The 144179-nt window shown below is 36.6% G+C and overlaps 10 protein-coding genes across 23 annotated transcripts; 4 read left to right on the forward strand and 6 right to left on the reverse strand.

Annotated features, from left to right (window-relative positions):
* The first annotated feature begins 45032 nt into the window (after nt 1-45032).
* LOC140893889 (B-box zinc finger protein 24) lies at nt 45033-47185 on the forward strand. 2 transcript variants are annotated; one of them, XM_073302746.1, is made up of 3 exons: nt 45033-45707; nt 45924-46238; nt 46758-47185. In XM_073302746.1, the coding sequence occupies exons 1-3, from the start codon at nt 45525-45527 to the stop codon at nt 46980-46982; spliced, it is 723 nt and encodes a 240-aa protein (XP_073158847.1). In that variant the 5' UTR covers nt 45033-45524; the 3' UTR covers nt 46983-47185. The 2 variants fall into 2 exon arrangements, with proteins under 2 accessions (XP_073158847.1, XP_073158846.1); XM_073302745.1 differs by having other exon boundaries at nt 45037-45707; nt 46752-47185.
* Nucleotides 47186-48676: 1491 nt separating this feature from the next.
* LOC140878573 (fructokinase-2-like) lies at nt 48677-51799 on the reverse strand. The gene is made up of 4 exons (XM_073282185.1): nt 51240-51799; nt 49670-50002; nt 49134-49250; nt 48677-49029 (listed from the first exon to the last, which is right to left on the reverse strand). The coding sequence occupies exons 1-4, from the start codon at nt 51648-51650 to the stop codon at nt 48901-48903; spliced, it is 990 nt and encodes a 329-aa protein (XP_073138286.1). The 5' UTR covers nt 51651-51799; the 3' UTR covers nt 48677-48900.
* Nucleotides 51800-53583: 1784 nt separating this feature from the next.
* On the reverse strand, nt 53584-56871 carry LOC140889735 (CRM-domain containing factor CFM3A, chloroplastic/mitochondrial). The gene is made up of 5 exons (XM_073297458.1): nt 56734-56871; nt 56303-56479; nt 55690-56050; nt 55209-55610; nt 53584-54121 (listed from the first exon to the last, which is right to left on the reverse strand). The coding sequence occupies exons 2-5, from the start codon at nt 56374-56376 to the stop codon at nt 53732-53734; spliced, it is 1227 nt and encodes a 408-aa protein (XP_073153559.1). The 5' UTR covers nt 56377-56479; nt 56734-56871; the 3' UTR covers nt 53584-53731.
* Nucleotides 56872-57278: 407 nt separating this feature from the next.
* LOC140863992 (protein FAR-RED ELONGATED HYPOCOTYL 3) lies at nt 57279-60182 on the reverse strand. Of its 5 annotated transcripts, none has more exons than XM_073267857.1 (5): nt 60026-60179; nt 59876-59917; nt 59402-59516; nt 58718-59266; nt 57279-57688 (listed from the first exon to the last, which is right to left on the reverse strand). In XM_073267857.1, the coding sequence occupies exons 2-5, from the start codon at nt 59890-59892 to the stop codon at nt 57488-57490; spliced, it is 882 nt and encodes a 293-aa protein (XP_073123958.1). In that variant the 5' UTR covers nt 59893-59917; nt 60026-60179; the 3' UTR covers nt 57279-57487. The 5 variants fall into 5 exon arrangements, with proteins under 5 accessions (XP_073123958.1, XP_073123974.1, XP_073123952.1 ...); XM_073267873.1 differs by having other exon boundaries at nt 59402-59788; nt 60026-60170; XM_073267851.1 differs by having other exon boundaries at nt 59876-60182.
* Nucleotides 60183-60743: 561 nt separating this feature from the next.
* On the forward strand, nt 60744-66795 carry LOC140889705 (protein NLP9). Of its 4 annotated transcripts, XM_073297431.1 has the most exons (7): nt 60744-60815; nt 61717-61781; nt 61858-62989; nt 63542-63586; nt 63685-64437; nt 64808-64931; nt 65137-66795. In XM_073297431.1, exons 3-7 carry the CDS (start codon nt 62093-62095, stop codon nt 66288-66290), a joined length of 2973 nt encoding a protein of 990 aa, XP_073153532.1. In that variant the 5' UTR covers nt 60744-60815; nt 61717-61781; nt 61858-62092; the 3' UTR covers nt 66291-66795. The 4 variants fall into 4 exon arrangements, with proteins under 4 accessions (XP_073153532.1, XP_073153539.1, XP_073153530.1 ...); XM_073297438.1 differs by lacking the exon at nt 61717-61781 and having other exon boundaries at nt 60777-60815; XM_073297429.1 differs by lacking the exon at nt 60744-60815 and having other exon boundaries at nt 60848-61781.
* Nucleotides 66796-67205: 410 nt separating this feature from the next.
* On the forward strand, nt 67206-69355 carry LOC140875857 (putative protein FAR1-RELATED SEQUENCE 10). 5 transcript variants are annotated; one of them, XM_073279674.1, is made up of 5 exons: nt 67206-67424; nt 67928-68032; nt 68132-68331; nt 68409-68623; nt 68878-69355. In XM_073279674.1, coding segments are annotated over exons 1-4 (507 nt in total). In that variant the 5' UTR covers nt 67206-67423; the 3' UTR covers nt 68610-68623; nt 68878-69355. The 5 variants fall into 5 exon arrangements, with proteins under 5 accessions (XP_073135775.1, XP_073135776.1, XP_073135774.1 ...); XM_073279675.1 differs by having other exon boundaries at nt 68165-68331; XM_073279673.1 differs by having other exon boundaries at nt 67928-68331; nt 68772-69355.
* A 293-nt stretch (nt 69356-69648) lies between these two features.
* On the reverse strand, nt 69649-70757 carry LOC140893566 (calmodulin-like protein 3). Its single transcript, XM_073302652.1, has one exon. The coding sequence runs from the start codon at nt 70534-70536 to the stop codon at nt 69898-69900; it is 639 nt and encodes a 212-aa protein (XP_073158753.1). The 5' UTR covers nt 70537-70757; the 3' UTR covers nt 69649-69897.
* Nucleotides 70758-71905: 1148 nt separating this feature from the next.
* Nucleotides 71906-75784, forward strand: LOC140875043 (uncharacterized). Of its 2 annotated transcripts, none has more exons than XM_073278587.1 (11): nt 71906-72059; nt 72217-72293; nt 72410-72485; nt 72844-72916; nt 73005-73056; nt 73381-73442; nt 73795-73861; nt 74728-74785; nt 74866-74952; nt 75150-75246; nt 75372-75784. In XM_073278587.1, exons 1-11 carry the CDS (start codon nt 71971-71973, stop codon nt 75462-75464), a joined length of 831 nt encoding a protein of 276 aa, XP_073134688.1. In that variant the 5' UTR covers nt 71906-71970; the 3' UTR covers nt 75465-75784. The 2 variants fall into 2 exon arrangements, with proteins under 2 accessions (XP_073134688.1, XP_073134689.1); XM_073278588.1 differs by having other exon boundaries at nt 75153-75246.
* A 901-nt stretch (nt 75785-76685) lies between these two features.
* LOC140875565 (tetrapyrrole-binding protein, chloroplastic) lies at nt 76686-77695 on the reverse strand. The gene has a single exon (XM_073279282.1). It carries the CDS (start codon nt 77609-77611, stop codon nt 76841-76843), a length of 771 nt encoding a protein of 256 aa, XP_073135383.1. The 5' UTR covers nt 77612-77695; the 3' UTR covers nt 76686-76840.
* Nucleotides 77696-78829: 1134 nt separating this feature from the next.
* On the reverse strand, nt 78830-82415 carry LOC140874678 (calcium-dependent protein kinase 24-like). Its single transcript, XM_073278035.1, has 8 exons — nt 81757-82415; nt 81410-81533; nt 80910-81053; nt 80453-80605; nt 80166-80281; nt 79751-79918; nt 79410-79643; nt 78830-79222 (listed from the first exon to the last, which is right to left on the reverse strand). The coding sequence occupies exons 1-8, from the start codon at nt 82279-82281 to the stop codon at nt 79076-79078; spliced, it is 1611 nt and encodes a 536-aa protein (XP_073134136.1). The 5' UTR covers nt 82282-82415; the 3' UTR covers nt 78830-79075.
* Between the last annotated feature and the right edge of the window lie 61764 nt (nt 82416-144179).

A 144179-nucleotide genomic window follows, 5' to 3' on the forward strand; every position in this document is an offset into this window, starting at 1 on the left:
TCATACCCGCTGTCACTACTCTCAGGTGTGATGCCTACCCGTCTGATAAACTCCAGGGAGATAAACGAATGCGTAGCCCCTGAATCTAGCAACGCAAACGTGGAGTTGCCCCCAACTAGAATTCTCCCTGCACGCAGAAAATTCCCAACAGTTTCATACCACTTCTAATTTTTTCCCAAACGAGTCACTACAAGTTCTTAATTCTAATCACAAGTAAAACATGCTTCCTATTCTAACATGCAGTTAAATGACCCAAATAACAAGAATTTCAAATTAAATACTAAATCTTTAACCAAAGGAGAATCTATGAAAATACTAGGGATAGGATGTACCGGTGATCAAGGAGGTGTCAGGATCGACCTCCTCAGCCTGCATCACGAACACCCTACCAGCGGTGTTCTTCTTCCTGGGGCAGTTAGCAATCTGATGCCCCGGCTCTCTGCAGTGGAAGCAAACTCCTGCTCCCAATAGGCAAGGTCCCGAATGCATCTTCTGGCACTTCGGGCAAGTGGGATGAGCTATGGCATTAGGGGCCCCGCCCCTCTGCTGCTGCTGCGGCCTCTGCTGCTGATTCGGGCCCTTAGCCGGCCCTGTATACTGCTTCTTCGCAGGTGGCTGCGAAGATGGTCGCTGATACCCTGTCTGCACAAACTGCCTCTTACCCTGCTGCTCTCTCTGGATCGCTCTCCGACCCTCCTCAGAACGCAAAGCCCTGCTGACTGCAGACTCATATGTAAACACGTCTGCCATGCGCACGTCATGCCTGATCTCAGCCTTCAGGCCCTCAACAAACTGTCGCAGCTTCTCCTGCGGACTATCAGCAATCATGGGCACAAAACGACAGCCCCTCTCAAACTGGCTTATGTACTCCACCACAGATCTGTCCCCCTGACGGAGACTCATGAACTCTCGGATCATGCGACTGCGCACATCCTCAGTGAAATATTTGGCGTAGAAGATACGCCTGAACTCAGCCCATGTCAGAGTAGGTAGATGGACTCCTCGTACTGCACCCTCCCACCATGAGGCTGCATCGCCTCGCATCATGTATGTAGCACAGCTCACCCTGTCGGCGTCTGTGATCCCCATATAGTCAAAAATGGACTCCAAAGATCGAATCCATCCCTCAGCCACCAACGGATCGGTGGTCCCCAAGAACTCCTTAGGCCCCTTCTTCTGGAACCTCTCGGCGACGTCCTCCTCGTGGGACAGTCTGGGACGGGCTGCCTGCTGCTCCAGCAAGGCAGTAATACCCGCCATCATCGTGGCACTGGCCTGCTCCAGTGCTGTCATGGGGTGCTGCTGAGGTGGCGGTGGAGGTGGAGGTGGATGTGGAGGTCTCCCACGTCGGTTCACCTGTCTGGGAGGCATTCTGCACCACCACATATTTATTTACGTAAATCGCCATGCATAACTAAGTGTTTTGAAATTAATACTAACTTAAATTCTAGAAATTAAATCATGCTATAAACATTTAAAACTTACAGACCGGTAGCGTGGATTTCTGAGCTCGCATAGCAGTGAGGACCCCTCCGAGGACCGGGCTCTGATACCAACTGAAACGACCCTAACTCTATAATAAATAAATATGCGGAAAAATTTTTTTTTTTTTTATACTACTAAATAAATATATGTACATATATGCCCATACATATTTGCACAGAATTTTATATTTAAAATAAATACATGACTAAATAAATAAACAATTTGATACTTATGTAAAATGCATTCTTTAAAATAAATAAATATCTGAGTCAACCCTATAATTAAAATATACTGCATAAATCAAATGAATAAAAAGTGTGCATGCACTGAAAATATTAAATAAAATATTCGAGACTCCCAACTGCTGTAAAATAAACAAACTGTATCACGCTGACAAAAATAATAACATGCATAGTGACTCAGAATATTTCACGGTCACGGGGCCACTGCATGCATGCTCATACGTCCTCGCCTCCGGTGGGTACAATGTCATCCTCAACGTACTCACCTGCACCATACCAGTGTAGTGAGCCTAGAGGCCCAACATGCTAACATAACAAGGGTTTAAAATAATTTAAACCAATTTAATACTAATACATATACATGAATGAGCATGCTTAAAAATTACATAACATAACTTACTTAAATAAACATATTACATAACATAATACATAACATTATTGAGCAATTTATTTTCTAACATAGCATGGTTGTATCCGTAGTGTAACCTTAAATCATACATTAAATACTGATCAGCGTGGAAACCTACGTACGTGGCCGGTGACGAATCACCTCTTAAATTGGCAGTAAACTGCCCTTCAATCATATGGGGACGAATCCCCCTTAAATTATCACACTACTTCAACTTCCAACATAAAATATTTTTATTGCTCAACTTAAACATTAAATTATGCATAAAATATTATTTCATGAATGCATGTACTTGAATAAAATGTGTGTCCATCATATATATTTAATTTAATTTCTTATTAACATATAAATATTAAAATAACTCAAATGCATAAAAATAATTAAATATATAATCAGGACACATGCAAATTTTCTCATGGATGGTCCTGGACTGCTGGCCCTACACTCAAGCCCATTAACTTAAAACTGGCCCATTAACATACTTAAGCCCATTAACTTAACTTTAAGCCCAAATAATTAGTCTAAGCCCAATTAAATTAAATAAGCCCATTAAAATTACACTAAGCCCAATAACACTTAAACTGGCCCAATGGGCCCAAAAACCCAAAGACTGGCCCAATAACTTTTATGGGCTCAAAAGCCCACAAAATTAATGGACTAACTTAATTAAAATTTTAAAAGACCAAATAAAATTATTTGGGAGTCCAAATAATTTTATTTCAATTTATTTGACTCAAAAACACATAAATTTGTAAAATACTTTAAAAATAAAATACTCGAGCCCGGCCCGCCAAACTCGGACCCGAACTCACTAACCCGACCCACTACCTAACCGACCCGACCCAAGCCCCATAACCCGACCCGGTCCCCTGCAGAACCCTAGCCCCGAACCCCTTTCTTCCCTTCGGCTGTGGCCGTGAGCAGCAGCCATTCCATGGCTGCTGCCGGCCGGCTCCGGCCGCTCCTGGCCGGAGCGCCGCCGCCCGGACGTAGCCCACGTCCGGGCGGACCTAACCTGTCCGAACCCCGGCCCCATGCAGCCTAACCCAGTCACCCGAAGGCCCTTTCCTTCGAACCCTAGTCTGCAACCCCTCACGGCCGACTGCACAAAACGCCCTCCTGGGCTCGTTTGGCTCGAGCCACTCGAGCCATTCGAGCCCAGGCCATCCTCACGCTCCATAGAAAACCCTGACCAGCATCCATACAAGCCATGTAGAAAATATGAACATGATGGAAGGAAAAACAAGAACACAATGCATATCGAAACGTTTTCTGAAAAATCTTGAAAAATAAACTGAGGTTCACGCACGCACCCATCTAATTACTGTCATGGTACAAAGAAAAATAGAAGGAGTCATGCCTTTCACCGTAGATGACGTGAAAACACGAGCGTGGGACGGTTCCGGGACGACGGGACGAAATTACGGGCCTTGGGAGCTTCGAACCTCTTGGCTATGGCTTCCTTGGGTGGCGGCTAGTTGAAGGAGAAGAAGATGGAGAATGGAGGGGATTGAGTCGGCTGATGGTGAAGGTGGCGTGAGGTTTGGGAGATTAGGTTTAGCTTTTTAGGTTAATTAGAATTTAATTAGGATAATAACTTAATTAGAATTATATTATACCATAAAACATTTATTCAAAAATCCCTAATAATAAAAGAAATCTGATGGGAAAGTTAAATCCCGAAATAATAGAGTAGGGAATTTTTAAAAATACTAAAAGTCAATATTTTGGCTAATTTTGAATAAAAAAATGGACTCCTAAAATTATATAAAATTAAATACTTAAAATTTTGGGATAATAAAACTCAAAATAATATTTTAAGGCTCTAAAAAGGCTCATAAAATAATTTGGGTGGAAAGTTGTCATCTCGTCCGTCCACGGTCCCGTCTACGCGATCAAATAATAAAAATACTAAAAATCATAAAAATCACTAATTATGGGTTAAATGCTTAAAAATAAATTTTTTTATGCACAAATAATTCACATAATTATTTAACCCATAAATCATAAATTTAAATAATTAAATATCTTAATTATGCAGGCGGATTTATGTAATTAAAAATACCGGGTGTTACATTTAGAGTTTATGCATGTATGCTTTGTATTGATGCATGTTCTTGCTTGTTTGGGTCATGATTCACATTTTTGCCAAGCATGGTACGGTCCAGGGCTGAGGGCTCGAGTCAGAGGGGTCCCAGGGTGCCTTAGGGTCGAGTTTTTTCAGAGTTTTAAGGTGTCATAGGCTGGAAACGAAGCTATTCACTTCTGATGCACAAAGACGCGCAGGTTAGGGCTTTGGGAAGAGAGGGGTCGTTCTCCTTCCTCAGGCCATGGATTTGTGCATGGTTTGTTGGGTTTAAAAGATTTAGATGTTCGCTAAAATTGAGAAGTGGTTTCACGGTCTTTGGTTGTCGGAGGAGGCCGCACGAACGAAAGTTTGGCAACTGCTCAGTCTGCGCGAGAGGAGGAGGAAGGCGTCTGGTGCAGAGCTTCGTTCTCACTCCTCGGGCCATGGTTTGGTCTGATTCTTGTTGTGTTAGAACCCCCTGGATGTGGGCTATCCATGGGCGGTGGTGCTCCGGCCAGGGGCGGCCGGAGCAGGGCGGCAGCAGCCATGGAATGGCTGCTACTCGCCCAACCGAGAAGAGAAGGAGAGGGGTGATCGGGTTTGGGGTTTGGGGGGGGGGGTTGCTGGGTCGGGTTATGGGTCAGGGTTGAGTGCTTGGTCGGTTCAGGTAGTCATGGGTCGGGTTAAGTCGGTCCGGGTCCGGGTTAGGTGGGCCGGGATTGAGTATTTTAATTTTTAAATGTTTAATGTTTTAATTGGTTTTTTGGGCCAATTAATTAGAAATAAAATTATTTGGACCTCCAAATAATTTTATTTGGGCCTTAAATAATTTATTTAAGTTAGCACAATGATTTTTATGGGCTTGGGAGTCCATGAGAATTTTTGGGCCAGTCAGTGGATTTTGGGCCAGTCTAGAGTTTTATTGGGCTTAAGTTAAGTAATTGGGCTTAAATATTTTATTTAGGTCAAGTTAAGTTTAATTAAGTTATTTGGGCTAAAATATGATTATTGGATTTTATTTAAGTTTAATGGGTTTAGAGTGAGTGATCAGCAGTCTGGACCAACCCATGAAAATAAACTAAGTTCGAATATATATTTAATTATTTTTATGCATGAAGTCTATTTTAAGTAAAAGTATATTTATTATTAAAATTAATTAAATATATATTACGGACATATTTTAAGTGCATGCATACATGAAATATTTTATGATGTGTTTATGATTAAGAATTGAGCATGAAAAATATTTTTATGGAAATTGAAGTGATGTGACAGCATAGAAGTGGTTTTACCACTGACACAGAGGTAGTTCTACTACCGGCATAGAAGTGGTTTTACCACTGGCACAGAGGTAGTTTACTACCAGCATAGAGGTGGATTTATCCACCGCCACGTACGATGGTTCTTTAGACTGATCAGTCGGCACAGTTATTAGTCACATTCATGGATATGACCATACTCAGTTTTTATGATTATGACATGCTCAATTATGTTATGTATGATTAGTTATGATGTATGTACGACTGATGATGAATAAATTTTATGATGCATTTATTTTAAGATCATGCATGCATGTCCACGTAAGTTATATGTATTAGTATGATTATGTGATGCATTATTTTAAACCTCGTTATCAAGGATTAGACATGTTGAGCCTCTAGGCTCACTATGCTTATATGGTGCAGGTGAGTATGATGATGTCTATTAGCTCCTACCGGTGGCGAGGACGTATGAGCTCACGGAGCAGTGGACCCCGTGACCGTCGCAGTTATTTAGTTTATTATGATAGAATTTTGAAACATGTTTTATTTTAATATTATTCCGCATATGAGATTTTTTTTAGCAGCACTGTTTATTATTTTAAATTGATGCATTAAACATTTTTAAGGATTTATTTATTTAATATTTTTCAGGTTATTTAAGAAAAGTATGTTATTTTTATATACATATATGTATGGGCGTATATGTATAGTATTATTTTAAAAAAAAAAAAGTTTTTCCGCATTTTATTAGTAGTAGGCGTTTCAATGGGATTCTCTTTCAGTGGACTCCTCCTATGACACCTCAGCTTAATGGTGTTTCGGAGCGTCGCAATCGAACTTTGTTGGACATGGTTCGATCCATGATGAGCTTCACTGAGCTCCCACCATCGTTTTGGGGCTACGCGCTTGAAATGGCGCTATTGTTGTTAAACAACGTCCACACTAAAGCAGTAAATAAAGCACCATACGAGTTATGGAATGACAAAGCTCCTAAGTATTCGTACTTGAGGATTTGGGGATGTCCTGCTTACGTGAAGTAGACAGTGGGAGATAAGTTGGATAGTCGATCCTCCTTATGTTATTTTGTGGGGTATCCAAAGAATTCAATCGGATATTATTTCTATCATCCTAATGAAACAAAAGTGTTTGTTTCAAGGAATGCCACCTTCTTGGAGAAGGAGTTCTTATTGGATAAGAAAGGCAAGATGATGGAACTCGAAGAAATTCGAGAAGAACCCGAGATACAAAATAGCGATCCTACACCTCAAGAATCATCACAAGACACACCTACTACTAGGAGATCCGAGAGGACTTCTAGGCCTCCTATTAGATATGGTCTTCTTCTTGAAGGGGATCAAAGTGAACCCGACATTGGATGTGCTCCAAGAAACTTCAAGGAAGCAATTTCTGATGCGGATTCAAATTTATGGCTTGAAGCTATGCAATCGAAAATAGATTCGATGCATTCTAACCAAGTTTGGTCTTTAGTAGATCCTCCCGATGGAATTGTTCCAATTGGGTGCAAATGGATCTACAAGAGAAAGCTTGGGCCTGATGGAAAGGTATTGACCTACAAGGCACGATTGGTGGCAAAAGGTTATACTCAAAGACAAGGAGTTGACTATGATGAAACTTTTTCACCAGTCGCAATGTTCAAGTCCATAAGAATCCTTATTTCCATAGCAGCATGGTATGACTATGAGATATGGCAAATGGATGTAAAGACTGCATTTCTTAATGGAAACATTAAGGAAGAGATCTATATGATGCAGCCTGAGGGATACACATCCATGGGAAGCGAGCATAAGGTATGCAAGCTTCAGAGATCAATCTATGGTCTCAAACAAGCATCAAGAAGTTGGAACCAGAAATTTGATGAAACAATAAAGGATTTTGGTTTCATCAAAAACCCGGAGGAACCATGCGTGTACAAGAAAGTAGTTAAGGATGCGGTAACATTCTTAGTACTTTATGTTGATGACATTCTACTCATGGGGAATGACGTAGGGATGTTGCAGTCAACAAAGATATGGTTATCAAGTAGATTCTCGATGAAGGATTTGGGTGAGATCTCCTATATTCTTGGGATACAGATCTATAGAGATAGATCTAAGAGAATGATAGGACTTACTCAATCAACCTACATCGAAACCATATTTAAAAGGTTTTCAATGGATGGGTCCAAGAGAGGACATCTACCTATGTGTCATGGAGTTTCTTTATCCAAGTCTATGTGTCCCAAGACTGACGAAGAGATAGAGAAGATGACACACATACCATATGCGTCAGCCATTGGTAGTATCATGCATGGGATGATATCTACCAGACCGGATGTGGCCTATGCTCTGAACGTCACGAGCAGATATCAAGCCAATCCCGATCAAATGCATTGGAAAGCCGTGAAGGATATTCTTAAGTACTTGCGAAGGACTAAGAATGTGTTCATGGTTTATGGAGAAAGAGAATTGAAGTTGGAAGGCTACACCGACTCTAGCTTCCAATGTGACGTGGATGACTCGAAATCAACCTCTGGATTTGTATTCGTGCTCAATGGCGGTGCTGTCTCTTGGAAGAGTTCCAAGCAAGACACCACAGCGGATTCCACCACTGAGGCAAAATACATTGCAGCATCAGCTGCTGCTAAAGAGGCGGTTTGGATAAGGAAATTCATCCAAGAGTTGGGTGTAATTCCTGAAGCTGTTGGTCCAGTCCCGGTGTACTGTGACAACACGGGTTCCGTTGCTCAGGCAAAGGAGCCAAGGTCTCATCAGAAGTCCAAACACGTACTGAGGAAATACCACATCATCCGGGAGATTGTGGAAAGAGGAGACATCAGTGTCGAGAGAGTGGCCTCTACAGACAATATCGCTGATCCGCTTACTAAGCCCTTACCAGGACCATTGTTTGACAAACATCGCGAAGCAATGAGATTACGTAGTATGACTAGTTGGCTTTAGGGCAAGTGGGAGATTGAAAGAGTGGGTGCCCGGTTAGCCAACTTGTGGCTAAGGGCTTTTATGACTCTATGTAAAACAATCTTTTGTTTAATATAATTTACACTTTTATAATGGTATTGACTTTATCTTTCTTCATATTGTTATAGTATGATATAATATTGTTGTTTTGATAAAGACCTTGAATATACTATAGTGTATGTAAGATGTGGTAGCACATGGGGATGGCTATCATGAAACACATCTTATAGTCACTGTATATTCTAAACTGTTCCTAGTCAATTGAGCCGTCCGTAAATAAGGATAAGGATCGCTCGAGATTGAGACTAGCATTTGCGATGCCGAGTACCACGTTTCATTGGTATGGAACATAGAGATGTTCAAAGAATGCAAATGGATATTCATATGATGAATGATCGAACTACCCTATTCGGACTTTCCAAGTGGTTATCACTTATCGAGTGGACAAAGTCCGCGATTTTGGTTGTACACCATTAGTCCTTATTACTTGAAACATCATTGAGACTCTATATGCTAGTACTGTGCTTTGACTCGTTTACCGACTCTATTGGGGTCATCAGGTGTCGTGATTGGGTACAGTTATGACACATATAGGAGTCGATGCTTTGTTGTCAAGGATTCACCACATACTTGTGAGTGTGGACATCCTATGCGATCTGAGGAGATATTAGTGTGACAAATCTCTGGCCAGAGTACATGATGTGTTTTAGGTTAATGGGTTATCCTAGTAACACATGCGATGTCACTATTTGATCTTCAAGATGTTATGCATAGTTATCGAATCTCGAACGACTCTCGATGTACCAATGGTTGTTGATTCGATCGGGTTATATGGATTAAGGGACCGTACTGTACGCTAACCAAAATCTACTGGTTCTTGCAGGCACTATCAGTAATACCTAGGGAATCATGGGGCGATGTTGCTAGACGCTCTTACCATGATTCGATGGGTAAGTCGGAAATTGTTGTTCCGAGTCACAAGGAGTTGTGAGCCCACGGCTAGCTGTATTCCTGAACCATTGAGGGTTACACAAGTAATGGATTACTAAAACCCCGTAGAGATAGTTAAATTTAAAGAGTTAAATTTAATGAAAGAGAAGTTGGACCTCTTAACTAAAGGGAGTGGGTTTTTCTAAAATGACATAGGGATGGGCATTTTTGGAAATCACTGAATTCGGATTCAGAAAAATTATCTTGACTTTAACTGATGCAGAAATGGTTTCTGTGCACATTGGTAAAATCAGTTTATCAATCGGAGTCACGATGAATTTTATATTAATTTTTAGAACAACGGGCTTGGCTTGTTGGGCTTAAGTTATGGATTGTGGGCTTTAAGAAGTTAGAGTCCTAACACAATTATAACTTAACCTAGTCTAAAAATTATCTATAAATACATGTAGTGGGTTCGAAAATTGTGTGTGATTCAGTCTTCAAATTTTTGAACACTGCATAATTATTTCAAGAGGATTTTCGAAAATTCCTCTGTCCCTTTCGGAGAAAATTCGGCTTGTGATTTTTATGAAAAATTACAATCTGAATTAACAGATCATATCTGTTTATTCTCTACGCAAACTTTTGATTGATTTCTAGTGCAGTCAATCAGAGGGTTTCTGTTTTCTGTTTGTGGACCTTATTCCGGTGATTGATCGTGACGCCATCAGTTCCCGGGATTTACGAGAAGAGCAGATTAAATTCTTTTGGAGTCCATAATCTCGTTTCGAGATTTAAGGTAAAACATTAATTGTGATTATTTGTTTTACTTGTGTGAATTTAATTGTAAAAGTTTTGATACCCAGATATGGAATCGTTCCATATTAGTAAAATAAATTTTTTAAACTTCCGCTGCACCGGGTATCAATTCTAATTAATCTGAACACAGTTTTCCAACATCCCAACCCGTACAACATCTTATGAATCAAATACATATCCAGGTTGCACACCTCATTGTTTCCAGACTTCCAAGGATGATGTTTGCAGTGATGAAGTAGCAGATGAGGTGATCAATCAAAGGGAGAGTGGTAGGGAGGATGCTGTAACGAGAGCCAGTTTTTACCCTACGGTAGGTGAGACGCGACATAGCAAGGTTGAAATTGTAGGCAGGTTCAGACAAGATAGCATCATATTGGTTGTAAACAACCGGAGGGCCCTCATTAGGAATGTGCAAAAGCTGGGCCAAGAACTCACTCGTCACCTCGATGCGAACTTCCTTCACAAAAGGCTGAATTTTTGCATCCCTGTTTTGTCCTTCTCTTCAATATTGGCATAGAACTGCCAAACCAACTCGGGATAGTAGTCCCCTCGGATATCCAGAATAGAACCCCAGCCAAATATATCAAACTCTGCTCGCAGTGGTATCTGAGCATCAATGGTGGGATGGATCGATTTCTCAACAATCATAGACTTATCCTTCATCTTCTCGTACCACTGATAATTTTCCAAACTAGTGAACCTAACATCATCAAAAGCAGCCCCTTGACCACTGCAAGAGGACGAAGCGCCGCCCCTCGCACGCTTACTAATAGATTTTCTTGGTGCCATAGCAAAACAATCAACAATTCCAACTGCACCACTTGAAAGACGTCAACACAACCCAAACAATCACAATAACAAATTAATATATCTAACCACGCTATAACAGCAACAAAACCATCGACCAAAACTTTCCGCAGATCAGTTATAAATCAAATCTTCACACTTTCACACTAAGCAACATCATCAATATAAAATAACCCAATAATTTCCAAAGCACTATAAAGCCACCAAGAAACAACTTACACAAAATTTCACCAACTAGCTGTTTCGAACAACAAGTAATCTCAAAAATATCCGAAACGTGAACCCAAATATTCTCAATCCCAGACTTTAATCACGATAGAAACCATAAACCATTGGAGGATTCGAGCTACGCTTACCCCAAATAAAACCGAGAAGACACGCTGAGACAGAAACAGAACAGAGCGGAGCAGCTGGAACGCCGGCGGAGGAGTGGCGGCGTGATAACCGAAGACGGCGTAGCCGAACAGGGAACGCTGGATGGAGGATGGCGGCACGGAGGCGTATACGGGTGAAGAATACGCAGGTGATAGCCGGAGGAGGACGAACGGGGTCTGGAAAGGGAGAAATAAGGAGGAACGGATTTGGGGATTTAGGGATTGAAAAAGGGGAATGAGAAAAATAGATCGCGAGTCTGCGAATTTAAACCCAAAATCAAAGAGCACGGACCCCGTGTAAGGGTCCGTGTCTACATTCGTGTGCCCACGCATTGGGTAAAATTTCTGAGAGAAAAATGCACGGACCCTGGAAACTGGTCCGTGCCCCCCTCCGTGCTTCCACGCATTTTAAAAAAAATTTCGATGAAAACATGCACGGACCCTGGACACAGGTCCGTGCAGCCTCCGTGCTGTGACGTTTACGGTGTTCAAATTACACGGACCCCGGACAGTGGTCCGTATCTTGGTCCGTGTAGCTACGCATTTTCACGACTTCGGGCAGAATAAATACCCGAACCCTTACACAGGGTCCGTGTAGGTTCTGTGTCACTTTTTTCCAGCTCAAAATAATGAACGAAAAATAACCCTTAAAACTCACAATCTTAAACCACACAAATTTGTTTGCATCTAAGAATTTCAGATAAAACACTCAAGCACGCAGGATGCATAAATGTACAAAGACTCCCCTGAATGATACGATTCCCAACAATATATGTGCTCTCCTCCGCAACCAATAATATACCAGCGTCAGTAAAATATCTGCACCCAACAAAAATCACTGAGATCAAAGAAAGAAGAGACAAAGATAAAAATAAATTAACCAACAAAACAAAATAATACAAAATAAAGAAACAAAAAGAAGAGAAACTGGGTTGCCTCCCAGTCAGCGCAAAATTTATAGTCTATAGCCCGACTTTTCTTCCCTTTTAATTTGCATCTTGTAAATTCACGGTGATCTGCTCATCGACCACCTCGCCACCTCGATATACCTTAAGTCTATGGCCGTTCACTTGAAATTTTCCAGTTGCTTCGCTAGTGATTTCCACGGTTCCATATGGGAAGACTTGAGTAATCGTGTAAGGGTCTGACCAACGCAACCGCAACTTACCTGTCATCAACTTCAAATGAGAATTATACAGTAATACCTGTTGTCCCACCTCGAATTCTCGATTCACAATATTCTGATCATGCCAACGTTTGGTCTTTTCTTTGTAAAGCTTGGCATTCTCATAAGCCTCAAGCCGAAACTCTTCCAATTCTTGTAACTGCAGCAACCGCTCTTCACCTGTGGCTTTGACATCAAAATTCAAAAATTTAGTAGCCCAATAAGCCTTATGTTCAAGTTCGACAGGTAAGTGACATGATTTTCCATACACTAGACGAAATGGGGACATTCCAATTGGGGTTTTAAAAGTTGTACGATAAGCCCACAGTGCATCGTCGAGTTTACTAGACCATTGTTTCCTTGAAGCACCAACGGTCTTCTCCAGAATGCGTTTTATTTCTCTGTTCGACACCTCGACTTGACCACTGGTCTGAGGATGGTAAGGTGTTGCCACCTTATGCCTAACCCCATATTTAGCTAACAGACTGTCAAACTGACGGTTAATAAATAGTACCCCCATCACTGATAATTGCTCTAGGTGTGCCAAAACGCGAAAAAATATTTTTTTTGAGAAACAGAATGACAACCTTAGCATCATTATTTTTGCAGGCACTCGCTTCTACCCACTTAGACACATAGTCTACAGCAACCAAAATATACTTATTCCCAAAAGAAACTGGGAACGGACCCATGAAGTCTATACCCCACACATCAAAAAGTTCACAAACCAAGATATTATTAAGTGGCATTTCGTGTCTCCTAGAGATATTACCAGTACGCTGACACTCATCACACTTTATCACATACTCATGCGCATCCTTAAACAAAGTGGGCCAATAAAAGCAAGATTGAAGCACTTTGGATGCAGTTCTGGTCGCACCAAAGTGACCTCCAGTTGGACCCTTATGACAGTGAAATAAAATCTTACTTACCTCTTCCTTGGGAACACACCGCCTAATTATACCATCTGTGCATACTCTAAACAAATAAGGATCTTCCCACAAATAGTATTTCAAGTCAGAAAAAAATTTCTTCTTTTGCTGATAAGTAAAGTGCGGTGGTAGAAATTTACTTGAAAGGTAGTTTACAAAATCAGCATACCATGGTAAATTGTTCACCTCAAAGAGCTGTTCATCAGGAAATTCATCATGAATTATGCTATTGCTCTGAATGGGATTCTCCAGGCGTGAAAGATGGTCCGCCACTTGGTTCTCGGTGCCCTTCCTATCGATGATCTTCAAATCAAATTCCTGCAAGAGAAGAATCCAACGAATTAGTATTGGTTTTGCATCTTTTTTATTCATCAAATATTTCAGGGCTGAATGCTCAGTGTGCACGATCACTTTGCTCCCTAGCAGATAAGATCTGAATTTATCAAGTGCAAAGACCACAGCGAGTAGCTCCTTTTCTGTTGTAGCGTAATTCAGTTGGGCAGCTGATAGTGTCATACTAGCATAGTAGATGACCACTACAAGAAAAACGGCAAACGACAACGGATTTTATCCGTTGTCGTAGGGGTAGAAAACCGTTGTAACTATCAGCGTTGTCAAAAGCATTGGCCTAAGACAACGGTTTTTAATCTGTTGTCTTTTATGAATACCACAACGGTTATTTCCGTTGTAAATGTAGCGTTGTCAAAGGCATTTCCTACGACAACGGGTTTTTTTCGGTTGTCTTTTACATACGATAACCGTTTATATCCATTGTCGTAGACTCGAATTTACCATATTACACAACGTATTAAAACCGTTGTGGTAGATACTTTTGACAACAGATATAAACCGTTGTGGTAGATAATTTTGACAAGAGATTTTATCCGTTGTTTTAAATACCTTTTATATATAAAACCGTTGTGGTATGGTAATTTTTACAACATATTTAAACCGTTGTGGTTATATAAAACCGTTGTCGTAAATATTTTTTACATCATATTAAAACCGTTGTCGTTTTTCTTTTTGAAGGAAACTCCGTTGTGGTTTCTTATTTTTTACAACGTTTCTAACCGTTGTCATATTGCATAAAAAAACAACCAATCTACATTAAATATAAAGCAACTAATTACTATTGTATGCTTCAAATTTTTATAATTTACTACACATCAAAATGAGAGAAACATAATAGCGGTGTAATAAAAATCCAAAATATGCCAGCTAAAAATTACACAACAAGAGTTTGTACTCATCCTATCAAACTTAGTAGCATCAAACCATAAATAACATGTCATCCAAAAATTCTGTTCAAAAGCTCACTCGTTGCACCAAAAGAACCAAATCCTCAAGAATATTGCCCTTGAGTTATGTACCTACAAGAGAACACATTGAAAAGATCGAATAAATCTTATCGGTAATAAATTCTATGTTTACAAGAATTACTCATACAAGAATATGACATCACTGTTTATCAAAATCTGCATGACCAACAATCTCCCAGTTCCCCAGTGCAAACAAATTCTAGTTGATGCTCAACCAGTGAACTCTAAATACATTAACATACACACTAGCAGAATATTGATTTCAGCAGTGAAGGGATAATGCAATTGCTTATCAATGAGCAACATGAACGTTAAACTTGGCAAGAGTTGTTTCAACCCACTCCTCAAACACTAAACCAAAGAAATATCTGAAAGTAACAAATTGTGATATCATCTGGGTAAGAGGTATACTAAATAACATGTGAGTTGAGTTCAAAGACGCTGCTACACTTTCAAAGAGGTATAAAACCGTTGCTTTAAACCCAATGTATCGTGAGGGAACCAAACAAATCAAAATCGATTGTTATCAAATCAGAGAAAGGATCAAGATGTGTTCTTTACTTTCTCTTCTGTATAATACAAGTACTCCAAACTTTACAACCATAATTCACCTTCATGTGAGTGAGATTGAAAAAAAAAAAAACAAAAAAAACAGATTCACATAAGCTTATTCACAGACTTTGCAATTCATAGAAGCTTATTCACAGACTTTGCAATTCACAGAAGCTTATGAAGTCGATGAAGGAGAGCCAAATACCTAGTCATGAATGTAGTCTAGTACGCATTCTGCCCATTCGGATCGCACTTCATCAATTTCTTCTTTAGAGTAAATTGTTTTGTTGAACTGTTAACAAACCCAAATTATATTAGGTAGTAAAAATCAGTAATGAAGAAGCAAATGAAATAAAAAATTATTTGAGAAAATTCAGAATATGTTAAATATTACCATTGATAAAAGTGAATCCTTCTCGCTGGTGGCATTTCCTTCAACAATCTCTCTCATAAATTTCATCACATAAAACCCACATTGTTTCGCATCAGGTTGTCGAGGACCCTATGTTTAACAAAAATTGTCAATGAAATCACAAGTAGGCATATATGTGTGTATACATTATATATATATATATATATATATATATATATATATATATATATATATATATATATTATATACCTTTATCACTTCCCATGTAGGATTCTTTTTTCCTTTCCTTTCCTTGGTCGAATTGAACAATTTCAAACTCCTTTGTACTACAAGATTTGACATATGAGTAATAAATTAAATGCTTAATTAAAAAAAGAATATGTACTCACATATCCACCACATATTTCCAGTCCTCATGACGGTTGCGATGATTAAGTGAATCCAAAAAATAAATCACCTCCACATAAGGGTCGATGACAGTCAGAATCCAATGACAACTTCGAACAAAACAAATATTCAATGCATAAATTTCCCAACATCGTCAAAAAAAATCTAATATTAATTATATTGTTGTACTTATTTACCCAACATTATGTGGTGCCAAAACTAGTTGATTTCTTGCTGTACTGCTCAGCCGTTCAGCCAAAGCACTTGCCCAGCCATTCAAGTATTCAGTTTTTTTCATTTTTGTCAAGTTTGAATACATATGGCATTACTGGAAGGGTCTGTGGATTCACAAATCTGAATTTATCGACTTTGTTTTCCTTTTTCATCTTTTTGAAGAGAAACCTTCCATTCAAACAAAAATAACGTTACTGTGTTAAACAAATCAAAGGAAAAAGTTCGAATTAATCGAAAACTTACCACATATAAACAACCACACAATTGACAGATATTGGCTCCAGCTCATAAAAAGGTGTGATGTCTTCAATGTTCACAACCTGCTCGTACTCAGTGTCAAAGAAATCTTCATCAAAAATAATCGATATATTATTTTCCGGATTGTCCAAAACACGCTTGGCGTAACAGTACAAAAAATGCAATGATCTTGGCACATTGGATGGCAAGACAGGATTACTTCTTTTCTCGAGAATTTTCTTCCTTTGAGGCTTCTACAAATCGCAAATTTAGACATGTTAGTAGAAATTTCTATAATATCTGATGAAGTCAATTAAAATATATGATGAAGAATATCAACCTGTGAAGTATGTGATAAAGGCACCTAAAAAATATGCGAGGCATAAACGTGTATGTTTTATTGCGTGTTTAGGTTGCGAATATGTAAAAATAGCAACAGAGAAAAAATTAATTGCATGTAAAGGTCTAATAGTCATGAGAGTTTTTGAACAAACTTGTGACCTAACTTTAGTTAGTTATAGAAACTACTTATCCCTAAAGTTAAGAGTCCTGCTGGAGGTGGCCTATACATAATTATGCATTATAACAAAATCATGATTACTAAAATGGGTCTCAAATTCAGTGGCTTCTCGTTTTAAATATGTAATTGATTGGTAATAAAGGAATTTATTTTGGATCAGCACTCGAGCTGTTATTCAATAGGGAATATATTCAAATGGGCTAAATCTTATAAAAGTGAGAAGATATAAAAGCTCATAATGATTAAATAGTAGATATCACTAGCTAGAGACAGTGGTCCATGGAATATATTTCTTAGTCCCACGCAGCACATAAAATAGGCGAACACTTGACTTGTCTATTGCATAGAATAATGGTAGCAAGAAAACAATAGTAAATGGAGGACAAGTCACGGAATCAAAACCATTAGAAATATGTGATTTTCAGTCCCCACTATATAAAATCACACAAGATGATAAAATCCCACAAGATGTGGGTCTAAGCATTAATTCCACTTGAATACAATAATAAAACCAGTAGGTACATGCACCTATCAGGAAATTAGAAAATTCAAACAAGAACAAGTGAAGATCAAACCAAAAAGAAGAATATCTATAAACCCAAAACAGCAGAAAAGAAAACTAACCCGATAAGAGGGAAAAACACTGAGAGAAGGAATCACAATCAAGCGGAGGGAACAATGGGACGACCCATAGCAGTGATTATCTTCAACAGTCCAAAGCCCACTCTCTATGCCTGTAAAGAAAATCGAGAGTACGGGAAAAAAAGCTTAAACACAACGGACTAAATTGCGGCCACATTCGGAAGTTAGGAAAATCGGGGACTAAACACCAATACACAAAGATACTTACGGCTGCAATCAGGAGTATGGAAAATCGGGTCTTCCACTTGGACACACGCTTGGATTTTGGGGAGTAATATCGGCAGCTAGCTGAAGAATACCGACAGCCGAGTACATAAAAGCGTGAGTGTGTCCCGACTAAGCCTCGTGAACCAACCCTTCAACCAATAATGAACATACCCGTCGCTACAGCCTCCGTACAATAGCCTACCATCCGAGCTCAAAGCCAGAGTCTTAACAGGGGAATGCTTTGCGGGAAGGGTTACGGTAACTGAAGATCTACGATCAACCTAATTGGAACCATTCTTGGATCGATCGATCGATCTAAGAACTAGGGCACGCCGTCAAGAGATGATAGATGAGAGGAGAGAAAGAAGTCGTTGTGGGTCTTTTTTTATAATAGAGAAAACACAAGGGATTTATAATCCGTTGTGTTATGTGTTTTTTTTTGTTTTTTGTTTTTATTTTTTAAATAAATAAACAACGGTTTAAAAATCCGTTGTCTAATGGTCGGAAATCCGTTGTCTATTTGATTCCAAGAAACGCACAATGACAACGATTTAAAATTACCGTTGACTTTAATTTAAAAAAAAGCGCTCATAGACAACGGTTAATAAAATCCGTTGTCGTAGAGCACGAATTACAACAGTTTTCTTAAATCCGTTGTCTTAAACTAAAAAAACGCACATCCACAACGGTTTTAGTACAAACCGTTGTCAAAATCAAAAAATCAACAGTTTTTCTACAAATCCGTTGTCTTTTTAGTGTTGTTAATTAACATGTTTGTTGTAGTGGACATGTATGCATCTGTCGCGCTTCTGACCCAAAACTGCTCCTAAAACTGTGTCACTCGCATTACACATCACCTCAAAAGGTGATTCCCAATCAGGTGCTACAATCACCAGTGTAGTGATTAATTTCTTCTTCAAAATCTGAAAGGCCTGCACACACTCAGCAGAAAAATCAAACGGTACATCTTTTATAAGCAAATTAGTCATCGGCTTGGCGATGCTAGAGAAATCCTTAATGAACCGTCTATAAAATTCAGCATGTCCTAAAAAACTACGCACCCCTTTCAGATTTGATGGCGGAGGAAGTTTCTCAATTACCTCAATTTTTGCTTTGTCAACCTCAATTCCACTTTCAGAAATTTTATGTCCCAAAACTATTCCCTCTCTCACCATAAAATGACACTTTTCCCAGTTCAAAACTAAATTGGACTATTCACATCTTTCTAAAACTTTAGACAAATTCAGCAAGCAAGCATCAAAAGAAGAGCCAAACACTGAAAAATCATCCATGAATATTTCAATAAAATCCTCAATCATGTCATGGAAAATTGCCATCATGCAGCGTTGGAAAGTAGCCGGTGCGTTACAAAGACCGAATGCAAAAGTCCCGTAAGGACATGTAAAAGTGGTTTTTTCTTGATCTTCAGGATCAATTGAAATTTGCATATAACCCGAATAGCCATCCAAGAAACAATAAAAAGGATGTCCGGCTAATCTTTCCAACATTTGATCAATGAAGGGTAGGGGAAAATGATCTTACGGGTTGCATCATTAAGTTTTCTATAATCTATGCAAACACGCCAACCCGTAACAGTTCTGGTGGGAATTAATTCATTATTCTCATTTTTCACAACAGTAATCCCACCCTTTTTCGGAACAACCTGGACAGGACTAACTCACTTACTATCAGAGATGGGATAGATAATACCTGCATCTAGAAGCTTAATTACCTCTTTCTTGACCACTTCTTGCATAGCAGGATAGAGCCGCCTTTGAGGTTGGGTTGATGTTTTGTGATCAGCTTCCATCAGAATTTTTTGCATGCACATAGAAGAGTTGATTCCCTTTATATCCGCTATGCTCCACCCAATGGCCTTGATATTCTCCCTCAACACGCGAGTCAATTTTTGTTCCTCATCCCCTGTCAAAGTAGAAGAAACAATTACAGGCAGTTTATCATTATTAAGTAAAAATAAATATTTTAAATGCGAAGGGAGAGGTTTCATCTCAAGGATCGGGGCTTCTTCAACTGATGGCTTTAATGCTCTTGGAATATGTCCAAGCTCCCCAATCCTTGAGTTTACCATCCTTGAGAGTGGTTTGCCGGCGTCCAAATACTGAATGCATTCCTCAATCTCTTCATTATCCAACTCGCTTGGAGATGAATGAGTCAAACAGATCTCCAACGGATCTTCACTAATAAATTCCTGCACATCACACTCAACAAACTCATCAGTAGCATCAATTCTAAAACAGTTAGAAACATTAGATGGATATTTCATAGAATGAAACACATTAAACACTACCCTCTCATCATTCAACCTTAGCACCAATTCACCCTTCTGAACATCCATCAAAGCTTTCCCAGTGGCCAAAAATGGTCTACCCAAAATAAGAGGAATCTCACGATCCTCTTCCATATCCAAAACAACAAAGTTCACTGGGAAAATAAATTTATCGACCTTCACTAAGACATCTTCTACAATTTCCCTAGGGTATTTAATTGATCTATATGCCAACTGTAGGGAAATTGTAGTTGGTTTCACCTCACCAATTCCTAACTTCTCAAAACAAGAATAGGGCATCAAATTAATGCTTGCACCAAGATCACACAAAGCTTTACTAAAAAAATGAATTTCCTATGGTGCAAGGAATAGAGAAGCTACCAGGATCCTTAAGCTTTGGAGGTAATTTGTTTTGTAAAATTGCAGAGCATTCCTCCGAAAGCTTCACTATCTCAAAATCCACTAGTTTCCTCTTGTTTGATAAAATTTCTTTTAAAATTTAGCATAAGAGGGCATTTGAGCTAAAGCTTCTGCAAACGGGATATTAATATGCAACTTCTTAAAAATCTCTAGAAATTTTGAAAATTGAGTATCAAGTTGCAGTTGCTTTGCTCTTTGGGGAAAAGGGAGGGAATTTATATCAATATCAACATTTGAGTTCAGAGACTTACCTTTCTCCCTCGAGTTCTCACCTTGCTGCTTGGCTGATGCTTCCTCATTAGATTTTTCGACCTCAACATCCTCCTTCTTTACCTGTTCAGCTACTATGACTGCATTGATGCCCTTTGGATTTTTTTCTGTGTCACTAGGAAGTGAACCTGGTGCCCGTGTAGCGAACTGGTTTGCCAACTGTCCCAACTGGGTTTCCACTCTTTGCATCATGGCATCGTGATTTTTCCATCTCATCTCATTCCCCGCTATGTACTTTGCAAGCATGTCTTCCAGATTTGACTTATTCTTTGATGGCTTAAAGCCTGGCGGCATAGAAGGTCCAGCACCTTGTGGAGGTCTAACTACTTGTTGAGGAGGCCTTTGCTGTGTAGGCTGCTGTGGTGGATTAAAATGTAGAGGCTCAACAGAATTTTCAGCATGTTTTCACCCAAAATTTGGGTGACTTCTCCAACCCGGATTTTATGAGAAACTGTATGGATTAAACTGTTGTCGCCCTTGGTTCCCCACATAATTAACTGAATCACCTTCAAAAACTGGCGGTCCATCAAAAAATGAATCTGGCATGTATGGAATGCCACTCGCTGATCCTTCAACTGCCTCAGTGCTTCCCATGACTTGCTTCACCTATTTTGATGGTGAAGATTTATTTGCTTGCAGTTGAGATACTTGATGAGTCAGTCCATCAAGTTTTGCTGTAATTGCTGTCAGAGCATCCATCTCCAGAAATCCAACTTTCTTTTCCCTCCTGCTGTCTTGCCAACTAACATTGCTTTCAGCCATATTCGAAATGATTTCAAGTGTTGCTGCAGGAGTTTTTCTATAGAGGCTGCCATTGGTAGCTGCATCAAGCATGGAACGCACAGATGAATCAACCCCATAGTAGAAAGTCTCTACTTGTTGGCCTATGGAGAGATCGTGTACTGGACATACTCTCAACATCTTTTTAAATCTCGACCATGCGGCATTCAGTGATTCTCCATCTTTCTGCCTAAACGACATAATTGCATTCCAAAGTTGTGTAACTTTGGTGGGTGGAAAATACTTATGCATGAAAACTTCAACCAAACCATCCCAAGTAGTAATTGATCCCTCTGGAAAATCTCGTCGCCACTCTATCGCTTCTCCCTGTAGAGAAAACGGAAAGAGCCTCAACCGAACAGCATCAGCAGTCACTCCATTAAATTTGAAGGTGTCACAGATTGACAAGAATTGCTCCAGATGAGCATTCGGATCCTCAGAAGGCGTGCCTCCAAATTTGACTTGCATCTGAATCATCTGGATGATGGCTGGTTTAAGTTCAAAAGTATTTGCCTGAACTGCAGGGCGAACAATGCTGGATCTATATCCTCCAACTAATGGTCGATGAAGGTCCATCAGAGTGCGGTTGTTCTCTTCTTCAGCCATATCTTCTAACTCCTCTTCAGATTCAAAATTAAGGGCTAAGTTATGCTGTCTTCGTTCTCTACGTATACGACGAAGAGTGCTTTCAATCTCCAAATCAAGCGGTATGAGGTCTTCAGAATCTCGAGCACGGCTCATATAACATGAGATATTCCTGAAAAAATTAAAGTGCACAAATCAACCACTTGAATAAAAATTAAACAAAATAAAAAAAAAACCTAGTCTCAAATAAATAATCAATCCTAATAGTAAACAAATAGTCCCCGGCAACGGCGCCAAAAACTTGACCGACGATTTCGGTTGGAAAAAATTCTAGCAAGTGAACTAGGTCAAGTTATAATTGTAAGGCCCGAAATTAATTAATATTAATCCGAATTTATTTAATTTTAATCCGAGTATATTTAATTTGGGAATATTTAGAGTTTCAATTTAAATTATAATATTTTTAAATTATTTAGGATTGAAATTTAATTAAAATAAGGGTCGAGGACCAAATTGCAATTATTGAAGATTGAGGGACTAAAGTGCAAATAGAATTGAAGTTATCTGATTTGAATTATAATTATCAGCATGATACGTGTATGAAATAGAATTTCTTCAGCAAATTTGAACAGAGAGCCGAGTTCCTTCGTTTTTGTTTGAAATTGTGATCTTCAAAGTCTCGTAACTTTTGCTCCGATTATCCGATTTCGATTCCGTAAAGTGTTCTGGAATCCTTACAACGAGGGCTTCGATCTCGTGTAAGTTTTATGTTGTGTTATTTGGATTTCGAAATCAGTATGGAGCAGATATCAGATTTTTGGTTATTGATTGTGTTCTTGCATTTGTATCGCTTCTATTTTTGAAACCGGATCAAAGTTGGATGATTGAATGTTGTGGATATGACTTCTAGCATGTATATCGATGAGTATAGCTGCTGATATGATGTTATGTGACTGAGTTTTATAATATATATGCTGATATATGAATTTGAGTTACAAGTTTCGAAGTCGGGATTACGTTGGTTAGCGATTTTGAATCGCTACGTCGTTTAATCGAGTTTTGGAACTGTTTAATATCCGATATTTGAGTTGAAGTTGTTGTTGAGATGTTTTGAATGTTATAGTATTTTTCTTATTCAGTTTCAGTTGAGTTTGAAGGCTAAACGACACAAGACGCCGACTTAAACTAACGAAGAAAGAGTTGAGGTTTGAAATGAGATTGATTGATGAATTCTTGATGGTTTTGACTCGTTTCTGAAATGATAGATTGATTTGAAGTTTGATATATGTATTTTGTTTGTATCTCACAGATTTGAAGAGTTCAGAACCTCAATAAACGAAGGTATAATGACGACATCGCGAAGTAGGGACTTTGAAACTCAAGAACGCCTAATCTTGAGTTGGCCCGCAAAAACCACATACTTGTTTATGTTTTTGATTTGATTGTGATGTTGTCGATCCATCTCAGGTAGTGGATCTTTATATTCGAGTTGATATGATGCTATATTGAATTGATTCTATGCCAAGGTTGCTATTAACCTTATTTGCGAGTCGGTTACGAACTCGTTAGATGGATATCCATGTCAAGATCAGTTATGAATCTTGATGGCTTTGAAGTTATGTGAATCAATTTGTTTGTAAAGCGTTTACGTACTCTATTTGTTGAGTCGAGTTTAAATAGTGTCAAGATGATTTATTTAACGCTTTCTATATATTGGTTATACTGAGAATCGTTTCTCATCGGAGTTTATCCGGCTGTTGTCTTGTTTTGTATGTGTGCATGACAACAGAAGGGGCAGGAGCTAGTCATCGACGTCATTGACAGCTGGGAGAGAGTCTAGCACGTGAGGACTCGGGTTGTAGATGAGGTCTTGAACTTTAGAAGCACTAAACTTTAGTTATGTTGGTTTGGATTACATGTATGACACTTGAGATAATTGTTGTCGTTTATCGATCTTTAGCGACTTGTGGATGTAATGAAATGCATGTATAAATGCTTATGACCTTGTTTATGAGTATATGCATGTTTTGAAATTGATATATCATGTATTGGATCGTGTTTGTTGATTTAGAATGGAAGGAATCGAGTTTGACAGCAAAAACTCTTCTGCAGAATTTCTGGAATTTGGAGCCCGCTCGATCCGCAGAAGTTGACGGATCGAGCGAGCCTTGTAATTTTGCAAACAGAGGATTCGAGTTTTTGGCTCGCTCGATCCGCAGAAGTTGACGGATCGAGCGAGGCCAAATTGTGTTCCATCCGAGAGTTAAGCAACTGTGCTCGCTCGATCGGGTGTTTTTCACCGATCGAGCGAGACATGGATTTAAAAAAAAAAAAAATTGTTACTTGGATCTTGGTTTATTCATTTGATGTTTAATGAATGTTAATTATTCATTAATTGCCCTAAGATGAGATTAGCAACCCGAGGTCCCCACAACAGGTGGTATCAAAGCATAAGTTTCTTGGACTGAGATTAGATGAGCGGGGTAGATCGAGTCTTCTATTCTGATTTATTTATTGCTTTCATAATTTTATGGTATATGATTGATTGATTACAGATATTAAATTGTCACATGATGCTGTGATAATTTGCGAAGAATATTCTATACAATGGTTTGAATTACATGCTATCTGGTTATTTGATTGAAGTACTAGCATGTATTATGAGGATGAATCGAAACTCGATCTTTTATGAAGGCAATGTGGACTGCAACAGACTTGTTGTAATTGAGATTGAACTGTACACTAATCTATTTGATTATCTATCATATGCCTCCCCGACCAGCACCGAGAGTTAGACAGACATTGGCTATGAATCAGCCTGAACAGATGAATGCTGCACAGGTCCCAGTGACAGTGTCTGAACATGGACAGGGTAGTACTTCTACTGATGAGTTCAGTGATGCTAATCCGATGGAGAAACTTCTGAAACGATTCCAGTCATTCCAACCACCGAAGTTGCAAGGAACTGAGAATGCTGTGGAATGTGAGAATTGGCTGGAAGATATTGAGCAGTTATTCGAGTCTATTGACTATTCAGATGATCGTCGTGTGAGACTGATTATTCATCAACTGCATGGCCTTGCCAAGAGTTGGTGGATAGCGACAAAGAAAGCATTGGAAAACCAAGGTACTGTTATTACTTGGTCTGTATTTCGAACTGCTTTCTATCAGCGTTTCTTTCCTGTGTCTTATCGCAAGGACAAAGGAGCAGAGTTTGCGAGTTTGCAACAGGGACTGTTAAATATCGAAGAATATGTTGCCAAATTCACCAGCTTGTTGAAGTTTTCTCCACATATTGCTGTTAGTGACGAAGCTCAAGCCGATCAATTTATCAATGGCTTGAATCCTGATGTGTTTACACTTGTGAATTCGGGAAGACCGAATACCTTTGCTGATGCTTTGAATCGAGAAAAGGGTGCAGAAGCAGGGATACTGAAACAACAAGGAGCACAGTTTGTGCCACAGCCAGTGAGACAGTCCCAAGAACAGTCACAGATTCCACCGCCACCTCGATTTGAATCTGGAGGTAGCAGTAGTGGAAAGAAGAACTTCTTCATGGACAAGAGTAAACAGTTCAAGAGATCTGGTGGTAGTAGCTCTTTGAGTTCAGGTAGCTCCCGACAGTCTAGAGCTGGACAGAGGTCTGATGTGTATTGCACCAAGTGTGGTGGTCGCCATACCAATGAACAATGCCGAGGTGTATTTAGAAGCTGCCACATTTGTAATAAGATGGGACACTTTGCGAGGGTGTGTCCACTGAAAGAGTGGGTGCCCAGTGAGCCAACTTGTGGCTATGGGCTTTGATGACTCTTTGTACAAACGATCTTTTGTTTAATATAATTTACACTTTATTAATGGCAATGACTTTATCTTTCTTCATATTGTTATATTGTGATATACTATTGTTGTTTTGATAAAGACCTTGAATATACTATAGTGTATGTAAGATGTGGTAGAACATGGGGATGTCTATCATGAAATACATCTTATAGTCACTGTATATTCTAAACTGTTCCTAGTCGATTGAGCCGTCCGATAATAAGGATAAGGATCGCTCGAGTTTGAGACTAGCATTTGCGATGCGGAGTACCACGTTTCATTGGTAGGGAACATGGAGATGTTCGAAGCATGCAAATGGATATTCATAGGATGAATAATCGAACTACCCTATCCGGACTTTCCAAGTGGTTATCACTTATCGAGTGGATAAAGTCCGCGGTTTTGGTTGTACACCATTAGTCCTTACTACTTGAAACATCATGGAGACTCTATATGCTAGTACTGTGCTTTGACTCGTTTACCGACTCTATGGGGGTCATCAGGTGTCGGGATTGGGTACAGTTACAACACATATAGGAGTCGATGCATTGTTGTCAAGGATTCACCACATACTTGCGAGTGTGGATATCCTATGCGATCTGAGGAGATATTAGTGTGACGAATCTCTGGCCAGAGTACTTGATGTGATTTAAGAAATGGTTTCTTAGTAGCACATGCGATGTCACTAATTTGATCTTCAAGATGTATTGCATAGTTATCGAATCTTGAGCGACTCTCGATATACCAATGGTTGTTGATTCGATCGGGATATATGGATGAAGGGACCGTACTGTACGCTAACCAAAATCTACTGGTTCTTGTAGGCACTATCAGTGATACCTAGGGAATCATGGGGCGATGTTGCTAGGCGCTTTACCATGATTCGTTGGGCAAGTCGGAAATCGTTGTTCCGAGTCACAAGGAGTTGTGAGCCCACGGCTAGCTGTATCCCTGAACCATTGAGGGTCACACAGTGTAATGGAGTTTTTAATCCCCGTTGAGATAGTTAAATTTAAAGAGTTAAATTTAATGAATAAAGAAGTTGGACTTCTTAAATAAGAGTAAGGGAGTAGGATTTCCTAAAATGACATAGGGATGTACATTTTTGGAAACCACTGAATTCGGATTCAGGAAAATTTATCTTGACTTTAAAATGTGCAGAAATGGTTTCTGTGCACATTGGTAAAATCGGTTTATCAATCGGAGTCACGATGAATTTTATATTAATTTCTGAACATGCGGGCTTTGCTTGTCGGGCCTCAACTTATGACTAATGGGCCCTAAGGTGTTAGTGGCCTGCATTATAAATAAGTTATTACAGTACAGAAATTACACACAACAGGTCATTATTTTGAGAGCAGAATTTTCGAAACCCTAGCCCCTTTCACTCTCACAATTCGGCCGCCCCTCCTTGCTCTGTCAGAGAATTTCCGGTCTGTGATTTTTAATTGCAGTCAGGAATAACGAATCAGATTCGTTTAATCTCTTCGCAGAAAAACTTCTGATAGATTTTCTAGTGCAATCTATCAGAGGGATTTAAACCCCATTCATGGACCTGATTGAAGGAGTTCATCAGTTCCTGGGAGAGACAACAAGAGCAGATTAATTCTGTTGGTGTCCAATAATCTCGCTTCGAGATTGAAGGTAAAATTTAATTAATTGTTATTTGAATTTTACACACACAATATAATTTAATCGTTAAACGGTTGATACCCACACCATGGAATTGTTCCATGATAAAATTTTTAAACTTCCGCTGCATCGGGTATCAATCGTGATTGATCTGAACGCCAGTTTTCCAACAGTGGTATCAGAGCCAGGTTGCTCAGATCAAACGATTAAATTAATCGATTGTACAAAAAAAAATTTTTTTGAGTCTCGGTTTTTGAAACAAAATAAATATTTTTAAATAAAAAAAAAAAAAATTCGGGGCAAAACCCGGGCAGCGATTGGATCGCTGCCCGGTGGGGCAGCAATTGTTGCTGCCCCGGGCGGCGCACGGCGCCGCCCAAAGGGGGCGCACGGCGCCGCCCACGGCGGCGCACGGCGTCGCCCAGGGGCGGCGCTTAGCGCCGCCAGGGCAGCGCTCGGCGCTGCCCAGCGCAGCGCTGTGCGCTGCGCAGGGCAGCGCTGGGCGCTGCCCAGGGCGGCGCTCGGCGCTGCCCAGGGCGGCGCTGGGCGCTGCCCAGGGCGGCGCACGGCGCCGCCAGGGCAGCAACTGTTGCTGCCCTGGCCCGCGCCCACGGGTGCGGGCCGGCCCGGGAGTGTCCCGGGCGGCCCGCGGGAAAAATTAAATTTTTTATTTAAAATTAATTTTAATGTGTTAAAATTTTATTTTTGGTCCGGTCAAAAATTGTTTTTGATTGGTTCACGAGATTTCGGATCGAATTGTTCGAGTCCGTAAATTTTAAAATTGATTTTTGGATAAATTTGAATTTTTGGAAAATTTTAATATTTTATCCTTAAATTGAATTTTGGAATCAATTATTTTGGTACAATTGATGATAAGATTTGATCTTATGATATATTAAGTAAAATATGATTTTATCTATAAAATTGGATTTTGTAGATAAAATATGATTTTATTTGATAAAGAGATAAAATATGATTTTATATGTGAAATGAGATTTTATATGTAAAATATGATTTTATCTTGTTTAAATTTGAATTGCCACTGCATGTTATCCAATAAATTAATTTTGAATTAAAAGTTATTGGATAAGGATGATCGATTGCCATGACCAATTTTGTAGGTGTATGTTAGGAATTTACATTTTGTTTTATTGTTGTTGGTTTTATTAATGGGCCTGGTTTATGGCCCAGTATGAATGTCATATGTAATAAAAGTGGGCTTGGTTTATGGCCCGTTCCCACCCCTAAAAATGTATCCCCTACTTGTCATTGTTATTTATTGTAAATACATTAGATTTAGTGGGAGATCAAGATTTGAAGATGGTGGGCCCAGCAGATAATAAAGACAGAAGAAATGTAAATTGGAAGCACATGTAATAGGATTGCATTGCATACTGCATATTACCTAGGATTGGACTAAGACTCGTGATTGGCAACCACGGGTCAATTAGAAATGGAATCGATCATCCTATATAATATATGATATTATGATTGTATGCATGTTTTAGACATAATTGCGTGAATCCGACAAGCATGCAATAATTTGAAATTGATGAGACAAATTTTTATAATTAAAAATCCCTCATTTTAAATATGATTTAAAATTGATATCAAGATAAATAAAGGAAATTTAAATTTGTTTAAATATTCCTACCTTCCATCAACGGTCAATGTATGTGATGCTACCCGCGGATACGGTCCGGCTCATATTATTGGGGGGGCCCGTCCGTCGGAAAGCTGTACATTGGATCGACACATGTTGTAAGTTGGGTGGAACTCCCATGGGATCGGCTCATATTATTGGGGGATCCACATGGCGACCGTCCATCACAACTTAATATTGATGGGTCATCTTGACATGTCACTTTAAACGGCGTCATATTATTGGGCCCTTATTGGACATGAGGTAAACACATGGGGGTTGCTTTGGAAGCAATTGGGCTCTACCTTTTGAGAATTATGGTTGGCTGATATTATTCGGGACCATAAGTTTGTCAATTGGACTCCATGTTCTCACTAAGGAAAAAGTTTCCCGTTTTCACTAGAGGGTAGTGAAATCGTTAAAATAGTGGGAGTGAGATTCATAAAATTAAATTCGCCTATTTTATGTCTTAGTAAATTGCTTAAACAATCATCGATAATTGTCTGTTTCATATCAGTAATCCACATGTTTCTATTCTCCAACAAAACAAACTTATTGGCGCAAACAATACAGAATGATTCCATAAGTTAAGATTGTCCTAAGTTCGGAAAAGATTTTCTAAAGTGTTAGAAAAGGCTTCTCCGAAAACAGCCCCGGCTGATGTAACTGTCGAAAGGTTGGCCGAACTAGAGAAATGGTTGGACCATGATCTCAAGGCCAAATGTTACATGCAAAATTGGACAAGTCTAAACAAGTTTGCCATCACTGCAAGAAACCCGGTCATTGGAAACGTAACTGCAAGGAATACCTCAAGCAGTTGCGAACTGCAAAGGGTATGTTTTACATTAAAATGTTTTTCTTAATACTACTTCTTGGGTATTGGATACCAGATGTAGATCTCATATTTGCAATGAGTTGCAAATGATGACAAGAAGTAATAGGCTAAGGATGGGTGAGACCCAGTCAAGGCTCGGGAATGGTTCCAGAGATAAATCCAAAGCTATAGGAGACATTTTTGCAGAACAATTTTAAGTTTTTTGAGAGATGTTTTATTTGTTCCAGATTTGATTAAAAACATTATTTCTGTTTCTATGCTTGATAGAGATAGTTATTCTTGAAATTTTGTGAATGGGATTTGCAATATTTACAAGAATGAATGTTTGATTGGAAATGGACAACTTGAAAACGATCTATACAACTTAAAACTAAAAGACGTTCCAATAAATTATATTGATAAACCGGCGACAACAAACAAAAGGAAAATCAATAGTCAAAACCCGGCGAACCTTTGGCATGCTAGGCTAGGTCATATTTCCTCAAGGAGGATGAACAAGCTAGTGGGAGAGGGCATGTTTGATATGTCTGATATTAACTCTCTACCTACTTGTGAATCCTGTCTAAAAGGGAAAATGACTAAATCTCCTTTTAAGGGGAAGCCTGAACGTAGTCAAAATCTGTTGGATTTGATCCATACAGATGTTTGTGGACCATTTAGAGTTGGGACTCAATATGGCCACACCTACTTCATTACCTTTACTGACGATTATTCAAGGTATGGGTATTTATATTTAATGAAATATAAGTCTGAAGCATTTGAAAAGTTCAAAGAATTCAAGGCTGAAGTAGAAAACAAGCTAGGTAAAAGTATTAAAGCACTTCGATCGGATCGAGGTGGAGAATACTTAAGTACCGAGTTTTTGGACTATCTAAAAGAGAATGGGATTCTCTCTCAGTGGACTCCTCCTATGACACCACAGCTGAATGGTGTATCGGAGCGTCGTAATCGAACTTTGTTGGACATGGTTCGATCCATGATGAGCTTCACTGAGCTTCCACCTTCATTTTGGGGCTATGCGCTTGAAACGGCGGTATTGTTGTTGAACAACGTCCACACTAAAGCAGTGGACAAAACACCATACGAGTTATGGAATGGCAAAGCTCCTAAGTATTCGTACTTGAGGATTTGGGGATGTCCTGCTTACGTGAAGCGGACAGTGGGAGATAAGTTGGATAGTCGATCCAGCTTATGTTATTTTGTAGGGTATCCGAAGAATTCAATCGGATATTATTTCTATTATCCTGCTGAAACAAAGGTGTTTGTTTCTAGGAATGCCACCTTCTTGGAGAAGGAGTTCTTATTGGATAAGAAAGGCGAGATGATGGAACTCGAAGAAATTCGAGAAGAACCCGAAATACAAAATAACGATCCTATGCCTCAGGAACCATTACTGGACACGCCTGAACCTAGAAGATCCGAGAGGACTTCTAGACCTCCTGTTCGATATGGTCTTCTTCTTGAAGGGGATCAAGATGAACCCGACATTGGATGTGATCCAAGAAACTTCAAGGAAGCAATTTCTGATGCGGATTCAAATTTATGGCTTGAAGCTATGCAGTCTGAATTGGATTCAATGCATACAAACCAAGTTTGGTCTTTAGTAGATCCTCCTGATGGAATTGTTCCAATAGGGTGTAAATGGATCTACAAGAGAAAGCTTGGGTCTGATGGTAAGGTATTGACCTACAAGGCGCGATTGGTGGCGAAAGGTTACACTCAAAGACAAGGAGTTGACTATGATGAAACCTTTTCACCAGTTGCAATGTTCAAGTCCATAAGAATCCTTATTGCCATAGCTGCATGGTATGACTATGAGATATGGCAAATGGATGTGAAGACTGCTTTTCTTAATGGAGACATTAAGGAAGAAATCTATATGAAGCAGCCAGAGGGGTTCACATCCATGGAAAGCGAGCATAAGGTATGCAAGCTTCAGAGATCAATTTATGGTCTAAAACAAGCATCAAGAAGTTGGAACCAGAAATTTGATGAAACAATAAAAGATTTTGGTTTCATCAAGAACCCGGAGGAACCGTGCGTGTACAAGAAAGTAGTTAAGGATGCTGTGACATTCTTAGTACTTTATGTTGATGACATCCTACTCATTGGGAATGATGTAGGGATGTTACAGTCAACAAAGATATGGTTATCAGGTAGATTCTCGATGAAGGATTTGGGTGAGGCATCCTACATTCTTGGGATACAGATCTATAGAGATAGATCTAAGAGAATGATAGGACTCACTCAATCAACCTACATCGACACCATATTGAAACGGTTTTCAATGGATGGGTCCAAGAGAGGACATCTACCCATGTGTCATGGAGTTTCTTTATCCAAGTCTATGTGTCCCAAGACTGATGCAGAGATAGAGAATATGACACATGTACCATATGCGTCAGCTATAGGTAGTATCATGTATGGGATGATATCTATCAGACCGGATGTAGCATTTGCTCTGAGTGTCACGAGCAGATATCAGGCTAATCCTGGTCAAATGCATTGGAAAGCCGTGAAGGACATTCTTAAGTACTTACGAAGGACTAAGAATATGTTCATGGTATATGGAGGACGAGATCTGAAATTGGAAGGCTATACCGACTCTAGCTTCCAAAGTGACGTGGATGACTCGAAGTCAACCTCTGGATTTGTGTTCATGCTCAATGGCGGTGCTGTCTCTTGGAAGAGTTCCAAGCAGGACACCACAGCGGATTCCACCACTGAGGCTGAATACATTGCAGCATCAGCTGCTGCTAAAGAGGCCGTTTGGATGAGGAAGTTCGTCCAAGAGTTGGGCGTCATTCCTGAATTTGTTGGTCCAGTCCCGGTGTACTGTGACAACACGGGTGCCGTTGCTCAAGCAAAGGAACCAAGGTCTCATCAAAGATCCAAACACGTACTGAGGAAATACCACATCATCCGGAGATTGTGGAAAGAGGAGACATCACTGTCGAACGAGTGGCCTCTGCAGACAATATCGCTGATCCGCTTACTAAGCCCTTGCCAGGACCATTGTTTGACAAACATCGCGAAGCAATGGGTCTACGTAGTATGACTAGTTGGCTATAGGGCAAGTGGGAGATTGAAAGAGTGGGTGCCCAGTGAGCCAACTTGTGGCTATGGGCTTTGATGACTCTTTGTACAAACGATCTTTTGTTTAATATAATTTACACTTTTATTAATGGCAATGACTTTATCTTTCTTCATATTGTTATATTGTGATATACTATTGTTGTTTTGATAAAGACCTTGAATATACTATAGTGTATGTAAGATGTGGTAGAACATGGGGATGTCTATCATGAAATACATCTTATAGTCACTGTATATTCTAAACTGTTCCTAGTCGATTGAGCCGTCCGATAATAAGGATAAGGATCGCTCGAGTTTGAGACTAGCATTTGCGATGCGGAGTACCACGTTTCATTGGTAGGGAACATGGAGATGTTCGAAGCATGCAAATGGATATTCATAGGATGAATAATCGAACTACCCTATCCGGACTTTCCAAGTGGTTATCACTTATCGAGTGGATAAAGTCCGCGGTTTTGGTTGTACACCATTAGTCCTTACTACTTGAAACATCATGGAGACTCTATATGCTAGTACTGTGCTTTGACTCGTTTACCGACTCTATGGGGGTCATCAGGTGTCGGGATTGGGTACAGTTACAACACATATAGGAGTCGATGCATTGTTGTCAAGGATTCACCACATACTTGCGAGTGTGGATATCCTATGCGATCTGAGGAGATATTAGTGTGACGAATCTCTGGCCAGAGTACTTGATGTGATTTAAGAAATGGTTTCTTAGTAGCACATGCGATGTCACTAATTTGATCTTCAAGATGTATTGCATAGTTATCGAATCTTGAGCGACTCTCGATATACCAATGGTTGTTGATTCGATCGGGATATATGGATGAAGGGACCGTACTGTACGCTAACCAAAATCTACTGGTTCTTGTAGGCACTATCAGTGATACCTAGGGAATCATGGGGCGATGTTGCTAGGCGCTTTACCATGATTCGTTGGGCAAGTCGGAAATCGTTGTTCCGAGTCACAAGGAGTTGTGAGCCCACGGCTAGCTGTATCCCTGAACCATTGAGGGTCACACAGTGTAATGGAGTTTTTAATCCCCGTTGAGATAGTTAAATTTAAAGAGTTAAATTTAATGAATAAAGAAGTTGGACTTCTTAAATAAGAGTAAGGGAGTAGGATTTCCTAAAATGACATAGGGATGTACATTTTTGGAAACCACTGAATTCGGATTCAGGAAAATTTATCTTGACTTTAAAATGTGCAGAAATGGTTTCTGTGCACATTGGTAAAATCGGTTTATCAATCGGAGTTACGATGAATTTTATATTAATTTCTGAACATGCAGGCTTTGCTTGTCGGGCCTCAACTTATGACTAATGGGCCCTAAGGTGTTAGTGGCCTGCATTATAAATAAGTTATTACAGTACAGAAATTACACACAACAGGTCATTATTTTGAGAGCAGAATTTTCGAAACCCTAGCCCCTTTCACTCTCACAATTCGGCCGCCCCTCCTTGCTCTGTCAGAGAATTTCCGGTCTGTGATTTTTAATTGCAGTCAGGAATAACGAATCAGATTCGTTTAATCTCTTCGCAGAAAAACTTCTGATAGATTTTCTAGTGCAATCTATCAGAGGGATTTAAACCCCATTCGTGGACCTGATTGAAGGAGTTCATCAGTTCCTGGGAGAGACAACAAGAGCAGATTAATTCTGTTGGTGTCCAATAATCTCGCTTCGAGATTGAAGGTAAAATTTAATTAATTGTTATTTGAATTTTACACACACAATATAATTTAATCGTTAAACGGTTGATACCCACACCATGGAATTGTTCCATGATAAAATTTTTAAACTTCCGCTGCACCGGGTATCAATCGTGATTGATCTGAACGCCAGTTTTCCAACATCCACAACGAGGTTTTGAAGGTGCACAGGGTACGGGATCATCGAGACCGGTAGGTCAACCTACATCTTCTGTTCACTCTTTTCAACCACAGCCTGCAGTACCGAGTAGAGGAGGAGGTCAGATGGTGAATCAACCTCCGAGGCAACAAGAACGAGTGTTTGCATTGATAGAAGAGCAAGCACAAGCGGCACCGGACGATGTGATTGCAGGTAACTATTTTCTTTCTGGTTATCCTGCTTATGTCTTATTCGATACTGGTGCGTCGCATACCTTCATATCTGAAAAATTTGTTACGTTGTATTCATTGTCTATTGAGTCATTAACTACTGTAGTGTCTATATCTTCACCGTTGGGAAAAGGTATAGTATCAGTGAAGTCTGTACGAAATTGTGTACTACAGTACAAAGGTAATAAAGTTGAGCTTGACTGTATCGTTCTTGGTTTATCTGATTTTGACTGCATAATCGGTATCGATATGCTAACCAAGTACAGAGCAACAGTGGACTGTTTTCAGAAGATTGTGAAGTTCAAACCTGATATGACTGATGAATGGAAATTCTATGGTAAGGGATCACGAGCCAGAATTCCTTTGATATCTGTTCTTTCTATGACTGACTTGTTACAGAAGGGAGCAGAGGGATTTTTGATCTATGCAGTTGATATACTGAAGTCTAGTCCAAAATTGACTGATATACCGGTGGTGAATGAGTTTGCAGATGTATTCCCTGATGAGATTCCAGGATTTCCACCGTACAGAGAAGTAGATTTTGGTATTGAATTGATGCCAGGTACACAGCCGATATCGAAAGCACCTTACCGAATGGCACCGATTGAATTGAAAGAACTGAAAGACCAACTCGAAGATTTGTTGGCCAAAGGATATATCAGACCGAGTGTTTCCCCATGGGGTGCTCCGGTATTATTTGTTCGAAAGAAGGACGGATCGATGAGATTATGTATTGACTACCGGTAATTGAACAAGGCAACGGTAAAGAATCGCTATCCTTTACCTCGTATCGATGATTTATTTGATCAATTGCAGGGATCGTCAGTATATTCGAAGATTGATCTCCGATCCGGATATCATCAATTGAGGGTTAGAGACGAGGACATTCCTAAGACTGCATTTAGAACCAGGTATGGCCATTATGAATTCATAGTCATGCCTTTTGGTCTAACGAATGCACCAGCAGTTTTTATGAGATTGATGAATAGAGTATTTCAAAGATATCTAGACGACTTTGTGATTATCTTTATCGATGATATTTTGATATACTCTAAGAGTCTGTGTGATCATGCTGATCATCTCCGTACTGTGTTGAGAACATTAAGAGAAGAGAAATTGTATGCCAAGTTATCCAAATGTGAGTTTTGGTTGCAGCGAGTTGTTTTTCTTGGTCATGTAATTTCAGGAGATGGCATTTCAGTGGATCCAAGTAAGGTTGAAGCTGTGATCAGTTGGCAGAGACCGACATCTGTGCCAGAAATTCGAAGTTTTATGGGCTTAGCTGGTTATTACCATCGTTTCATTCGAGATTTTTCATCGATAGCGAAGCCTATTACACAGCTTACACAGAAGAATGCACCATTTATTTGGTCCGAGGCTTGTGAAAGAAGTTTTATCGAACTTAAGAAGAGATTGACGACGGCGCCGATTTTAATAATCCCTACTGGTACTGGTGATTTTGTTGTTTATTGTGATGCTTCTCACCAGGGTTTGGGATGTATTTTAATGCAGAAAGGACATGTTGTCGCTTATGCTTCTCGACAACTGAAACCACATGAAGTCAGGTATCCGATTCATGATCTTGAATTGGCTGCAATTGTTTTTGCATTGAAAATCTGGAGACATTACTTATATGGCGAGAAGTTTGAAATCTTTTCTGATCACAAAAGTCTGAAGTATCTGTTCTCACAATCTGAATTGAATATGAGACAACGACGATGGCTTGATTTGTTGAAGGATTTTGATTGTGAAATCAAATACTATCCGAGAAAATCTAATGCAGCAGCGGATGCCCTGAGTAGAAAGGTATGTGCTTTATCCTTGTCTAAGGTAGGTGTATCTAATTTGATTGAAGATTGTTGTAGTTCTGGGTATGTATTTGAGACATATAGAAGGCCGATGAGAGTGTATGCAATTAGTGCTGAGCCAGAGTTATTGATTCGTATCAAAGAAGCACAAAAAGCCGATCAGAATGTGCAGAAATCGATTGAAATGATTCGATCAGGACATCAGTCTGAGTACAAGATTAGTGACGATGATATCTTGTATGTGAATGACCGAATAGTTGTTCCCAATATTGCAGACTTGAGACAGAATATTTTGAAAGAAGCTCATTGTAGTCGCTTCAGTGTTCATCCTGGAGGCAGAAAGATGTACAACGACTTGAAGAGTCAGTACTGGTGGAAACAAATGAAGTCTGATGTGACTGAATTTGTATCTAAATGTTTGAATTTCCAACAGGTGAAAGCTGAAAGAAAGAAACCAGGTGGCTTATTACAGAGTTTATCGATTCCTGAATGGAAATGGAACCACATTTCCATGGACTTTGTAACGAAGTTGCCACGATCATCTCGAGGATGCGATGCTGTTTGGGTGATCATCGACAGATTGACGAAATCTGCATGCTTTATTCCTTACCGAATGACTTATCGTCATGATCAAATGACGGATCTCTATATTCGAGAAGTGGTAAGACTACACGGTGTGCCAAAGTCGATTGTATCTGACCGAGATCCGAGGTTTACTTCGCACTTTTGGCATAGCCTACAGGAAGCTCTAGGTACGCGTTTACATTTGAGTACCGCTTATCATCCTCAAACTGACGGTCAATCTGAACGAACTATTCAGATGCTTGAGGATATGCTCAGAGCTGTAGTACTTGTTTTTGGTGTTACATGGCAAAATTCTATACCACTCGTGGAATTTTCTTATAACAACAGTTATCAGATGAGTATAGAGATGGAACCATTCGAAGCATTATATGGAAAGAAGTGTCGATCGCCTTTGTATTGGGATGATGTTTCTGAGGTACCTGAGTTAGGGCCAGATATGATCAGACAGATGACTGAGAAAGTAAAATTGATACAGCAGAGAATGAGAACAGCGCAGCATAGACAGACGAGATATGCAAATGTACGACGACGGCCGTTATCTTTTGATCAGGGTGATAAAGTGTTTCTGAAAATTTCACCGTTCAGGGGCACAGTTCGATTTGGCAAACGAGGAAAATTATCTCCGAGGTATATTGGGCCATATGAGATTCTCGAGAAGATAGGCAATCTAGCTTATCGACTCGCTCTTCCTATGTCTTTATCTGAAATACATGATGTCTTTCATGTATCGATGTTGAGGAAGTATATATCTGATGCGCCTCATGTGATTCGATCTGATGAAGCTGAGTTGGATGGTACTCTTTGCTATTTCGAATGACCTATTCAGATTCTTGATAGGAAGACGAAGCAACTCCGAACGAAGACCATTCCATTGGTGAAGATTCAATAGAGTAGACACGGAGTTGAAGAGGCGACGTGGGAAGTCGAAGAAGATATGAAGCAACGATTTCCTTATCTATTTCACTGATGTGAGTTCTTATTCAGTTTTCAGTTATTCTTTATTCTTATGAGCATGCAGTTTGCATATCTATACTGTTTATGAATTCGAGGACGAACTCATGTCTTAGTGGGGGAGAAATGTAAAGCCCGAGATTAATTAATATTAATCCGAATTTATTTAATTTTAATCCGAGTATATTTAATTTGGGAATATTTAGAGTTTCGATTTAAATTCTAATATTCTTAAATTATTTAGGATTGAAATTGAATTAAAATAAGGGCCGAGGACCAAATTGCAATTATTGAAGATTGAGGGACTAAAGTGCAAATAGAATTGAAGTTATCTGATTTGAATTATAATTATCAGCATGATACGTGTATGAAATAGAATTTCTTCAGCAAATTTGAACAGAGAGCCGAGTTCCTTCGTTTTTGTTTGAAATTGTGATCTTCAAAGTCTCGTAACTTTTGCTCCGGTTATCCGATTTCGATTCCGTAAAGTGTTCTGGAATCCTTACGACGAGGGATCCGATCTCGTGTAAGTTTTATGTTGTGTTATTTGGATTTCGAAATCAGTATGGAGCATATATCAGATTTTTGGTTATTGATTGTGTTCTTGCATTTGTATCGCTTCTATTTTTGAAACCGGATCAAAGTTGGATGATTGAATGTTGTGGATATGACTTCTAGCATGTATATCGATGAGTATAGCTGCTGATATGATATTATGTGACTGAGTTTTATAAGATATATGCTGATATATGAATTTGAGTTACAAGTTTCGAAGTCGGGATTACGTCGGTTACCGATTTTGAATCGCTATGTCGTTTAATCGAGTTTTGGAACTGTTTTGATAGCCGATATTTGAGTTGAAGTTGTTGCTGAGATGTTTTGAATGTTATAGTATTTTTCTTATTCAGTTTCAGTTGAGTTTGAAGGCTAAATGACACAAGACGCCGACTTAAACTAACGAAGAAAGAGTTGAGGTTTGAAATGCGATTGATTGATGAATTCTTGATGGTTTTGACTCGTTTCTGAAATGATAGATTGATTTGAAGTTTGATATATGTATTTTGTTTATATCTCACAGATTTGAAGAGTTCAGAACCTCAATAAACGAAGGTATAATGACGACATCGCGAAGTAGGGACTTTGAAACTCAAGAACGACTAATCTTGAGTTGGCCCGCAAAAACCACATACTTGTTTATGTTTTTGATTTGATTGTGATGTTGTCGTTCCATCTCAGGTAGTGGATCTTTATATTCGAGTTGATATGATGCTATATTGAATTGATTCTATGCCAAGGTTGCTGTTAACCTTATTTGCGAGTCGATTACGAACTCGTTAGATGGATATCCATGTCAAGATCAGTTATGAATCTTGATGGCTTTGAAGTTATGTGAATCAATTCATTTGTAAAGCATTTACGCACTCTATTTGTTGAGTCGAGTTTAAATAGAGTCAAGATGATTTATTTAACGCTTTCTATATGTTGGTTATACTGAGAATCGTTTCTCACCGGAGTTTATCCGGCTGTTGTCTTGTTTTGTATGTGTGCGTGACAACAGAAGGGGCAGGAGCTAGTCTTCGACGTCATTGACAGCTGGAAGAGAGTCTAGCACGTGAGGACTCGGATTATAGATGAGGTCTTGAACTTTAGAAGCACTAAACTTTAGTTATATTGGTTTGAATTACATGTATGACACTTGAGATAATTGTTGTCGTTTATCGATCTTTAGCGACTTGTGGATGTAATGAAATGCATGTATAAATGCTTATGACCTTGTTTATGAGTATATGCATGTTTTGGAATTGATATATCATGTATTGGATCGTGTTTGTTGATTTAGAATGGAAGGAATCGAGTTTGACAGCAAAAACTCTTCTGCAGAATTTCTGGAATTTGGAGCCCGCTCGATCCGCAGAAGTTGACGGATCGAGCGAGCCTTGTAATTTTGCAAATAGAGGATTCGAGTTTTTGGCTCGCTCGATCCGCAGAAGTTGACGGATCGAGCGAGGCCAAATTGTGTTCCATCCGAGAGTTGAGCAATTGTGCTCGCTCGATCGGGTGTTTTTCACCGATCGAGCGAGACATGGATTTTAAAAAAATAAAAAAAATTTTGTTACTTGGCTCTTGGTTTATTCATTTGATGTTTAATGAATGTTAATTGTTCATTAATTGCCCTAAGATGAGATTAGCAACCCGAGGTCCCCACAATAATATAGTTGGACAGAGTCCAAGTCGATCCCACAGAGACTAACGTTTAAATACTAAGATATAGACTATTCAAATTAATCTAGGCTAATTAAAATAAAGGATTTTTATAAATTAACTACTAATTAAAATAAAATAAATTATTCTAAAGCAGATTTAAATTAAATTAAATGAAAAGAAAAGCTTTAAGACTGATTCAAATTTTAGGAAAATGACCAGGAACACACAACGGTACCAAACATCGATAATTGCCACGTATTGGATTTAATCAAAAAAAACTCATTCATATTCACGACGAAATTCCCTAGAATAATTATTAATCTATTTCTAGAATTAATAACCCTATTTTCATTTAACAGTCCAATTATTTCTAATTGAATTTAATTAAACAAAAACGCATTCACGAGTTATGGAATTTTAGCTTTCGCCTAAAATCGCACACTGAAATCGAATACTATTTCTAGTCGGTTTAACCATGTGTTAATCAATATTTTTGAAGCTAATTTCAATCTTTTCTTTTTCAAGTCCAGATCGAACGACATACATGCAATTAATTGGTCAGATTAAAAGCAAGAATTATGCACAAACATTAATCAATAAATATTCCATAAATCAAAATTCAATCAATCCGTTCCATGAACAAAAATCAATAGTCTGGCCCTATTGTGGCCCCGGTCAAAAGACGACTACTCCATAATAATAAAATCAAACAAAAGTTTCATGTTTGAATTCATAATAAAATAAAACAAAAAAAGAAGAAAATAAAATTCTCAGCAATAGTGCCGAATCTTGCTTGCGTTGCGCGTTTTTTCTCTTCCAAGCTCTCAGCCGTCAAATCCTGAAAATCTCTCAAAAGTCTATCAGTCAAAAATCAGAAGTTCAAAAGTTCTCTCCAATTAGGGCTTGATTTCCTTTTATATCTCCTTTATTTTCGTCCAAAATAATATCCAATGTAGCCCAAAATAATCAGAATTCCAAAATTCCCAAATTCTGCGCGAATTATTTTTTTCCATATTTGCGATGTACACGGACCCCGGACATGGTCCGTGCCTAGGTCCGTGCATTAAAAACTCCAGCCCAAACATTTTACGAGGCCACACGGACCCTCTTCCAGAAGGTGCACGGGGTCCGTGCATTTTTCTGTGACGAACATCTCAAAAGCCGATGGTACACGGACCCTTTTCCAGAATGTGCACGGGGTCCGTGTATTATTTTTCTTCCAATGTCTTTTGCTTTGAACATGCACGGACCCTCTTCCAAAGTATGCACAGGGTCCGTGCTATTTCCTTCCTTCAATTCTCTTGGCGACTTAAGATTTTTCCATGTTCTCCGGTCAAGTTCCAACGTGGCATTGAATTGTTTGACTTTTTCTTCAATATTCAGTTTTTCTCAAATCTTAGTCAAACCTATAAACATAGAAAATATAACGATTTATGCACAAAACTCGGAATATAAATGCCAGATAAAAACAAATACGACAAAATAAAGTGCCAAATAAGCTATAAAATTCGTGCTTATCACATACCTTTGCGGGATTTACTTACTCTATGTTCAATGAAATATTGAACACCAGTATATCTATTTGATTATAACCTCACTTACACATGTATGAATATATTGTGTTTTAATTTTTCTCTTGTCGCCTCATGTTCTTGGATAGCATGTTAAAGCTGCCACAACTATTTATAACATTTACATTTCCAATAATTTGATATTTGTCAGAAATCAGATGTTATATATTTGGAATTCTTGCACATATATAGCGTTTGCATGCATCCACATCCTATTTTGGTTTTACAAAGAGGAAAAAATAAAATTGGTTTGCGACAGGCTCATCTGATGCTTTCTTCTTGTTAATTTACTGTTAACAGAATGATTTTCCAAGACAAGAATTCGAAGAAATGTCGCTGGTTGGGAGCGAAGGAACTTCAAATTGCATGGGGAAATGACTCCCGGTACTGGAACTGGACATCTCATGCTTATTCCAGGTCCATCATGATATGTCTATGACTATCATCTCACACAGCAAAAAAAATAAAAAAGAATTTTTCATTACCTTTTTGTGTGTGTGTATATGTTTGCAGATTCTCTGAGGTTGCAGAGCTGAAGTCTGTATGGTGGTTCGATGTTATAGGCAACATCAAAACAAGATTTCTGTCTCCGAAACTTACTTACGCCGCATTTCTTGTGTATAAATTAGTTGAGGGGGCTCAGGGCCTAGAGATAGCTAATGCAGGGGTTAAATTTGTAGAGGATGAACGAGGCAAACAAGTTGAGCAAGAAGAAGTTCGACCTACCGTGGTTCACCTTCAGCCGACGAAGGATACTAATGGAAAGGTTGCGGTACAAAGAACTGATGGATGGTTGGAGGTGGATATTGGAAGCTTCATAGACATGTTTTCGAAATGGATATGAAGGAGAGGTGGAGGCACGGTTGCGTGACACGATGCCCCGGATGAAGACTGGCCTGATCATTGATATATGGCATTGAGTTTCGACCAGTGAACACCGAGGTTACATTTCTTCCAACGAGAAACAGAAGAGGAAGGGGAGGAGGAGGAGAAGGAGACTTTTCAAGGTTTACTAGTTCTCAGATCAATGAATCATTTGCAGTAGATTGGGAGAAGTTTGTTATGCTGGATTATCAAGAAATAGTATCGTCCTCGGTTCATTGGGCAAGTCCAGCCTTGTTAAGGAATCTCTTGTTTGATTTATATATTTTTGTGTAACAGTGCTTTACTGGTGCAATTTGATATTTTAACGTGAAAGGGATTTTTCCTGGATGGAAGGAATAGAAAGATATGTTATATGCTTGGAGCAAGACGTCTTTACATTGCAGGGGGTGATAATCCAATAAAATGGGAATGGAGACCACATGTAGATTCAAGGTCCATCGTCATATTTAACCCATTATTTCAAATTTTGATTGAATAATCTTTTTAATATATTCAGATATGAGGGATCTGATCTCTCTCTCTCTCTCTGTTTTGTTTTTCTTTCTGAGTGTTTGCAGATTCTCTGAGATAGCAGAGCTAAAAGATGTTTCTTGTCTTGAAGTTCGAGGCAAAATCTACATAAATATGTTGTCTCCAAGAACTTTTTATGCTGCATATCTAGTGTTTGGATTGCAAAAGTGGTGTAGAGGGCTTAATGCAGGCAACACAACCATCAGATTCGTGGGTGATGACTCGGAAGAAGATGCCGAGAAAAGAGCTAGAGCCGTTCACCTTCACATAACGGAGAATAGACACGGAGATAGGGCTGTCACCAGAGATGATGGATGGATGGAGGTAGAAATGGGAAACTTCTACTTGGCCGAGGTCGACGAAGGAGAGGTTGAGGCACGATTGTTCGAGAGGACGACATCCAAGTCCGGTTTAATCGTTGAAGGCATCGAGTTTAGGCCTATTTGTGTTGGGATTTCTGATACTCTAAGCTTGGATAAGAAAGCAGTCCTTCCAAAGATTAGGTTTCAAGGGTGACCAAAAAACAAGTTCATACCTTCATGTGTATTTGTTTCTTTAATAAATTTTGATTCGGGCATATGGTTTAACTAAAGAACAGTATTTTCAAAAGCTAACAATTCCACCGGAAGAGGGGAGCAGAAGAGTAATAATTCATCAAATTAATTCGGTAAACTTAACTAACTTCACTGAGGCCCCGTTTGATTTCAAAAGTCAGGCCAAAAAAACACTTTTTTAAGTGTTTTTCATTTAATAAAGTGTTTGATTGACCAAAAAAATGCTTAAATAAGCACTTTTTTAAGTCAAAATTAGAGCTTTTTCAAAAGCCAAAAATTATAGCTTAAAAAAGTGTTTTTTTTAAAAAATGTCTATCAAATCCAAACGGGGTCTAAATGCCCGAAAGTTCTCAGTTTTACATATAATTTATTCGGTTTCGTAATTATTCATATTCATATAATTAAGTGCCATTATGTTCCTATAATCCTATTCAACCCATCAAATAAAATTTGAATCTGTGAATTTTTTTAAAAATAAAATAAGATAAAAAAATGTTGGTAGGTAACGAGTTATCAGTCAAAATAAAATGCATATGGCTGGCTTCACAATTAATGCTTCGCGAGCCACGCACATGTGATTGGCCACACAGATTCCGTGTTGTCTTGATTCTGGCCAAGCATTTGATTCTCAAATCTAAATTCTTATCTGAATCGTCCGCCAGCCACTTCTCTTTCTGGTCCTTCGCAGATTCTTCTTTCCTCTTCCTCCTCTGCTGTTCTTTTCTTGTTCGCTTTCTTACATTATTGGCCTCATCTTTCATCCTCAAAAGACATTTGTTCCGGTTCATGTATTTCTCTGTCTGAACTCGAATACCAATCGAGGGGTTCCGGCTCAGATATTTTAATCGACAAATCGTGTATTTTGAAAACGACCCTTCATTCCAAAATTTCATTTTTGTGGTGTATTTCTTGAATCTTGGGAAGAATCCAAGATAATAGTTTTGTGATAAGGGTTATGGGATCTGATATCATCGGTAGCTGATATTTGCTGCACGTACGTTATTCTTGGAAGTGGAAAGAATCGAGACCATCTTCATCGTCATCGTCATCGTCATCGTCATCATAAAATGAAGATTCAGTGCGATGTGTGTGAGAAGGCAGAAGCAAGCGTGATATGCTGCGCAGATGAGGCGGCACTGTGCGCGAGATGTGATGTTGAAGTTCATGCGGCGAACAAGCTTGCCAGCAAACACCAGAGGCTGCATCTCCAATCCCTCTCCAACAAGCTCCCTCCCTGTGACATTTGCCAAGTATGTGTTTCCCCTTTTTATGTTTCACAATTACTCTACCAAATTAGCAATATCCTTTAGCCTGTGTGAGAGGAATAAAACTTGCATAATCATTCAAGCTTGAAAGTTGAAGCCTTGAATTTCTTTGCTTGGTTTGTCCCCACTGGATTCCCCCAGACTTTGGTGCTTGAACATTGATGTTGATTACTTTGTTTTGTGGCCATTGATTGTGTGTAGGAGAAAGCAGCTTTCATTTTCTGTGTGGAAGACAGAGCACTTTTCTGTAAGGACTGTGATGAGCCTATTCATGCAGCTAACACCCTTGCTGCAAACCACCAGAGGTTTTTAGCCACCGGGATACGTGTGGCCTTGAGTGGCTCCAACTGTAACAAAGAAAGTTTGAAAAATTCGATTGAGCCGAAGCCCCCTCGATCGAATTCGCAGCAGAATGTTGCAAAAGTACTTGCACATCATGTTCCGGGCATAACTTCGCCACCATCTTGGGCTGTGGATGACTTGCTACAATTTTCTGATTATGATTCATCCGACAAGGTGAAGTACTAAGTACTCCTGTGAGTTTATATGTCTTCATTTGATGCGTAGATTCTTGTCTTCCAGGAAAGATTCGAGAATAAGAGGATGGAAGTAGAGAGTTTCAAGGTGGAAAAATATAGAGCTTTAGAAAAATTTAGCATGTATATCTTGCTCTTGTTGCCTAAATCCATAGAAATTTAGTGTTGAAGCAGAGTTTTTGGTTTCATTTTTTCTTTTTGGCTGAAAAAAATCGAGTTTTGGTCTTCAAACATAGTTTTTCATTGCAATGGGTGTAAACTTTTCGACAATATATAGGTATTGTGTGGGAGAACTTTTAGTAAGCAATTCTCAACTTTTTCTTCACGAAATTTCACCAAATTTCAAAACTTTATGGAAGAAAAGCTGAGAAGTGCATATTAAAGGCTCACTCAAACACTATAATATTACGTTACCCTTAGGGTAAAATTTCTTTATTCTGCTTGTTTTCCAAAACTATATTCTAAAGCATGCATACATTATACATATGTGCAGAAGGAGCAACTCGAGTTTAATGATCTCGACTGGCTGACGGACATGAATCTGTTCGGTGAACAAATTCGTCAAGAGGCATATGATGCGGCCGAAGTCCCTCAGCTGCGCATATCTCAGCCAAGTTACGCAACTTCCCACCGATCAGGCAAATGTCACATGCCTAACAAGAGGCCTAGAATTGAAATCCCCGACGACGATGAAGAGTTCTTCACAGTTCCTGATCTGGGTTGAATCTTGATAATCTATTACATGTGAGACAAACACCTAGCAAGTTTCAAAACTATAATTGCACACTAAATTAAAGTGGCTGGTTGATATGTTTACTATGTGAAGGGGCATACTTTTCGGGGTGTGACTGCAGTTGTAACGTTACTGATATTTGTTGCTTAATCATTCCAAACTTGGTATGTCTAAATTTTATTGAATGTTTTCTTTCCTATGTAGTTGAATTTTGCCCCTTCCCCCCCTTGAATTGTTGGATTTGAATTTTCAAGTACACGAGAAACTGAGAAAGGATTGTTACATTACATCAGATGCATTAGAATAAGAATATATTCGACTTGCATGTGATTTCTATTGCAATTACTCAGATTCTCAATTTTTTTTTAAAAAAAAAAACTTCTTCGATGAAACTTTATTGCAGAGTTTTGAGCATGGCACTGATGCTATCACGTCTCATTTTTCTAGGGATGTTCATTTGTCGGTTCGGTTTTAATTTGTTCAAATTTGGTTCGATTTTTTGGTTTTCGGTTTATGAATAATTTAATCCGAAGTCAAACCATTTTACTTCGGTTCGGTTTGGTTTTTTACTACAATAGATCGGTTAATACGATTCGGTTTGGTCGGTTTGATCAATAATACATAACACAATAAAATGTTGAGGTGTTTATCGGCCGGTTCGATTTTGTTTTTGGTTTTATTTTGTTTTTTCGATTTTCGTTTTAGAAATATATAATCCAATATCCGAACTATTTTTTTTCGATTCGGTTCGGTTCGGTTTTTTATCAAAACGGTTCGATTATTTTGGTCGGTTATTTCGGTTTTGATACGATAATTAAAATTAATAATAAATATATTATAAAATATAATATGTTATCTTTTTACATGATTTTTTTGTAAAATTTTTAAAAAATAAAATTTAAATAAATTACATAAACAAAAATCAATTAAAATTACATTAAACAACCATCAATTAATCAACTATGAATTACGAAAACAACCATGAATTACATAAACAAAATTAAAGTATCGTTTGGTTTTAGTAGTGAGATAAATAATATATAGATAAGTAATATAATACATTAAAAAATAAATAAGAAATGATAATTAATATAGTATTGGATTTGATTGATATATTATAGTATATATGATTTGATTGATTAAATTTTATATTAAAATGATAAATTATTATTTTGTTCTTTTAACAATAAATAAAATATAAAATAATATTATTTATAAGGGATAATATAGTAATTTAAATTCATTGATTTGATTGATGTAAGATAAATTATTAATGATTTGATTGATGTAAAATTAATAATTAATAGATGTATAAATAATATGACGAGAAAAACATAAGTTATACATAAATTAATAATAATATCTACCAAACGATGTCTAAGAATTATTTAAAATGATTATTCATTCATTAAATATCATTATATAACATATATAATATAATAATATAAATACAAATATAAATAAAATTATTAATTTAATGAAATTTCGGTTTTTTTGTCGGTTCGATTTTGATATATATATATATATAATCCAAAATCAAACCAAGATTTATATTTAAATTACAAAATACGATTTTCGGTTCAATGTTTAATTTTTTTAATTTTAGATTTAAAATTATTTCGATTTTATCCAAAATTCGAACGCCACTACGTTTTTTCTACCAAAACCTTTAAAAGACTCGCATATATGGTAGACATTTCTATATTAATCATCCACGCTTTAAGCAAAATAAGTGTTTCATCATTCAGTTCTACCAAATCTAAGAAGAGAAAAAAAAAAAACGAAAATCTCAACACGAGAGACTGGAAAGTAACCATCTCGCATCGATACCGAAGATCAAAAAACACAAAAAACAGAAAGAAAGAAAGAAAAGAACAGCAAGTTGCTTTGCAGTATGCTGTTGTATTAATTAAGCTCCATTGATAAGATCCACGATATCCGAGTGCGTAGGAAGACCCGGGATTGCTCCCTTCTTGGTGGTCGTTATAGCTCCACATGCACAAGCATACTTGAGCACTTCCTTCAATCTCCCTTCATCCTGAAACATTTTTAATCAAACAATATCATCAGTAACGAGACAGATTCAGAAAGGGTGTCCAAATTTCCTCGGACAAACAACATCCAAGATTATGAAATAGTTACCTGGATAATGGAATGGTCATCGACAATCTTGCACAGAAGGGCTCCAACAAAAGAATCTCCAGCTCCAGTTGTGTCCACTGTTTTCACACGGAATGCATCCAATGATCCGCGAAAACTCTGCAAAGTATTTCACCCACCCACAGTTTGATCAAATTTAATTTAATATGTGACAAAATATGTTTCTTTTTTCCGGGTCCATTGCTTTTTTCTTTTCTTTTTTTTCCTTCTAAAATAATGCATGCTTTATTAAGAAACAGGGAACTAACTAATCAGATGACCCCGCCCGCCTCGTTTTTAATATCTCTATTAAAAAATCCCACCACCAACCAACTACACTCTCATATTAAAATGTATGTAAGCTATTAATATATCTTTAAGATTGATTTAACTTTTTTATATTCACTGTTAAACTTCAAGTACTATTCAAAGTAACTGATTTACAAATTACAGAAACATCTCATAATATTTTAAAGTGATAACTTTTTATTTATCTTCAAACATAAAAAGACTATTAAAACTTTAATTAAATTAATTACCTTGGTGTAGTATCTGCATCCCTTTTCTCCAAGGGTGACTAAAAGAAGCTTCAAATCGTCGTGCCATAAAGACAAGGCGGATTCGTCGTCGATCTTATCGCTGCCAGTGAGGAATTCCAGTTCAACATCACTAACTTTGATCACATCTGCCTTGTTCCATATGCTCATTATTTGAACTCGTGCCTCCTTCTCTGATGGCCAAAGGGGTAGCCGGAGGTTCGGGTCGTATGAGAGCAAAGCCCCGGCTTCCTTCGCCACTTCCATTGCCTTCAGATGAGCCGATCGGCATGGCTCAACGATCAAGCTTATTGATCCATAATGGAACACTTTAGCCTATGTACACAAAACAATAGCATTTTCAGAATAATGAAATACGATCAATATTACGATACCCGTCACAAATTGAAACGTAAAATTAATTTGAACACATTTTTAGCCTTCAAGAATCAGACAAACCAAACTTGGTAAAACTACACCTAGACCTAGTAGATGATGTACACTTATTATTTATCCATATATATACCATACAATTGAGCAAAATTAACATGAAAACTTGCTGTGAGTTACTTGGGGTATTACCTCAAATAATTGTTTGGTAGATGCTGGGGTTAGGTGGGCTGTCATAAAATCTCAGAGGACCCACGATTTGACTTTAAATATATATATTACCATTATTTATTCTCTCTCACACACACAAAGGCATGTACACAGAAAAAAATGTGCATTATGTCGTACGTTATATATTCTAAAGAGAGAAGCGGCTGAAGTCGACTAGATTCGAACGCCACACTGGGATTCCAATTTCCAGCGTGTTATATACGTCAAGTGTGGGGACTTCACCTATCCAACATCAAGTACTTGTCCTACAATTATTTTACTTTTTAATGTATATATATTTCTAAATATTAGTTCGAATAATCGTGAAAATCGTGAAAACAGGAGATGGGTAGAATTGGTTTATGGGCAGTAAATCCACGCTTTACGGTGGTATTAACATAGTCCACACAAGGAACTTTTCGAATCCTCGCTCCTATAACTGTGTTTACATGAATAACTCTGTATTATTACGCGTGATTAAACAGAATCTAACTAATCTTTTTGTTTCAACAAACCAACTTGGATAGAGAAGAAGAAATCATTCTATGCAAGTATCTTTTTTTAAATAAATTAAAAAAAAGGAGTAACAATTTATATTCCCTATTTCCCGTCATGGATCCACCTCCAGCTAATTTATTTATTATCATCATTATGCATACAATTTTATTTTTATTTTTATTAATCAGCATCGTTTATATCATCAGTACTTGTCACGCCAATCAAATAAAAATCGGAAATTATCCAAACAACAACAGAACAAGTAGCAGATGCGTGCTTCCATATGAAGGCCAAAACTAAAACTAAACAAGTGAATTTTATTTTATTGCTATTTTTTTAACCTTTTATTAATCAAATCAACAAAAAAAATCTGACGAAAATTGCACATGTATAATTAATTTGGATTTTAGCATATTAAAAAAAAAAAAAAAAGCGCGCGTGAGATGCACCAAAACAAATCAACGAGAATACTCACAGATCTAATAAGGTCGAGGTTCAACTCATCGGGGGTTAGCAGCATATCAGCACTGGGATTCCTGTAGAACATGAACTCACGCTCCCCGTCGGCGCGTAGGGTCACGAAGGCCAGCGCCGTGCGTGCTCCCTTGTCGAAACTAACTCCCTCCGCCGTTACTCCGTTCGCCGTCAGGATCCCGGCCAGCATGTGGCCGAACTCATCGTCGCCGAGCTTCCCAACGAAAGCAGCTCTCCCACCCAACCTCGCCACCGCGATCGCCACGTTGGCGGGGGCTCCGCCAGGGGCCTTCAGAAAACCCGGCGCCTCCGCCAGGGAAACGCCGGACTCTGTCGGAACAAAATCTATCAACATCTCACCAAAACTGACGATCAAACCATCGCCGGAACCGCCGTTGACCGCTGCTGCCATTGATGCAATCGGAAAGGAATATACAAGAGGGGGAATTGGAGGTATGCGGGTATAAATAATAGTAATCTGAATCTGTGTGCGCGGAGAAGAATGGTATGTCAATGCAGTTTATATAGAGAGAGAGATGAAGGTGGTGGGGACTAAGTAGAATTAGAATTATAATTAGAATGGGAAAAGGAGTCTTTTAAGCTTTATCGACAATTAATTGTGATATATTATCTGCAATTCAATAATAATAATATTATTATATTATTATCTGATGAAAAAAAAAAGAGAATTTAGTAAATCAATTAATTATCCAAAAGTATAAAATGGAGTTATATTTTTGGTGATTTTATGGATAATATTTCAACCAATCGGAATCAAGGAAAATTTTTAAATATTTGGTAATTGATTAATTTACAAGAAAAGTAAACATAATTATCCTTATCAAAGATTTCGATATCTTTATGTGTGAATTGTCATTCTCAAATCATGGTAATGACTTTGAAACTAATGGGACAATTATTGCTATTACAAGGGTTAAAAATAATAAATACATATCTTTTCCATCCTAGTCTATAATTTTTAAATTACTAAAATATATATTTATTCATCATCTACGGCTACGCTTTTGGAATATGTAAAAAATATCACCCATTGTATTGTTTGCAATTTTAATAATTAATAACTAATATTGTACCGTTCGTTTTTTTAATAAAAACAAAAAAAATAAACTGTAAATTTTAAAAATGCAAAAAGTAAATAAATAATCACAAAAACACAATAAATATATTAATTTTATATAGTTGGTGATATTTTCGTAAATAAAAAAAATCAAAAAACACAAATGAGTGTCATTTTGATAAATTATAAAACATTTAATGGCTAGAAAAAGGAGCCTGTATAAAAAATGATTAATTTACATAATAATTTTGATTTGAATGAAAATTAAGTTAAATAATTTAATTAAAATTTAATTAATTAGATAATTAATAATATAGTAAGATAATGCAATTAAAAAATATATATGTTTATCAAGAAAATACGCATTTTTATTTTATTTATTTATTTATTTACCTGATCATATATAAAAAGTAAAATTTGACTTCCCAACCATTTTTAGATTCCATCATCCACGATATTTGACTAACACAACTTCGGCTTTGAAATTAACATTTTACTTGTAAGTTGTAACATCAACAATTAATCGTTTATAAAAAAAATGTGTTATTTGGAATTTTTTTTTTTTTACTTCTATCTACATTTAAAATTATTAATTAAATTTTAGATTATTATTATAAGTATTAGAATTTATATGATGCTTTATAGTAACATTTAACTTTAAACTTAAGTTTTAAAATTGTTTGAATAAGATATACAATTGGAAAAAGTAGAGAGTGAGCGAATACATTAATTCAACGAGAGAGAATTCAGAATAAAGTTCTAATCGAAATAAAATTAGAGGATAATTTGAAATATTAAGATAAGTATCGATTTATTTTGAATAAATATGGAATTATCATTTAAAAAAACGAATTGGAAATAATATTTTTCGAAAATTATATTGCGGAAGACTGGATAATAAAGCACCGGGACAAGTGAAACTGTGAAAGCCCATCCAAAACAATTCGGAGTAAAAAAGAGAATAAAATAATTGAGAGAAAATGTAAAGAGAATCAAATAAAGTAGATTGTATTATCTTTGTGTGGGAAATTATTCGAGCTACCCGTCGAATTTCTCGAGTTGCCTTGAAAGAAAGACACTTAAATTTTATATATACACAACAAAGTTTATAAAATGGAAGACATATTAGTCATTTATTTTTTTGACAGGAGAAACTTGTAATTTATTCAATCAATAAATTGTCTTTAGATACAAGATTAACCAGCCAAAAAGGAAAATTCTCATATTCCCAAACAAAAAAGCATTGGAAGGGAGAAACAAAATGAGCTAAAGCATGTGCAACCACATTAGCCATATTAGTCATTTATAATTGAATATCAAGCTCAACTTCATACTTGCATGGTGATCATCACTTGTATCCCATTTACAGTGAAATACAGATTTCGAATCAATACTATCTATCTTGAGAGATTATTCTATCTATCCTGAGAGATTATTTGGTCCCTAAAAATTTCATTACAGGAATCCAAGTCCTCGCTAAGCAGTTCATCACCCTCATAATCTAATGACTCGTTATTGTCTAAGTTCATATCCTCGACTTCAGAAAGTTCTTCATCGACGAAATCAGATACTGCTGAACATCGTTCTAAACCATCTCCAGCAACAGAGTTGTCATTTTTCATCAGATCATTTTTATTTGGTTTGTCTTTCCTTCTTGGTTGATTGAGTATTGATTTGGGATCCCTGTCGTTTGGATCACCATAAAGTGCAACATGCCGGAAATATAGCTCAAGTTCCTTCTCTGCTATGGCAATGAAGCGTCTTACAGAGTCCAGGGATTGTTCATATTTGGATTTTTCCAGAGCCTTCAAGAAGGTTGAATAAATTAACATGAGATGAACTAATTTAAAGGCGAAAATCATAGGCTAACTGGTGATATTCAATCAAGATGATCATATGCAGCAGAGTACCCACGATTTGATCATGAAATTGATGCAAGGAAGCCATAAACTAAAGACAAAACACAAACCTGTTGACGTACTGATTTATCACCTTCCGTGATAACGTCTTTCGTATTTAGCACCAGTTTAAGTTACATCCAGTTCTCACCACCATATCATGGCAAAGATTGACCATACAAAAGGAATGGTGGCGCCAAGACTCCCGAAGGAGAGACACAAAGGATCAGGTGACAAAAATGAAGATGGGTGATACAATCAACAGGGAGTCTCTTGTTAGTTGTTACACTAAGGTTGTGAAAAGTTTATCAAGAAACAAAGTTTAATCTTTAGGATAAAAGACTATAATGTAGACAACATGGAGACACCACATAAAGTTATAAAACAAGCATCAGATATTAAAAATTAAAATTGAGTTGCATGCATACAAATCATCTATCTCTCTTCTCTCTTTCTTTCTTTCTTTCTTTCTTTCTTTCTTTCTTTCTTTCTTTTCCCTTTTTTTTAAGAATAAAGGCAACCTGGTATCAGTTGATATTTTTTTATTTTCCCTGAAAAAAATACTAGCTGCCAGACAAAGTTTTTTATCCTGGACACACAATACTAACTCACAGGCACAAAGGAAAATCTCAAAATTCACTGTCATACTGTTAGATTCAGGGATGAACAAGCATGACAACCAAGCCTCATGCCGAATCATCCACCTGAACAGGATGCTAGGAATGGATTGGTTGAAAAGTTATTTCTGAATTATTCCAGATTTTGAGATAGCTATCTATAGCATCTACCAAGAGAGGGAGAAAATTCAAACCTCTAATAAATGTTGTACATCCCAAAATCAAACATTCCAAGCCTAATTTGGATCTTCCAACACAAATAAGCTAACAGTTATAGAGAAGCATTCCCGAAGTTGGCTGCATATTAGTAATTAAAGGATACACGTCTTTCTACATAATATCGAATTCATAGAATACTGCCGAACAGAGAGACATACCCGTTTCTTCGATAATGTATCAACTGGTGACATAACCTTTGGCTGCACATAGTTCTTTCCTCGATAAAAAACTAAAGTATCATCTCCAATTATCTGGATTGGAATTCCACCACTTAACCTAGCAATTTCATCGGCATATTCTTGTACTTGACCAGGCTTGCAAGGTTTGCAGATGACCTTGACCGTTTCATGTTTTTTCCAGTGCAGATGCATGTTAAGGATAACTCCACCAAAGATTCCTCTTCTGCCAACTGGACAATAATTGGAACTCTTTTGGGCCATCTTCTTCATATAAAATCGCTCCTCACCAGATAATACACAGGGTTCAACTACAGGACCCTGAGCCTTGGATACTTCATACCGTTTCAGCCTTTCTATCAGTAAATTTTCCTTGATTCTGGCCTGAAAGTGAATTAGAAAGTGAATACAACAACAATATTTAAGAGGGAATGAATATGACTTTTTTTAGATCGGCAAATACATTTTCAAGCTTGTACTTTATCCTTTCCTCAGCATTAGAAAATCTCTGCCTCTCCTTCTTCCCTTTGACCCTAAGCCACCTGGGGTCTCTTTTATTGGCAGCCTTTCTTATTTGTTTCTCTCTCTTCCTCTGTAGCTTCAGCCTTTTCTTTGTCCTCCATTTCTCCTTCTTTGGAGGATCAATTTCGTGGGTCTCAAACTTGGGCTTTCCCTCCGGTGATATGACCAGATTCACTGACCCGTGACTCAAGCTTCTCCTCTGCAATAGCGGAACCATCTGCCAACAATTTTTTGGGTATCGAGGCAAGTGTGGTGAAGTTCTAGAGAGAATGAATATGGGTTCTGGAGCACCAAGAACTTGCCTGACAAATGAAAACACAACAGATACAAATATGAATAGGAATCTGGAGCGCCAAATCGGAATAGGAAACCAAACTACATCATTCACATCATCGTCATCATCATCATCATCATCATCATCATCATCATGATCATTATCATTATCATTATCATTATCATTATCATTATCATTATCATTATCATTATCATCGCTACATATGAATAGTATAAACCCAAATTCAGAAGAATCAGAACAAAAGAAAATGAGGAGTTACCTGAAAGGAAGGGCAAAGCTAAGAACTGAAGGCAGTGAGACTCTGCGCAGACCCCGGAGCAGTGTATTCGCCATTTGAAAGAAAATGTTGTCCTTTTTCCTTGTAAGGCAACCCTGTACATGGCTCTAGTGCACTACCGTCGCTTGCACATGTTTTATGTGATTTTAGGTCTCCTACCTGCAATTATTCCAAAAAAAAAAAGGTCTTGAATTAAAAACAAAAAAAATGTTCATGGCGGCAGATAAAATTCCAACTTTGTTGCAGAAAGAATCATTGGCAAACCAACAAATATCAAACTAAAAACACCCTTTCTCACACCGCTTCAATTTTAGCAACTATGACCACTGATATATACTTAATACCATCTTCAAGTGAAAATTAAGGAGAATGGAAACCACACGATGGCAAATACTTGATCATAAGAACCTAACCTTGCCAAGGAAGATGGGAAATTCATCGGTAACAGTTGTTCGTCGCTCAAATTCATCTTCTCTAATATGCCGTCGAAAATTCTCAGCGATTTTTTTTTTTGTAGAGCGTGGTGAAAAAGAACTGAAGGGGGAAAGAGGAAGGAGGGAAGTGCAAGGGACTGACCGACTGAACAATGGAGATTTTTATCCAATTTACCCATTTTTATAAGTTAATGTTTTTTAAATAAAAATAAAAAAAATATTTTCTATATTTTCCCCAGAAAATAAATTCAGTTAACTCGGATACATATAAAAATAATCAATTCTAATTTGATTCGGCTGGTTTGTTTTTTATGGAATTTTTTGTGGGTTTTAATTTGATTAAAAAATTGAAAATATTTATACATTTCATGATTTTTGTATTTGATAAAGAAAAGTGTCACATATGCGAAAATCCCAATTTTTTTTAAATATTCTCAAAAAAACAAAAATATTCTCAATCAAAATCTAGAAAGTTTGGTGTAATAACACTAATAATTATCTAAAGAACTACTTGGATACATAACTTGTGAAAACTAAAATTTCATTACATGCTTAGATTTCAAATGGGTCTCGTTACATTCTAAGCGGCCGCTGTCGTAATTATTACACTGTTATATACAACACAATTAGCAAGATATAGATATAGGTGATGGATACCACGATTTAAGGAGGAAAACAGCCCATCCATCTAATGTTAGTATTGCACTAAACAATCAAGAAAACAATGGGATTGCTAATCTCTGGATTCCAACTTCTTCACATTGTTTAAAGCAGTTTGGATCTTCTTTGACAACGACTGATTATGCTCTTCGATATGCTCACAAATCATATCCAGTTGCCTCTTGTAGGTCGCCGCTTGCCTTTCAAATGTCTCTGCTCGGTTCTTCGCATTCGCCAGCTGCAAGGACAGCTCCCGGATTTTTTCGGCTTCACTCTACACACAAACGTAAGAGATGAAGAAACTGGAGACAAATTATCTGAAATTTGAGGCAAGTTGGTCTTTATCGCACAGCACAGATAACATACATACAATATCATCATGTACTGTCTACAATGAAGCGCTTCTTCTTGTTGTTCTCCCTGACATAAAACAACTTCGAACTTGTGGAAATTGAAAAGAGTCAAAGACTTTGTACCAAAAACTATAACTATAGTTGTTATACAATCAAATATTTCAAATCAGAGTCGTCGAAGCACCACATTCTGATCGTTGTGCCACATACAACTAAGCAATTTTCCCAACCAATGTACTTAATCATCTAATGACTCAGTGTAATGATGAAATAAGATTTCTCTGAATGTATGACTATACAATCATTATTGGACATCCATCAAATGCAATCACAAATAGAATTTGGAATACCTAACCAAGCTTTTGAGCATCGGTATGGGACATTGGTAGTTGAAACAGTCTGGCATAAATTTAACAGATCAATGGCGGACAAAATCAAAAAGATTAATCTTTTAGAATAATTTCTTCTTTGAATTCTTATATACGAGCACCAAACAACTGCTATCTGAACAGCAAGATATACTAGATTCAACTATGTTCAACATAATTAGAGAAATATTTAATACGATTTTGATCCTTGCCACAAGCCGCAATGAGTTATGTTAGTTCCAAATATTGGTTGAAAAAAAGATATCCAACGTAACACAATGAGTAAAGTTAGTTACCAATATTGGTTGAAAAAACAATATCAAACGTAACATACTTGATTTACGAGAAATTGTCAAGCTTTAGTCCTATTTAGTCCTACCCAAGGAAGTATCTCATACAACTCAATTTTCTAAATCTTGGTAGCTTAAGTTTCAACTGAACCTTATTCACATGTGTAGCATCAGATTACAAAATGGATCGTATGCACTCTGTAGAATTTTTAAATGTAGTGCCAATATCGCATCTCTAACAATTTTTAATACTCCAAAAGCATTTGAAAGTACAAGTGTGCGAGATATTTACCAGTGAATCTAATGCACCACCACTTCCATAAGCATTTGAAGCTAAAATTGCTTGTCCAGATTTCTTCGAGGGCTTAACATATGGCAGGGCCATTTCATGATTATGCTCCTTCTCAAATCTCGAGACCTTCCATTGGCCACTGCTATCACACAAGAAAGATATTGTTGCTTTGCATCCTGTTCGAGTTTCCATCTTTTTATAACTCGAACCATTGGCATCTGCTTTGTCGTCTTTAGTTCCTTCTTTCGAACAACAATACGTCTTTGATCTAACCCGTCGAGTTCCCATAAAATAGTACTGCTTTCCTCTACGAACATTAAAACCCATAGCTTGGGCGTAGTCACAATATAACATGTAAGCCTCTTCCTCACTATACACAACTTGTTCTAACAGCTTTTTTTCTTGTTCATGAATACGAGATTCATGTGATCCCTCATTCATATCGACCACTTCTCCACCAGATCGCGGATTCATGGCCACCTCTTCATCACTGTCTCTACATGACGCTTCTTGCACTAGCAACACTCGTCCAGACATTTCTGGTAATGCCTACAAACCAAAATCTTAAAACCAATGGTAACAGAATTCAACAAAAAGTTCGCTTGAAGCAAACAAATCCACACTTTGAATTTCGGAAATATAGGGGAAAAACTGCTAATAGAACATGGATAACATGCTACCTACCGCGATCCAGCAGGAGCACCGTGCAAAGATGGAATAGTCATGCAACAAATTAGACAATAAAACAATGTAAGTGGCTGCTATGATTTGCGGCAGAAAGTGATGATGTTGAGCAGAGCTGCACATTCATTCACGAACCAAAAATAATAATAAAAATCCTCCCCCTTTATTTTCCATGAAAATGTAGAAGAAATCCAACCGTCCAATTTGTTTCTTCTCTTGCATTTCATTAGTAAAGACATATAATCTGAATAAACAGTGGCAGTGACAGATGAAATACAAGCCTTCGGAAGATTCAATTTTTACGGCTAATTTCCGGAATTAAATTGTCCCCAACTCCCCAGCCCCATCATTGGCCCCCTCAATTCAATTCTTGTCTGCCGCTACGTACTGGTTTCCGCTTAAATGATAGAGATGACAAGCATGTGAAATTCCAGAGATGGAAATAACATCGGATTACAAAAATAATCGAAATACCAATCGTCTCCCGGCATTGCGAGACCGAGCCTCTCTCTTCGCCTTAAACCCAGATGTTGTGCAAGAATTCAGTCATCAATAGCAAAAAAAACCCACATATATGAATTGAAATAATACCGATACATGGATAAAAAGAAAAGGGAGACAAACCTTCAACCTGCAGAGAAATTCGACATGCGCGAGGCTCAATTGTTGAAGTTAGCACAGCGGCGGCGGCGGGGGAGTTGGCGGTGGTGGAATTGGTGTAACGATCTCTGAAATGAGGTGGCGTTCTCTGATTTGCGAGATCCAAAGGTCCGGCTTTGTAGACCGGTTCCACCTAGGAAAGGGTTTTTTTAAAAAAATTAATAATTAAATAACAATAACAAATGTAAATCAATATGCATTTGAAACGAAATAATATTTACATAAAAACACAATATTTTTTATTAATCGAGTTAGGTCACAAAGACGTCTGGTGAAATTTTTTGCTTTTAATTTAAGAGAAATGATATATGTATAAATTGAGTTACACGGTGGGCTACACACTATAAAAAAAATTACAAAATTATCTCATCATTTTATTTGCTAAAACTCTTTCCAAAATACATTAAAAATATTTATGTAATTTCAAATATAACGTATAACAAATGTAGCATCACCTTTAATTTAATATATAACTGCCTTTCATTTTTTCATAACACTCAAATTTAAACTTTGTGAATGAAATAGTATAATCAAACGTTGTTGTAGTAAAAATCAAAGATGAAAAGAAGAATGACAATGTAATTGGAGTGAAAATGATAGATAAAAACACATTTTCATTATTAATTAAATTTCAAAAGTAACACTTTCGCATTAAAATATATAACTTTCATATTAAAATAAACTCAAATATATATAAGCGTGGTCTCCATCATCTTCCGGACCATTGCATCTACCTCCGCCGAAGCTCTTGCAGGTACTCTCTTATTTGTCGTCTTCTTCTTTTTTTCCTCATTTTTCCATGAAAATTGATTACCTTGTGTTGAATAATCAATGGGATATACTTAATCAGCTGAAGTTGAAGAGTTTTTTTAGATATTTATTGAATCGTGAATCTTGCCGAGGATGACACGAAATCCATTGGATTTCAGCTGAATTAATTGTATTTAGCCACCTGTAAACTTGCTATGATCGAAATTTTATTCTTTTTATGGATTATTAATGGATGAAGTCAATCATTGGAACTTAATAGGGGCGGGGTGAAGTTAGACTTCTAGTCTGAGAAGTAAGGGTGGTTTATATTGCCACACAATTTATACCCAAGGCAAGACCATCCAACTGTCAGGTTACTTGCTCCATTTTTGTTTTACCCTGTTTCTGTGTTCTAACTGAATGTATTTCCAAATCAAACTTGTGGTTCGTTCTGCCACGGGTTACCCTTTTCCAGTAAACAATACGAGCAAAATGTAAGCTTTTGAATTCTACAGGAGTCGAGTGTAATAATAGTTCATGTAGCTAGAGCTATTTTCTTTTTGCCAGCCAAACATATACTCGTTTTCCACAAATATGTTATGTCAGTGTGTGATTGTATGATTGTCTTGATCTGGTAATGAATGGAGTCTTTGACGTTAGCACGGAAATTTTCTGTGTTTAGCGGCTAAACTTCTGTCATACAAGAACATACATATGGCTGTATTTTTATTGCTGATACTTTCTATATATAGTCTGGTTTTTAAATGATTTTATGCAACTCTTTAGTCCTTTTGGGTAGTGATTAGATTTGTTTTCAAAGTGGCGACTTCTTGAAATTTTTCCTAAAACGATACAATCTTTCTTGATTTACATTGCTGGTCGTTTCTATGTGGATTGTTGTTCAGGCTTCTCTGGCAAAATCTGAGGTTGGTTGGTCCCAAAGCTGTCTTTTGTCCTTTAATGGACAGAGGTTGTATTATTTATTCTTGTCTTTAATAGTGTATTTGGGAGTGAACAGGCGTAATTTCAGAATATATTTATTGCAGGCAGAAGGGTCTCCAGTAGTTTTAATCCAGTGAGTAGATTAGAAAACATCGAGGCAAAGACAAGAGACAAGATAGAGTTTTTGGGGAATGTTCAGAAGAGTAAACTAAATTTCATCTGCTCCAGAGCAGTCAGTTTTGGTTAGTTGGTTTTAGTTTTTGGCCTGTAGTTTAAGCGGAGCACCCGTTTTTGGGTACAGAAAAGGGCCACGAAAGTTTAGCTCTTTCAAAGGGTCGTATGGAGGGCAAGGATGGAGAATTGATGGATAATGGTATGCGGAGCTCAAAGTTGGAGGAAACACTTGGTAATGTTGCAGAACTGATGAATATTGATACGTATGCTGGGTGGTATGATGGCCCCAGTGGGTTTTCTGAACACATGCTTCCCCATTTTGCCTTCTCCGCTGGTGTGGCATCCACAAATTTTCCTTCCTTCGACGGATGGAATTTCACGGATCAGTATACTTCCGAAATTTCAGTGGTGGGAGGTGATACTATGGGAATATCATTCATAGGCGATGGTAAATTTCATGATACGAATGGTCATTTTGCTATACCGATTAATCCTGCTGATGGTGGGGTTAATTTCACTGATAGGGTAGAAAAAAGTTCAAGGCAGCATAATGTTGTGGGTGATGAACGGAACAGTGTGATCCCAAGGCTTCCTTTGCAATCCCTGGCTGAGAAAATGCTAAGAGCTTTATATCTATTTAAGGAATGGTCTGAAGTGGGTATTTTAGCCCAAGTCTGGGTTCCAATGAAGAATGAGGATCGTTACATTTTAAGCACTTTTGAACAACCTTTTTTACTAGATCAAACACTTAGCGGATACCGTGAAGTGTCTAGATTTTTTACATTTTCCCCAGAATCAAAACCTGGATCTGTCCTTGGGCTTATAGGTCGCGTATTTACTTCAAAGATTCCCGAATGGACCTCAAATGTAAAATACTACAATAAAGCTGAATATTTACGGATACAATATGCCGTTGCTCATAAAGTCCAGGGCTCTATTGCTTTACCTATATTCGAGGATGATTCACTTCAAAGGGCATGTTGTGCGGTACTAGAACTTGTAACCACAAAGGAAAAATCTAATTTTGATTTGGAGATGGAAAATGTTTGTCGTGCACTACAGGTTGGTTGTTGGTTTCTTAATTGGTGTTATTTCTCTTATTTTGAGACATTTTTCTCATCTCTTGCTGAAAAGCAAAAAAATGCCTTCAGTGGCAACTAGTAAGTGTTTCTTGGTTATAGAGAAATATTTCTCTATTTCCAAATTGTCCTTCCTTATTCATTGATGTGGTTGAGTATGATATGCTATGTGAGAGAAACGGAAGAAACAAATGAGAAAACAATCATGTAATGTAATAATTAATAAAGTTCCATTCAGATATACTGACTATATGAGCGAAAATCGTATATATGATTCTTGATGATCTCTTTGTTTAACTCCAGTGTTGTTTAAATTTATTATTGTTTTAAATCCTATAATTGCAATGAGACAGACAAATAATATGAGCGGAAATATTTTATATGATTCTTGATTATCATCTCTTTGTTCTTTCTCTTGGTTGTAGAGTGGTTTAACCCGAAGTTCTGCGTCATGTTTTTCTCATCACCCAATCACTAATAATATTTTGTTAATTACGTGGGAGATTGTTCTCACTGGTTGTTGCGAAAATTTCAGGCCGTGAATTTAATGAGCACTGTACCTCCTAGACGATATCCCCAGGTTGTTCTCAAAATTTGTTATATTTGATTTATCTTGTCCTTTGGTTTATGTCGATTCCATGGTGACCATAACTCTATTTGAATTCAAATTTTCTGCAGACTCTCTCTAAGAATCAGAAGCTAGCTTTAGCTGAGATAACAGATGTTTTACGTGTCGTTTGTCATGCACATCGACTACCAGTTGCTTTAGCATGGATCCCATGTATTTACCTAGAAGGTTCTGGTAGTGAAACCATACGAGCATCTGCTACAGGACCTAATATGAGTGCGAATAAAAAGTATGTGCTGCGGATCCATGATACAGCATGTTATGTGAATGACAAATATATACATGGTTTTGTGCATGCTTGCGCACAACATCATCTTGAGGATGGACAGGGTGTTGCTGGGAAAGCTCTTGAATCGAATCACCCATTCTTCTACTCAGATGTGAAGGAATACCATGTACATGAGTACCCACTTGTACATCATGCCCGTAAATTTGGTTTACAGGCAGCTGTTGCAATCAGGCTAAGAAGTACTTTCACTGGGGATGATGACTATGTACTTGAGTTTTTCCTTCCTGTCAATATGAAAGGAAGTACAGAACAGCAACTCTTGCTTAACAATCTCTCAGGTACCATGCAGAGGATCTGCAAGAGTTTGAGGACAGTGTCGGATGCTGAATATCTTGGGATGGAAGATACAAAAGATAATTTACATGGTGGGGAAGGGAAAAACATACTGCCATTATCACGGAGGAGTTCTGAGCACTCACTTGTCAATGGGAATTTAAACTCCCCTGAACCAATTACTCAAAATATTCCTGATTCAACTTCTATGAGAATAGAAGCTGATGTTCCTCATGGACAGGTACTTCTGCATTTTCTTATTCACGTAATCTATTAAATATATATACGTACTAGGACACGTCACACGTGTTGCATATATGAGATAGTGGCCAAATCAAAGCTCTATCTAAGACATTTAGTCATTTAAAATCCAATCTATAGGCAAGAACGAACTTACTGATAAGATGAGTATTAACTGTAAGTAAAAAATAAAAAGGAAAGGGTGAAAGAGGGCACAATTTTGGAAAACGTTTTTTTTTCAAGTGACCGGAGTGTTATTACATTATAAATAGGTACAAATAGGTAGTGTACCTAGAAAATTTAGGAATGATAACTTTTCCTTGATAATGGCTTAATAAGTAGGACTCTGAGCCAACTTATGTTTGTTATAGGTGATATCTGGATCTAAGAAACTGATGGAAAAGAAGCGAAGCACCGCTGAGAAGCATGTCAGTTTACAAGTTCTTCAGCAATATTTCTCTGGTAGCCTCAAAGATGCTGCAAAAAGCATTGGTGGTGAGTTATCATACCCGCACATGGCTGAAGTTGTTTTCCTGTCTATCACTTCACACACACACACACAAACAAGCGGATAGATATAATTATGGGCAATGGGGAAGCTATGATGTTCTAGATCGCTGAAATGTGGCAGAGATGAACTTACTGAAACATTTCATAACAAGGGAAAATGACTCTCGTTCCATGTTTCTTGCTTTTATAGTGTGCCCAACAACTCTCAAAAGGATATGCAGGCAACATGGCATCTCAAGATGGCCTTCTCGGAAAATAAACAAAGTGAACCGTTCTTTGAGAAAAATACAAAGTGTGATAGATTCAGTTGAGGGGGTTGAAGGAGGATTAAAGTTCGATCCGACCACAGGGGAACTTGTGGCTACTGGCTCAATCCTCCAAGAATTTGATCATAAAAAAGGTGTTGTTTTACCATATAATAATCCCTCTGCAAAACCTTCAGATTTAGTTATCCAGAACACCAAAACGGTGCCCCAATCAGCTTATATCGACATTGAGACCACCATTGAAAAAATGGAAGAGAAGTGCTGTTTAAATGGAAATGATTTGACAGGTTTTAATTTGATTGACACAAACGTCTACAGGGGTGATTGTAAAACCAATGCTTCTTCCGGAAAGCACGAAGAATCACAGTTGGCCGCATTAGACGTGAGGCTTTCATGTCCTGCTAGTCTAAACACCATGCCTTTGACAAATCCGAAATTTCCTCCAAATAATTTTCTTGCAAGAGAAGAATGCAGTAGATGGGTATTGGAAAATGACTATGCGAAACCAGAGCCTTCCGAATCTCATTTCTTTTCTGGAATCTCGAGCTCTATGGCAGCTGATGGTAAGATAGACTCCAGATCAAAAGGTAATATAGAGACGGGTAGAAATGATGGAGCTGTTGAACACAACCAACTTACATCCTCTGGCATGACAGATTCATCCAATGGGTCAGGGTCAGGGTCATTGATGAATGGAAGTTCATCAAGCATGAAAAGCTATGATGATAGGAATAGTTCAAAAATCGAGGCAGCCTCTGGTGATGATCGTTGTAAACTTATAGTTAAAGCTACGTATAAAGAAGATACAGTTCGATTCAAATTCGACCCTATAGCTGGTAGTTTTCAACTGTATGAAGAAGTGGCCATGAGGTTCAAAATACCAACTGGGCAATTCCAGCTCAAGTATCTCGACGACGAAGGGGAATGGGTGTTGATGGTAAGTGATTCAGATTTCCAGGAATGCCTCGAAATATTGGATAATCTTGGCACTTGCATTGTGAAGTTCCAAGTTCGTGATGTACCAATTACATTTGGAAGCTCAGGCAGTAGCAACTGCTTCTTGGGAGGGGGCTCCTGATCATAGATATCCAATTGTGTACTGCCAAAATCACCAGTTTTTTGTTTAATTCTTGGTGATTGATTTGCCCTCTGGTGATTTCATAAAAATAAGGTGAAGATCGGCTTCCAGGAGATGTGATAATATTCTTTGTTTCTTATGGTTGGTTTCTCTGAACCCAAGCTCGATTTGGAGTCATTTTCGGATAACAATGGCTTCTGCTACTCGTCGTGTGCATGTTCGAAGACTTAGTGAAGGTTTTAGCTGGTAGAAGAAAGTAAGGTTCCTTGTATAGTGAGTGCCCGTGCTAGTTTCAGTTTGTACAGTAAGATGTAGTAATTATGAGAGCAGGATTAGAATTTCGAAAGCGTAGAAGGTGTTTTTATTTGTGTTGTCAGTTTCGATGTTTGCTTTTGCTTCTTTCATGAAATCCAACAATTTGGTCCAAATTTTTATCAGGACATCCTTTGTTGTTCTTTTAGCAATTTGCTGTAAACACTTTTCCCAAATCTAAGCAAAGTTGAAATTCAGCAAAGAAATATTTGTACTCTTATTTTTTTTTATTTGTTCCACTCCATCATTATTTACGCATTACATTTGTCAAATTGTTATTGTTTTTTTAACTTTATTATATTGGAATATAAGTTTTGTTTCCAAAATGTTCAAATTATGATACTACCGTTATTATTTAATATATCATTGATTATTGTTCTTTTAAAACAAATCTCATCTTCTTGTCCAAAAAAAAAAAAACCAAATCTCATCTTAATTGTAAATTAAGTCGCATTATTTTAAGATGAGATTAGAATGAAAATTATTATTTATTAGTATAAATAGCATTTGATATTTGTATTTTTCAAAAAAAATTCAAGATGACTGTATTTATTTATTTTTAATAATTCATAAATAGGTAATAACGAATAACAATACTTCTTGTTCAGTTACTACAAGCTGATCCAATTTTTGTGAATCCTCAAATTATTTTTTCAGGAGAAGTATATAGTTTCTGAATCCCCCTGTCGTAAGAGTGAAGACCCAAGATTGGTTTCCCTTCAGATGCACAATTTATTAGGGAAAAAAGACAAGAAAATTCGAATTCGGGCGGAAATTCAAAATTTTGGAGTGAAGAGAAATTGCAGAGCATCAGCTCCATCAGTTCGTACTTCTGATTTTCTATATGTATCCATATATATGTATGAATGGGTGTTTGTGGATGTGCGTATTTATGTAGCTAAGTTTATGGAATTTGAATTTACTCGTTGATTGATCCATTTTCTTTCAAATTTGCTAAGAGATACTTGTAATTGTTAGCTCGTATGGAGAAATTGGGAGAAGCTATCAACTTCTGTATTAGAGGATTTGATTTTCTTGTGAAGCTAACATAAGTGGTTTTGCTTTCCTCCTTCCAAGAAAGCTAACATGTTATTGGGGTGATATTTTTGTGCCATGTTTCATTACATTATCACTCTGTCTGTGGGTTTTGTTGCTCTCCTTCCAAGAAAGTTTAGATATGGATCTTTAAACGAATCCTTTTCTGCTTATAATTATGTGAAAGTTGGGATATATTGAAGTAATTATCTGTTATCTTTTGGGCTTGTGCATATTAACAAATGGCAATCATCATACTGGACTGATATAGTGCAACATTTTTTTCACAGTGGACGTGGAACAAATGTTGGATGTAGGCGATGAAAGGATCGAAGCATCTGTACTTGAGGATATAGGTACTTGCGAAGCTGACTTAAGTGGGGAACCCTATGAAGGTATGATCTTTGATTCAGAAGACGCTGCTAGAATGTTCTACGACGAATATGCTGGGCGCATGGGTTTTTTTACCCGCATTTTATCATCCCGTAAATCAGAACGTGATGGGTCGATCATATCACGTGGATTAGGGTGTAGAGGCAATCGAGATGTACAAAGTCCAGGTAAACGAAGGGGAGGTTGTACTTCAATGCTTATAGTGAAGAGAGAGAATGTAGGGAGGTGGGTTGTTCGGAAATTTGTGAGAGACCACAATCATCCGTTGGTGGTTTCGTCGCCTAAGAAACGTCCTACGTTTGTAAGTGTCTTATAGTCCTTTATTGCATAGGTTCCTTCTCTCTAACATAAGTCTTGAACCTTTCTCGATTATTGTAGGATGAGAAAGATAAGAAGATTCAAGATTTGACTGCGGAACTCAGGCTGAAAAAACGTCTAAGTGCAGCGTATCGTGAGCAGTTGCTTATTCTCATTAAAGATGTTGAGAACCATAACGATAATTTAACAGCTAAATTGCAAACCATCCATAGCAAGTTAAAGGAAATTGAAGCGAAAAGGCACGAGCTTTCAAATCACTAGGCCAAGCTCATTGGGTGAGCACAACCTCCTTTCTCTCAAATGATTTCTTATGCCTTTTACTTTCTCATTGATGGTTAGATCTCCAGCTTGCTTGCTGAATACGGAGGTTATATATACATTAATACATTAAGAAGTTTTGAATTGGTTGACTTTTGTTTGTAGGCAATCCTCGCTGTTAATCTATTTTCAAGAACTACATTTAATATCGTAATCTTATTCTTCCCTAATCAGCTGGAGCCTTCAATTTGTCTCGTCTTTGACCATGTAGATGTCTTTAAAGAATGGGCTGTTCGCTGCATTGTCGAAATCATGGTCTTGCAATCATTTTATAGCAACTTTGAGTTCCATTTCTGGCAAAGAGATGATGCAAGAAAATAATTGCTAAAGGAATCTGTTGCTCTTGGATTTTACTATCTTGATAAAAATGATGCATGTGCTTCTTGGATCCAATGGAGAAGCGTCTGGAGAAAATTACGCGCCGAATTCAACCAGTATTGCTATGTACCAAGTATCATGCTGAAATGGGTCCCCATGGCGCGAAGAAATCAACAATTCAGCAGCTGTAGATGAGCTTATATCTTTATCTTTTGTTACCATCAGTTCGACAACATCATCGAGAAATAAATGGTTGTATAAGTTTTTTTCCCCTTTTTTTATTTGGGTTGTACAAGTTTTTGTTTATGCAGCAATGCTGTAACTGGTAATTGTATTATATCGAAAATTGTGATAAAATGAATCTGATTTGAAACATTGCTCATAGATTTGACTGCTATTGTTCCACCAAAAAAGAAAGTTAAATAAATAAAAAATTCTAGAAATGAAATGAGAGTGTAGCAACTCATTGTTAAAAATCCATTATTGAACAGCTAATAAGAACAAGTGGTGATTTGGAAAACGAAAATACAACGAATAGCAGAAAAGTAGCCATCTTTTCATCATTGCATCAAAAAATTTCTCCTTGCCATCTATCACCTGAAATCTAAGAAGAGTTCCTAAGATGATAAAATCAACCGTGGAAATGCAGCAAGTGATCCAGCAATTTTGCTAACTTCTGGTGGGTGATTTAAATAGACACAAAGCGTATTTACAACAGCAATCTTTCTTTGAAACAAAACAATAGACAAGACCAAAATATTCATTCCTTGGAAAGAATTCAAATTTCATTAATAAGCTCAAAAAATCCAATCTTTGCCCGAAAATACATCGATTCCAACCCTTGTGTTCGTTCCATCGACTGGATTCTTGACCCAACCCACTAAAGATGAATGAATAAATCAATTGGTGCATTTCAAAGGAATCCTCCCCCTTTCATCATCATCCGAAACTCGTTAAAATCCACCAAACCATCTCCATCCACATCCACCTTCATTATCATCTTCTTGCAATCCTCGACACCCCCTCCCTGCTTCAATCCAAGGGATCCCAACACGTATTTCAGCTCATCCACGCTGATAAAACCATCTCGATCCCTGTCGAAAACGTCGAACGCCTCCCTCATGTCTTCCTCCTCATGCCTCTCATCCACAATGTTTTGATACAAATTCCCAAACTCGTCAATATCGACACATCCATCAAAGTTGACATCGATCTTCTCAATCATCAGGCTCAGCTCCTTATCCGGGATCAAGATTCCCATGTTCTCCAACGACTCGTTCAGCTCCTCCTTGGTGATCCTCCCGTCCCCATTCCGATCAAACAATTGGAACACCCTCTTCAGCTCACACGCTTCCATTCCACGTGAAACGTCGTCAGCCAATGATGACCCCGTGCTTTTCTTGCTGTATTTTTGTTGCTCTTGCTGCTTTGGGTCCGAGAACAGGTGCCAAGAAAAGGGGAAGTAAGCCCTCAATTTCTTGGGTATCAAGTACAAGATAACGGTGTTCAAGAGCTTGTACACGAGGAAAATCCACAACAAAATGGTTGGCATTGCTTCAAGATTTTATATTTCAGCTTGGGAAAACAAAGCCAATCGTATGGTGTGAGTGTTATGGATTTGTTGAGAAAAAACCGAAAAGCTAGGAACTTGGGAAGATGGGATTGTTCCTGGGGATGTAGAAGTGAGAATGGCAAGCAGAAAGTAGACAAAATGGTAAATTTTTTCAATGTTGTTCAGTGGACAAGACCACCAAAGGGATCCCTATATATTATGTTGGAATGGAGTGGTGCAAAATGCAAATTGGATCTACGCGCTATTTGGTTGCAGGCAGGGAATAGAGGAGTGGAAGTGGAGGAAACTTTTTTTAATTAAAAGCGCGTTGTTATAATTGCGCATTTGGTCATATTTAATAATGGCAACAACGGGTGGGGAAGATGGCGACTTTTAATCTTTATTTCTCTAAAAATTAAAAAAAAAAAAAAGTACATGAGTGGAAAAGAACTAGCCGTTGACAGCCGAAGACACGGCCAAGCTAGAGGCCGGCCGATGGGAAGCAAACATCAATAAACAACCAAAAAAAAAAAAACGCGTGATTACGTGGGAACATATTATTGGTCCCAATGTATTAATCTACTCTTTTCACTATTAATTAATTGGTTTTTGAATCGTACTTTCGTGAAACAGGTTGATCTGATTCGTATATGCAATAAAAAATTAATATTTAACATTTTTTTGATGTGTATCTCTCAGAATTTATTCGTAAGATATTTTAAATGAGTTTTTGTGTTGGTTTTTATACCTCGTGACAAAGCTTATATTTTTACCACTCATATTAAATTTTTAGTTTTTTTTTATAAGAAGAAATCCACGACTGTTACTATTTGGATGTGTATTAGATAAACCTCGGATATTTGTAATAGTCAGCAAACCACACATTTTAGATTAACATGTAGGAGACCTATAAGCTAAAACAAAGAAGGTTTCAGTGTTTGTTGAATTAAGTTTGATGAGAGGTAAGTAATGGGAATATTAAAAGGATGGAGTTTAATGAGTAATTAAACATGATATAAAATATTGTTATAGTACAAAGTCCATGCTCCACGCTGAAACAGACAGATATAATTAAAGAAAGAAATAAATGGTCGTTAGTTATAGAAATTGATTCGGTCATGAATGTTTTATATTATTTTTGCCAAAATAAATGATCAGATGTCCAAATTGGGTTTTACATTAAGTCCAAGTTTACAAGTCGGCCCTTTTCCGTTTGAATTTAAAAAAGCCCATATCCAATGTGGCCCATTCGTTTGAAGTCCAATCCGCATTTAGATCCGGGTCTGTTAGCCCGATCTGTTTCGTTTTCGTCCAGATTTTTTTTGAATTTTTTTTTTATTTGCAATTCCCATTGAAAGAAATAGAAGTTTCTATCAAAGATTAATTTTCACAAATTTTGAAGGCAGTACGTAGTTGATTTGTGATTCCAAAATCATGTTTGCGTTTCGCAAACATTTGAATCTCGATCTCTTGATCATCCCCATACTCATTCTTTACTCGTCTTCCCCAGCATCAGCAATAAGGTACGTCAGAGTTTCATGGGTTTTTCTTATTTGATTGATTGTTATGTGAGGAACTTTGATTATTTTTCCGCACATTTGATTATGCATAACTTTGTTCGAGTTCTGTGGCGAGCTGTTAATGAGCTTGGTTCATTGTTTTTGCTTTTGCTCTGGAAAGGATGGATGTGACCTATCAGGAGAAGCATAGTTGTAGAACTACTGTTCCAGGAAGATTCCTTCTCACAGACGATAATGGTATTGTATTTTGTTTGATTGAATCTAGATTGCGGTGCCTTTTTCTTTTCTTGTCGCCAATTTTATAAAATTTAGATTGATATCTATACTGTGACAAGGAGCTTGCTTTCTTGCAGGCCTTGTATGCGATGCACTATCAGTTAACCCACTGTCTCGCTGCTGCACGGGAAAAGGAGATCAATTTTCTTGTCAGTGAGTTAGCTCTTTAAGTCCTTTAATAGGCAATTTCTACTCGTCTCATTCTCATTATCATTTTGTTTGTTTTGGACATTCTTGATGTATTCCCCGCACATTTTAGCTTGTAAAACAAACAACATAAACACCTTACATAGAAATGGCAGGACCTTTTTTTTCGTAATTTCTTGGTTGATTGTGTTTATTGCTGTCTTCTGAAACCAGTGTTTCCAAATAGAATGCATTTCTTGTGTATTGTTCTCGAAGAAACAATTAAATTGAAATAACATGTTTATGGTTATCTCAAATGGGCACCATATTCATTTGCTTGAAGCTTTTTATAATGTTCTATTTCTCTCTTCTTCTGAACAAGCAGTGGATGCAATCTTGTTTCACAGTGTTGCAACTCATACGAATATTGTGTTTCATGCTGCTTGAATCCAGCCTTGGTACTTTTCACTCTTCTTTTTTTCTTTTACTCTGCTTTCGTAACATGCTTTTAGAAAAATCGTAATTTGCATTCTACTTGTTCTTCAGACTGATAAAGAATTGGCACAAAAAGTCAAAATAGCCAAGCCTGTGACTGCTGGTAAATCTTAATTCAGATTGACATTGACTATAAAGTATTAGTTGAGATGATAAATCAAATGCTCTTTTCACGATTTACTTTAGCTTAATAAAATTTTCTGAGTTAACGTTCGTATCTTCTGGAATATTTTTAACTGGGTGAGCCTTGGCTAATATTGATTCACATTCATTCTGAATGGACCTAAAGTCAGGTATTGCTGTCCTTTGACCATGTGAATGCATTGTTGTTACGAACATTGCAGGCTTCTTATTGTGTGTATAAATTATTATCCTTTTTTTGAAATTGAGTTATGAGAAGATTTTGACTTTGATTTGTGCCTCACAGGATTATATGGAAGTGTTTTTGACTTTTGTGCTGGGAGATGTCGCCATAATTCTGAGAGTGTGGTATGTGTTCATTTGTGATTGTTTGGGCTAGTTAACCATGTTAACGACCTTATTTAAGGCATTTAAAGAATTGATAATTGTATTTGACTATCTGATGTACTGACATTGGCCTTAGTCAAGCCATTCCTGAAAGCAGTGTCTTTGGATTGTGCTGTAATAGTTACACTAAAAAGTGTGATGCCTTTGAATCTTGACGTTTTTGTTCCACGCAAAATGTATTTTTTTTCATTCACACAGGCTGCTTCCTTTATTTTCTACTTTTGGACAATTAATTCACCAACTCATTCTTCATATTTAAGAATGTATCTAATCAGTCTCAAATAGCATTTGATATTCTTTTATGATATTTCAGGTGCATGAAAATGCTTATTTGAGTGAATATCATCATTGTTTTACCATACCATCAACAAATTCATCAGGTTTGTGCATAAATAGTTTAGCATATAAGGAATGAAGTTTACAAGTTCCTCTTTCTGATGGTTGGTAATTAATTATTGCCTGTACTAAGTTCATAATGCAATGTGACAAGAAGGGTACTTCTTTCTCTCTCTTTTTTACCATCTTTGTTTGTGTCTGATTTAAGATTTTACGAGGGATATTTTTTGCAGATTTTATATTTATGCAAGTGATTATTTCTTGTAGTGTTAATTTTGTAGCTTTAATTGAGCCATTGGGGGATGTTATGTGATTTTTGTGCTCTTTTTGTGGTGTCAGCGTACTTTCTAGTCAAGCATGAGATTGGGATTATTATGTATATTGTATTTGGGGCATTTAATTGCTAAGCCAATGAGCTTCCAATTTATTTTGAAAGATGAAGCTGCCTTGTGTTAGCTTTTGTATGCAACTCTACAGACTTTCTTCAAATCTGCTAGGATTGTACGAAGTAGATGCTAATTCTTTGAGGATTCAAGTTAGTGCTGCTGGCCAAAATCTTTCCCATGGCAAGAGTGTTTGAGATGCTAACGAAAGCTGCTATTTTTGTTCAGCCTATGGTTTAATTGCAGTAACTGATTTTCTTCTTAGATTTTCACTTAGTTCTTTGACCATGTATTGTTTTGTGCTACTTCAAGTTGCTTTATGTTTGGGGATAGCTTTTGTGAGCTGTTTAGGGTAATTTCAGTATTGGAATATTTTGAAGTTCTGTCTATTTCAATGTTTGACTCTGCTCCTTCATCCAATTCTTTTATGTGTTTATCACCAAGCTATTGTGTTTGAAAAAGTTATTTGCATGTGAGGTTCTACCTAATCTTGAACTGTTCATACTAAATGATACTTTCAATCACAGGTTCTTCTGGTAAACAAGTAGAAGCAAGACTGGTTGGGATCAATATCATTATAGGAGGGTAAGATGATTCATTTTTGGATCAAGGAAACAACCTTAAAGATGGCATATCTAAACTGTATATTTTTCTCCACGTCATAGTCAAGGGGAATCATGTGATTCAGTTTGCAAGTCTAATGGACAATCTTGTGTGCCCAACAAATTGGCGCTGCTTAATCAGTGTGAAATGTAAGCTTAATTCATCTAAATCTTGTTACTTGAGTCTATCTTTGCATGATGATTGTTGTTCAACGACTCAATTGTTTCTTTGAGCAGATTTGTGTTTTTTACTCATTAAAATTTGGCATACTTCACATATCAACTACTATTCTGAGCTCTTTCCATTATCTCAGTTTTCTAACTCTATGATATTCTTTTTTGTCAAGTAGCATTGAAAAATATATGAGCTGTCAAGGTTCCTGTTTGTCAAGCATTGGAGCTGATCAACCAGCTGAAGTTGTAGATGATGCCCCAAAACATCTGGTACCATTGTTATTTCATGTCCACGAATCCGTCCTTAATTACTTTATTTACTGGAGGACATGAGAAATCCACTTATTAAGTGGACAAAATTTTTATTTTTCCTAATTGGCTTCCTGCATATCCAGCATCCAGGCGCTTGCTTGTACACAAAGACACCATCTGTGCTTTCTTGCAATGGTTCACATAGGCATACAAAGAGGCTTTGCCCTTGTGCATAAAGAGTCGGCAAAATAATTTTCCCTCTCCACTATTTTCCAAGTTATTTGTTTTCTCGAAGACACTCGCAAAGGGGCTAGGCGCCTAGCAATCAACCATGGCAGAGATGGTGAAGGCCAACGGTGATGTTTAACCCTCTCACCAGAAAGTTCCTTTAATATTCGTGTAATTTTCGTTAGTTAAAGGATGCATCTTTCAACTTCATATGCTTTAACCACTTAGTTTCGGATGGGATTACACTGGAAAATTTTTTGTAATAACTTCGAACAAGTTTTCGTGTGAACTGTGACGAAGATGCTAATGAAAGAGTCTGATTGTCTCCGATGCTGTCTGTACTTTGAATAGTTTAATGATATTCGATAAAAACATATTTCGAAATCGAAGAAGTGAACCACAATTGAGTTTTACGTTGTATATATAGGAGCTCGATTTTAAGCATGAAGTTTAATGACTACTTTCAAATATTAAGATACAACTGATCCCTTTTTTAAAAATATCCGGGTTACATATAAATTCAAACAAAATAAAATTCAAATAATAGGCTATGAATGATTATAATAATTAATTATAGGTTTTTATATAACTAGAAGGAATATCTGTGCGTCGCAATCATCGTATGGTTTGGGATTAGGAGTTAGGACAAACCCAAAAAGCTAGACAATGAATACAGCAAATTATAAAATAAACTTAACCTCGAAAATTCCCCTAAAATTATGGAATAAAAGTGCCTCCATTTCAACTTTGTGATGGTTTAGAAATATTAAAATTAATCAACTAAAAAAAAAATAAATATTAAAATTAATATTTATCAAAATTTTATTTAGAAGGTGACCACGTGAGATTGTCTAAAATAGAGTAATTAAAAAAAAGTCACTAGTTTGTCAGGGATTCAATACTATAGTTACAATTGAAAAGAGTTCATTTTTTAAAATTATATATATTATTAGGCTATTTTTATTTAATTTAATTTAATAAAAACATATATATGTATACATGAAAAAAGGATCACGACCCAGAGAAGAAATGTTCATATCTCTCTTTATATATAAAAAAATATCTCCCCCATTTTTTATTTTGTTAATTGTCTTGATGTGATATAAATATTATATTTTTGTTTTCTTTTTATTTTTTTAATTTCGACATTTTAAATTACAAATTAATCCTTAAATATTTTTTACAACTATAATATTTCTTTCACTTAAATATAAATCAAATTAATTACATACATCAAAACACTAATTTATCATTAATCGTGGTTGTAATTCATGTAATTATTGAAACATTTTATCAAATAAAACTCGAAAAAATAAAAACAAAAAATAATGTATAAAATGACATGAATATATGTAATATTTGTTTGTTGTTCCCAAACAAACAACTAAAATGAGTAGGTTGTCTTAAATGTTCTTCCCAACGGCTTACTGCCATTGCTCTCATCTTCATCTCCTTCTTCTTCCTCGTTATCATCGTCTTCAAAAGCTTTGTGATTCAGAATACAGTTCAGAAGCTGCGTTCCTCTGAGCGCATTCGTCAATGGCAGATGACCCTCCACCGTATTTTCATCCATATCCCACATGAACTCCGTGGGAAAAGCCCTGTAATTGAACTGTTCCACTTCCGAGCTTTCCAGCTTCTTCATCCACGCCACTTTCACGAAGAACTTGGTGAAGTCTTTGTTCACTTTCTTCCATATCTTCTTCTGCACACTGTACCCGAATCTTTCGTCGCTGTACTGCCTCCAGAGCTCGTCGATGGCCTTGAGTTCGGATTCTGGGATGAACTGGACCTCGGAGAAGAACACGTAGCCGCGCTTCTGAGCTGATTCTCCGGCGAGGACGATCACCAGGCGGCGGGTCTCCTCGTCCGCTTGCCGGAAGTTCTGGTCGGAGAGGTGTTGTCGGAGGAGGTCGAGTGAGATGTTCTGGGAGGTGGCGGTACTGGAGGGGTCGGTGGCGGGTGTGGAATAGGTGGAGGAGGAGATGGGGAAAGTGGTGGCGCGTGTTAAGGGGATGGTGGATGGTTTGAGGAAGAAAGAAACGTTGTTGGCGGAGGCGGCGGTGGCGGTGGCGGGGGAGGAGTCTGTGGAGGAGTGGCGGCGGCGGCATGGAGAAGTGTGGTGGGAAATGGGGTTGAAAAGATTGGTGGCCATTAGAGTTTGGGGGATCAAGAAATTGCGGGAGAAGTGTAGTGAAAGTAGTAGAAGGAAGGATTTGAGAGGAGAGATAAGAAATGAGTGAAGAGTGAAAGTTTTAATGTCATCAAGAAAAATAAAAAAGGAGGGATGTGATTGGCTAGAGATGGGTGAGGTTGGATACTACCCATTACCATAATAATAATAATAATAATAATATTTTGCAAATTCTTGTCTTTTTCTATAGCCTTTTATGATTTAAATCCAATCAATGGTCCCTTGCTATTTGTAACAAGATAATTAATTTAAGATTTTTCATACACAAACTCTAGTCGAACGTTCTCACCATATAGCTGAATGGGTGGTAATAATCTTGATTATTCAAGGGTTCTATGTACGTTCTTATGTATCAATTAAAAAGTTTCTACGAAATCATTAGATATCTGCAGAGTAAAGAATTTCGATTAAGAATATCTCGAGACAAATTAAATGAAGTTAAGATGCAATTTATATGGAATGTATGAAATTATGGCTTCTGGCATTCTCAAGAACTGAATTGGTGGATGTTATAGATTAATGAAGTAATAAAATATTTTTACGGTCTTAATTATGTCATAAGTTGCTATCAAGTCCATTTCGAACATGTATCAAAATAGGATCCATAGATATATTTTTAGGGCTCACTACGTGCATGAAATTGAAATTTAACAGGACAATTTTTTGGATGATCTTGGTTTCAAAATCCATGAATGAAAATCATGGAAATTAAGCGATTTTTTTACTAAACGAGGCCGTTCATGAATCTGCACAAAAAAAGGTTTCAAACTTTTTTGTGCGCATTAACTAAGACAAATTGATGAATTCATGTGTTTTTTGCAACTTTATTTCATGATGGACACATCATAATACCACGATAACTTTTTCCATAACATCGCTCCTATTTTTTGAAGACGATCTTAAACATTTTCCATATCACATTAATTCTATATGTTAATTGATATATATCCTACACATGAGAAATTAGGGAAGGGATGAAGTACTACATAATCTTGTATTCATCTTGAGTTGGTTCAAGACAGACAAGATCTTTGATGAAAGATTTACGAGCCGACCCCTAGACGTACGATTCTTTTCTTTTCTTTTCTTTTCTTTTCTCTTTTGAGGACAACATATCTTATTTATCATTAACAACCAAGCAAGTTTTGAAGCTTCAGTCAGAAAAACAAAACAATACAAAAACAACAAGTAAATGGTTCCAGCACTCTTCCCTGTTGTATTTAACTTTATTCATTTTAAGCATAAAAATTAACCTTGTTATGTTGCATAAATAATAAAGAAATCCCAATCCCAGGAAAATTTTCACTATACAAGAACGAGTAATGGTTATTAAAATAACAAAATTAACCATAACTTCACTAATATTTTTTCCCTTATATATATGTATATATATCCCAACAACATGGAGCTTGAAAACAAAGGAGATCAGGTTTTGAATTGGAAGGACTTATCCTTGAAGAGTTTCATGCTTAGTGCATTGAACATAGCTCTAGAGTACTGTCGAGAAGCCATCCTCCAATCTATTCCTGTTGTCATCATGGCCTTGAACTCTGGAAAACTTATGCGCCCATCCTGTATTTGAATGCACATAGTAATGTCAAGTTTGAGTCTCAATGAACAACAAACCGCTGTAAGCCTAATGGGCGAATTAACTTCCATGATCCAACATTCGGCTCCGCTTATATGAATCACTCACATCATTTCTTGATCCAACAATATAGTGAAACTCATCATGTGTGAAAAAATGAACTAAGTTTACCTTGTCTAAATCAGCATCAAAGATGATGTCTTGAACAACTTGATCATTGGTTGGGCCAAGATGCTCATCTTTCAAAGATTGTTGCAACTCCTCGAACTCAATGTATCCGCTCTCGTTCTTGTCAAAGAACAGAAAAGCTTGCTTGAGATGGTCGTCGTTGCCAATCCTTTTCATATGAACAGCTAGTGCCAAAAACTCCTCACAGTTAAGTGTACCGTTACCGTCGAAATCAGCCTACATACATGCAGAAAAAGAAGGGATTCAAAATATCATTTGAAACAAGGGAATTGAAGCAGTCCATCGGTTGTGTTATGACAAAGTAATTGATAATTTACACTTACAGCATCAAAAAGTAATTGCACATCAGGATCAGGAACAGATTGTCCAATCATATTCAGACCATCTTTCAGTTCTTCAAAATTAAGGTTTCCATTTTTGTCCTTGTCCATCATGTGAAACATTTGTTTGATTACATGTACTTGGTCATCAGGCAAGTTGTCTGCTACAACCTGTACATATAAATGCAGAACACAAACATAAGTCCTGTGTATATTATACATGAACTTCTCCTTTATCTGACCACTAATCAGTTCGCAATAGAAATCATGCACAAGTTCATATAGTTCTGTTAGATGTTTGGGAGTGGATATGAGATAAAACTCAGAGGAGCATTTTATATATAACTTGGGTCTTTGGAACTTGTATTTAGAGAAACTTATATGTAAAATCTAAAGGGCTATGGAATGAATTACTTACTCGGAGAACCCTTTTCTTGAATTTATTCATCAATGAAAACTGCTTGATTCTTGTTCTAACACGTTCTCCCAGAGGAGTATTTGAGACCTTGTCAGCGTTTTGTATCCACCGGTTTTCTTCATAGAACATACAAATTTTTAGAATTATCTCTAACCTAAATATACATACATGATTCGATTATGAAACATTATTATTTCTACTCAACACTCAAAATTCGATATCAAAGTTTCTACAATATTAAATAGTAGTCTCACAAAGATGTCTCACAATTAAATTTGTGTACATACCAAGGACTTCTTCAACTGTGAGCCGTGAGTAGGGGTTTGGCTCCAGCATCCCTTTCACCAAATTCTTAGCATCTTCGGAAACTTTCGGCCATGGATCCCTTTCAAAAGCCAACCCACCTTTCACTATTGCGTGTGCAATCCCTTCTTCTGTTTCTGCACTAGACAATCAATCCAACCCCCTCTTTCATTTCAGAACAACAATAATATATATCGGAGCAATATATGAAATAATATCCGTCGTGTTTGGTGCCATGTGATCGAGTGAGTTTACAAGCAAATCGAGTGGGAGCAATCTGAGTCCAGTTGAAGCTCAAGTTTTTCAGTGAGTTGATTACAACTAAGTTCAAAAATTTTATATCTCTGATATGATCTCACAGATATTCTTGACATCATGACTTCTACAGTAAGATAAATAATAATATACATCTAAAATGAAAAGGATATTTGATTCAATTACCTGCCCAAAATGGAGGAACACCACATAACAAGATGTAAAGGATGACACCTGCACTCCAGACATCAATTTCCTGCCCATAGTTGCGCCTAAGTACTTCAGGGGCCATGTAATATGGGCTTCCCACAATTTCACCAAATCTTTGACCTGACATATTCATATAAAGAACAAAATCATATGTTAACATGGAAAAACAAAAATATATCTTCTAGTTTTATAATCATGTTGATGCAGTTTGGTGGGATGAAGTTAAAAAGCTTGTTGATCGACCTTAAAACAAATGCATGTAAGTATCTGCATTACACCAACAAGTCTTATTCCAGTTTTGGAGTATACTACTATGAACAAATACACTTTCTCATTTGGAGAACATAAACACAACCTACAACACAATATTGCTTTTTCACCGGTTTAGCTAAAGAGAGTTCTGATGTATGGTATCAGTTAATGTATGGTATTTTAGAGGAAATTTGAATCTAATGTGAGAAACTGAATTGAATTACCTGGTTCAAAAAATGTAGAAAGCCCAAAATCAATAGCCTTGATTGCTGCGTTTTCACCGTTGTTAGCGTATAGAAAGTTCTCAGGCTTTAGATCTCTGTGTATGACTCCGTGTTCATGGCATACCTGGGACAACCATTCATGTTCGTTCATATGATAACAAAATACATTACATTTTAAAATAATCAAGTAACAATTACTATTACAATGAATACTATGAGTGCATTCTTAATGTTTATTTAACCATAATTTTGAGGTATATATAAAAGAATACACAAATAAACCTCAAAATTTTTGGAAAAGAAAGTTAAGAAAGGACATGAAAAACAAAAACTAAATATATATATACCTTGACAACTTCAAGAATAGTCTTGGTGACAAGAGCTGCAGCTCTTTCGGTATAGTGCCCCTTGGTCACAATCCTATCAAATAATTCCCCTCCCTCACACAACTCCATCACAAGATAAATAGCCTCTTTATCCTCGTACACATCCTTATAACTCACTATATTAGGATGTTTAGGCAAATGTCTCATTATCTCCACCTCTCTTCTTACGTCCTCGATGTCGATCTCTGTCCTTAGCTTGCTCTTTGATATCTTCTTGCATGCTACATTCTCGCCATTCCCATTATCCACGCATTGATAAGTTATCCCGAACTCCCCCCTGCCGAGCTCTTTTCCGAATTTATACCTCTTGTAAATGTCGTCCCCCGAAGGATCTCGCAACACTTGGATGGGACGTGACATCTTGTGGGATAAGGGAACAAGTTTCCCGCTATATTTCTCGTTCTCCTGGGTATTTGGGAATGGTTTTCCATGTTTGGATCTCTTGGAAAAGCTTTTGTTTGCTTGGAGGGACATGCAAGTTCCCATGGGATCGGGGTTGGGATTGATCGGTTAATGGTTTCTTTGTCTTTGATTATTCTGTCAACCCTTCTTCATGGTTTTTTATGTTTTTGATGTCCCAAGGGAACCAAAAAAAATAAGGTGCGAAGTTTTACACACAAAGAAAAAGGAAAGAGGGAGATCCCTTGTTTCTTGGATATAGAACCAACTTTTGTATAAGGTTGGTTTGATTATTGGCCTTGCTTGTGCTCTCCGGGTTTAGCTCATATCCCTTGAATCTTTTTCCCCTCCTTTTTTCTTACCTCTAATAAATATAAATAATAAATAAATAAATACATATGCATACGTAACATACACACATATTGCTGATTGATTTTCTTTATTTTATTATTTTGGTGGACTGAATAGTTGAAGACACGTACTATCAGATCTCGGTCTGCCAGAACTATTAAAGTTCAAGCAAAGAAAAATTTTAGAAAACAGTTTAAAGATTATTTTGTGATAGCAAAAACGAAGATGTCGAGTGAGTTAAAACTGATTCAGGAAACTCAGCGTATCACTTCTGCAATTGAGAACTAGACTTCGCAGTTGTCCCAACTACGTTTGAACTTCACCAATAACACAATGATATCTGGTTTGATACTCTAGTCGACTTGTTTCTTACTTTTCAATTTTTTCATACATTTGATTTTCTCTTATCTTATTATTTTGGTGGAATAAACCAAGTCGAGTTATCTTTTTCCTTCTAATTTTTTTAAAATTATAGAATAATCAAGTGATATTTTATATGAGATAATTCATATTATTATTATTATTATTATTATTATTATTATTATTATTATTATTATTATTTTTATTATTATTATTATTATTATTATTATTATTATTATTATTATTATCGGGGCAGGTTCGGGATGGAGATAGCATCCTTATACTCGCCCCAATATGATTCGGGGATTTTTTGAAAATTCCCAAAATCAAACCCATACCCAAAAAATCTCCGCCATACTCGCCCAGTTTCGGATTTTCTTCGCGGGTCCCCGAAATCGTGGGAAAAATTGTCATCCCTGTTAACAACTATAGATGGTAAGACGGTGATGGTGAACATATCCAATTTGTTTGCTTCTCCGTCCCAATTATATAGTCCTCGTTTCCTTTCGTCCATTCCAAATATATAGTTCACTTTTCACATTTAATGAACCGTTATACTTTTATATATATATATATATATATATATATATATATATATACTAGAAAACATGCACGTGCATTGCACGTGGAAAATACAATGGAGTAATTAAAATTCGAAACAAACTAAAATAAAAACTCGAGTAAGACAATCTCAAAAGTCAACTTTGTGAGAATGATTTCTTATTTTGGTCATGCATTAAAAATTATTAATTATTATGTCAAAAGTATTATTTTTATTGTAAATATGAACAAGATTGACTGGACTCAAGGATAAAGATCCATGAGACAATTCACAAAAAACCTACGCCAAAATTAATTAACTCAATAAAAGATAACAATAGTATTAAATTTCAACAATTCATGTTTACTCAAATTATCCAATTTAGAAAAAATATTTTTTTAAAAATAAAATTTTTGAACTACTAAAATTTCTCATATTCTTATCATAATGATCTTTTACCATGTTTTATTAAATTAATTTATAAATTTAAAATCACAAGAGAGGAAAAATATTTTTTTTGGTTCATTAATTTGTATATTTTTTTTGGGTCCATTTACTTTTTAAAATTTTGTTTAGGTACATTAACTTTTAATTTTCGATGATTTTGTTTCAATTGCTGACATGACATCTTAACACGTCAATATTTTCCGATGTCTTGTCATCATTTTCAGATGTCATATCAGCATTTTTTGGTGTCACATCAACAGTTGGACCAAAATCACTGAAAATTAAAAGTTAGTGTACCAAAACCAAAATTTGAAAAGTTCATGGATCAAAACAAAAATAAACAAGTTAATGAACAAAAAAAATTATTTTTCCCACAAGAAAACATTGGTTGAAAAAATTATTACAAATTAGAAAATTAGAAACTATAAAAAAAATCATATCAAAATGATATTTTATTTAGGCTGGGACATTATAGAGTCTGTGCTACTAAACCAAATTTTTTAAAGGTACGTAAGTTCTGACTGAGATATCCAACTGAGTATGCATCTTTATATGTTGCAGTATTATCTGTCATATGATACATGATTATCATGTATATGAACATGTGTTAATCACGTTGAGCTTGATATCCCTTGAGATAGTCAGTTGAGTATGGTCGCTCAGGTCTTATTTCTTGTAAACGTGTGACACCCGCTGGATCCATAGAACAACAGGTGCCCAGGACAGTGTATGTTCAAGATCACGGTCAGTATTTGTGGCGTCCAATGGATTTTTGGAACATCGAGCTCATACTGGGTGCCTACACTCTAAGCACGAGTTCCATTTTTATATATATATATATATATATACTAGAAAACATGCACGTGCATTGCACGTGGAAAATACAATGGAGTAATTAAAATTCGAAACAAACTAAAATAAAAACTCGAGTAAGACAATCTCAAAAGTCAACTTTGTGAGAATGATTTCTTATTTTGGTCACGCATGAAAAATTATTAATTCTTATGTCAAAAATATTATTTTTATTGTAAATATGAACAAGATTGACTGGACTCAAGGATAAAGATCCATGAGACAATTCACAAAAAACCTACGCCAAAATTAATTAACTCAATAAAAGATAACAACAATAGTATTAAATTTCAAAAATTCATGTTTACTCAAATTATCCAATTTAGAAAAAATATTTTTTTAAAAATAAAATTTTTGAACTACTAAATTTTCTCATATTCTTATCATAATGATCTTTTACCATGTTTTATTAAATTAATTTATAAATTTAAAATCACAAGAGAGGAAAAATATTTTTTTTGGTTCATTAATTTGTATATTTTTTTTGGGTCCATTTACTTTTTAAAATTTTGTTTAGGTACATTAAATTTTAATTTTCGATGATTTTGGTTCAATTGCTGACATGACATCTTAACACGTCAATATTTTCCGATGTCTTGTCATCATTTTCAGATGTCATATCAGCATTTTTCGGTGTCACATCAACAGTTAGACCAAAATCACTGAAAATTAAAAGTTAGTGTACCAAAACCAAAATTTGAAAAGTTCATGGATCAAAACAAAAATAAACAAGTTAATGAACAAAAAAAATTATTTTTCCCACAAGAAAACATTGGTTGAAAAAATTATTACAAATTAGAAAATTAGAAACTATAAAAAAAATCATATCAAAATGATATTTTATTTAGGCTGGGACATTATAGAGTCTGTGCTACTAAAGCAAATTTTTTAAAGGTACGTAAGTTCTGACTGAGATATCCAACTGAGTATGCATCTTTATATGTTGCAGTATTATCTGTCATATGATACATGATTATCATGTATATGAACATGTGTTAATCACGTTGAGCTTGATATCCCTTGAGATAGTCAGTTGAGTATGGTCGCTCAGGTCTTATTTCTTGTAAACGTGTGACACCCGCTGGATCCATAGAACAACAGGTGCCCAGGACAGTGTATGTTCAAGATCACGGTCAGTATTTGTGGCGTCCAATAGATTTTTGGAACATCGAGCTCATACTGGGTGCCTACACTCTAAGCACGAGTTCCATTTTTTTTTTTTATCACGATTTACCAAAGTAGTCCTGCTAATTGCATTGCATATAAAACTGTGTACTCATACATTACGTACTTAACAATTTCACTCATGTCCTTGCTTCTATCATGGATACCACATTCGATAGTGCAACTTGTAAGTTGTTCAGGAGGTTAACCAATGTTCAGTCAATTACGATGGCCTAGAGCAGAGGGCACCATTGGTTTTAATATTAAGAATATTTTTACTTTGTATTGTAATTCGATTGGGATGTATAATTAATTATCAAGTTTTTTGTTATATTCAGATATTTATATGTTAATATTATAATTAAGTTAATTATATGTTTATCGAGTGATTAGAAGTGGATCCCGGACGTGAGGAACATAAGTTAAAGTAATTAGAATTATAAAAAAATAAAATAAAAGAACAACTCATGTAAGACGATTTCACAAGTCAATGTTATGAGATATATTTCTTATTTAGGTCACACATGAAAAAATATGAATTTTATTTGTAAATATCAACAGGATTGGCTCGTCTTAAGGATAAAAATGCATGAGACCGTCTCACAAAATACCTATTCAAAAATTAATTAACTTAACAGAAGATAATGAAAATAATACAAAACATAAAAAAAAATAAGATATCGAAAACCAAGAAATATGATATAGTTGATATTATCATTTAAATATATAATTTATTCATATAATTTATGGTTAATGACCAAAGGTAGAATAAAGATCGGTTTAGAAAATTAAAAACTCTGAAAAAAAGCATATAACTTTTATATTTACACATAATTCGTGGCTATTTCTACAAATAAAATAAAGAAACTATAGAATTATAAAATTTAAAAAAATCATATCACGACGATATTTTATCATGTTTCATTAAGTAAACGATAAATTTAATTAAAATATTTTTGTTGCAGATCGATTTTTTTAGACACATTAGTTGTAGGCACAAAATATTGGATGCATCAAAATTTACTTAAGCACATATAGTTCTGGCTTTATTTTTAAAATAATCATTGGTCATAAAGACACAGTGTGATAAAAAAAATCAAACAAACAATGTCAAAACAAAAAAATTAATGAGAAAAAGAGAACAAAACAATTAATTCTAGCCTTATTTTAAAAATAATCAATGGACTTGTTAAAAATAAAGTGTTATGAAAAAACAACAAATAAACAATACACAAAATAATTAATGAGGAAATAAAAAACAATTCAGTTAATTTATAAATGTAAATTTTAAAATAATATTGGTTGCAAAATTTTTTATTTAAAAACATAATTTTTAATTAACAATCACAACTAAAGAAATAAATAATAATAATTCAAATAGAAACAAAAAAGATAGCTCATATTAATTTTTCACCATTTTCTATGCAAGTAATGTATTAACATAAACCATATAAATTAAATAAATTAATTAGAAGACACAAAGAAACATCATTAAATAAATTCATTAAACAAACAAGAGCATGTTTGTAAATTCACAAAGAAACTTGCATATTTTTCACCATTTTTATCCAAGTAATGTATAAATATAAACCATATAAATTAAAAAATGGAACTTGCATATTTATATATAATAATATAAATTAAATTAATTAGAAAGTAATAAAGAAAAATTCATTATTTATTAAGTTATTAAACACACAAGGGCATGCTTGTAAATTCACAATGAAACTTGCATATAAATTTAATTAAACTATTTTGGTTGCAGATCGATTTTTTTAGACACATTAGTTGTAGCCACAAAACATTGGATGCATCAAAATTTACTTAAGCACATAGTTCTAGCTTTATTTTTAAAATAATCATTGGTTATAAAGACAAAGTGTGATAAAAAAAATAATCAAACAAACAATATCAAAACAGAAAAAATAATGAGAAAAAGAGAACAAAACAATTAATTCTAGCCTTATATTAAAAATAATCAATGGACTTGTTAAAAATAAAGTGTTATGAAAAAACAAAAAACAAACAATGAACAAAATAATTAATGAAGAAATAAAAAAAACAATATAATTCAGTTAATTTGTAAATGTAAATTGAAAAATAATATTGGCTGCAAAAAAATTTTATTTGAAAACATAAGTTTTAATTAACAACCACAAATAAAGAAATAAAAAATAAGAATTCAAATAGAAACAAAAAAAGATTGCTCATATTAATTTTTTACCATATTTTATGTAAGTAATGTATAAACATAAACCATATAAATTAAATAAATTAATTAGAAAGATACAAAGAAACATCATTAATTAAATTCATTAAACAAACAATGAGATGTTTGTAAATTCACAAGGAAACTTGCATATTTTTTCACTATGTTTATCCAAGTAATGTATAAATATAAACCATATAAATTAAACAATGGAACTTGCATATTTATGTATAATAATATAAATTAAATTAATTGTTGGAAAGTAATAAATAAACCTCATTAATTAAATTCACAATTCAAAATCCCATATTTATATATAGAAGATATGTTTATCCAAGTAATGTATAAATATAAACCATATAAATTAAACAATGGAACTTGCATATTTATATATAATAATATAAATTAAATTAATTAAAAAGTAATAAAGAAACCTCATTAATTATTAAGCTATTAAACACACAAGGACATACTTGTAAATTCACAATTCAAACTCCCATATTTATATATAGATAATATAAATTAAATTAATTAAAAAGTAATAAAGAAACCTCATTAATTATTAAGCTATTAAACACACAAGGCATACTTGTAAATTCACAATTCAAACTCCCATATTTATATATAGATAGATAGATTAAACAATGGAACTTGCATATTTATGTATAATAATATAAATTAAATTAATTGGAAAGTAATAAATAAACCTCATTAATTAAATTCACAATTCAAAATCTCATATTTATATATAGAAGATATGTTTATCCAAGTAATGTATAAATATAAACCATATAAATTAAACAATGGAACTTGCATATTTATATATAATAATATAAATTAAATTAATTAAAAAATAATAAAGAAACCTCATTAATTATTAAGCTATTAAACACACAAGGGCATGCTTGTAAATTCACAATTCAAACATAAATTAATTAGAAAGATACAAAGAAACATCATTAATTAAATTCATTAAACAAACAAGGAGATTTTTGTAAATTCACAAGGGAACTTGCATATTTATATATTATATATAATAATATAAATTAAATTAATTAAAAAGTAATAAAGAAATCTCATTAATTATTAAGCTATTAAACACACAAGGGCGTGCTTGTAAATTCACAATTCAAACTCTCATGTTTATATATATATATATATATATATATATCATATTTAATGTGTAAAATATAATTGTATAATTTGTTTTTCTAATATCATTAAACAAGTGTGTGTTAGGAAATTTCTAGTTTCAATTGTTTTGTCAATAACATTCTTAATATGTGTTAAAAAAACAAAGTTGATTGTATTTGAGATGAAGTGAGTATGTTTCATGAACTTGATTTTTTGAGTTGATTCCTGATTTGGTAGTTGGTACATGTAATATATTAATTCGTTTAAATTTATATATTTCATTAAATTAATAATAATAAATGTTCATGAATGAAGACAAGAGTTGAAAAAGTATCATTTGCTGATTGGGTGCTTTTACATTGAAAAGAGATTGAGAAAGCATATAAAAATTTTCAATCAGATTTCCAGATAATCAACGCCTCAAGAACGATCTGGTGAGATTCTCTATTTGACTTGATTGTAGATTTATTTTCTTTATTTTATTATTTTGGTGGACTGAATAGTTCAAGACATGTACTATCAGATCTCGGCCTGCCAGAACTATTAAAGCCCAGACAATGAAAAATTTTAGAAAACAGTTTGAAGATTATTTTGTGATAGCAAAAATGAAGATGTCGAGTGAGTTAAAACTGATGCAGGAAACTCAGCGTATCACTTCTGCAATTGAGAACAAGACTTCGCAGTTGTCCCAACTACGTTCGAACTTCACAAATAACACAATGATATTTGGTTTGATACTCTAGTCGACTTGTTTCTTACTTTTCAATTTTGTCATACATTTGATTTTCTCTTATCTTATTATTTTGGTGTACTAAACCAAGTCGAGTTCTCTTTTTCCATCTAAAATTTTTAAAATTATAGAATAATCAAGTGATATTTATATGATATAATTCAGATTCATATTATTATTATTATTATTATTATTATTATTATTATTATTATTATTATTATTAGTATTATTATTATTATTATTATTATTTGGGCGGGTTCGGGATGGAGATAGCATCATCATACCAGCCCCAATATGATTTGGGGATTTTTTTTAAAATTCCCGAACTCAAATTCATACCCGAAAAATCTCCCCCATACTCGCCCCGTTTTGGATTTTATCCGCGGGTCCCCGAACCCGTGGGGAAAATTGTCATCCCAACTATGGATGGTAAGACGGTGATGGTGAACATATCCAATTTGTTTGCTCCTCCGTCCTAATTATATATTCTTCGTTTCCTTTCGTCCATTCCAAATATAAAGTCCACTTTTCACATTTAATGAACCGTTATACTTATATATACCATATTTAATGTGTAAAATATAATTGTATAATTTGTTTTTCTAATATCATTAAACAAGTGTGTGTTAGGAAATTTGCTTGTTTCAATTGTTTTGTCAATAGCATTCTTAATATGTGTTAAAAAAACAAAGTTGATTGTATTTGAGATGGAGTGAGTATGTTTCACGAACTTGATTTTTAGAATTGATTCTTGATTTGTTAGTTGGTACTTGTAATATATTAATTCATTTAAATTTATATCTTTCATTAAATTAATAATAATGAATGTTTATGGATGAAGACAGGGGCGGAGGGAGAGGGTGGCAGGCCTGGGCTACAGCCCAGGCCTGCTCCGGCCCAATTACATAGGTATAGTATATATATATATATATATATATATATAAATTTATGTTTAGCCCATATTAAAAATAGCCCATCCCAAATATAATTTTTAATTTTTTTGACTTGGGCTCTCCAAAACAAAAACATACTCCTTTCAAAATTTCTAGTATGCTTCTCTGCGAGAAGAGGACAGACTTTCCATTTTTGAGGGGCTGAAGCCATTAAAGCTATCGCTTTTGAAAAAAATTAGCCACCCCTTATTTATTTTCTGGCTCCGCCCCTGATGAAGAACAAGAGTTGAAGAAGTATCATTTGCTGATTGAGTGCTCTTACATGGAAAAGATATTGAGAAAGCATGTAAAAACTTTCAATCAGATTTCCAGATAATCAACGCCTCAAGATCGATCTGATCAGATTCTATATTTGACTTGATTGCTGATTGATTTTCTTTATTTTATTATTTTGATGAACTGAATAGTTCAAAACATGTACTATCAGATCTCGGCCTGCCAGAACTATGAAAGCGCAAGCAATGGAAAATTTTAGAAAACAGTTTGGAGATTATTTTGTGATAGCAAAAATGAAGATGTCGAGTGAGTTAAAACTGATGCAAGAAACTCAGCGTATCACTTCTGCAATTGAGAACAAAACTTCGCAGTTGTCTCAACTGCGTTCGAACTTCACCAATAACACAATGATATCTGGTTTGATACTCTAGTCGACTTGTTTCTTACTTTTCAATTTTTTCATACATTTGATTTTCTCTTATCTTATTATTTTGGTTGACTAAACCAAGTCGAGTTCTCTTTTTCCATCTAAAAATTTTAAAATTATAAAATAATCAAGTGATATTTTATATGAGATAATTCATATTATTATTATTATTATTATTATTATTATTATTATTATTATTATTATTATTATTATTATTATTATTATTATTATTATTATTATTATTATTATTATTATCGGTGCGGGTTTGGGATGGAGATAGCATCCTCATACCCGCATCAATATGATTCGGGATTTTTTTTAAAATTCTCGAGCTCAAAACCATACCCGAAAAATCTCCCCCATACTCGCCCCGTTTTAGATTTTCTCCGCGGGTCCCCGAACCCCGGGGGATAATTGACATCCATGTTAACAACTATGGATGGTAAGACGGTGATTGTGAACATATCCAATTTGTTTGCTCCTCCGTCCCAATTATATAGTCCTCCTTTCCTTTCGTCCATTCCAAATATATAGTCCACTTTTCACATTTAATGAACTGTTATACTTATATATATCATATTTAATGTGTAAAATATAATTGTATAATTTGTTTTTCTAATATCATTAAACAAGTGTGTGTTAGGACATTTTCTTGTTTCATTTGTTTTCTCAATAGCATTCTTAATATGTGTTAAAAAAAACAAAGTTGATTGTATTTGAGGTGGAGTGAGTATGTTTCATGAACTTGTTTTTTAGAGTTGATTCTTGATTTGGAAGTTGGTACTTGTAATATATTAATTCGTTTAAATTTATATCTTTCATTAAATAAATAATAATGAATGTTCATGGATGAAGAACAAGTGTTGAAGAAGTATCATTTGCTGATTGGGTGCTCTTACATGGAAAAGAGATTGAGAAAACATGTAAAAAATTTCAGTCAGATTTCCAGATAATCAACGCTTCAAGATCGATCTGGTGAGATTCTCTATTTGACTTGATTGCTGATTGATTTTCTTTATTTTATTATTTTTGTGGACTGAATAGTTCAAGATATGTACTATCAGATCTCGGCCTGCCAGAACTATTCTAACCCAAGCAATGGAAAATTTTAGAAAACAGTTTGAAGATTATTTTGTGATAGCAAAAATGAAGATGTCGAGTGAGTTAAAACTGATGCAGGAAACTCAACGTATCACTTCTGCAATTGAGAACAAGACTTCGCAGTTGTCTCAACTCCGTTCGAACTTCACCAATAACACAATGATAGCGGGTTGATACTGTAGTCGACTTGTTTCTTATTTTTCAATTTTGTCATACATTTGATTTTCTCTTATCTTATTATTTTGGTGGAGTAAACCAAGTTGATTTTTTTTTCATCTAAAAATTTTATAATTATAAAATAATCATGTGATAGTTTGTATGAGATAATTAATATTCAATTTTTACTGTCTGTTGAAGTCAATTAAATTTTGAAACGTCTTGGTCATACACAAGTCACAAAAGAAAACTTTTGGTAAATTTACAATTTGATGATTGGAAGTTCTTATTAGCCAAAAAAAAAAACTAAGTACAGTAAGGGGAATATTTTTATCTTGTTATACATACAATGCTTGTTCTATTTTTCACATAATTCAGATAAGTTTTGAACAATATATAGGATTTATGAAGATGACAGAAAATCTGGTGAATAATGACCTGGAAGATCTTTATGGCGAGCTCAGAGAACACATCCTGAAACATTTCGAATATCAAAGGTAAGAGAATTGATTGAAGTCAAGCTTCTCATAAGATATTTATATTTGTAATTCATTATAGGCTCAACAAAGATGTGTTTAAGTTGCTGCACGAGGTGATCGCATGCCTTGCCATCTTTCATTGGAAAAAACGTGAACTCTGCTATCAACGAAGACCACAATGAAAAAGTTGGGCTGTATGTTTATTTAAATTCTAATTTTAACAAATATTTCTCAACTTGATTGATACACAACATTTATGGAATGTTGCATGCTTTCAGTAACACTAGTATATAGAAGTCACTATATGTATTTGTTGCAAGTAGCCTTTGAGATATCCACCATAAAATTGACTTTGTTTGACTCTTTTATCTTGATCATGCATGCAGTTCAACCACCGGAGTTTGATCTCGACGCGGATGACTACCTCATTGGTTAGTGTAAAGTTTGAACCAGTTTTTTCCTTGATTCTAGATATTGGTTTGGAGAAGTTGTTTATTTTTTTAAAAACCTGTATTTTTATGATATGATGTCTAGGATATTACATGTATTTTTAATCATGCTTTATTTCGTTTCTATTTTCTTTTTTTGTGTTTTGCAATATGCTATACACATTCCATTTTGATGATTGGTTCTATACACGTTCTATTATGACGAATGACTTGTTTCATGTGCAGGAATCTGTCGGCTGTCGAAGTACTTGGTATATGCAAACTTCTAAATATGAGATGTCTTAGATATGAGATGGATGACTTCCATTAGTTTTTAAAAGCGTGGGTGTGGATGCACCCATTGTGCCACAGGCGCGTCTTTGCCCATAGCTATTTAATAATAATAATAATAATAATAATAATAATAATAATAATAAACTTCATGCATGTAACATTATGACAGCCTACAACAGAATTTTGATCTCACTCAAACTTTCGATTCTATTTTCTATCTATTGGCTTGAAGCATATTAAGCCCAAAACAACAGTTACGGTTTCTCGATTTCTGGCTTCCAGTTTTTTCGATTCCTATCATCCCATTTTCATTCTCTTTTAGTTATGATTTATGCTACATTATCTATTAATGAATTTGTTATTTTTATATTTTTGTAAATTATATTTAATTTATGTAATATTATAGTTTAAATCAGTTTATATATGTGGAATTTAAAATTTATGCCAAGTGCGTTTATTTCGATAAAACATGCATTTCGCCCAAGCTCCAGGGCACCTAGTGCTTTTGTGCACCTTGCGCCGGTCTTGTGATTTTTTTTTGTTTTTTGCAATAAACTAGACTTGTGATAAAATAGAACATATTGATAAATGATTGGATTCAATTTCTTTGATTCATGAAAATTGTTTAGAGAAAGATGATGACAATGAATATAATGACACTTTTATTGGGAGTTTGTAATATTTTTTACAAAAAATGAAAACATGCAAGATTTGGATTCAATTTCTTTTATTAAAATAATTATTTATAGACGGGATGCTTGCAATTTTTGTAAGTTTTGTTTTACATTTAGGCAGTATGAACATGCAAAAAATCTTGGTGGGGATCATGAGTCTGTACTAAACATTGGTGTGTTTTTAAAATTTATTGATGACACAATCGGCACGAGCGATGGGCCGAATGAACCATTATGCACAGAACTTGATGGTAAGACGATGATGGTGCGGATATCCTGTAAGGCCCGAAAATATTAAATTATTAATTATGAGATTTGAGAATTAAATTCCATATTATGGGTTAATATTAATTTGAGAAGTTATGAAAATGATAGATATAATTTCCGAGTCGAAAAGATTTAATTTGAGAATTTATGGATTTTGAGAATTAAATTCCGAGAATTCTTAAATTCAAAAGAATAAATATTCGATTTGAATATTTATGGAATTTAAGATTTACATTCCATGTTTCGGAAATTAAAGAAGATGAATTTGGAAGATACAACTCGATCAGGGACTGATTTGAAAATATTGACATTTGAAGGGTTGAAGTGCAAACGGTCGGGATTATTTAATTAATCCGAATTTAATTTATTTTAATTCGAGTATATTTAATTTGGGAATATTTAGACTTTTGATTTAAATTCTAATATTCTTAAATTATTTTGGATTGAAATTGAATTAAAACGACGACCGAGGACTGAATTGCAATTACTGAAGACTTGAGGGACTAAATTGCAATTTATGCAATATCTATCCAATTTAATCAGATTTCTCAGCATTTACACGTGCATAGATGGGAAAGAATTCAGAAACTGAACAGAGAGCCGAGAGCTCATCTTTTTCTTTTGATTTTGATTTCTTCAAATCGCCGTAACTTTTGATCCGTTCGTCCGATTTCGATTCCGAAAGATGTTCTGGAATTCTTGCGATGAGTACTTCGATTTGATGTAAGTTTCTGATTACTTTGGTATGGTTTGAAGATCGAAATATTGCAGAGATCAGATTATAAGTTTCTAATTGTGTTTTTGAACTTGTATGCATTCCGATATCGAAACCGAATTGTTGAATGACTATTGTTTGTATTCGCTTTGATTTTCAGCAGATGTTTTCAGTTATATAGACTATGATTTTGCTGGTATGATGATTATGATGGGATTATATAGCTGATTGAAGATATACAATTTGTTGGAATAGTTGAAAATGGTTTCGATATGTCGTCGGTTATCGATTTTTAATCGCTACGCCGTCGATTCGTGTTTTGAGACAAGTTTGATAGCTGATTTTCGAGATGATATGTTCTTTGATATGTTTATGATAATAGCTGTTGGTTTGAAGAGTTGCATGACAATGAACGGATATGAAAAGCCGTATGAATGGAATCGAAATTAGAAATGAATTCGATACCGTAACGATTCCCGATTTTCAATCGCTACGATGCTTGGTTATGTTTTGAAACCATACTGATAGTCTATGATTGAGTTAATGATCTTGGGATTGTATACTGATTTTGTTAGATGCAATCTTTATATTTCAGACGTGCTACGAGCTCAATCAACTCAAGAGGTCGAATTGTGAACCGAGGAAGTTCGCTTGAGGTTGAAATGAATTTGATTGAAGATGTGTTAATGATTTTGGCTCGATTCTGAAAAGAATGAATTGAACGAAGATTGATGTGAATGTTTTGAGGTTGAAATTCAGATTTGAAGAATTCAGAACAGACGAAATACGAAGGTAAAAGTGGAATATTATTTGATTGGGATTACAACTCGAGATGGTTTGAATCGAGTTCCCTTAAATCACATATTTGTTTGCTTAATTTCTCTTATATGTTTTACTTTGAGTTATTGAATAAGTTTTTGATATAATGAATGCTATGATGATGATATATGTTGCATTCATCTTGAAGACTTATTCCTTGATTTTGAAATGAACGGAAACGTTCGAATAGACGATTTGAGGGATTGTATATGTATGGCCTGGGTGGTTGTTTTAGCCTAGCATCTGATTTACATATATGATGTCTTCAAAGTCTAGAGAAGTGAGATAAGTAGCCCCATCTCGATCGGGAGAGTCGGTGGATTAGTTATGATATCTACTTCTCGGGATCCCAATCGATGAAACGATAGAATTCGAATAGTGAACCTTGTTTTAAAACATGCATTGTTTTTCCTTATATCATGATCTTGATATATGTTTATATGCATGTTTAGTTGCTTTTACTGGGAAATATATTTCTCACCGGAGTTATCCGGCTATTGTTATGTTGTATGTGTCATGGCAATAGGTGGGAATGGAACAAGACAAAGGCAATCTTGAAGAACAAGGGATGAGAAGATTAGTGTGATGATCCGAGTTTAGATGGTTGTGTGAGCTGTCAAGATATTGTTGAGTGTCTTCAACATGACCTTGTTAGAGCTACTTGTACCAAGACTTGTTGGTTACTAAGTTGCTGTCTTGTTAATTGATATATGATTTGAGTTGATGTTGTAGATCCTTAAGATAACATGATGTAGCATGATGATTCTTGTATATAACAATGTTTCTTGCATGTTTTGTGAGCCTTTATTATTATGATTGTAAGGCCTTGTTATGATCTAGTTCCATAAATTGTATAGCATGTTGGAATGCATGTTAGTTGTTGATATTGATTAGATCATGTGTGAACTGAAGCAAGATGATAAATGCATGATAGAACTCATTTTGACAGCAGCTGCATTTCTGTTTTAGTTTCTGGGAAAAGTGCTCGCTCGATCGGTGAAATATCACGGATCGAGCGAGGCTGTGAAATTGAGAACAGAGTGTGGAACGTACTTGGCTCGCTCGATCGGTGAAATATCACGGATCGAGCGAGGCCATGATAACCTTTCACCCGAGGAGCTGAGCTTGAAGGCTCGCTCGATCGGTGGTTTTTCACTGATCGAGCGAGGTGCTCCATTTAAATTTTTTTTTTTTATGTTGTTTAGACATTGATTCTTGTCTATGATTCATGATGATTCGAGTAAATGAGATATTAGAACTTGGGTCGTCACAACAGGTGGTATCAAAGCGTAAGTTCTTGGACTGAGATAGAAGCTGAGCGGGGTAGATTGAGTCACATGCATTTACAGTATAGCATGATTATGCATTACTTGATTTGATGATTCGCTGATTTGATAAATTGCATGTGAGCATGATCTATCTTTGAAATTCAATTGCCTAATTTACTGATTTGTAAATTTTTGAAATTTTTACCGTTTTGTTATATGCTTTTTACCGGGTGATGTAAGCACCCATAATTGAATAGAACAGTGTTCTTTGGTTGACGTAAGCACCCCAGACTGACAGAATAGTATGGCCAGACTGAATAGAATGGTATGGTCAGATTGAACAGAACAAAACGGTATTGCTCATTTGAATGAAATATCTCTGATTGAACAAAACAAAATATCAGAAAATGAATAGATGATGTTGTAGGTCATAGTTGGTTTGAAGAATTTGACCAGTTGTTCACATATCGGAAAAATTCAGATGAATATCGGATTAGATTGATTGAATACCAACTTCGAAACCTAACAACCAGCTGGTGGATTTTGATAAAGAAATAATAAGAAGGCAGAGGTATGTTGATTGTTGGTAAGTGCTTAGAACAGTATTTTGTTTATAGTTCTTTGCCACAACAGATAGAAATGATGAGAAAGAAAACATACCCTATAGAAGTTGAATATTTTGAATTTGAGAAATGCCTTCTTAGAATTTTAAAGCCTATTCCAATTCTTTGAATTGTAAATGATGAAAAGCTCAAGATTGAATGAATTATTTAATGGCTTGAATCCGCAGATTATGTCTGAATAAATGTTGACGACTGAAACATTTTGTTTAAGACATAGCCCTGTCTAAGAGAATTAAAGCTGAATGATGAGTTAGGAGAATGAAATTGTAGATATACAAGAGTATGTGAGATATTCACAACTTTATCTACAATTTTTATTCCAGAACAGATATGAAGTGAATGATATGAAAATAAATCTCTAACTCTAGCGAGTCGAGATGGATTAGTCTGATTCTGAATGCAGAGTATATTAGAGATTAGTACACACATTGTGGAGGAAGATATCCGAACAAACAGTGTAAGGACAAGTCAGACAGATGTGCTAAAATTTATTCAATGAATAAATTCCAGAAGTATACAGAGGATCAGAATGAAATTGCACCTGAGAATGAAATTTCAGGTAACAGATTTATTTTGTTTTGACCTGTTTATTATTGGTGCAATAGATACCTAATAGCTGAAAGCTTATTATATGATTACCTCTGTATCAGAAAAGAGATTTTGTGAATTGCACTGAAGAATAGAACTATTGCTTCGATGAACTGACACCGAACATGATATTGTTCATATGGAAATTATGTGGTTGCGATGCATGATAGATTATAAGACTATACCAAGTACTGATTAGTGATAGTTGCAGATTATTGAATAACTGGATTTTGTGATTTAATCAATCAGTATGATGATAAGAAGCGATAAAATTAGATCAACAAGAACATGATGTGCATATGAATATGATGATATGATATAGAATCTCGAATTAAGATTCTGTGATTTCGGTTTGATATTTGATGTTTGATTACAGATATTCCGAAATCAGTATATTTGATGCACGAGATATGTTCAAGATCTAAATTAGTATTGATAGGTATGCCAATGCATAGAGATTACAGATATGTTCCAGTAAGATTTTTGACTTTAGTTTAAGTTGTGAGCTGGAATTCAATAGTGAATTGATGAATTGATGAATTTATGAATTACCGACTTGATGAGATTATGAACTGGATATTGATTTTGAGGTTTAGAAGGTATATGATGATATGAAAATCAGTTACAGATGAGTCTTTTCTTTGATTATGCTGAATCGAATACATCAATTGGACATATAATTCTTGAAATGTTTGATTTCGAGTGGCTCTCCTTGTTTTGTTCATAGAGCCTGAGTGATTTACTCATTCTGAGTTATGTGATGCAAGTGAGTTGTTTTCACTTTGCAGAGTTTGTTATCCAGAAGATTTGATTTTGGATGACCTTGATTGAGGGATTTTCTCAATCTTGATTTATTTCTTTTGATTTGAGAAGTATTGATCCTTTGATGATATTTCAGCGTATTTTAAGATTTTTGGCTCGTAACTGATAGAAGAATTTGAATATGATCCATGATTTTTGGGTTAGATGATATAACTTGTCGGTATTTGGAGATAGGAATAAGGAATGAAATAGGCATCCGATGAATTGATTTCAGATTTCTGTGTATTCTGATTTGAATATTCAGACGAATATATCACCAATCAGAATGATTTTTCTATTGGAAGTAAGGCAGAATTGTTCAGAAGATGAAAGCAACACAGAAAGTAAACTGAAGTGATGAGAATTCAGGAAAGAATGCCAGATTAAGATATGAATTGAAGCCTCAGATCCGGATGAATGAATTCTATTATGATTGATTAGTTGATTGTGCTTGATATTTCCGAAAAGAGATATCAGAATTTGAAGAATTGCACAACAATGAATTCAATATTCATTCGATAACTGTTTTATCGTAAGATAAAGCAAATAGAAGTAACAGAAATAATACGTTTTTTTTAAGTTAAACGTATAGAGAGTTTCCGATGAAGTTGAAAATCGTTGATCAGATGAGTTCAATGTTAGTTTGGAAACTCCAAACAATGAAACAAGATTATAAGCTGAAAGAATATTTTGCAAAAACTACCGTGATGAAACAGTATAGATGAAGTAAATAGGTGGTAGTTATGAACAGTATGATGGATGTTACTGTATACGATGATCTGTCTGTATGATCAAGTCACTGAATTATGATTAGATTCGTTGCAGTAAGCCAAGAAATAATGTTTCAGATTGAAACATTGGGTTTACTATTAAATTTCAATACAGATGATCCGAAGAATTTAAGTACTTTTTGAGATAAAGATACAGTATATTATTCTTAAATTGGAAGAATAGTCAGAGAAGACGAATCGAATTTTTGAGAATGAATTTTTATCTGACATGATACCGGTTATCAACAGCTCTGAATACTTTGAAATATGTGAATACAACATCTTTTTCTATTAATGAATAGTCTGAATGGATTACTCAGCTTTTTCAGAATACACTGTATGAGATGTGACGAACAACTATCTATTCAGATCTGTGAAGAAGATAAAAATATGATGAAAATGCAGGAATGATTAAAATCTATTGTCAGAATTAAGACTTTAGATTTAATTGATAGAATGTGGCATCGTTTGATTGACTGATGTTCTGAGAGTTGGTTATATGTGATTGCATTGTACCTTTTTCAATTGATGGATTATCTGAGTCGATTTTCCAGATATTGAGAATATTCTCAGAACTTCAATACCTGATTCGGTATTACTTGATTTGATATGTTGCCACTTGAAGATTATAATTCCTGTAACAGCTATTGAGCCGATTTTGAGATAATGCTATGATGGAAAGAAATCCAATTTCTTGTGTTGAAATGATATTACCGAGGTATATGACATCAGATCAGACATGATTTGTCGATATCAGATCGGATTTGATTTGAGATACACAACGAATTTGACGATGAATCTGTATGAAATGAAAACGGAAAAGAAGAACCAGAATTAATAATTGAATGATAGATATAACTTTTGAAGCTGAAACTGATTAGTTAAGCGGAAAAGTTATTCGTGAAACATCATTCAATTCAGAATTGAGAAAGAACAGAGTTGTTTTAAAAATTTAGAATATGAAGTGAATACGGATATTGAAGCAACGAAATGAATGATAGCGTAGACTTGATATGTTCTATACAGAACATTGAATGATATTCAGAAAGAAACAAGTCGACACAAATACTGAACTTCATTGAATAAGATGTCAGATGGAATTGACGATGGGAAAGATTTATTCTTTTCAGCTTGATACAATGAATCTGAATTGTTTCACGTATCTAAAGTAAGGAAGTATTGATAGATTCCTTCTGTGTACTTGAATCAGACAAGAGGAATAATGAAAAGATTCTGAGGTAAGTCGAATATTCGACAGATTCTTGATTTAGAATAGAAACAACTCAGAGAGAATTCTTTTCAGTACTTAGAGTACAACTGAACAGATTCGAGTTGAATGATTGAAGTGAGAATAACTTCAGATAATCATTCAGTCTATCAGACTTGATATTTGGCTTGACTACGATTTCGAGGACGAAATCATTTCTTAGAGGGGAGGAATTGTAAGGCCCGAAAATATTAAATTATTAATTATGGGATTTGAGAATTAAATTCCATATTATGGGTTAATATTGATTTGAGAAGTTATGAAAATGATAGATTTAATTTCCGAGCCGAAAAGATTTAATTTGAGAATTTATGGATTTTGAGAATTAAATTCCGAGAATTCTTAAATTCAAAAGAATAAATATTCGATTTGAATATTTATGGAATTTAAGATTTACATTCCATGTTTCGGAAATTAAAGAAGATGAATTTGGAAGTCGATCAGGGACTGATTTGCAAATATTGACATTTGAAGGGTTGAAGTGCAAACGGTCGGGATTATTTAATTAATCCGAATTTAATTTATTTTAATTCGAGTATATTTAATTTGGGAATATTTAGACTTTTGATTTAAATTCTAATATTCTTAAATTATTTTGGATTGAAATTGAATTAAAACGACGGCCGAGGACTGAATTGCAATTACTGAAGACTTGAGGGACTAAATTGCAATTTATGCAATATCTATCCAATTTAATCAGATTTCTCAGCATTTACACGTGCATAGATGGGAAAGAATTCAGAAACTGAACAGAGAGCCGAGAGCTCATCTTTTTCTTTTGATTTTGATTTCTTCAAATCGCCGTAACTTTTGATCCGTTCATCCGATTTCAATTCCGAAAGATGTTCTGGAATCCTTGCAATGAGTAATTCGATTTGATGTAAGTTTCTGATTACTTCGGTATGGTTTGAAGATCGAAATATTGTATTTTTGAACTTGTATGCATTCCGATATCGAAACCGAATTGACGAATGACTATTGTTTGTATTCTCTTTGATTTCCAGTAGATGTTTTCAGTTATATAGACTATGATTTTGCTGGTATGATGATTATGATGGAATTATATAGCTGATTGAAGATATACAATTTGTTGGAATAGTTGAAAATGGTTTTGATATGTCGTCGGTTATCGATTTTTAATCGCTACGCCGTCGATTCGTGTTTTGAGACAAGTTTGATAGCTGATTTTAGAGATGAGATGTTCTTTGATATGTTTATGATAATAGCTGTTGTTTTTAAGAGTTGCATGATAATGAACGGATATGAAAAGCCGTATGAATGGAATCGAAATTAGAAATGAATTCGATACCGTAACGATTCCCGATTTTCAATCGCTACGATGCTTGGTTATGTTTTGAAACCATACTGATAGTCTATGATTGATCTAATGATCTTGGGATTGTATACTGATTTTGTTAGATGCAATCTTTATATTTCAGACGTGCTACGAGCTCAATCAACTCAAGAGGTCGAATTGTGAACCGAGGAATTTCGCTTGAGGTTGAAATGAATTTGATTGAAGATGTGTTAATGATTTTGGCTCGATTCTAAAAAGAATGAATTGAACGAAGATTGATGTGAATGTTTTGAGGTTGAAATTCAGATTTGAAGAATTCAGAACAGACGAAATACGAAGGTAAAAGTGGAATATTATTTGATTGGGATTACAACTCGAGATGGTTTGAATCGAGTTCCCTTAAATCACATACTTGTTTGCTTAATTGCTCTTATGTGTTTTACTTTGAGTTGTTGAATAAGTTTTTGATATAATGAATGCTATGATGATGATATATGTTGCATTCATCTTGAAGACTTATTTCTTGATTTTGAAATGAACGGAAACGTTCGAATAGACGATTTGAGGGATTATATATGTATGGCCTGGGTGGTTGTTTTAGCCTAGCGTCTGATTTACATATATGATGGCTTCAAAGTCTAGAGAAGTGAGATAAGTAGCCCCACCTCGATCGGGAGAGTCGGTGGATTAGTTATGATATCTATTTCTCGGGATCCCAATCGATGAAACGATAGAATTCGAATAGTGAACCTTGTTTTAAAACATGCATTGTTTTTCCTTATATCATGATCTTGATATATATTTATATGCATGTTTAGTTGCTTTTACTGGGAAATATATTTCTCACCGGAGTTATCCGGCTATTGTTATGTTGTATGTGTCATGGCAATAGGTGGGAATGGAACAAGGCAAAGGCAATCTTGAAGAACAAGGGATGAGAAGATTAGTGTGATGATCCGAGTTTAGATGGTTGTGTGAGCTGTCAAGATATTGTTGAGTGTCTTCAACATGACCTTGTTAGAGCTACTTGTACCAAGACTTGTTGGTTACTAAGTTGTTGTCTTGTTAATTGATATAAGATTTGAGTTGATGTTGTAGATCCTTAAGATAACATGATGTAGCATGATGATTCTTGTATAACAATGCTTCTTGCATGTTTTGTGAGCCTTTATTATTATGATTGTAAGGCCTTGTTATGATCTAGTTCCATCAATTGTATAGCATGTTGGAATGCATGTTAGTTGTTGATATTGATTAGATCATGTGTGAACTGAAGCAAGATGATAAATGCATGATAGAACTCATTTTGACAGCAGCTGCATTTCTGTTTTAGTTTCTGGGAAAAGTGCTCGCTCGATCGGTGAAATATCACGGATCGAGCGAGGCTGTGAAATTGAGAACAGAGTGTGGAACGTACTTGGCTCGCTCGATCGGTGAAATATCACGGATCGAGCGAGGCCATGATAACCTTTCACCCGAGGAGTTGAGCTTGAAGGCTCGCTCGATCGGTGGTTTTTCACCGATCGAGCGAGGTGCTCCATTTTAAATTTTTTTTTTTTATGTTGTTTAGACATTGATTCTTGTCTATGATTCATGATGATTCGAGTAAATGAGAGATTAGAACTCGGGTCATCACATATCCAGTTTATTGTGTTTCATTAACTAAATTTTTATAGTTGGTTGTATAGTTATAATATGTTGATGTTGATTAATTCATATTTTGGTACAATGTTGATTGTGGATCATGACTAAAGTACTGGGCAATGAAGGTTCAAAACATGATTGATGAATCTATGTTTTCGAATTAAGCTTCAAAAAGGGAAAAGAGGTTTTGGAGGAAGCTTCAAAAATGAAAAAAATGTTTTTGAAGGAAAAATATTTTTTTTTTGTAAGGACAGTAACCTCATTCGATCTGTCGTGCTTGTGAGAGTACATTTACTATCTGTTTTAGCTTATGCTTATTGCACAGTATTTTAAACAAATCAGTTTGTTTTAAACCTCGCTCAGTCCATTGCATACTAGATGATGTGGTAAAATTAAACCTGTGAAAGTTTATAGTCCACATATGTAAGTGGTTATGTCGCAATAGCGTTAGAGGGATAATGAATATTTGTCATGATGTAAAAGAGCGCTAGCAGTTGGCAGTTGATACGGTGGACAACAAATTACATTCTCTGGTTTGTATTGCAAGTTAATATGATAAAAGTTTGTTTATTCTTAGAATAAGAATGGTCGTCCCCGAATATAAAAATCATCCCCATATCAGCCCCATTCTGCGTTATTTTTTTATCAGGACTCCCAATCCCCATACCCGCGGGAAATTAATCCCCATCCCCAAACCCGAATATATATATATATATATATAATATTTTATTTTTATATATATTATTAGTCAATTTTATTGTAAAATACATAAAAAGAAATTGGTGTACAAAATTTTGATTGATCTGGTGAGATTCTCTATTTGACTTGATTGCTGATTGATTTTCTTTATTTTAATATTTTGGTGGACTGAATAGTCCAAGACACATACTATCAGATCTCGGCCTGCCAGAACTATTAAAGCCCAAGCAATGGAAAATTTTAGAAAACAGTTTGAAGATTATTTTGTGATAGCAAAAATGAAGATGTTGAGTGAGTTAAAACTGATGCAGAAAACTCAGCGTATCACTTCTGCAATTGAGAACAAGACTTCACAGTTGTCCCAACTCCGTTCAAACTTCACCAATAACACAATGATATCTGGTTCGATACTCTAGCCGACTTTTTTCTTATTTTTCAATTTTGTCATACTTTTGATTTTCTCTTATCTTATTATTTTGGTGGACTAAACCAAGTCGATTTCTCTTTTTCCATCTAAAAATTTTAAAATTATAGAATAATCATGTGATATTTTGTATGAGATAATTAATATTCAATTTTTACTTTCTGTTGAAGTCAGCTAAATTTTGAAACGTCTTGGTCATACACAAGTCACAAGAGAAAACTTTTGATAAATTTACAATTTGATGATTGGAAGTTCTTATTTGCCAAAAAAAAAAAAACTAAGTACAGTAAGAGGAATGTTTTTATCTTGTTAACCATACAATGCTTGTTCTACTTTTCACATAATTCAGATAAGTTTTGAACACTATATAGGATTTATGAAGATGGCAGAAAACCTGGTGAATAATGACTTGGAAGATCTTTATGGCGAGCTCAGATAACACATCCTGAAACATCCACTCGAATATTGAAGGTACGAGAATTGATTGAAGTCAAGCTTCTCATAAGATATTTATATTTGTAATTCATTATAGGCTCAACAAAGATGTGTTTAAGTTGCTGCACGAGGTGATCGCATTCCTTGCCATCTTTCATTGGAAAAAAACGTGAACTCTATTATCAACGAAGACCACAATGAAAAAGTTGGGCGGTATGTTTATTTAAATTCTAATTTGAACAAATATTTCTCAACTTGTTTGATACACAACATTTATGGAATGTTGCATGTTTTCAGTAACACTAGTATATAGAAGTCACTATATGTATTTGTTGCAAGTAGCCTTTGAGATATCCACCATAAAATTGACTTTGTTTGACTCTTTTATCTTGATCATGCATGCAGTTCCACCACCAGAGTTTGCTTTTTTAAAAACCTGTATTTTTGTGATATGATGACCAGGATATTACATGTATTTTTAATCATGCTTTATTTCGTTTCTATTTTCTTTTTTGTGCTTTGCAATATGCTATACACATTCTATTTTGATGACTGGTTCTATACACGTTCTATTAGTAAAAATGACTTGTTTCATGTGCAGGAATCTGTCGGTTGTCGAAGTACTTGGTATATGAAACTTCTAAAAGCTTTTTACTACGATTATTTTTTTAAAGTTGGGTGGGGTTGTTTAGATATGAGATGGATGACTTCCATTAGTTTTTAAAAGCGTGGGTGTGGCTGCACTCATTGTGCCACAGACGCACCTTTGCCCATAGCTATTTAATAATAATGTTAGGATCGAAAATGTCTTTCTCAACTGATCTGAGTTCAGATGGATTAGTAAATGAACTCTTATCTTTCTCGTGTGTCTATATTAATCAATCAGTGCGGAAGAGATTGACTAACAGATCTAACACATATCAAATGACTTGGTTGAATTCGTGAGGTGAGTGAATGTGTTTGACAGATAAGAAATAACACAAAGACTTGTTTCTGGATTTTTGGAGCTCAATCTCCTACGTCACCCCTTCTTCCACCTCGGAAGGATTCACTATATTCTAGAAGACTTTGATCTACACAAGCAATTTGCACAGATCCGATACAAGATTGGACTTATACCTCTGCCTATCTCAGAACTCCTAGACACTCAAGAACACAGCCCTTGACTGTTTCTTGTTACAAAGGTAGTGTTTTAACAGAACACTCAACTGATCTGATATAATCTTACAACCGAATAAACTCAGCACAAAATGATCCTCTCTTGATCTGATATGACACTGAGTGTGTGCTTCAATTGCTCTGCTTCAACTGCTCTTGAAGCTTTTAACTTGATCGTGTATTCTTCTCAATATCTTGGCTCTCTCTTTCTTACGCTTCTTAACCTCTGTTTCTTCTTTTCTTCTCTTCTTTTATTTATAGCCTTCAGAATATAGCTGTTAAGCTGCCGACAGGTGATCTGAATGAGCCGCAAACGTATCTCCTTAAATGACTCTCAAATCTTGACTTTCTGGTTCTTTGTTGGCAACGTTCAAATCTTCATTTATTGCCTTTGTCTTTTAGCACAACGGCTTTTTGATCTTCTATAATCATTTGATCTTGCTTGATTGATCTGCCTACTGGATTTCTTTTCAGATGATGTTTCTTTGATATGCTTTCTTGTGCATAGATCTGCTTCTTCTGCTTTTTCAATTGATCTGCTTCTTCAATTGATGACTTAAGTAATTTTTCAAACACCGAAACTTAGATCTTGAATTCCTAACAATTTCCCCTTTTTTGGTGTTTGATAAAGGTTAGCAATTTATCTGTCATTTTCCCTCTTTTTGACAATCGCATGAACTGATGATCTTTCCCCTTTTTATTCGTTATTTGATCTGCTCTCACTTTCTCTGAATCTGTTCCCTCTTAAAAGGTGATGTCAAATGAATTGTTCAAATTGCTAGCTTGTCTGATCTGGTCATGTCTGAGCTTTAACTGATATGATCTAGTTCAATTGATCTAGTCTCTTAGTTGATCTTCATCATTCCAATTGATCTGGCTCGTTTATGTTTCGATCTGATCTTTTCTGGTTCGATTTCGAGTTCGTATGTGAGTGATATACTCGAAATACTAAGCTGTGTCAGAAATTCTGTTCTGCAGAATTTCTGTGCAGATCTTGAAACTTCATCATGCTTTATCTGCTTCTTACACTCCGATTCAGATTGAACTTCTTGAAAATGATTTGTAGATAATTGTCTTAGCTTCGTAACACATACTGAATCATCCCGTTTGAATAAGCGAGCTGTACGTTATGGCCAAAATACCAGAGCTGGTCTGTTTGATCTGGTTGTTGTAACTTTGATCTGGTTTGCATCCAGATCGATGTTGCGACCAACTTTTTGCCTTGATAACGTCCGAATTAACTCATCTGGCCTGAGATATGACTTCTAGATATTGAGTAATATTTCCAACCGTTTTGGCCTCAAGTCATTTGGATCACCGAGCTATGAGATATGATCGATTTACTGAACTGCGCCAGCTTAAGTTATTTGATCTGCTCCAACTTATCTGGATTCTTATCTCTTGCTCTGTATCTTCGAGTTGATATGTTACCGCCAAGTTGATCTGGTTCCTGTTAGCCATCAAGGCCAAGATGTTGAAGTGCTAGTGGATCCTTGGTTAATCGATCTTAACCAAGAAGGGGAGACGTAGACGATTTATCGTCGAACTTCCAAAAACATCTCTTATCTCTTTTATTGCTTTATTTACATTATGCATTTATTTACCGCACTTATTATGAACTGCTTTAAGTCTTCCGCTTGCGTACTAGCATAATTGCTTTAAAAAATCCCTGAATCATATTGGGGCAGGTATGAGGATGCTATCTCCATCCCGAACCCGCCCCGATAATAATAATAATAATAATAATAATAGTGGTATGAATCTGAATTATCTCATATAAAATATCACTTGATTATTCTATAATTTTAAAATTTTTAGATGGAAAAGAGAACTCGACTTGGTTTAGTCCACCAAAATAATAAGATAAGAGACAATCAAATGTATGACAAAATTGAAAAGTAAGAACAAGTCGACTTGAGTATCAAACCAGATATCATTGTGTTATTGGTGAAGTTCGAACGCAGTTGGGACAACTGCGAAGTCTTGTTCTCAATTGTAGAAGTGATACACTGAGTTTCCTGCATCAGTTTTAACTCACTCGAAATCTTAATTTTTGCTATAACAAAATAACCTTCAAACTGTTTTCTAAAATTTTCCACTCTATATGCAAGTTCTGTACTTTGACTCGTTTACCGACTCTGTGAGAGTCATCAGGTGTCGAGATTGGGTACAGTTACGACACATATAGGAGTCAATGCTTTGTTGTCAAGGATTCACCACACGCTTGCGAGTGTGGATATCCTATGCTATCTGAGGAGATATTAGTGTGACAAATCTCTAGCCAGAGTACATGATGTGCTTTAGGTTACTTGGTTTCCTAGTAGCACATGCGATGTCACTATTTGATCTTCAAGATGTATTGCATAGTTATCGAATCTCGAACGACTCTCGATGTACCAATGGTTGTTGATTCGATCGGGATATATGGTTGAAGGGACCGTACTGTACGCTAACCAAAACCTACTGGTTCTTGCAGGCACTATCAGTGATACCTAAGGAATCATGGGGCGATGTTGCTAGGCGCTCTTACCATGATTCGATGGGTAAGTCGGAAATTGTTGTTCCGAGTCACAAGAAGTTGTGAGCCCACGGCTAGCTGTATCCCTGAACCATTGAGAGTTACACAAGTAATGGATTACTAATCCCTGTTGAGATAGTTAAATTTAAAGAGTTAAAAAATTTAGCGAAAGAGAAGTTGGACTTCTTAAGTGAAGGGAGTGGAATTTCCTAAAATGACATAGGGATGAGCATTTTTGGAAATCACTGAATTCGGATTCAGAAAAATTATCTTGACTTTAAAAGGTGCAAAAATGGTTTCTGTGCACATTGGTGAAATTAGTTTATCAATCGGAGTCATCATGAATTTTATATTAATTTCTATAATAACAGGCTTGGCTTGTTGGGCTTAAGTTATGACTAATGGGCCCTAAGAAGTTAGTGTCCTATTAGATATATAATTAATCCAGTACAGAAATTATATATAGTAGATGTAAGGGATTTCGAAAGGGACAATTGATTCCAAGTTGGAATTTTCGAAAATACTGCTACACTCACATCTACAGTTTTCGGAAAAATCCTAGAACAGTTCTAAGGAGATTTTCGAATTTTGTCTTCCTTTTGAGAGAATTCAGTCTGTGATTTTTCTGAAAAATTACATTCTGAATTAACAGATCAAATCTGTAAATCTCTTCGATAAACATATGATTGATTTCTAGTGCAATCAATCAGAGGGTTTCTATTTTCGATTCGTGGACCTAATTCAGGAGTTGATCGAGCAAGTCATCAGTTCCTGGGATTTACAAGAAGAGTGGATTCAATTTGTTGGAGTCCATTAATCAAGCCTTAGCTTGAAGAGGTAAAATATTAATTGTTATTATTATTTTACTTGTATATTTTAATCGTAAGGATTTGATACCCATGATATGGAATCGTTTCATATCAGAAAAGAAAAATTTTAAACTTCCGCTGCTCCGGATATCAGATCTGTCTGATCTGAAAACGTGTTCCAACAGTGGTATCAGAGCCAGGTTGTTCTCAGATCAAACGATTAAAATTTATCGATTGTACAAAATTTTGGCCTCGATTTTTGGAAAACAAAACAAAATTTTTTTAATTAAATTTTAAGGAAAACACGGGCACGGGCGCTGCCCAGGCCCCACGTGGGCTGCCCTATCCCACGTGGAGGCGGGGCTACCCGGGAACGTCCCGGGCAGCCCGGGAAAATTAAAATTTATTTTAAGAATTTTAAATTTTTGAAATTTTAGTTTTTGGTCCGATCGAAAATTGTTTTGATTAGACCACGAGGCATCGGGTCAAATTGTTTGAGTCCGAAATTTTTAAAATTGATTTTTGGATAAATTTGAATTTTTGGAAATTTTATAAATTTTATCAGTTAAATTAGATTTTACAAAATTAATTATTTTGGTACAATTGATGATAAGATATGATCTTATGATTATATTAGATAAAATTTGATTTTATCTTTTTAATTATGTTGCCATTGCATGTTATCCAATGATTTAATTATTGAATTAATTATTGGATAAGATGATGATCGATTGCCATAACCAATTTTGTAGGTGTATGTTTGGTTTTTTACATTTGGTTTTTATTATTGTTGTTGGGTTTTATTAATGGGCTTGGTTTATAGCCCAAATTGATTTATCATTTGTAATAAAAGTGGGCCTGGTTTATGGCCTGTTTCCACCCTTAAATATGTATCCCCTACTTGTCATCGAAATTTATTATAAATTTATTAGACTTAGTGGGAGATAAAGATTTGAAGACAGTGGTGGGCCCAGCAGACAATAAAGACCGAAGAAATGTAAATTGAAAGCTCAATGTAATAGGATTGCATTGCATACTTGCATATCACCTAGGATTGGACTTAGACTCGTGATTGGCAACCACGGGTCGAAAAGATCTAGGCATCGATCATCCTTTATATAATATTTGATATTATTGTTGTATGCATGTTTAGACCAAATTGCATGAATCCCGCAAGCATACAAATTTTTAAATGATGAAACAATTTTCAAAATTAAAATCCCTCATTTTAAATATAATTTAAAATTGATATCAAGATTAACAAAAGGGAATTTATATATTGTTTAAATGTTCCTACCTTCCATCAACGATCAATGTATGAGATGCTACCCGCGGGCATGGTCCGGCTCATATTATTGGGGGGGCCCATTCGTCGGAAAGCTGTACATTGGATCGACACATGTTGTAAGTTGGGTGGAACTCCCATGGGATTGGCTCATATTATTGGGGATCCACATGGCGACCGTCCATCACAACTTAATATTGATGGGTAATCTTGACATGTCACAATAAACGGCGTCATATTATTGGGCTTTTATTGGACATGAGGTAAAAACATGGGGGTTTCTTTGGAAGCAATTGGGCTCTACCTTTTGAAAATTATGGTTGGCTGATATTATTCGGGACTATGGTTTGTCAATTGAACTCCATGTTCCCCCCACTAAGGAAACCAATTTTCTCGTTTTCACTAGAGGGTGGTAAAATCGTTAAAATAGTGGGAGTGCAATTCATAAAATTAATCTCGCCATATTTTATGTCTTAGTAAATTAATTAAACAATCACCGATTATTGTCTGTTTCTTTTCAGTATTTTATTATGATGAATTCGCGCAATCCACATGTTTCAATTCTCAAACAAAATAAAATGACTAGCGCAAACTATACGGATTGGTTTCGTAAGTTAAGATTGTCCTGAGTTCGGAGAAGATTTTCTACGTGCTAGAAAATGCTCCTCCGAAAACAGCCCCGACTGATGTAACTTCGGAAAGGTTGGCCGAACTAGAGAAATGGTGGGACCATGATCTCAAGGCCAAATGTTACATGCAAAGCTGAACAAGTCTAAAGAAGTTTGCCATCACTGCAAGAAACCCGGTTACTGGAAGCGCAACAACAAAGAATATATCGAGCAGTTACGAACTGCAAATGATATATTTTATATTGAAATAAATGTATCACTTAATACTACTTCTTGGGTATAGGATACCAGATGTGGATATCACATTTGCAAAGAGTTGCAGATGATGACAAGAAGTGGTAGGCTAAGAATGGGTAAGACCCAGTTAAGGCTCGGGAATGGTTCCAGAGTTAAAGCCAAAGCTGTGAGAGACATTTGTTTAAAATTTTGTAAAACAATTTTAAGCTATTTTTGAGAGATGTTTCATTTGTGCCAGATTTCATTAAAACATTATTTCTATTTCTATGCTTGATAGAGATTGTTTTTCTTGAAATTTTGCGAATGAGATTTGCAATATGTACAAGAATGAATGTTTGATTGGAAATGGACAACTTGAAAACGATCTATATAACTTAAAATTAAAAGACGTTCCAGTTAATTATGTTGATAAACCGGCAACAACAATTAAAAGAAAAAACGATAGTCAAAACCCGAAAAATCTTTGGCATGCTAGGTTAGGTCATATTTCCTCAAGGAGGATGAACAAGCTAGTGGGAGAGGGCATGTTTGATATGTCTGATATTAACTCTCTACCAACTTGTGAGTCCTGCCTAAAAGGAAAAATGACTAAATATCCTTTCAAAGGAAAACTTGAGCGTAGTCAAAATCTGTTGGATTTGATCCATACAGATGTTTGCGGCCCATTTAGTATTGGTACTAAATATGGTCACACCTACTTCATTACCTTTACTGATGATTATTCTAGGTACGGGTATTTATATTTGATGAAATATAAGTCTGAATCATTTGAAAAGTTCAAAGAATTCAAGGCTGAAGTAGAAAACAAACTAGGTAGGAGAATTAAAGCACTTCGATCAGATCGAGGTGGAGAATACTTGAGTACCGAGTTTTTGGGCTATCTAAAAGAGAATGAGATTCTCTCTCAGTGGACTCCTCCTATGACACCTCAACTAAATGGCATTTCAGAGCGTCGCAATCAAACTTTGTTGGACATGGTTCGATCTATGATGAGCTTCACTGAGCTCCCACCTTCGTTTTGGGGCTATGCACTTGAAACGGCGGTATTGTTGTTAAACAATGACCACACTAAAGCAGTGAACAAAACTCCATATGAATTATGGAATGGCAAAGCTCCTAAGTATTCGTACTTAAGAATTTGGGGATGTCCTGCTTACGTGAAGCAGACAGTGGGAGATAAGTTGGATAGTTGATTCACCTTATGTTATTTTGTAGGGTATCCGAAGAATTCAATCGGATATTATTTCTATCATCCTACTGACACAAAAGTGTTTGTTTTGAGGAATGCCACCTTCATGGAGAAGGAGTTCTTACTTGATAAGAAAGGCAAGATGATGGAACTCGAAGAAATACGAGAAGAACCCGAGATACAAAATAACGATCCCGCACCTCTGGAACCAATACTAGACATGCCTCTTCCTAGAAGATCCGAGAGGGCTTCTAGACCTCCTATTCGACATGGTCTGCTTCTTGAAGGGGATCAAATTGAACCCGACATTGGATGTGATCCAAGAAACTTCAAGGAAGCAATTTCTGATGCTGATTCGAACTATGGCTTGAAGCTATGCAGTTGGAAATAGACTCGATGCATACAAACCAAGTTTGGTCTTTAGTAGATCCTCCCGATGAAATTGTTACAATAGGGTGTAAATGGATCTACAAGAGAAAACTTGGGCCTGATAGTAAGGTACTGACCTACAAGGCACAATTGGTAGCAAAAGGTTATACTCAAAGACAAGGTGTTGACTATGATAAAAAATTTTCACCAGTCGCAATGTTCAAATCTGTAACGCCCCATTTTTATCTTAATTGATGTTATTTGAGATAATTAGTGATTTCAGAATTCGAGAGCCGACTTTTTATTGATCAGGGACTATTTTGCAATTTTTGGATTTTTCAGGGACTATAACGCAAAATTGAGATTTGTTAGATATTTATAAGGTGGAATTGACTTTGAGAACACTCTTCTTCTTCCTCTTGCACGTTTCCTCCATGTTAGGCGACCCAAAGCTTCTCCAAGCTTTTGTGATTTCATTTCTAGCTCAATCCGTCCGATAGAATTGATTTCTGACTTGATATCTGCGATCACAGTGACGAGTGCTCCGTTTGGAAGTAAGTTTATCTTAATTCTGAGAAGTTTGAATTTATTGATGTTGTCAGAATTTGTTTATATTCGGAGAGGATGATTATGAGTTAGCAGTGATCGTATATCTAAGACGGTTCGAAGATCTAACGACGATCGGAATTGTTATGATTTTCTTGTCATTTTCGAAAATGATGATTTTGAGATGTGTTGATTTTGTGTTGGGTTTGATGTTTGAGGATTGGAATGAGTATGTTGAGTTGTTGTTTTGCTGTCTGTATTTCCGGATTGGTCAGTTTATAGCCGTTATGCCGTCAGTTTGAGTTTTGGATACCATTTCGATATTTTGATCGTATTGAGTTTTGATTGAGTTTTGATATCGATTTTGATCCGTGACTTCTTCTGATAGATTGATTGGGAGTCCTTGAAGTTGCTAGAGTTGCAGCTTTTGGCAAGTTTGGAAGAGTTGAGCCGATATAGTATCGATGTCTTTCTATATCGATTAATGAACTTGATTGGATAGTTTTTGAATTGAGAATTGTTGTTTTCAGATTGAAGTTTTGGAATGACAAAGAAGAGGTATAATACGACTTCGAATTAGAATAGGACGATTAACTCAAATCAGGATTGATTCGAGTATCCTAGAAGAAATCACATACTGCATGTTTTGATTGCTTATTTGATTATATGATTGAATTTATATTGAGTGCATGAGATTACATATGCATTCATATTGAGCCTTGATTTATTCAATTTGTATTAGACAATCTAGGGATTGTACTTGAGTAGCTTGGTAGGCGATTTACTACCTTGTCGAGTAGCTCACTATAATGCTCTTGAGTCTAGAGGATTAAAGCATGCCATGTCCACCTCGAGAGGGGAGTCGGTGTGATTGTGGATGTTTTAGCCTCGGGATCCCAAACTGAAGAAAGAAAGAATAGAAGAAATTCATTGATTGTTTGAGTCTGACAATCCAGAAGTTTAAAGACATGCATATCATTTTAAATACAGTACTTGATTGGATTATTTGATTATATGGGAAACGAGTTCTTATATGACTTGATATGTTTATTTGATTGCATGTCAGTATTTTTTACTGGGAATATTATTCTCACCGGATTATCCGGCTGTTGTCTTTGTTTGTATGTGTACTTGGCAACAGGTGGGGCAGGAACGAATCAGAGACAACATGGCTAGAGGATTGAGAGAATAGAGTGATGCTTGGATGTTAGGAGTCACTTTGTAATTGAACTCCTTTTTGTATTGAATAAGTCCGAACTAGATGGACCTTATTATGCATGCTTTATTTTGTGAGGTTTGTATAACTCATTACATTTATGTTGTATCTTGTTGAATGGGATTTTGATGTTGTTATTGTGGATTGAATGGAATTGAAATTGGAGAAGAAAACCAGAATTTTTCTGGGCAGAGGGTCTCGCTCGATCGGCGAATTCTTGCGGATCGAGCGAGCACCTTTATTAGCGAGGCAGAGTATGTGAATTTTTATGCTCGCTCGATCGGTAAGATTTTACCAATCGAGCGAGGGGTCCTGATTCTTGGACAGAGAACTGGAATCTTTGGCCCGCTCGATCGATAAGATTTTACTGATCGATCGAGCACCACCCTTTTAAAAAAAAAAATTTGAATTCTTTAATCCTATTCTTTTAATTGAGTTTATTAATTTAATTACCCTGAGATTGCATGATTAGAATCTAGGCCTCACATTAAGTGGTATCAGAGAGATAAGTTCCTGGATTTTGTTCTTGAAGTGAGCGGGGTAGACCGAGTCCGCTTGACCTTGATTTCTCGCATGTGATTGATTAATTCTATGATTACAGAATATGCGAGCATGCTTTATGGATTGAAAATTTATTTGAATTACGTGACTTGGGGATTCAAATTGTTAAAGCATGATTTGATTGAGATATGAACTGTATTCATGCATTGATCTGAGTTCCATCTATCGTATTGGTAAGACGACCAGAGGTTTCTTAACACTGAAATGGTGAGATGTGAATTGAATTATCCATGTTCTAACCCCTGTCAATTTAGATGGGTACTCGAAGAAGGCTAGACATGAATACTCCACCGATTGTTCCTACTACAGAAACTCCGGTTATGACTCCTCCGATGGTACAGATGAATGAAACGATCACGCCTATGGAAGTCTTACTGAAAAGATTCAAATCCTTCAGGCCACCGTATTTGAATGGGAAAGAGAATTCGGTAGATTGTGAGAGTTGGTTTGATGATATAGATCAGCTCTTCGATTCGCTCGACTACTCTGACGACCGCAGGGTTAGATTGGTTATTCATCAACTGCAGGGAGTGGCAAAAAGTTGGTGGATGACAACCAAGAAAGCCAAAGAGAACAGAGGTACGGAAATCACTTGGGCACTTTTTAAATATGAATTCTATAAAAGATTTTTCCCAGTTTCCTATCGAAAGGACAAAGGTGCCGAGTTTGCAAATTTGAAGCAAGGGAATAGAGTATCGAGGACTATGTTGCGAAATTTGATAGTTTACTGAGGTTCGCCCCGCATATTGCCGACAATGAGGAGGCAAAAGCAGACCAGTTCATTAACGGTTTGCACCCTGACATCTTTATTCTGGTGAATACTGGGAGGCCAGATAACTTTTCAAATGCGATGGATCAGGCCAAGGGGGCAGAAACGGGAATGTTAAGGAAGAGGGAGAATCTGTACCAGCCTCAACAGCAACAGCAGAGGCAGTATCAAAATCAGCCGCAGATGAATGAGGGTGGTAACAGTGGTGGTGGCAAGAAGAACTATTTCCGTCCCAAAGAAAAGCAGTTCAAGAAGTCTGGAAGAAGTTCTTCTAGCTCGAGTGGTTCGAGACAGTTCAGTTCTGGTCAGGGTTCAGGATCTTCTGGAGCTTTATGTAGCAAGTGCGGAGGACGACACTCCAGCGACCAGTGTAGGGGAATTTTTGGGAACTGCTACATCTGCCAGCAGACAGGACATTATGCCAGACAGTGTCCTCAGAAGGGTTCTGACCAGACTCAGAGTGGAAATACCTCTCGACAATCATCTCAGCCTCAGAGGCAATCGACTGTATTTCACTCGTTCCAACCTCAACAGCAGAATCGTCAGGGAGGTAATCAAAGTTCGAATCAATCTTCCCGACCTCAGGCTAGAGTGTTTGCTTTGAACGAAGATGAGGCTCAAGCTGCACCGAATGATGTGATTACAGGTAACTGTAAGATTTTTGGTTATCCTGCATTTATTCTGATAGATACAGGTGCTTCTCACTCTTTCTTATCTGAGATATTTGTGTCGATGCATGCCTTGCCTTTTGAGCCTTTGCCTACTGTAGTTTCTGTTACTTCACCTTTGGGTGGAGGAATTGTTTTGAAGAATTTCGTTAGAAATTGTGGTTTGAGTTTTGAAGGAAATTTGATCGAGTTCGACTGTATTGTACTTGGGTTGTCTGACTTTGACTGCATAGTTGGCATAAATTTTTTGACTAAGTACAGGGCTAAAGTAGATTGTTTTCAGAAGATAGTACGTTTCAGACCAGAGATGGCAGATGAATGGAGATTCTTCGTTAAGGGTTCTCGTTCTAAAATTCCTTTGATATCTGTCTTATCCATGACTAGATTATTACAGAGAGGAGCCGAAGGATTTCTTGTTTATGCAATCGATATTCTGAAGTTTAGCCCTGAGCTGAGCGATATACCAGTGGTTAGGGAATTCTCTGATGTGTTTGCAGATGAGATTCCGGGATTACCACCTATTCGTGAGATTGAATTTGGCATCGAACTGACGTCAAGTACTCAACCAATTTCGAAAGCTCCGTACCGAATGGCTCCAATCGAATTGAAGGAACTGAAGGAGCAGTTGGAAGATTTGATTGCCAAGGGATACATTCGACCTAGTGTATCACCTTGGGGTGCTCCTATCCTGTTTGTTAGAAAGAAAGATGGCTCTATGCGTCTCTGCATTGACTACCGCCAAATGAACCAGGCGACAGTTAAGAACAGGTATCCTTTACCGCGTATAGATGATCTTTTTGATCAATTGCAGGGTTCGTGTATCTATTCGAAGATAGATTTGAGGTCTGGGTATCACCAGCTGAGAGTTCGTGAAGAGGATGTCCCTAAGACGGCGTTTCGAATGAGGTATGACCATTTTGAATTTCTTGTCATGCCGTTCGGTTTGACGAACGCCCCAGCAGTCTTTATGGGTTTGATGAACCGAATCTTTCAACGTTTTCTTGATGAGTTTGTGATTATTTTCATTGACGATATCTTGATCTATTTTAAGAGCCGTATCGAGCATGCAGAACATTTGAGAACTGTGTTGCAGATTTTGAGGACAGAACAGTTATTCGCCAAGCTTTCGAAATGTGAGTTTTGGCTCGACAAAGTTGTCTTTCTGGGGCACATTATTTCAGGAGATGGGATTGCTGTGGATCCCAGCAAGATAGAAGCAGTGACGAACTGGCGCAGGCCGAATTCTGTGCCAGAAATCCGCAGTTTTATGGGTTTGGCGGGTTACTATCGTAGATTTATTCAGGGTTTCTCTTCTATTGTGAAGCCTATCACCCAGCTGACTCAGCAGAATGCTCCTTTTCTGTGGACAGATGATTGTGAAGCCAGTTTTGTTGAGTTGAAGAAGAGATTAACCAGTGCTCCGATTCTTTCTATTCCATCTGGTACTGGAGGTTTCACAGTTTATTGCGATGCTTTTCATCTTGGTCTCGGTTTTATTCTTATGCAGAGGAAGCACGTGATAGCATATGCGTCGAGGCAGCTGAAACCGCATGAGACTCGCTACCTAGTCCATGATCTTGAACTTGCTGCTATTGTTTTTGCCTTGAAGATTTGGCGTCACTACTTGTACGGTGAGTCTTTTGAGATCTTTTCGGATCATAAGAGTCTTAAATACTTATTTTCACAGTCTGAGTTGAATATGAGACAGAGGAGATGGTTAGATTTGCTGAAAGACTTCGACTGCAAGATTAAGTATTACCCGGGGAAGTCGAATGCAGCTGCCGATGCTTTGAGTCGTAAGCTTTGCTCTTTATCTCTTTCGACGATCGGTGTGTCTCGTTTGATTGACGACTGTTGAAATTATGGATTGGAGTTTGAGTCAGATAGGAATCCGATCAGAGTTTGTGCGATTCAGGCCGAGCCAGAATTGTTTGTGTCGATCAGAGAAGCACAGAAATCAGATGAGAGTATTCAGAAGTCGATAGCGAAAGTGAGATCAGGACACCAGTCTGAGTTTCAGGTCAGGGATGATGTTTTGTTTGTGAATAGCCGTATTGTTGTGCCTGAGATTGATGAGTTAAGACAACGTATTTTGAGAGAGGCGCATTGCAGTCGGTTCAGTGTACATCCCGGAGGCCGAAAGATGTATAACGACCTAAAGAGTCAGTTTTGGTGGAAGAAGATGAAGAGTGATGTTGCGAGGTTTGTTTCCCGATGTCTGAACTGTCAGCAAGTGAAAGCCGAGAGAAAGAGGCCTGGAGGTCTTCTGCACAGTTTGTCTATTCCGGAATGGAAGTGGAATCATATCTCGATGGACTTCGTCACAAAACTACCCCGGTCTGTTCGGGGTTGTGATGCTATTTGGATTGTGATTGATAGGTTGATGAAGTCTGCTTGTTTCATTCCGTATCGGATGACTTATCGACACGACCAGATGGTAGAGTTGTACGTCAGGGAGATCGTCAGATTGCACGGTGTGTCGAGATCCATTGTTTCTTACCGAGATCCTCGGTTTACTTTTCACTTCTGGCACAGTCTGCAAGAGGCTCTTGGTACTAGATTGCACTTGAGTACAACATACCATCCTCAGACCGACGGTCAATCAGAATGGACGATTCAGACTCTGGAGGATATGTTATGAGCAGTGGTGCTTGACTTTGGCACTACTTTGCAAGATTCATTGCCTCTCGTTGAGTTTTCGTACAACAACAGCTTCCATACGAGTATAGGAATGGCACCCTTTGAAGCGTTGTACGGAAAGAAGTGCAGATCTCCTCTGTACTGGGATGAGATGTCTGAGTCCCCAGACTTGGGACCAGATATGATTCATGATATGGCTGAGCAGGTGAAGATTATTCGATTGAGAATGAAGACTGCTCAAGACCAACAAGCGAAGTATGCGAATATCCATCGCAGACCTCTATCTTTCGATCAGGGAGACCGTGTATTCTTGAAGATTTCTCCGTTTAGAGGTACTGTTAGATTTGGGAAGAGAGGGAAGTTGTCACCGAGATTCATCAGTCCGTATGAAGTTCTACAGAAGATAGGTGATCTAGCCTACCGTCTAGCACTTCCTCCTTCTTTATCTGGTATTCACGACGTTTTTCACGTCTCGATGTTGAGGAAATACCATCCCGATCCTTCTCATGTACTTCAGCCTGACGAAGCCGAACTTGATAAAACTCTGAGTTATTTCAAGAGGCCGATTCAGATCCTTGATAGAAAGGAGAAACAGCTCAAAACCAAATCGATACCTTTGGTGAAAGTTCAGTGAAGTCGTCACGGAGTCGAAGAAGCGACTTGGGAGACAGAATCTGACATGAGACAGAGATTTTCTGATTTATTCATCTGATGTGAGTTCTTAATTCTGTTCTTGAATTCGTAATTATCTTCTTATGAGTTGATATCGATGATTTCGAGGACGAAATCTTTTCTTAGAGGGGGAGAATTGTAACGCCCCGTTTTTATCTTAATTGATGTTATTTGAGATAATTAGTGATTTCAGAATTCGAGAGCCGACTTTTTATTGATCAGGGACTATTTTGCAATTTTTGGATTTTTCAGGGACTATAATGCAAAATTGAGATTTGTTAGATATTTATAAGGTGGAATTGACTTTGAGAACACTCTTCTTCTTCCTCTTGCACGTTTCCTCCATGTTAGGCGACCCAAAGCTTCTCCAAGCTTTTGTGATTTCATTTCTAGCTCAATTCGTCCGATAGAATTGATTTCTGACTCGATATCTGCGATAACAGTTACGAGTGCTCCGTTTGGAAGTAATTTTATCTTAATTTTGAGAAGTTTGAATTTATTGATGTTGTCAGAATTTGTTTATATTCGGAGAGGATGATTATGAGTTAGCAGTGATCGTATATCTAAGACGGTTCGAAGATCTAACGACGATCGGAATTGTTATGATTTTCTTGTCATTTTCGAAAATGATGATTTTGAGATGTGTTGATTTTGTGTTGGGTTTGATGTTTGAGGATTGGAATGAGTATGTTGAGTTGTTGTTTTGCTGTCTGTATTTCCGGATTGGTCAGTTCATAGCCGTTATGCCGTCAGTTTGAGTTTTGGATATCGTTTCAATATTTTGATCGTATTGAGTTTTGATTGAGTTTTGATATCGATTTTGATCCGTGACTTCTTCTGATAGATTGATTGGGAGTCCTTGAAGTTTCTAGAGTTGCAGCTTTTGGCAAGTTTGGAAGAGTTGAGCCGGTATAGTATCGATGTATTTTTATATCGATTAATGAACTTGATTGGATAGTTTTTGAATTGAGAATTGTTGTTTTCAGATTGAAATTTTGGAACGACAAAGAAGAGGTATAAGACGACTTCGAATTAGAATAGGACGATTAACTCAAATCAGGATTGATTCGAGTGTCCTAGAAGAAATCACATACTGCATGTTTTGATTGCTTATTTGATTATATGATTGAATTTATATTGAGTGCATGAGATTACATATGCATTCATATTGAGCCTTGATTTATTCAATTTGAATTAGACGATCTAGGGATTGTAGTTGAGTAGCTTGGTAGGAGATTTACTAACTTGTCGAGTAGCTCACTATAATTCTCTTGAGTCTAGAGGATTAAAGCATGTCATGTCCACCTCGAGAGGGGAATCGGTGTGATTGTGGATGTTTTAGCCTCGGGATCCCAAACCGAAGAAAGAAAGAATAGAAGAAATTCATTGATTGTCTGATTCTGACAATCCAGAAGTTTAAAGACATGCATATCATTTTAAATACAGTACTTGATTGGATTATTTGATTATATGCGAAACGAGTTCTTATATGACTTGATATGTTTATTTGATTGCATGTCAGTCTCTTTTACTGGGAATATTATTCTCACCGGATTATCCAGCTGTTGTCTTTGTTTGTATGTGTACTTGGCAACAGGTGGGTCAGGAACGAATCAGAGACAACATGGCTAGAGGATTGAGAGAATAGAGTGAGGCTTGGATGTTAGGAGTCACTTTGTAATTGAACTCCTTTTTGTATTGAATAAGTTCGAACTAGATGGACCTTATTATGCATGCTTTATTTTGTGAGGTTTGTATAACTCATTACATTTATGTTGTATCTTGTTGAATGGGATTTTGATGTTGTTATTGTGGATTGAATGGAATTGAAATTGGAGAAGAAAACCAGAATTTTTCTGGGCAGAGGGTCTCGCTCGATCGGCGAATTCTTGCGGATCGAGCGAGCACCTTTATTAGCGAGGCAGAATATGTGAATTTTTATGCTCGCTCGATCGGTAAGATTTTACCGATCGAGCGAGGGGTCCTGATTCTTGGACAGAGAACTGGAATCTTTGGCCCGCTCGATCGGTAAGATTTTACCGATCGAGCAAGCACCACCCTTTTTTTAAAAAAAAAATTTGAATTCTTTAATCCTATTCTTTTAATTGAGTTTATTAATTTAATTACCCTGAGATTGTATGATTAGAATCTAGGCCTCACAAAATCCATAAGAATCCTTATTGTCATAGCAGCTTGGTATGAATATGAGATATGACAAATGGATGTGAAGACTGCATTTCTTAATAGAAACATTAAGGAAGAGATCTATATGATGCAGCCCGAGGGATTCACATCCATGGGAAGCGAGCATAAGGTATGCAAGCTTCAAAGATCAATTTATGGTCCCAAACAGGCATCAAGAAGTTGGAACCAAAAACTTGATGAAACAATAAAGGACTTTGGTTTCATCAAGAACCCAGAGGAACCGTGCGTATACAAGAAAGTAGTTAAGGATGCTGTGACATTCTTAGTACTTTATGTTGATGGCATCCTACTCATTGGGAATGATGTAGGGATGTTGCAGTCAACAAAGATATGGTTGTCATGTAGATTCTTGATGAAGGACTTGGGTGAGGCGTCCTATATTCTAGGAATATAGATCTATAGAGATAGATCTAAGAGAATGATAGGACTCACTCAAGCAACCTACATCGACACCATATTGAAAAGGTTTTCTATGGATGAGTCCAAGAGAGGACATCTACCTATGTGACATGGAGTTTCTCTATCCAAGTCTATGTCTCCCAAGACTGATGAAGAGATAGAGAAAATGACACACATACCATATGCGTCAGCTATAGGGAGTATCATGTATGGGATGATATCTACCAGATCGGATGTGGCCTATGCTCTGAGTGTCACGAGCAGATATCAAGTCAATCCCGGTCAAATGCATTGGAAAGCTGTGAAGGATATTCTTAAGTACTTGAGAAGGACTAAGAATATATTCATGGTTTATGGGGGAAGAGAATTGAAATTGGAAGGGTATACCGACTCTAGCTTCCAAAGCGACGTGGATGACTCGAAATCAACCTCTGGATTTGTATTCATGCTCAATGCCGGTGCTGTCTCTTGGAAGAGTTCCAAGCAGGACACCACATCGGATTCCACCACTGAGGCAAAATACATTGCAGCATCAGCTGCTGCTAAAGAGGCCGTTTGGATGAGGAATTTCGTCCAAGAGTTGGGGATCATTCCTGAAGCTGTTGGTCCAGTCCCGGTGTACTATGACAACACTGGTGTCATTGCTCAGGAAAAAAAAACCAAGGTCTCATCAAAGATCCAAACACATACTGAGAAAATACCACATCATCCGGGAGATCGTGGAAAGAGGAGACATCACTGTCGAGAGAGTGACCTCTGCAGACAATATCGCTGATCCACTTACTAAGCCCTTGCCAGGACCATTATTTGGCAAACATCGCAAAACAATGGGACTACGTAGTATGACTAGTTGGCTTTAGGGCAAGTGGGAAATTGAAAGAGTGGGTGCCCGGTTAGCCAACTTATGGCTAAGGGTTTTTGTGACTCTATGTGTAAAAAATCTTTGTTTAATATAATTTACACTTTTATATTGGCATTTACTTTATCTTTTATCATATTATTATGTTGTGACGTACTATACGATACTTAGATAAAGACCTTGAATATACTAGAGTGCATGTAAGATGTGATAGTAGAATTGAATGACTATCATGAAACACATCTTATAATCACTGTATATTCTAAACAAGTTCCTAGTCAATTGAGCCGTCCGCTAATAAGGATAAGGATCGCTCGAGATTGAGACTAGCATTTGCGATGCCAAGTACCACGTTTCATTGGTATAGAACAGAGAGATGTTCGAAGCATGCAAATGGATATTCATATGATGGATGATCGAACTACCCTATTCGGACTTTCCAAGTGGTTATCATTAATTGAGTGGATAAGTCCGCGGTTTTGGTTGTACACCATTAGTCCTTACTACTTGAAACATCATGGAGACTCTATATGCTAGTTCTGTACTTTGACTCGTTTACCGACTCTGTGAGTGTAGTGACCCTGCATGGAATCACCTACTAACTGGCAACTAATAGCATGCATTAAAATTAATACAGCAAAATTCTTAACAGAGTAAAAACGTGCGGAAACATAATCCATAATTTACATAACAGCTTAGGAAAACATATCCAGGCTTAAATCTGTAGTGATACAACCATATCGAAGAACTTAAAAGTAACCATTATACAGCTAAGCAAATCTTGCTGTATAAAATCCCCTAAAAAGCTCCGGATTTCTAGTCCTGCCTCGAACTACCGGCTCCGTCCATCCTGCGACCTGCCCGTGGAATAGGGTGTCCAAGATAACAACTAGGACGTGAGCGCTAACGCCCAGTACATAGACATGAGTAAACATATGTATATGATGCATGCAACATGATGACTGGTAAATGGTCATCTGAAAAGTCATGCTCAGTACCGGCGCCAAATGAGTGCTGCCACCGCACGGATCAACCTCTGGGTGCAACCACACTTGTCTAGTACACCAGAGTAGTCAGACATACATGTCCCCGCCGTCGCGGTACTCTCAATGACAGACTATCAAGTATAGAGCTGAGCGGCTCTATAATCAGGTATAACAAGGTATAGGCTCAACGTGTATATGCACATGATATATGAATATAGAAAGCGGTAAAACATACATCATGCCACATAATAATGCCAAATAAATGCAACATATAAACATGTATACTCGCTTGCAATCTCAGTCAATGTGTATGTACCTAACACCGAAGTCTGAACTAAGCTGGAAAAAGACAACCCCTAGCTGTCCTAGGTCAACTCCCGACCCGACCTAGTCTCAAGCTTGACCCGAACTGGTCTCTTGGTCCGACCCCGAGCTCTTCCTTCCCGAGCTATTCCTTCCCGAATTCCCGAGCTACTCTTTCCCGAGCAAAGATATGAAGTGAGATGGAAGTGATGTGAAAAATAACTGGATCCCCAGCTCCTATTTATAGACAAATATTTGGGGTAATCGGGATTCTTGAGCTGATGTCGAGACGTCCGAGCTCCTATAAGCACGCCACGTATCAAATTCTTGAGCTGAGTCACTATCATTATTGACAGCTCATGCTTAGGCGCCAACTGTCATTCATGCAAGCGTCCACACACCTGCCTGCCTGTCCTGGAGGGTTCAGGCTTATACATTCTATGATTTTGATTAAGTGTTCATTCCCGACCTGAACACAATGTGCCCTTCCCTTGACCGAACACTACCTTGGCCTTGCACTTCACTTTTCTGAGCACCCTAGGACCCGACCCGAGCCATGTTTTTCCTTGACCGAGCCCCTCATGTCCGAACCCTCCCTTGGTTCACCATGACCGATCCGAGCCCCAAGGAAACATCCGAGCTCAAACCAAGCTCCATGCCCGAGCTAAATCCACCTCCACGCCCGAGCCCTAGCTCAATGCCCGAGCCCTAGCCAAAGCCACACACACACGGCCAAGCTCTTGATGCTCAACCATGTCCGACCCGAGCCACTCATGACCGACCCGAGCCCATGGTCAAATCCATCAAACCCTAGCTCATTCTCATACCATGTGTTCTTGATCTTGACTTGTTTAATTAGTAACCCTTAATCATGTTTAACATATTATTATCTTAAAATGGAATTTGGGTTACTACATTCTCCCCACCTTTAGATATTTCGTCTGCGAAATAAAATCTAAAGACAAATTAAGATAACAATATGAAATAGAAAACCATGTTTTATTACAACGGTAATTACATCTTTACATGGTAATTAAAAGTACAAAGCAAACAACTCAGGATATTCTGCTCGCACATGGCTCTCGGTTTCCCAAGTTGCTTCCTCAACGCCTCGGCGCTGCCACTGTACCATCACAAGTGGTATAGTCTTGTTTCGAAGAACTTTCTCCTTCCTGTCTAGAATACGGAGTGGTCGTTCAACATACGACAGATCTGGCTCTAGCTGAACTTCAGAAGACTGAATCACATGTGATTCATCAGCTATGTACTGTCGAAGTAACGACACATGAAAAACATTATGTATACTGGAAAGAGATGGCGGTAACGCCAAACGATAAGCAACATCTCCGATTTTCTCCAGTATCTAGAAAGGTCCAATGAAACGAGGTGACAACTTGCCTTTCACACCGAATCTCATCATCTTCCTGAAAGGTGATACTCGCAAGAACACATATTCACCAGGCTCAAACTGCAATGGCCTGCGATGAATATTAGCATAACTGGCTTGTCTATCTTGAGCAGTTTTGATCCTCCGCTTGATCAAATCTACTTGTCTATAATCTGCTGCACCAACTCAGGACCCTCGACTTGTCGTTCTCCTACTTCATTCCAGAATAACGGAGTACGACACCGTCGACCATACAATGCCTCGAAAGGTGCCATATCAATACTACGATGATAACTGTTATTGTAGGCAAATTCGATCAAAGGTAACTGATCCTGCCAAGATAAGCCAAAGTCCATAACACAAGAACGTAGCATATCCTCCAACGTACGAATCGTCCGTTCTGACTGCCCGTCAGTCTTCGGATGATATGCAGTACTTAAACTCAGAGTGGTACCCAATGCCTGCTGAAAACTACCCCAAAAACGTGAGGTAAATCGCGGGTCTCTATCACTGATTATGCTCACTAGAATCCCATGTAATCGCACTATCTCCTGGATGTATAAGCGTGTCATGCGATCATAAGAATACTCCCGGTTGTAAGGAATGAAATGTGCTGATTTTGTCAGACGGTCAACAACAACCCAGATAGCATCACACTGACGTGACATCATAGGCAAGTGGGTGACAAAATCCATAGTCACGTGCTCCTACTTCCATTTGGGAATCTCAAGATTCTGCAGTAATCCACCTGGTCGTCGATGTTCAGCATTGACCTGTTGACAAACCAAACATCTTGAAACAAATTGATATACACTTCGCTTCATCCCTTTCCACCAGAATCTAGTTCGCAAGTCCTTATACATTTTCATACTTCCAGGATGAACAGATAATCGACTCCTGTGAGCTTGAGAAAGAATATCATTCCTGAGCTCCGTAACATCAGGCACAACCACTCGATTCGATAAGCATAATAAACGATCTGCCTGATAATGGAATCCAGATGTATTAACTCCATTGGCTAGACGTGCCAAATGCTGAGTCTTAACATCAGATATATGAGCATCTCTGATCCGAGAATACAATGCTGGCTCAGATAGAATAGTATACAATCGAATCCCATTTCTCCCTTTCTTGTGCTTGAGCGTAAAACTCAATGAACAGCACTCTTGAATCATATGAGATACTTCACTAGTCTGAAGTGAAGAAAATCTCACCTGCCGACTCAAGGTGAAACGACCCTAACTCTTTAAATATAAATAAATATGCGGAATTTTTTTTTTTTTTACACTTACTAAGTAAAAATATGTACATACATGCCCATACATATATGCACAGAATAAATAGATTTAAAAATAAATAACTTAAATAAAAATGCAACCTTTAATAAATTAAATATCTGAGTCAAACATTTAATAAAATACTGAAATAAGCAAAATAAATAAAATTTGCATGCACTGAAAATATTTAAATAAAATGAGTAATAATATCCACCACTGAAAATAAATAAAATGTATGACATGATAAAAATATTCAAAACATGACGTAGACTCAGACAACGGTCACGGGGTTACTGCTTGTCCGCTCATAGGTCCTCGCCGCCGGTGGGTACTACATCTTCCTCTACGTACTCACCTGCACCATATCAGTGTAGTGAGCCTAGAGACCCAACATGCTAACATAACAAGGGTTTAAAATAATTTAAATCACTTTAATACTAATACATAACATATACATGAATGAGCATGCTTAAAAATATCATGAACATAACATACACTTAAATTAAACTTGAATATCATAATAATACATAAACATTGTTGAGCAAAATATTTTCTAACATAGAAAGGTCGTATCCATAGTGTAATCATACATACATTAAATACTGATCAGCGTGGTAAACCAACGTACGTGGTGGTGACGAATCACCTCTTAAATTGGCAGTAAACTGCCCTTCAATAGTTCACATATGGGGACGAATCCCCCTTAAATTGTCACACTACTTCAACTTCCAACATAAAATTATTTTCTTTTGCTCAACCTTAAACATTAAATCATGCATAAAAATTATTTCATGAATGCATGTACTTAAATAAAATGTGTGTCCTTCATATATATTTAATTTAATTTCATACTAACATATAAATATTAAAAATAACTTCCATGCATAAAAATAATTAAATATATATTCAGGACACATGCAATTTCTCATGGGTTGTACTGAACTGCTGGCCCATTAACATACTTAAGCTCATTAACACATTTCTAAGCCCAATAAAATTTCCTGGCCCAATAACACTTTAATCTGGCCCAATGGGCCCAAAAGCCCAAAGACTGGTCCAATAATTTTTTTTCCATGGGCTTTGAAGCCCATAAAAATTAGTGGACTAACTTAAATTAATTATTTAGGCCCACTAAGAAAATTAAATATAGCCCATTAATTTAATTAAACTAATTAGCCCAATTAAACACTTAAACTTATTAATTAACTTCAAAATAAAATACCCGAGCCCAACTAACTTAACCCGGACCCGGACCCGGACCCAACTAACATAACCCATGACCCACTTACTTGACCCGGACCACCAACCCGACCCGGAAATCCACCTGCAACCCTAACCCGATTGCCCCCTACTCTCGTTTCTGCTGCGGCCGTGAGCAGCAGCCACTCCTTGGCTGCTACCGGCCTGCTCCGGCCGCCCTTGGCCGGAGCGCCGCCGCTCAGACGTAGCCCACGTCTGGGCGGTTCGAACCTAGCCACTAACCCAGCCCCATGCACCCTAGAACCCTTAGTTGAACCCTTCTTCCCGTGAACCCTAGTCTGCATCTCCCATGGAAGCCGTCTGAACATTGTGGTTTCCTGGGCTCGTTTGGCTCAAACCACTCGAGCCATTCGAGTCCAGGCCACCCCCACACCGCCTAGGAACCCTGACCAGCAGCCTAGACTCAACCATGGAGGAAAACATGAGCATGAACAACCAAACACAACAAGAACCGTGCGCCTTCAATCATAAAAACGAACCCTTTTTCTGAAAACTTTGAAATTTCGATGCATACACAATACACACACTATAATATCTGATATATTATGAAAAATAGGGAAGAAAATCATGCCTTGCACCGTTGAATGGAAAGAAGGAGACATATATGATGATTTCGGGACGACTGGGCGATGACAACCAACTTGGAGCTTGAAAAACCGTTCAACAATGGAGGCTTGGAGCTAAAACCGACTGAAGAAGATGAAGGAGAGGTGGGGTTGGCAGCTGGGAGCTTTGAGCGTAGGATTTTGGGGTAGGTTTAGGGTAATTAGAATAAAATAAGGTTTAGGATAATTAAAATATTAATAAGGGTTTTAAATATGAAATATATAACTTAAAAGCTCTAAATAATATTTAAAATCTGATAACTTTAATAAAATCCCGAAATATATAATTAAGGGAATTTTAAAGATAGTAAAAAGTCATTATTTTGGCTTATTTTGAATAAAAAAGGACTCCTAAAAGTATATAAAATTAAATACTGATAATTTTGAGGAAATAAAACTCAAAATAATATTTTTGGGCTCTAAAAATGCTCATGAAATAAATTCGATAGAAAGTTGTCATCTCGTCCGTCCACGGTCCCGTCTACGCGATAAAATGATTTAAATGCCAAAAATCATAAAAATCTCAAATTATGGATTAAATGCTTGAAAATAAATATTAAAACTTGCACAATTAATTCACATAATAATTTAACCCATAAATCTAAAATTTTAAATAAATAAATTTCCTAATTATGCATGCGAATTTACGTATTAAAAATACCGGGTGTTACACAAGGCATCAGCAGTAAGATTAGCAGAACCTGGATGATATTTGATTTCACAATCATAATCCTTCAGAAGATCCATCCAGCGTCTCTGTCGCATATTCAACTCTGCCTGAGTGAATAAATACTTCAAACTCTTGTGATCCGTGAATATCTCAAATTTCTCGCCATAAAGATAATGTCTCTAAATCTTGAGAGCAAATACAATGGCGGCTAACTCGAGATCATGTACTGGATAATTATTCTCATGTGTCTTCAACTATCGAGAAGCATAGGCAATAACATGTCCATGCTGTGTCAGAACACATCCTAACCCCTGACCAGAGGCATCAGTGTAGACAACATAACCTCCCGATCCAGAAGGTAGAGCTAACACAGGTGCAGTAGTAAGACGTCTACGCAGCTCGTGAAATGACTCCTCACAATCCGAGGACCATATGAAGGAAACATCTTTCTGAGTAAGCTGAGTCAAAGGCCTGGCCAACTGTGCAAAATTCTCGATGAACCGATGGTAATATCCAGCTAGACCCAAGAAACTACAAATCTCAGCAACCGTCATCGGACGAGACCAGTTCAGCACTGCCTCTATCTTACTAGGATCAACAGATATTCCTTCACTAGAAATCACATGACCGAGAAACACTACCCGATCAAGCCAGAATTCACACTTGCTCAATTTCGCATACATCTGCTTATCTCGTAACGTCTGCAACACAATCCTCAGATGTTGTGCATGCTCATCCTTGTCATGAGAATAGACAAGAATATCATCAATGAAGACAATGACAAATCTATCCAGATATTCTCGAAATACCTGATTCATCAGATTCATAAAGACTGCTGGTGCATTTGTCAAACCGAATGACATCACCAGAAATTCATAATGCCCGTATCTTGTTCTGAAAGCAGTCGTAGAAATATCTGAGTCTCGTACCCGCATCTGGTGGTATCCAGATCTTAGATCTATCTTGGAGTAAACAGAAGTACCATGTAATTGATCGAACAGATCATCAATTCGTGGCAAAGGATACTTATTCTTGATGGTGACACGATTAAGTTGCCTGTAATCAATACATAATCGCATCGATCCATCCTTCTTCTTAACAAACTAAACAGGTGCTCCCCACGGAGAAACACTCGGATGAATATATCCCTTATCAAGCAGATCTTGCAACTGTTGTTTCAATTTCCTCATCTCTGATGGTGCCAGACGATAAGGTTCTTGGGATATAGGCGTAGTTCCTGGTACTAGATCAATACCAAATTCAACCTCTCGAACCGGAGGAAAACCAGGAATCTCATCAGGAAATACATCAAAAAACTCGCTGACAACCGGTAGCTGATCGATACCCGGACTACTAGTGGACATATCAACTGCATAAATGAGGTAGCCCTCCCCACCTGACTCCAAGACATGACATGCCTTCAGAGCCGATACAAGTGTCATCGGGGGTTGCGCACCCTCACCATAAAAGTACCAGCTATCACCCTCATCCGGATGAAACTGTACCAGACGCTGATAACAATCCACAGTAGCGTGATGCAAAGTCAGCATATCTATTCCCAAAATACAATCAAAATCTGTCATCGCTAATATCATCAGATTAGCCGATAACACATTACCCTCAAACTCTAGAAGGCAACCCATCACTAGACGCTTAGTTACTACCTCCTGCTCCAGCGGAGTAGATACAACTAAATTCATATCTAATGATACATATGGTAATCTATGTCTCTTAACAAAACGACTAGAAATAAAGGAATGCGATGCTCCAGTATCAATTAAGACAAGTGCAGGAATACCACATAACAGAAAGGTACCTGCCAACATGCGATCGCTTTCCTCCGTAGCCTGCTCCTGAGACAGAGTAAATACCTGCCCTTGAGTCTGTGGACGGTAACCAGAAGAACTCTGTGGTGCTGTCTGCTGATGTGGAAAAGTAGAAGCCTGAGATCCAACCTGTGATCCCGATCCACTAGCAAAACCCATACGCTGAGGATAATCTCTCCGCAAATGTCCCTGCTCACCAAAAATATAACAAGCACCAGTAGCATTCCAACACGAAGCCGCAGGATGCTTCCCACCAAAGTGGCTGCAAAATTCCTCCTTCTTCTTCTTCCCAAAACGGAAAGTACCTCGTGAACCACGAGAACCAGACGAAGTAGTAGTAGTAGTAGTAGTAGTAGAAGACATAGGTCCATATTGCACAACAGATTGAGCCCTAGGCCCAAGAGATCCACTAGGCTGTCCTGGCATCATCAACAGTGCCCGCCTATTGCTGTTCTCCACTTAACGGCAACGGTTCATCAAAGTCTCATAATATGTCGGATTATCACATACGAAAACTTGTGAGTAGATATCTCGATTCAGGCCTTGCAGAAAGATATCATACTTGGACGCATCACTGTCATTGATATGAGGACTAAAAGGTAGCAGATCAAGAAATCGTTGCTGATATTGATCAATAGTCATTGATCCTTGCCTTAGAGTCAGCAACTCCATAGATCGTGCCTGACGAACAGCTGGAGGAAAATATAGTTTCTAAAACTGCTGACAGAAATCCCCCCAAGTCACCTGTCCTCTCTCAGTACATGCCTGAGTAGCCTTGGCATCCCACCATAAGCATGCTCGATCCTATAGAACGAATTCTAGAACTTCCAGTTTCTGCTCCTCAGTGCAATCGAAAGCTCGAAACGCACTCCCGAGTTTAGACATCTAACCTCTTGCCTGTTCAGGATTCTCACATCCCAACAAGGGTTTCGGTCCTACTTGCATGAACTTATTAATAGAGTAACGACGTCTACCCTCATGAGGACGATGTCGATCATCCTGATGGCATTGGTGATGATGATGATGACCACCTCCCTAGCCAACACTACCGTGACTCTTGTCAGCCATATCCTGAAAAGAATTGCACATTAAAATCCCAAATGCGCAATAATTACTTAAGATGAGAGTAAATCCCAAGTACTAATCCCAAAATCTATGCATGCTCTGATACCAAAAATTTAGTGACCGTGCATGGAATCACCTACTAACTGGCAACTAATAGCATGTATTAAACTTAATACAGCAAAATTCTTAACAGAGTAAAAACGTGCGGAAACATAATCCATAATTTACATAACAACTTAGAAAAACATATCCAGGCTTAAATCTGTAGTGATACAACCATATCGAAGAACTTAAAAGTAACCATTATACAGCTAAGCAAATCCTGCTGTATAAAATCCCCTGAAAAGCTCCGGATTCCTAGTCCTGCCTCGAACTACCGGCTCTGTCCATCCTGCGACCTGCCCGTGGAATAGGGTGTCCAAGATAACAACTAGGACGTGAGCGCTAACGCCCAGTACATAGACATGAGTAAACATATGTATATGATGCATGAAACATGATGACTGGTAAATGGTCATCTGAAAAGTCATGCTCAGTACCGGCGCCACATGAGTGCTGCCACCGCACGGATCAACCTCTAGGTGCAACCACACTCGTCTAGTACACCAGAGTAGTCAGACATACATGTCCCTGCCATCGCGGTACTCTCAATGACAGACTATCGAGTATAGAGCTGAGCGACTCTATAATCAGGTATAACAAGGTATAGGCTCAACGTGTATATGCACATGATATATGAATATAGAAAGCGGTAAAACATACATCATGCCACATAATAATGCCAAATAAATGCAACATATAAACATGTATACTCGCTGGCAATCTCAGTCAATGTGTATGTACCTAACACCTAAGTCTGAAATAAGCTGGAAAAAGACAACCCCTAGCTGTCCTAGGTCAACTCCCGACCCGACCTGGTTTCAAGCTTGACCCAAACTGGTCTCTTGGTCCGACCCCGAGCTCTTCCTTCCCGAGCTATTCCTTCCCGAATTCCCGAGCTACTCTTTCCCGAGCAAAGATATGAAGTGAGAAGGAAGTGATGTGAAAAATAACTGAATCCCCAGCTCCTATTTATTGACAAATATTTGGGTTGATCGGGATTCTTGAGCTGATGTCGAGACGTCCGAGCTCCTATAAGCACGCCACGTAACAAATGCTTGAGCTGAGTCACTACCATTATTGATAGCTCATGCTTAGGCGCCAACTGTCATTCATGCAAGCGTCCACACACCTGCCTGCCTGTCCTGGAGAGTTCAGGCTTATACATTCTCTGATTTTGATTAAGTGTTCATTCCCGACCTAAACACAATGTGCCCTTCCCTTGACCGAACACTACCTTGGCCTTGCACTTCACTTTTCTGAGCACCCTAGGACCCGACCCGAGCCATTTTTTTCCTTGACCGAGCCCCTCGTGTCCGAACCCTCCCTTGGTTCACCATGACCGATCCGAGCCCCAAGGAAACATCCGAGCTCAAACCAAGCTCCATGCCCGAGCTAAATCCACCTCCACGCCCGAGCCCTAGCTCAATGCCCGAGCCCTAGTGCCATGGCGCCATGCCCGAGCCCTAGCCAAAGCCACACACACACGACCAAGCTCTTGATGCTCAACCATGTCCGACCCGAGCCACTCATGACCGACCCGAGCCCATGGTCAAATCCATCAAACCCTACCTTATTCTCATACCATGTGTTCTTGATCTTGACTTGTTTAATTAGTAACCCTTAATCATGTTTAACATATTATTATCTTAAAATGGAATCTGGGTTACTACAGTGAGGGTCATCAGGTGTCGAGATTGGGTACAGTTACGACACATATAGGAGTCAATGCTTTGTTGTCAAGGATTCACCACACGCTTGCGAGTGTGGATATCCTATGTTATCTGAAGAGATATTAGTATGACAAATCCATGGCCAGAGTACATGATGTGCTTTAGGTTACTTGGTTTCCTAGTAGCACATGCGATGTCACTATTTGATCTTCAATATGTATTGCATAGTTATCGAATCTCGAACGACTCTCGATGTACCAATGGTTGTTGATTCGATCGGGATATATGGTTAAAGGGACCGTACTGTACGCTAACCAAAACCTACTGGTTCTTGCAGGCACTATCAGTGATACCTAGGTAATCATGGGGCGATGTTGCTAGGCGCTCTTACCATGATTCGATGGGTAAGTCGGAAATTGTTGTTTCGAGTCACAAGGAGTTGTGAGCCCACAGCTAGCTGTATCCCTGAACCATTGAGGGTTACACAAGTAATGGATTACTAATCCCCGTTGAGATAGTTAAATTTAAAGAGTTAAATTTAGCGAAAGAGAAGTTGGACTTCTTAAGTAAAGGGAGTGGAATTTCCTAAAATGACATAGGGATGGGCATTTTTGGAAATCACTGAATTCGGATTCAGAAAAATTATCTTGACTTTAAAAGGTGCAGAAATGGTTTTTGTGTACATTGGTGAAATTAGTTTATCAATCGGAGTCATGATGAATTTTATATTAATTTCTATAATAACAGGCTTGGCTTGTTGGGCTTAAGTTATGACTAATGGGCCCTAAGAAGTTAGTGTCCTATTAGACATATAATTAATCCAGTACAGAAATTATATATAGTAGATGTAAGGGATTTCGAAAGGGACAATTGATTCCAAGTTGGAATTTTCGAAAATACTGCTACACTCACATCTACAGTTTTCGGAAAAATCCTAGAACAGTTCTAAGGAGATTTTCGAATTATGTCGTCCTTTTGAGAGAATTCAGTCTGTGATTTTTCTGAAAAATTACATTCTGAATTGAAAGATCAAATCTGTAAATATCTTCGATAAACATCTGATTGATTTCTAGTGCAATCAATCAGAGGGTTTCTGTTTTCTATTTGTGGACCTAATTCAGGAGTTGATCGAGCAAGTCATCAGTTCCTGGGATTTACAAGAAGAGCAGATTCAATCTGTTGGAGTCCATTAATCATGTCTTAGCTTGAAGAGGTAAAATATTAATTGTTATTATTATTTTACTTGTATATTTTAATCGTAAGGATTTGATACCCATGATATGGAATCTTTCCATATCAGAAAAGAAAAATTTTAAACTTCCGCTGCTCCGGGTATCATATCTGACTGATCTGAAAATGTGTTCCAACAGCTCCTCGCCAAGTTCGAGTTCCAGGTTGGCATAGAACTCAAAAAGTAACTCTGGAAAAATGGCATCCGGGAGGGAAGGCAGGAAAAAGAATTCCCAATGCTGGGCAGCAATGAGAGGCAGCAACTGTAGATGAGATGACGCAAGGTATGTAGTATCGAAAATACGACCGGGTAAAATTGGTCGAGTGGGGTAATCGTCGGGGATAGGACGAGAAATAGCAGGTAAATTTGGATCATGTATAGGAATTGGGCGACTAGAGCTAGGTTGATCACGGCGGCGTTTGGAAGGCATTTTGTAGGCTAGATTTTGGACTAGGTAGAAGAAAGAAATGATTTTAGGGGTGAATAATTCGAATGGCCCGAGGGGGTACTTATAGCCGAGACTTCGGACGATCTGAGCAGGGTTCGGATGGCCCGAAGATGATTACCGAGAAGATAAGATTGACAGTCTGTAATTAAGGTTCGGAGGGCCCGAAGTATGTTCGGACGGTCCGAACAGTTCATTTTTAAGTTCGTGACGTCCGAAGAACTTCGGAGGGCCCGATGATAAGGCGGTCAAAATTAGAGTTTTTACCGCGCGGAGTTCGGACGGCCCGAAGTGTATTTCAGATGGTCCGAACTAGCCAAAACGGAGGGAATTTTGAAAGTTTTAAACTGAAAGAGCGCGAGGCAGTTCGGGTCCTTCGAACTAAGGTTCGGGTGGTCCGAACTCTCCGAAGTCAGAATTTTCGAAAATGACTCTTTAAATGATATTTTGCAATTCAAGTAATAAGTCAAATAATTCAAATAAAATGTGAGCTTTTTAATTTTGAATAAATACAATTGATTTATATTTATCCAAAATAAATTTGCTCGAGTTTAATATTAAGCTCCCCCTTAATATGACATCAAATTTATTTTATGTTTACAAGCGATTACAACTCAATCATACCAAGTTCACCACGCAAACGAATAAAAGTATTTTCATTTAGTGGTTTTGTAAAAATATCAGCAATTTGATTAGTTGTGTCAACATATTGAAGTTCAACTTCATTTCATTCGATGTGGTCACGAATAAAATGATGATGAATGTCAATATGTTTGGTGCGCGAATGTTGAATCGGATTCTTTGTAAGACATATGGCGCTAGTGTTGTCACAGAAAATAGGAATTTTTGAAAAAGATACACCATAGTCAAGCAATTGATGCTTCATCCAAAGAATTTGCGCACAAAAACTACCGGCAGCCATATATTCGGCTTCGGTCGTTGACAACGCAACACAATTTTGTTTCTTTGAAAACCAAGAAACTAAACAATTTCCTAGAAAGAAGCAAGTTCCACTAGTGTTTTTCCTGTCCACCTTATATCCACCATAGTCGGCATCACAGTACGCTTTTAAATCAAAGAAAGAATTTTTCGAATACCACAAGCCGAGATTTGGAGTATTTGAAAGATATTTGAAAATGAATTTTAAGGCGAACAAATGTGATTCCTTTGGACATGATTGAAATCGTGCACATAAGCAAACACTAAACATAATGTCCGGTCTACTAGCAGTAGCATAAAGTAAGGAGCCAATCATACTATGAAAGGAAGATTGATCTACAGATTTACCATTTTCATCCTTGTCGAGTCTGATTGCTGTGCTCATCGGTGTGGATGATGATTTTGTGTTCTCCATCCCAAACTTCTTTAGAATCTCCTTGATGTATTTGCTTTGGTTCACAAAGAATCCATCCTTGCACTGTTTTATTTGCAATCCGAGGAAATAGTTAAGTTTCCCCATCATGCTCATCTCAAAGTGTTCCTGCATAAACTTGGAGAAATCTTGACAGAGAGTTTCGTTAGTAGAACCAAATATTATGTCATCAACATAAATTTGCACAATCAATAAGTCATCTTTAGCATGTTTGGTAAACAACGTAATATCAATCTTTCCTCTTGAAAAACCATTTGAAAGAAGGAAAGTTGATAATTTTTCATACCAAGCTCGAGGAGCTTGTTTCAAACCATACAATGCTTTGTTTAGTCTATACACATGATCAGCCAATAATGCATCAACAAAGCCATCAGGTTGCTCAATGTAAACTTCCTCTTTCAATTCACTATTAAGAAATGCACTTTTGACATCCATTTGAAATAACTTAAAATTTCTAGAGCAAGCAAAAGCAAGTAGCATGCGAATAGATTCTAGTCTAGCAACAGGCGCATAAGTTTCATCATAATCTATGCCTTCTTCTTGACTATATCCTTTAGCTACAAGTCTAGCTTTATTTCTAGTGATAGTACCATGCTCATCAAGTTTATTCCTAAAGACTCATTTAGTACCAATAATAGATCTATCATGCGGCCTAGGAACAAGATACCAAACATCATTACGCTTGAATTCATTCAATTCATCTTGCATAGCAATAATCCATGAATCATCTAATAAAGCATCATCAATGCACTTAGGTTCAACATGCGAAACAAAAGCAAGATGATTGCAGATATTATTAAGTGAAGAGCGAGTGGTTACTCCCTTCGAAGGACTTCCAATGATAAGATCTATAGGATGATCTTTGTGAAGCGTCCAATCCTTCGGAAGTGGTGTTTCCTCAACAGAAACATCTATTTCTTTTAAGCTTGAGGAGGTCATTTCTTCTTCGAGTAATTCTACATCATCATTAGTATTACGAGGAACTATAGACATAGATTCATCAAATACAACATGCATTGATTCTTCAACAAGTAAGATGCGTTTATTAAATACTCTAAAAGCCTTACTTGAGGTAGAATATCCGAGAAAAATACCTTTGTTGGATTTGGCATCAAATTTGTCAAGGTTGTCCTTACCATTATTATGAATGAAGCATTTTTGTAAGGCCCGGGATTAATTACTATTAATCCGAATTTATTTAATTTTAATTCGAGTATATTTAATTTTGGAATATTTAGAGTTTCGATTTAAATTCTAATATTCTTAAATTATTTAGGATTGAAATTGAATTAAAATAAAGGTCGAGGACCAAATTGCAAATAGTGAAGAATTGAGGGGCTAAACTGCAATTATGCTTGAAGTTATCAGATTATATTGTCTAATCATCATGTACACGTGCATGATATTAGAGAATTCAGAAGTTTTAAGCAGAAATTCGAGATCCTTTGTGTTTTTTTGAAATCTTGATTTTCAAATCGTCGTAACTTTTGCTCCGGTTATCCGATTTCGATTCCGTAAATTGTTCTGGAATCCTTGCGATGAGGGCTTAGATCTCGTGTAAGTTTTATGTTGTGTTATATGGATTTCGAAATCAGTATATGGCAGATAACAGATTTTGAGTTCTTGATTATGTATATCAACGTTTATGCGATTTTATTGCGAAATCGGATTGATGAGTTTGTATTAAATGTATTCAAATTTGATTCCAGCATATACCAATTGTTCTAGCTGCTGATATGAGGAGTTTGAAGATATATATTAGCTGATATATGTTGTACGAATGATTGAAGTGAAGTTAGAAATGATTTCGGGATTACGTCGGTTACCGATTTTCAATCGCTACACCGTTGAATTGAGTTTTTAGACTATTTTGATAGCCTATATCTGAGCTGAAGTCTTTATCTAGATGTTATGAATGTTATAGTATTTTTATTCTTCAGTTTCAGTCGAGTTTTGAAGGCCAACAATTCAAGACGCCGAGTTAAACCGAAGAAGAAAGAATTAAGGTTTGAAATGAGTTTGATTGATGATCGATTGATGGTTTTGATTCGTTTCTGATATAATAAGCTTGAATGAAGTTTGATATGAGTGTTTTGATTGTTATATTTCAGATTTGAAGAGTTCAGAATTGTGATAAACGAAGGTATAATGACGACATCGCGAAGTAGGGACTTTGAAACTCAAGAATGACTATTATTGAGTTGGCCCGCAAAAACCACATACTTGTTTATGTTTTTGATTTGATTATGATGTTGTCGATCCATCTCAGGTAGTGGATCTTTAGATTTGAGTTAATATGATGCTATATTGAATTGATTCTATGCCAAGGTTGCTGTTAACCTTATTTGCGAGTCGGTTACGAACTCGTTAGATGTATATCCATGTCAAGATGATTTATGAATCTTGATGGCCTCGAAGTTATATGAATCAGTTCTTATGCGAAGCGTTAATTTACTCTATTTTTGGAGTCGAGTTTAAATAGAGTCGATATGATTTATTTAACGCTTTTTATATGTTGGTTATACTCAGATTGATTTCTCACCGGAGTTTATTCGGCTGTTGTCTTGTTTTGTATGTGTGCATGACAACAGATGGGGCAGGAGCTGGCCAAGGACGTCGTGGGTAGCTCATGAGAGATGATTAGATGTGGACTCGGCTTGTTCGAGATGGAACGTTGTAGCTAAGTCTTTATAAACATGTTAGAGAACATCTGGGTTTTGAACTTGGAAAGCTTAGCGACTAGTTGTGTCTTTTGTTGCTTTTGATGCATTGTAAACTTCTAGTTTAAAGTATCAATACTTTATGGACATGTTTAGATGTTGTTTTATGTTAATATACATGTTTTAGACTTGAATTTGATAGCTTGGAATGGATGGAAAGGATAAAAAATGGCTGCTGAAATACAGGGTGAAATTCTGCCCAGGAAGCGCATGAGCTGCAGTTTTTAGCAGCCCGATCGCGAGCCTTCTGTTTTGTAAAAATCAGGGGCGCTCGGGCAGTAGTTTTTGACCGCCCGAGCCCATCCCCTTTTGAAAAAAAAAAATTTCTTGATCCTTATTATTTCTTTATTAGATTAATGATGCTTATTCATTAATTGCCCCTTAAGATTTGAGATTAGCAACCCGAGGTCCCACAATTTTGATCCAAAAGCCCGAAAGTATGAAATGTTAGGTTTTCTCCCTCTCCATAATTCATATGGAGTTTTCTTGAGAATTGGCCTTATTGATACTCGATTGATAATGAAACAGGCAGTGTTCATTACTTCAGCCCAAAAATATTTTGGTAGAGAATGCTCACATATCATGGTCCTCGCAATCTCCACAAGTGTCCTATTTTTCCTCTCAACGACCTCGTTTTGTTGAGGAGTCCTGGAACAATAAAAATTGTGACCGATGTCTTTCTCTTCAAAAAAATTTGTAAAACTCTCATTTTGAAATTCAGTTTCGTGGTCACTACGGATCTGTTTGATAGAAAGATTGTTCTCATTCTCAACACGTTTGACAAAAGTTTTAAAATAATCAAAGGCATCATTTTTGTGGGCTAAAAACAATTTCCATGTGTAACGTGAGAAATCATCCACAATGACAAATGCATAAAGCTTCCCTCCTAGGCTAGCGTTCCTCGAGGGACCACATAGATCTAGGTGAAGAAGTTCAAGGGGCATAGAACTTGATACAAAATTTTTGCTTTTAAAAGATTCCCTTGTGTGTTTGCCAAGTTGACACGTATCACAAACAAAATCTAATTTTAAATTGAATTTTGGCATACCAACAACTAAGTCAAGTTTAAAAAGTTTTTCTATGGTACTAGGATCAACGTGACCTAGTCGTCTATGCCAAAGAATATTGTCATCAACATTCAAGGATACAAGGATTTTGATGTTTGATAAAGATAAATTATTTAAAGAAACCTTGTATACATTTTCACTTCTATATCCTTTGAAATTTATGGATTTGTCAGATGTGAGTGATATAATGCAGTGTTGGGGAGTGAATTTGACTTCATAACCTCTATCGCACAATTGACTTATACTTAGTAGATTATGCTTAAGTCCTTTCACTAGGAGTACATCATCAGTTAAGCAGGATTTAGAAAAATACCTATTGAGCCGATTCCTTTGATAACTCCTTTGTTGTTGTCTCCAAAGGTGACAGATCCTTTCTCCTTTGGTTTGATTGATTGGAGTAGCTCCTTGTTCCCCGTCATATGTCTAGAACATCCACTGTCTAGATGCCATATGCTAGGAAGAACAGTTTTCCTATTTCCCTACAAGAATTAGATTTTGGTACCCTTTAGTTTTTTTGGGTCCACAGTGTTAGAAAAGAGAGATACAAAATATACTTCTAAGAGTTCAGTCTCTCATAACAACATCATCGCCACTTTCTAAGAGTGCTCCCAGTAGTAGGTAGGGCTATGGCCTCTTTAAAAACCTATTTCCTTGGACAGAACAGCGTTCATCAGGAAGACCAGTCGCAAGTCAAGGCAGTTTAAACCGGTCTATGATGAACTCCCTTAGATCATGATCTCATAATGTCAACTGATGAGTTGTTAAGTACTCTTAGGCCTCCATTTCATATAGCTCTTTTGATCATATTGAAATCTTAAAGATCTACATTTATGTCTAGCATGTCCTATTTTACAACAATAAGAGCATGTAGGGGGTGATCTCATTTTTGCTTTAGCAATGAGGCTAGTAAAGTCTATTGATTTCTTACCGTACCCTATTCCACTCTTATCAAAACTACATTTCTGCATGCTAAGTAGATTATTCAATTTATTGCTACTAACATTGAACTTATCAAAAGATTTTTCTAAGTGAGCTATGTCATCCTTTAATCTTAGGTTTTCATGCTCCTTAGTTTCTAATTCAAGTTTGAGGTTTCTATTTTCCTTTCTAAGTGATTTAGCCATATCAAACATATGT

This window comes from Henckelia pumila, chromosome 1, assembly GCF_033568475.1.
Source record: "Henckelia pumila isolate YLH828 chromosome 1, ASM3356847v2, whole genome shotgun sequence".
NCBI lineage: Eukaryota > Viridiplantae > Streptophyta > Magnoliopsida > Lamiales > Gesneriaceae > Henckelia > Henckelia pumila.

Excerpts from the sequence above, each read along its gene's own strand:
- LOC140893889 (XM_073302745.1), top strand. The coding sequence starts at position 45,525 with ATGAAGATTCAGTGCGATGTGTGTGAGAAGGCAGAAGCAAGCGTGATA. Across the intron at positions 45,708-45,923 it reads CTCCCTGTGACATTTGCCAA|GAGAAAGCAGCTTTCATTTT; the intron begins GTATGTGTTTCC and ends GATTGTGTGTAG. Across the intron at positions 46,239-46,751 it reads ATTATGATTCATCCGACAAG|AAGGAGCAACTCGAGTTTAA; the intron begins GTGAAGTACTAA and ends ACATATGTGCAG.
- LOC140878573 (XM_073282185.1), bottom strand. The coding sequence starts at position 51,650 with ATGGCAGCAGCGGTCAACGGCGGTTCCGGCGATGGTTTGATCGTCAGT. Across the intron at positions 50,003-51,239 it reads ACCTCGACCTTATTAGATCT|GCTAAAGTGTTCCATTATGG; the intron begins GTGAGTATTCTC and ends TTGTGTACATAG. Across the intron at positions 49,030-49,133 it reads ATGACCATTCCATTATCCAG|GATGAAGGGAGATTGAAGGA; the intron begins GTAACTATTTCA and ends AAAATGTTTCAG.
- LOC140889735 (XM_073297458.1), bottom strand. The coding sequence starts at position 56,376 with ATGGCGAATACACTGCTCCGGGGTCTGCGCAGAGTCTCACTGCCTTCA. Across the intron at positions 56,051-56,302 it reads AGCTTTGCCCTTCCTTTCAG|GCAAGTTCTTGGTGCTCCAG; the intron begins GTAACTCCTCAT and ends TTCATTTGTCAG. Across the intron at positions 55,611-55,689 it reads TAAAGTACAAGCTTGAAAAT|GCCAGAATCAAGGAAAATTT; the intron begins GTATTTGCCGAT and ends ATTCACTTTCAG.
- LOC140863992 (XM_073267851.1), bottom strand. Across the intron at positions 59,267-59,401 it reads GGTGCTCCTGCTGGATCGCG|GCATTACCAGAAATGTCTGG; the intron begins GTAGGTAGCATG and ends TTTGGTTTGTAG. Across the intron at positions 57,689-58,717 it reads GTGGTGCATTAGATTCACTG|AGTGAAGCCGAAAAAATCCG; the intron begins GTAAATATCTCG and ends GTTTGTGTGTAG.
- LOC140889705 (XM_073297431.1), top strand. The coding sequence starts at position 62,093 with ATGGAGGGCAAGGATGGAGAATTGATGGATAATGGTATGCGGAGCTCA. Across the intron at positions 64,438-64,807 it reads CTGATGTTCCTCATGGACAG|GTGATATCTGGATCTAAGAA; the intron begins GTACTTCTGCAT and ends TGTTTGTTATAG. Across the intron at positions 64,932-65,136 it reads TGCTGCAAAAAGCATTGGTG|TGTGCCCAACAACTCTCAAA; the intron begins GTGAGTTATCAT and ends TTGCTTTTATAG.
- LOC140875857 (XM_073279673.1), top strand. Across the intron at positions 68,332-68,408 it reads CTAAGAAACGTCCTACGTTT|GATGAGAAAGATAAGAAGAT; the intron begins GTAAGTGTCTTA and ends CGATTATTGTAG.
- LOC140893566 (XM_073302652.1), bottom strand. The coding sequence starts at position 70,536 with ATGCCAACCATTTTGTTGTGGATTTTCCTCGTGTACAAGCTCTTGAAC.
- LOC140875043 (XM_073278587.1), top strand. The coding sequence starts at position 71,971 with ATGTTTGCGTTTCGCAAACATTTGAATCTCGATCTCTTGATCATCCCC. Across the intron at positions 73,443-73,794 it reads GCCATAATTCTGAGAGTGTG|GTGCATGAAAATGCTTATTT; the intron begins GTATGTGTTCAT and ends ATGATATTTCAG. Across the intron at positions 75,247-75,371 it reads ATGATGCCCCAAAACATCTG|CATCCAGGCGCTTGCTTGTA; the intron begins GTACCATTGTTA and ends CTGCATATCCAG.
- LOC140875565 (XM_073279282.1), bottom strand. The coding sequence starts at position 77,611 with ATGGCCACCAATCTTTTCAACCCCATTTCCCACCACACTTCTCCATGC.
- LOC140874678 (XM_073278035.1), bottom strand. The coding sequence starts at position 82,281 with ATGGGAACTTGCATGTCCCTCCAAGCAAACAAAAGCTTTTCCAAGAGA. Across the intron at positions 81,054-81,409 it reads TTCTACATTTTTTGAACCAG|GTCAAAGATTTGGTGAAATT; the intron begins GTAATTCAATTC and ends TGAATATGTCAG. Across the intron at positions 80,282-80,452 it reads CACAGTTGAAGAAGTCCTTG|AAAACCGGTGGATACAAAAC; the intron begins GTATGTACACAA and ends TGTTCTATGAAG.